The sequence below is a fragment of the Hyla sarda genome, chromosome 1, assembly GCF_029499605.1.
Source record: "Hyla sarda isolate aHylSar1 chromosome 1, aHylSar1.hap1, whole genome shotgun sequence".
NCBI classification, from domain to species: Eukaryota; Metazoa; Chordata; class Amphibia; order Anura; family Hylidae; genus Hyla; species Hyla sarda.
Genome location: NC_079189.1, coordinates 177,701,887 through 177,846,065, shown reverse-complemented (window position 1 = coordinate 177,846,065; position 144,179 = coordinate 177,701,887). Strand labels below are relative to the sequence as shown.

General features: G+C 42.2%; 1 protein-coding gene across 1 annotated transcript; it reads right to left on the bottom strand.

Annotated features, from left to right (window-relative positions):
- Positions 1-31,699: 31,699 nt before the first annotated feature.
- Positions 31,700-132,175, bottom strand: MCUB (mitochondrial calcium uniporter dominant negative subunit beta). The gene is made up of 8 exons (XM_056564525.1): positions 131,978-132,175; positions 54,002-54,071; positions 52,844-53,014; positions 48,903-49,007; positions 46,410-46,570; positions 37,849-38,052; positions 35,435-35,551; positions 31,700-33,592 (listed from the first exon to the last, which is right to left on the bottom strand). Exons 1-8 carry the CDS (start codon positions 132,029-132,031, stop codon positions 33,515-33,517), a joined length of 960 nt encoding a protein of 319 aa, XP_056420500.1. The 5' UTR covers positions 132,032-132,175; the 3' UTR covers positions 31,700-33,514.
- Between the last annotated feature and the right edge of the window lie 12,004 nt (positions 132,176-144,179).

Here is a 144,179-nt window from a genome sequence, read left to right as displayed (position 1 = left end):
TGGGGGTGTGGGTCCTGAGAAAGTTTATGTAGCCCAACTTCAGTGAGTGTGAAACAGCAGGGGGAAAAAGCGTTCCGATGCTCACTTTACCCCAATGGTTGTAAAAGTTGTGAGGGTCTCGACACCCGAAAACCTACCAATGAAAGTTTTCATCAATCAAAACTTTTGACATTCATCTGTGATGTATCCAATGTTTTTTTGTTTTAGTTTTTTTTTTATAATAAGGACACTTTAACCCCTTAAGGACTGAGCTTTTTTCCGTTTTTGCACTTTTGTTTTTACCTCCTCACTTTTTTAAAATCATAACCCTTTCAATTTTCCACCTACAGACCCATATGAGGGCTTGTTTTTTTGTGCCACCAATTGTACTTATATTAATAATTTCAGCCAAAAATGTATGGTGAAACCAGAAAAAAATATTTGACAACAAAATTGAAAATAAAAAAAAAGCTATTTGTAATTTTAGGGGCTTCCGATTTTACACAGTGCACTTTTCGGTAAAAATGACACCTTATCTTTATTCTGTAGGTCCATACGGTTACAATGATACCCAATTTATAAATTTGTTATTTTTATTTATTTTACTACTTTAAAAAAATTATAACTACATGCACCAAAATTAATATGTTTAATATTGTCCTCTTCTGACCCCTATAACTTTTTTTATTTTTCCGTATACGGAGTGGTATGAGGGCTAAGTTTTTATTGGTACCATGATTGTTTTGATTTGAGTTTTTAATCACTTTTTATGAAAATTTTTAGGGTATACAAAGTGACCAAAAATATGTAATTTTGGACTTTGGAATTTTTTTATGTGTACGCCATTGACCGTGCGATTTAATTAACATCATATTTTTTATAGTTTGGACATATACACATGTGGTGATACCATCTATGTTTATTTTATTTTATTTTTTTACATTTTTTTTTATGGGAAAAGGGGGGGTGATTCAAACTTTTATTTAGGAAGGGGTTAAATCATATTTATTCACTTTTTTTAAAAACATTTTTTACACTTTTTTAGCCCCCACAGGGGACTATTATTTGCAATCCTTTGATTGTATACACTGATCAATGCTATGCCATAGCATAGCATTGATCAGTGTCATCTGGGCTCGATTGCACAAGCCTGGATCTCAGGCTTGGAGCAATGAAATAATGATCGAACAGCATGGAGTGAGGTAAGGCGCCTCCCACTGTCCTCTTGGCGCCTCCCGCTGTTTGGGATGCCGCAATTTCACTGCGGCGGTCCCGAACAGCTCCGCTGAGCTAACCAGCATCAATTTCTCCCATTTTAGACGCCGCAATCAACTTTGATTGTGGTGTCTAAAAGGTTAATACCGGACATCAGCCGGATCGGCGATGTCTGGTATTAGCCGCGGGTCCTGGCTGCTGATAACAACCGGGACCCAGCATACGAAGGAGCCGGCCATGGAAGTAAATATACGTCCGTGGTCGTTAAGGGGTTAAAGCATTTTGCACAGATACAATAGGGGACCTGCTATAGCAAATAATAAAAAGGAGTATTTTGATTCACAGAGATAGATCTTAACCACTTAAGGACCTAGGGCGTATGGATACGCCTTGACGTCCTGGTACTTAAGGACCCATGGCGTATCCATACGCCCGTGGGAATTTCAGTCCCCGCCGTGCGTCGGGCGGGGACCGAACCACGGTGTCTGCTGATATCTATCAGCAGGCACCCCGCGCAAATGCCCAGGGTCATCAGACCCCCCCATGTCGACGATCAGTGCAAATCGCAAGTGAATTCACACTTGCGATTTGCGCCGATTTCGGGTCATACAGGTCTATGGTGACCCAGAATATAAGGGGGATCGCGGTTGTCTAAGACACCTACGATCCCCCTGAAGGGATAGGAATGAGGTGGCAGGGGTGCCACTCCTCCTATCCCTGCTATTGGTCTGCTATTGATCGTCAGAAGCGATGACCAATAGCAGATCGGGGGCTGGGGGGTTAACTTTCGTTTTCCCCAAAGGGGACCGAATGCCGACGTCCACTTACCCATCCGGAGGCAGCGGGCAACGGTGATCTGCAGGCGGCATGACGTGCGTCAGAAGAGGACGGCTCCCGGGATCCTACGGAAGCCGGTAAGTTGATCTGGAGAGCTACAGTCTGAGACTGTGGTCTCTAAACTCTAGCCCTCCAGATGTTGCAAAACTACAACTCCCAGCATGCCCAGACTGCTGTTTGGGCATGCTGGAATATGTAGTTTTGCAACAGCTGGAGGGCTGCAGTTTGACACCACTATACAGTGGTCTCTAAACTGTATCCCTCCAGATATTGCCAAACTATAACTCCTAGCATACCCACATAGCTGTTTGCTGTCTGGGCATGCTGGGATTTGTAATTTTGCAACATCTGGATGTCCACAGGAGATCACTGTGCAGTGGTCTATAATCTGTAGCCCTCCAGATGTTGCAAAACTGCAAATCCCAGCATGCCCAGACAGCTGTCTCGGCATGCTGGGAGTTGTAGTTGCGTACCCCCAGCTGTTGCAGAACTGCATCTACCAGCATGCCCTTCGGTGATAAGTACATGCTGGGAGTTGTAATCATGCAACAGCTGGAGGCACACTGGTTGGAAAATACTGAGTTAGGTAACAGAACCTAACTGAAGGTTTTCCAACCAGTGTGCCTCCAGCTGTTGCAAAAGTACAACTCCCAGCATGCACGGTCTGTCAGTAATGCTGGGATTTGTAGTTTTGAAACAGATGGAGGTTTCCCCCCAACCCCCCATGTGAATGTACAGGGTACATTCACACAGACAGGTTTACAGTATATTTCCTGCTTCAAGTTTGGGCTGCGGCAAACTCCTAGTGGGAAACTCACCGTAACACGCCAGTGCGAATGTACCCTAAAAACACTACACTAACACAAAATGCAGGGTTAAACACTACATATACACCCCCTAACACTGTCTCCCGCCTCCCCCCCCCCCCCCAATAAAAATTAAAAACGTCTTGTACGGCAGTGTTTCCAAAACGGAGCCTCCAGCTGTTGCAAAACAACAACTCCCAGCATTTCTGGACAGCCACTGACTGTCCAGGCATGCTGGGAGTATAGCAACAGCTTGAGGCACCCTGTTTGGCAATCACTGGCGTAGAATACCCCTATGTCCACCCCTATGCAATCCCTAATTTAGGCCTCAAATGCGCATGGCGTTCTCTCACTTCGGAGCCCTGTCGTATTTCAAGGAAACAGATTAGGGCCACATATGGGGTATTTCCGTACTCGGGAGAAATTGCACTACAAATTTTGGGGGGGTTTCTCCTTTTACCCCTTATGAAAAGGAAAAGTTGGGGGCTACACCAGCCTGTTAGTGTAAAAAAATATAAAATTTTACACTAACATGATGGTGTTGCCCCATACTTTTTATTTTCACAAGCGGTAAAAGGAAAAAAAAGACCCCCAAAATTTGTAACGCAATTTCTCCTGAGTACAGAAATATCCCATTGATAGTTGGATGGGAAAATGAAAAAAAAAACATATTTTTTCACCAAAATGCTGGTGTTACCCTAAATTTTTCATTTTTACAAGGGAAAATAGGAAAAAAAAGCCCCCCCAAAATTTGTAACCCCATCTCTTCTGAGAAAGAACATACCCCATATGTGAATGTAAAGTGCTCTGCTGGCAAACTACAATGCTCAGAAGAGAAGGAGAGCCATTGGGATTTTGAAGAGAAAATTTGTCCGGAATTGAAGGCCACGTGTGTTTACAAAGTCTCCATAGTGCCAGAACAATTGACCCTCCCACACATGTGACCCCATTTTGGAAACTACACCCCTCATGTAATGTAATAAGGGGTACAGTGAGAATTTACGCCCACAGGTGTCTGACAGATTTTTGGAACAGTGGTCCGTGAAAATGAAAAATTAAATTTTTTATTTGCACAGCCCACTGTTCCAAAGATCTGTCAAACGCCAGTGGGGTGTAAATACTCACTGCACCCCTTATTAAATTCTGTGAGGGGTGTAGTTTCCAAAATGGGGTCACATGTGGGGGGGTCCACTGTTCTGGCACCACGGGGGCTTTGTAAACGCACATGGCCCCTGACTACTATTCCAAACAAATTCTCTTTCCAAAAGCTCAATGGCGCTCCTCTTCTTCTGAGCATTGTAGTTCGCCAGCAGAGCACTTGACGTCCACACATGGGGTATTTTCATACTCAGAAGAAATGGGGTTACAAGTTTTGGGGGTCATTTTCTCCTATTACCCCTTGTAAAAATGTAAAATTTTGGGAAAAAACTGCATTTTAGTAAAAAAAAATTTTTTTTCACTTACACATCCAAATTTAACAAAAAGTCGTCAAACACCTGTGGGTAGTTAAGGCTCACTGTACCCCTTGTTACGTTCCTTAAGGGGTGTAGTTTCCAAAATAGTATGCCATGTGGGTATTTTTTGCTGTTCTGGCACCACAGGGACTTCCTAAATGCGACATGCCCCCAAAAAAACATTTCAGCAAAATTTGCTTTCAAAAAGCCAAATGTGACTCCTTCTCTTCTGAGCATTGTAGTTTGCCAGCAGAGCATTTTACGTCCTAAGATGGGGTATTTCCATACTCAGAAGAGATGGGTTTACAAATTTTGGGGGTCATTTTCTCCTATTACCCCTTGTAAAAATGTAAAATTTTGGGAAAAAAATGCATTTTAGTAAAAAAAAAATTTTTTCACTTACACATCCAAAGTTAACAAAAAGTCGTCAAACACCTGTGGGTAGTTAAGGCTCACTGTACCCCTTGTTACGTTCCTTAAGGGGTGTAGTTTCCAAAATAGTATGCCATGTGGGTATTTTTTGCTGTTCTGGCACCACAGGGACTTCCTAAATGCGACATGCCCCAAAAAAAACATTTCAGCTAAATTTGCTTTCAAAAAGCCAAATGTGACTCCTTCTCTTCTGAGCATTGTAGTTTGCCAGCAGAGCATTTTACGTCCTAAGATGGGGTATTTCCATACTCAGAAGAGATGGGGTTACAAATTTTGGGGGGCATTTTCTCCCATTACCCTTTGTAAAAAGGGGAAATTTGGGGGGAAAAACTGCACTTTAGTAAAAAAAAAAATGTTTTCCATTTACACATCCGATTTTAACGAAAAGTTGTCAAACACCTGTGGGGTGTTAAGGCTAACTGAACCCTTTGTTACGTTCCTTGAGGGGTGTAGTTTCCAAAATGGTATGCCATGTGGGGTTTTCTGCTGTTCTGGCACAATATGGGCTTTCTAAATGTGAAATGCCCCCCAAAAACCATTTCAGCAAAATTCACTCTCCAAAATCCCATTGTCGCTCCTTCCCTTCTGAGCCCTCTACTGCGCCCGCCGAACACTTGACATCCACATATGAGGTATTTCCTTACTCGAGAGAAATTGGGTTGCAAGTTTTGGGGGCTTTTTCTCCTATTACCACTTGTAAAAATTCAAAAACTGGGTCTACAAGAACATGCGAGTGTAAAAATTAAGATTTTGATTTTCTCCTTCACTGTGCTGCTATTCCTGTGAAACATCTAAAGGGTTAACACACTTACTGAATGTCATTTTGGATACTTTGAGGGGTGCAGTTTTTATAATTGGGGTATTTCTAATATGAAGGTCCTTCAAATCCACTTCAAAACTGAACTGGTTCCTGAAAAATTCTGATTTTGAAAATTTTGTGAAAAATTGGAAAATTGCTGCTGATCTTTGAAGCCCTCTGATGTCTTCCAAAAGTAAAAACATGTCAACTTTATGATGCAAACATAAAGTAGACATGTTGTGTATGTGAATCAATGTATAATTTATTTGGAATATCCATTTTCCTTATAAGCAGAGAGCTTCAAAGTAAAATTTTCAATTTTTTCATAAAATTTTGGAATTTTTCACCAAGAAATGATACAAGTATTGACAAACTTTTACCACTAACATAAAGTAGAATATGTCACGAAAAAACAATCTTGAAATCTGAATGAAAGGTAAAAGCATCCCAGAGTTATTAATGCTTGAAGTGACAGTGGTCAGATGTGCAAAAAATGGCCAGGTCCTTAAGGTATATTTGGGCTGGGTCTTTTTGATTTTCCTCTCTGTCTGACCACAGTGCTCTCTGCTGACACCTCTGTCCATGTCAGGAACTGTCCAGAGTAGGAGCAAATCCCCATAGTAAATCTATCCTGCTCTGGACAGTTCCTGACATGGACAGAGGTGTCAGCCAAGGGCAGTGGCCTAGGCTGTTTGATACATTTGGTGTATTGTAATGCTTTATTGCTTAATATGAATAGAATTCAGGCATATTTGCAATAATAAATACCACAACACATATTAACAATTTTCAAACTTATTACACAATGATGAAGTTTTATTTACAGAATAACTGAAAGCTTATATTACTCCTTTGTACATTGACCAATCTGTATGTAAAAGAATGGTGTAAGAACACTCATTTTAAAAATGTCACATAAATGGCAAATGAAAATCTATGAGAATGTTATTTTGGAATGGTCCCCAGAAATAAATGAAAAATACATATCATCAGATTTCAGGCAGAATTTGTAGAGTGGTCCTGCTGAGCTTTTAGGCAGGAAACATCTCTTGTTATATTACAGGAACCACAACAGGATGGAAGAGGGATGTGAAAGTCTAATATCAAATACAGTAGTGAAACATGGATGTGTAAGGAGGTTATCCGGGAACAAAAAAGGTCACTATTTCTTCCCCTTGTGCACAATGCTTTATTAATGTAATGTACATTCATTATGTATGTGTGTGGTGCTGTTTTCCTGTCTGCAATATGTACTCATCGGCAGTAAGTGGTATCAAGGCCGCAGTCTCCAGTCCTCTCCTTCTCTTCCTCGCTCCCTTACCGCCCCCCTCTGTGACTGACACCATGTGACTTCTCTTCAGGCTTAGGGCCTGCAGCATTTCCTAGTAAGCTAGGCCTCTTTCTGATGTCATACTAGCAAGCCAGGTCCCTTCTGTGATGTAACATGTTGCATGACAATGCCTGAATGCGTCAGAGAGCGTGATGGGTGGTGATTCAGTGCACAGTTGGAGTGTTCTCATCAGCCGCACTGACTGTCTGGAAATATAGTCGCAGAGTGTGGCATGCCAGGAAGAAGGGGACAAGAAATGGACAGGGCAAATAAGAGCATGGGCACAACCCTATAGTCATCAAAGCTGCAAGGGGGCAACAGCAAGTTTTTACTCTTCTAGTGCTTGTTAGATAACCCCTTTGGGCTGAAATGGGAGGTGTATATGTGCTACAAAGTAATGTACATTAAAGGAGTACTCCGGTGAAAACCTTTTTTCTTTTAAATCAACTCGTGGCAGAAAGTTAAACATATTTGTAAATTACTTCTATTAAAAAATCTTAATCCTTCCTGTACTTATTAGCTGCTGAATACTACAGAGGAAATTCTTTTCTTTTTGGAATGCTCTCTGATTACATCACGAGCACAGTTCTCTCTGCTGACGTTATTATAATAATAATAATAATGCTTTATTTATTGTTGTCCTTAGTGGGATTTGAACCCAAGTCCCCAGCACTGCAAGGCAGCAGTGCTAACCACTGAGCCACCATGCTGCCCTTAGCATACATCTGCTATGCATGGTTGCTAAAATGGACAGAGATGTCAGCAAAGAGAACTGTGCTCGTGATGTCATCAGTGTTCCAAAAAGAAAGGAATTTCCTCTGTAGCATTAAGCAGCTAATAAGTACTGGAAGGATTAAGATTCTTTAATAGAAGTAATTTACAAATATGTTTAACTTTCTGCCACCAGCTGATTTAAAACAAAAAAGGTTTTCACCGGGGTACCCCTTTAAATTGGACCTTTTAGCAGGAAAACAGGCGGGTAAATAAGCACATGACTAGTCATCACTAGTCTAGGCAAACCTTTTTTTTATTTCAATAGTCCTCATTATTGGTATGATATAAGCATTTTTTTAAATAAACAAATAAGGCCCAAATACCTAGGGGGCGTTCCCCAGCACAGCAAGAACCTAGGTAAATTCAGCACATGTATACTTTATAGCAATTCTCCAGCACTATGTGATGTTATAGCAGAGAGGAGTAAATGCTGTCCTGTGATTGGACAGACAAATAAGGGAAAAGTAGTACAGGTGTGAGCTTCTGGTAAACAACCCATCTCTGGTTTTTTCTCCTGAAATAAGAATAAGAAATGTGCACCGTTGAGGGAATTCTTGAGGTGTTAATAACAACATTGAGGGTACTAAAATCACCTTGACACTTCTCTTCTGAAGTGTTAATGCAACAAAATAATGCAGTTTTGAAATATTCTTTTGAAAGTACAGGTACACTTTACCACCTAGTAGGATTTGGGATATGTGCAGTTCATTTCAGTTCACACAAACTGTAGCCTAGGAAACTGCAGCATTCAGTAGCTGAAAAATCTATTATTTCAATTTTTTATTTTTATTTTTTGTTTCTGTAACACTGAATCACAGATGACTCAGTTACTATAATTTGTATGCAGTGGTGTGTTAGACATACAGTGGTCCCTTAAGTTACAATATTAATTGGTTTCAGGATGACAATTGTATGTTGAAACCATTGTATGTTGAGACCATAACTTTATGGATACATGGTAATTGGTTCTGAAGCCACCAAAATGTCATCCAAAAATAGGAAAAAAGTGAGGACTTAACAAAAATAACTAGATAACTAATACAGATAAAGCAAGTTCTTACATACAAAAGTAAGAAAGATCTGCTGGGAGCTGTAAATCACTGTCTATGTAGAGGACAGGAGCTTCTTCAGGGTACTGTACAGTACACGCAATATCCTAAAAAAGTAAAATGGAGCCGCCCTTACCTGGAGCAATTATCCCTGGCACAGGTAAAGAGTAGTACAGACATGTAGTACCTCCCTGTACTGTAGGGGGCGCTACCAGACAGCCGTCAGTGCATGAACTTCAGTAATACAGGTGTTTTACCAGTGAATGCCCATTCTGATTGGTCGGTTCTTCCAGTTATTGACACGTTTCACAGATCTGTACTGTCCGTAGCATTGTATGTTGAGTCTGGTTTCAAGTTACTATAGTCCAAAAAAGACCAATGTATGTTGAAAATATTGTATGTTGAGGCCATTGTAAGTTAAGGGATCACTGTACTTGCACCATATTCATACACTGCTCAAAAAAATGAAGGGAACACTTAAACAACACAATGTAACTCCAAGTCAATCACACTTCTGTGAAATCACACTGTCCACTCAGGAAGCAACACTGATTGACAATGAATTTCACATGCTGTTGTGCAAATGGAACAGACAACAGGTGGAAATTATAGGCAATTACCAAGACACCTCCAATAAAGGAGTGGTTTTGCAGGTGGTAATCACAGACCACTACTCAGTTCCTATGCTTCTTGGCTGATGTTTTGGTCCCTTTTGAATGCTGGTGGTGCTTTCACTCTAGTGGTAGCATGAGACGGAGTCTACAATTCACACAAGTGGCTCATGTAGTGCAGCTCATCCAGGATGGCTCATTAATGTGAGCTGTGGCAGGAAGGTTTGCTGTGTCTGTCAGCGTAATGTCCAGAGCATGAAGGCGCTACCAGGAGACAGGCCAGTACATCAGGAGATGTGGAGGAGGCTGTAGGAGGGCAACAACCCAGCAGCAGGACCGCTACCACTGCCTTTGTGCAAGGAGGAGCACTGCCAGAGCCCTGCAAAATGACCTCCAGCAGGCCACAAATGTTCATGTGTCCACTCAACCGGTCAAAAACAGACTCCATGAGGGTGGTATGAGGGTTTGACGTACACAGGTGGGGGTTGTACTTACAGACCAACACCATGCAGGACGTTTGGCATTTGTCAGAGAACCAAAATTGGCAAATTCCCCACTTGCACCCTGTGCTCTTCACAGATGAAAGCAGGTTCACACTGAACACATGTGACAGAGTCTGGAGACGCCGTGGAGAATGTTCTGCTGCATGCAACATCCTCCAGCATGACCGGTTTGGCAGTGGGTCAGTAATAGTGTGGGGTGGCATTTCTTTGGGGGGCCGCACAGCGCCCTATGTGCTTGCCAGAGGTAGCCTGACTGCCGTTAGGTACCGAGATGAGATTCTCAGACCCCTTGTGAGACCATATGCTGGTGCGGTTGGCCCTGGATTCCTCCTAATGCAAGACAATGCTAGACCTCATGCGGCTGGAGTGTGTCAGCAGTTCCTGCAAGAGGAAGGCATTGATGCTATGGACTGGCCCACCCATCCCCCAGACCTGGATCTGATTGAGCACATCTGGGACATCATGTCTCGTTTCATCCACCAACATCCACCGACTGTCCAGGCCAGACTGTCCACCACCTCATCAGGAGCATGCCCAGGCGTTGTAGGGAGGTCATACAGGCACGTGGAGGCCACACACACTACTGAACCTCATTTTGACTTGTTTTAAGGACATTACATCAAAGTTGGATCAGCCTGTAGTGTGGTTTTTCACTGTGATTTTGAGTGTGACTCCATATCCAGACCTCCATGGGTTGATAAATTTGATTTCCATTGATAATTTTTGTGTGATTTTGTTGTCAGCACATTCAACTATGTAAAGACGAAAGTATTTCATTCGATTAGTTCATTCATTCAGATCTAGGATGTGTTATCTTAGTGTTCCCTTTATTTTTTTGAGCAGTGTATGTTTTTACATTCTTGCATTCTTCACAAGAAGCACAGCCTGTTGCATCAGAAGTTGATGAGATAATTGATGTACTTTGATCATAGGACAAACGATCATAGGAAAATAAAAGTTTATAATTTGATTTAAAATGTGGCCCAATGTGTTGATTAAGTTTCTTAAAGCTTGTAAAATAGTGATGGCTGATTTACTTACACTGATCAGCAGTAACATTGAAATCATATTGGACTTTACAAGACCTCTAAAATGTCCTGTGGCTTCTGACATCAAGAATTCCCTAAAAGCTAGGGGGCTCCATGGATCAGACTTGTTCTTCTAGCATATCTCAAATGCTCAAATGGATTGAGGTCTTGGGAATTTGAAGGCAAATCCAACACCATTTTTTTGTCCTCAAACCATTCGTGAAGTAAGGCAGAATGCATGATCTTGCTAAAAGAGGCCACTGCCATTAAAGGAGTTAGTTGATGTAAGTATACAAATAACAAATGTGTGACCAACATAATTCTAGGCAACTTACTAGTATATGATAATAAGAATTTCTGGACTCCTCTTGAGACCATATGCCACATCTGTCCAGAATGTGGCCAAAAATGGAAGATATCTGATAAGATTGGCCATCAGAATTCTACATAAAAAAAAACTCTATGAATAAACCCGTATATACCCAGTGTATAAGAAGTGGGTAACTCTTCCTCAGGGGTCAAGTCCTACAGGAACGTGTAGGAACTGAGTTCCTGCACTTTTTTTTACAGAAGGAACACCATTCCTATTAGCAGAAGTCCTTCAGGACCAGCCCATGAGTGGAAATAATGGGTGAGACCCCTCACTTGTTTTTCCAGGACTTCATCCCTGCTCTGCCTAATAAACAGATCAGTGAATTAGTATACTTGATGTGCTTAAAACTTAACTTTTAATAATAATAATTATAAAATATGCTGCTAAATATATAAATAATTAAGGTGCCACAATCAGCACCCATATACAACGAGGTGCCACAATCAGCACCCATATACAACCATGTATGGAATGTAAAACCTCCTACTGCTGTTGTCTGCAGTCTGATTGAGGGTAATACTTAAATCTCCATCAGGATCAGTTTATAGCAAGACTTACAACAATCTGATCAGTGGCTCACTACAATGCCCCTAGAACCACCCAACGCGTTTCTGTCGCCAAGTTATTGGCAGCTTCCTCAGGGGAGAAACCGTTTAGGGTTTGTGAGCATAAAGTCTGGGTGGGTATGCTATGGTAATAGCCACCACCCAAGTACCATATGATTATAGAGAGATGCACATAATGTGGTATAGGATCCCCATGCATGTAAAAGTGTGCTAATTTAGCACATTAAACTCCCGAGGTCGATAGGTGAATTTGTCAGCATCAGTCTGACCCCATTTGTCATGGGGGTGCTAGTTTTCAAATAGCCGCTGCGTCTCAAATATACGGGGATCCATCTCCTAGGTGCTGTGGCAGCTGTAATAAACAGTTCAGCACATTATTGTCTTTGTAGAAGCTTGTCTTTGTATTCATTAATGTAGCTTTTCTCATTTGGCCAAATTATACCTCTCATCCTAATTTGGACCCACACAGGTGACCTGTAAGTGAATGTTTATCCAGATCAAAATGGTACCGATAACTCGGGATTGGAGAAGTGCTTAAAGGGGCACAAAGGGCAGACCCTCAGACCCCTTGGCGGTGTGTCGAGAACAGCTGCCGATAACAAACTGGAGAAGACTGCAGCTGTTGACCATTGATCAACCTCTCTTTGTCGTCTGTGCAGCTTTTTCTTGTCACATCCAAGGACTGAGGTAAGCTTACTGTTTATATTACAATCCTATATTATTTAGGAAGAACCAGGGGGTCACACTTTGTGGTTGTATTTCCTTTTTCTCGTTTGGCTCCATTGGGGGACACAGAGACCGTGGGTATATGCTGCTGCCACTAGGCGGCTGCCACTAGGCAACAAAAAGAAAGTCGGCCCCTTCTAGCAGAATATACCCCCTATTCAAACTCTGAGCTATCAGTTTTAGCTTAGTGTCCGTAGAAGGCAGACACAGATCTGGAGTTCTCCAGACCTGGCCTTTTTTTTTTCTTATTTTTTAGTTTAGGGGCATGTATATAGCTTTTTTCTCCCTTTTATTTCTCTCTTTTTAGGTGGGGGCTCAGGAGCATAGCGTTCACTGTTTCCCCATTTGCAAAGAAGGGGCACAGGCATCGAGTTATGTACTGCCGACCCCCTTACTACCGGTCAGCACCTGGAGTTGCACCTTTGGGTCCAGGTCCCCTTACCTAACCTGCTCGTCTCACTATCTCAGCCCGGCATGATGCAGGTGTATAATAGCTGGGTGAAGACTTCAGTAGGTACGTTTTTTCGAGTATGAGTATGTTTTTACCTTTCCTTCTCCCCCCCCCCCCCCTCTTTTTTTTCCCCAGGAATCTATCTTTTATTCAGGGGTTTCAACCTCTGTAGTCCCCCTGTTTTTGGCCCACTCCTCTTTATTCATTCACGGGATAGTGTATGCTCGGCCATCCTGAAGTCAGGGGACAGAAGCAGTGGTGCAGAGGGCATATTTACTTTATTTCTTCAGCCTCTGGAGCCAACTTTATTCTCTGGGGCAAATTTACATCCCTGCATTCATTACAGCGGCTGCGCTGCGCGCGCATGGCCTGCATCTTATTCGCTTCGGCTGCCTCCACGTGTGAGGCGTCCGGAGCGCCCGCGGTCTGTTTCTATGTCGGCTGCTCTTCGTTAGCCCTCCAGGTGAGGCGACCGGAGCGCATGGGGGTCTTTAACTGAGGCCGCGGCTGCGGCCTAATCGTGGCGCTTGGCTCCGCCCAAGTCCGGCCCCGTTCTCTCCTCATCCTGTAGTTTTTCAGTGCGCACTTGGGGGATCACTATCCTCCTATCAGTGTGGTGCGCATGCTGCAGGGGTCAATTCTGGCCAATGAGGATCTGGCTCTGCCCCCTTCTCCTTAGGTTAGCCCTCCTCCCCCCTTTCCTCTCTCTGGACCGAGTGCCGGCTCTTCACACCACAGCCTACTTCTCCTCTTCATCTGAGGGGCATAGACACAGGGTGAGACTGCTCATTTTATTTTTGCTGTCTTCCTTTTGCTGGCAGATATGTCCGAACCCAGACCGGAACCCCCCCACCCCCTCCCCCCGACAGGTCACTACGGCCCCGGTCAGTTATTATGCTTTTGTGGGCTGTAAAACTAAAATGCCTGGTGGTTCTGCTTAACCCATCTGCGCTGCTTGCACCACTGTGCGCCCCGGCCCTCCTGGTATTTCCTCCCAGAATGTTCCGCCTTAACCTGTGGGCTCTGCTCCCCCCCTTCTCTCAGTCGATTTCCGACCTGGCGCGGGTTTCCCCTTCCATGGTGACTGCATTGGAGAGGTCTTCCTTACGCCAGATCTCCAGAGAGGCTTGCTGCTCCCCTTCCTCCGATCCTTATTTTGGGCTATGTCACAAGTGCCCTAGGGTGTTCTCCTCTGGCTCCTCTCCTGAATCCAGAGCTCAGGACAGGCGCTCTTCTCATAGGTCTCACTCCTCCTCCCTGGCCCCCCAGAAGCCCCCCTGCTTGAATCTGTTACAGGATGAAGGCCTTTTTGTGGGTGGTCTGGGCATTTGGGTTTTAAGGTATCATCAGTGCCCTGACCCCTGGGCAAAGACTAAGAGAAGTACATGAAAGACCTATTCCCCTAGGAACGTATATATAGCACATAAGAGCATTACATTAGGGAATTTTACATATGCAAAGGACAGCAAGTGTACTTATGGCAATTTGTCTATACCTCATGACAAGCGCCATATACCAAGGAAACAACAGCCAGATAATTTATATGGGCAGCATTACATGTCACATAACATGGGCCCCTGAAATAGAACCATTTGTAAAGTGTTGTTGGATAAATGCAACATGCATGGCAAATTTTGATCATGATAAAAGTTTTTATAATTTGTGGACATTTTTGGATTGTTCAGGGATATCTAATGACTCTTCACCCCTTTGAACAACATAAAAGAGTGTGGACTTTCAGGGACAATATACTTTCTATTGCGTTAGTATCAGTAACATAACTAGTATGATAAATGGAATCAAATAGTTTCAGTTAGTAACCTTTCTTTGAAAACAAGCCATTCGTTTGACCTTAATAATTTGATTTCAAAAAAAGTATTTAGTCAGCCACCAATTGTGCAAGTTCTCCCACTTAAAAAGATGAGAGAGGCCTGCAATTTTCATCATAGGTATACCTCAACTATGAGAGACATAAAGAGAAAAAAATAATTTGCAATAACAAAAGTTCATCTCAATACTTTGTTATATACCCTTTGTTGGCAATGACAGAGGTCAAACGTTTTCTGTAAATCTTTTTTCTCACACTGTTGCTGGTATTTTAGCCCATTCCTCCATGCAGATCTCCTCTAGAGCAGTGATGTTTTGGGGCTGTCGCTGGGTAACACAGACTTTCAACTCTCTCCAAAGGTTTTCTATGGGGTTGAGATCTGGAGATTGGCTAGGCCACTCCAGGACCTTAATCAAAAGACACGGAGCACTCCCTGTGTGGAATCAATGATGGAATCACAGTGAAAAAGATCTTGTAAGAAACTTGCCCACCTGGTTCTGTTGGTTGAGAAGGCACAAAGCCCGAACGAGTACTCCAGGACCTTGAAATGCTTCTTACGAAGCCATTCCTTTGTTGCCCAAGCAAGTGTGTTTTGGATCATTGTCATGCCGAAAGACCCAGCCACATTTCATCTTTCCTTTACACGGATCAGTTGTCCTGGTCCCTTTGCAGAAAAATAGCCACAAAGCATGATGTTTCCACCCCCATGCTTTTACAGTAGGTATGGTGTTCTTTGGATGCAACTTAGCATTCTTTCTCCTCCAAACACGATGAGTTGCACCCACAGTTGATTTCTTCGCACCAAGCTTGCCTATTGCAGATTCAGTCTTCCCAGCCTGGTGCAGGTCTACAATTTTGTTTCTGATGTCCTTTGACTACTCTCTGGTCTTGGCCATAGTGTAGTTTGGAGTGTGACTGTTTGAGGTTGTGGACAGGTGTCTTTTATACTGATAACAGGTTCAAACAGGTGCCATTAATACAAGTAACGAGTGGAGGACAGAGGAGACTTTTAAAGAAGAAGTTACAGGTCTGTGAGAGCCAGAAATCTTGCTTGTTTGTAGGTGACCAAATACTTATTTTACTGAGGTATTTACCAATTAATTCATTAGAAATCCTACAATGTGATTTCCTGTATTGTTTCCCCCATTCTGTCTCTTATAAGTGTAGTTGAAGTGTACCTATGATGACAATTACAGGCCTCTCTCATCTTTTAAAGTGGGAGAGCTTGCACAATTGGTGGCTGACTAAATCCTTTTTTCCCCCACTGTATCTGTCAAGTGTTATATTCACTGTCTGTCATCATCACTGTTTTCTGTTATATTGGATCATCAATATCAGTAAAGAACAAACTTGTCTATAAATCCTTGCTTTTTAGGTATTTATTCCCAGGGCTTTGACATGGATAGCTGCTTTATTTGTTGTAGTCGTTAGTGGGAACTGTCAGTTAACTACAGGGTTTGTACACTTTAGCCACTGGACACTACAACCCTTGTCATCAGTCACACGTACTAACTACAACCCTACTTCTGGTGTCATAAATCTGCCGGCCAATTATCCATACTAACTGTCTAAATCTCCCACCTAAAACTCCCACCTACCTTTTTTTTATATTAAAGGGGTATTCCAGGCTTTTTTTTATATATTACTATGCTACAGGGGCTGTAAAGTGTAGTTCATAATATAGTGTCTGTACCTGTGTGTGACGGTTTTCTCCCAATTCTTATGTGATTTTCACCCCAATATTTATTTTTAACAGCATACAAAATGACTGCTGTTTCAGATTTTTCTCAGGTTGCAATGCAGCCGAGACCTTACTCACAAGTCAGCTGATGACAGGGAGCCTGTCTGCTTCAATGGGTGGAGGGATCGCTTGGTGGGAGAGAGATCAATCTGCATCTAATGCAAAAGCTGTAGACACCCTGATTGAAAATCACAGGTCTTTTGAATGGATGTAGCTCATTTATGTTTCAATGGGTGGGGTGACTGATGTGTGGGAGGGAGGAAAATGGAATTATGGAATTTGTAGGCAAAAGAAGAAAACGCAAACAGTTCACAAAAAGCTAGCCACAGTGTTATGGTATTCTCACAACATAGTCATTTAGCCCCAAGACAAGCGCAGATCCTTCCTAAGCATGTCCATTTCTGTCTGCCAGGTATGTACTAAAATCACCTTATGGTGGATAACACCTTTAAGCCATCAGTTGTTGTAGCTGGAACCATCTTATTGGGTAGAGGATGCTACAGAATAACAGCTCTTCATCTTTATTTGTAATTTTTATTTGTATTTTTATTTGTATCTGTACTTTACTTTTGCAAAAACCATGAAGTGTAATAAAATATGCAAACATACTGTATACACATGGACTGATAAGGAGTGGAATCCGGCACATGCAGGACTATTGTAGGTAGAAAGGATAGGAGGGATGATGCTGTGATCTTGGGAAGTATGTGGTGTGGGCGGTGCAAGTCACAAGAAATATGGAGAACTAATGAAGAAATCAAAAGAAGACTGCACTCACCATCCACATTTCTTTATTCAGACTCGTGCAGGAATTAGGGGGAGGAGGCAGGGGCATGACGGGACAAGTTGTTTCGCGCATGACGGGACAAGTTGTTTCGCGCGGTCTTGCGCTTCTTCATGCTGGAGTGCGACATCCATCATCGCCGCAGCGTCATAAGAAAGCGCCGAGCAGTGGACATCATCAAAGGCCGACATCATGCAGTAAATCATCTGATATATCATGTGATCGTGACAAAGCATGTGACAGAGTTGAGAAAATAATTATTTACAAACATTCAAGAAACGCAGTGTACTATAACAAACTTAGTTCAGAATTACAGAACTAGCAAATGGAGGGAAGCCTATTGGACATAAGGCGCTATGATGCTAAAGGTGATTGAATTAAAGAAACGGGGCCAATCCGATCCGAAGAAGTTATGTTCCAACAGAAACGTAACCACCATGCCCAGAAATTCACATAACTCAGAGGAATAGGAAGAATAGACATATAAGAACCATCGTAGTGCTATTGTGGCCAAATTATGAGGGATGACTGAATAGAGTGATGTGACCTCAGCCGATATCCAGGAATAGCCATGAGACCACTCCAATACTTCAAGTTGACATAAGAGGTGCTTGGTATCCTGGATATATGCTGGAATCTGAGAAATAAGAGGTTGAAGAAATGTGTCAACCCAAGGACACAAATTCTCATTAAGTGAACCAATACCGGCCACAATTGGCCTACATGGGGGAGGGAAACAGAGCTTGTGAATCTTTGGAAGGGAATGAAAAATGGTGATAATGGGATGTTCAACTGAAATAAAGCCGGCCTCTCTAGAAGAAAAGAAGCCTCCTTCCCTGCCAAGATTCACAAGCTCTGTAAGTTGCTGTCTAAAAACATGAGTAGGATCAGATTTCAAAACATGGTAAGTGTTGGAATCTGACAGCATGTCCACATTGATGCGTCTGTATAAGCCATTATCAAGAATAACGACAGCGCCGCCTTTATTGGCCTGCCGAACTATGATGTCATCTGCTGTGGACAGACTGTCAAGTGCATCCCTCTCCTGACATGTTAAGTTAGATCTGCCACGTAATGACATATTTGCTAAACTGGTAAGGCCTCCTGAAAGGAGTCCAGGACAGATGTCCTAGATTAGTATTACGTGTTTGAAACACAGGACTCCCATCAGGGGCAATAGAGACGCGATCCTGTAATTGATTCAGATGTGACATGACTAGCAAATCCTGAAATGAAGTTGAGTTAAAATTAACCTGTGCATCTCCACGTTTCTTATTTTGACCTTTGTTATACTTTGTGTAAGATTTTTAACGTTTTTGAGCCAAGTTGAACACCGTATTAGACTTATAATCTTGCAGGTCTCTTAAATATTTTATCTGCTTGGTTTCTACAATTGATGTTTCTAACTGGGTCAGCTTATCATTAATTTTAGCATCAAGCTCATTAAACAGTTCATGCTCAGCAAATATAACAACAGTGTCCTGAAGCTTAGTAATCTTATTTCTCACCTCTTCAAGAGCTTGCTGCATGGAGGAGTCGCACAAAAGATCCTGCCATTCTTTTGTTAATAATTCAACATTTTCTATTAAACAATGCATCAATTGTAATACCACATATGTGGTGTATCTGGTTTTGTGCATGACTTGCCGGATGCAATATGTAGGGTGTACGACCAATCCACTTAAGGTGAGACTTCGAAAACATCTGTCAGACATCCCTCACTTTTCATCTAAAGCAGTTTCCAAGCATTGTGCTGAGATGCACGAAGGGAGCTTTACATCTTTACAATTCGTATTTTGGATTTTGAAACTTTCAATTTGTGCGCCACTGGGGGCATGAATAGACGACAGGATGTAATATTACATTATTAGTTGTGCACATCCTGTCGTATGCTATTTCCACTGGTGACAATATAAATCTTTCTTCTCATGTCAGCTTCTGCCTATGTGTATATCTTGTGTATGTGGGTGGTGCCCGTAACCACTATCTACCTACATTTACAATATTCTATTGCACGTTTTCCGTATACACATTTTTTGTACTGTATATACATTTCTTGTATATGCAAAGACAAAACGCAATGTCCAGCGTGGAAGTTCAAGCAATTCTTGGAAGTTTATTCAGCAATTAGCCAACATGACAAACAGGTGACGCGTTTCGGCCACAGTGCGTAGCCTTAATCATACATTTCTTGTATATGGAACAATATTTAATAATTTCTCCCCCTCCCGTCTCCCTCCCCCTTTTGGATTTATAATGATGTGACTATATGATATGCCTTGTTTGATATTTGACTCTTGTGCCAGCTTTTCAGTATATGCCTCTTTCTTTGTTTTATTTATTTCCTCTTACATTTGTAATGGTTTTTAACTGTTTTGATGTCAATTCATTATGTATTATAAATGCTACGGAGTTTGTAAGGAGCTAATATCACCTGACCACAACACCTATGTTCCGATGTGATTGTTCCACCTATATATATTTATGTATTCCTTCTATTTGTTGTATGACAAAGAGTGGGTCTTGTGCTTGAAACGCGTAACTTCCTGTGTCCCTGTGTTTGTTTTCATGGAATAAATTTGGATTTTATTTGCATCAAGAGCTGGATTCCATGCTTCTTCATTTATAGTCTCAACCACAACCAGATAGTCACTCACGCCCATTTGACGGATTCCCTGAATTATCAGACAGATTATAAACCCAACATATCTTGAAAATGGAAGGACATGTCAAGAAACTGTGAAGAGGTGTGTGATCAGGGCACCCTAAGCTTTTTAATGATAATGTAATATAAATTTGGGGATTGGCCACAGGTCTTTTTTTTTTAAACGAAGGCTACAGCCTGGAAAAGAGCTGAAAAGCCAATGCCCCTTTTGCACAGGACTTTACCATACTCACTGCATTTTCTATGCTCATATCAGGAGAAGATTTCAGAGTATGCATATTTATTATGAGGCCTCCATTTTTTATACGTTTTAGTTAATTTGGCACAATTTACTCCATCTATTTTCTTACTAAATGTGAGCCTAAGGGCGGGTTGACAAACAGCATCTTTTGAAGAAAAAAAAAGAACAACTGCAGCTTTTAATACAGTTTTTTGAGCCAATTCCAGTGAAGTATTCCTTCATATTTCACATTCCTTCTGGATCCATTCCTGGCTTTGTTTTAGAAAAAAACTGCTTTAAAAACTAAATTAAATAAAAAAAAACACACCCTTATGCTTCTTCCACCCAGTGTATTTTGAGTCTAAAAATAGGATTTTTTTTTTTTTTTTGCAACCTTTTGGGGGAAACTTCCTACTAGAGGGTTCCTGGGGGGGGGGGGGGGGGGGGGGTACTTATCTATACCTCTTGGGGGGTTATCTACTTATTGGGGGATCGAATACATGCTAATGGGAGGACTATCTACCTACTGAGAGCACTAAATTAATGGGGGATTACCTACCTACTGAGGCATCTACGTAATGAGTGAGAGGTTTATCTTTCTGCAGGAGGTTTTTACCTAATATTAGGGGGGATTATCTGCTTAATCAGGGTATTATCTACCTACTCGGGGGCATTTATCTAATGGAGGGAAAATGATCTACCTACTGTAGGCATCTACCTAATGGGGGGGATTACTCACCTACTTGGGGTATCTACCTAAGGGGGGGGGGATTAACTACTCTGTGTATAGCGTTGTTTTATTTCATAACAGTATGATGGCATTATTCAGTCACTGCAGTAGTAATATGTGGTCCTGGAGTGGAAGTTTTTTTTTTTAACCCATCACTTGGGAAGAAAATTATACCTCTGAATAAATGAACAGCACCGTGCACATACAACCTAAGCTCCATTCATTCTGTGTAAGGCTTTCAAACATTGCCAATTGCTGAGTTCATTCATTCAGGAGTACAATTTACATCCATTCTCATTATCAGTGAGGGTCACAGTGGCCGGACCCGCATGATTAGTTTGTTATCCCCTACCATGCACTTTCTGCTTTCTGTCCTACATGTCAGTGCAGTTTCAAACTATTCCCGCTGCATGCAAACCCTGCCTTCCCCTGACTCGTTAGTGAGGAGTGTAAGCACTAAAAGTGCCTAGGGCAGAATGAAGTCTAAAAACTATATAACTGATTAATGATGTTTTATAAACTGTGTAGAGATCATAAGAAATCTTAGCGCTCAGTCCACTTATATATTAAAATTGCACTTGCAGGTTCACAGTTTTAACTGTTGGTGTGTGTTCAAGTGACCAACATTGACAAAATGTATTGTGTTGTGGTGGCATAAGTCCAAGGTTATCAAGACACTTAACCCATGGAATATCAAAAACATGGTGCCTTGTGCCATTCATTTGATGTCTGTTCTCCTATTTTATTAATGTAATGTTTTCTTAATTTATTTTCATAGCTGTTTTTAATATTATGCTAGTTCTATTTAGTGCTAATAGTAATTTAGCTATGTTTCACTGTTGGAAATGAACAGCCTCCCTGTAACGCTATGCATTTAAATTTTAATACTTTTATTTAAAATTAAAAAAACAGGCAGTTACAGAAAAACAGGCAGTCCATCTGTTTATGTAATCCCTCCAATCTCTGACCAACCAGGCTTGAGAGGGTCAGGGGCTCTATTTTAGCAATAAGTGCAGGTCAAAAAGGTGTGACCCCATATGTTGGGTATTTATGGGATATCCTAGGCATTTGTCATAAATAAATGAGATAGGAAATCTGTTTTAACAGCTGTAGGTTCTACAAAGAAGTAATGAGATGATGTAACAGGATGACTGGCACATTTCTAGGCAGTCTCACCAAAGAGAACAGCCTGGGTTGCAAGTTCTACATATAATTGTTGTTACACAACATATTCTGCCACTTGCGATGCAGACTACTAGAGGTCAGGATGGGAATCAGTGGGATTACTGGAGCAGAAAATTAAAATGGAGCTGGACTGAAAGCGGCTTTGTACAGAGGGAAGATCTCCAAGAGCAGAAATTAGAAGAGAGAAAACACAATTCTCAACTCCTCTTCAAGATCACTCAAGTCATCTACAAGTTGCATATAATAGGGTATTTACATTATCTGAGACCTTAATGCCGCATAGGAATGGACAGCAGAAACCGGAACTGTGAATTACTAACAACTGCGTAATACTATCACATATACAATTATGATGTGATGGTAAAATTGTGAACTTATATACTGGAATAATTGGTTCAATGTATTGACAGGCTACAGGCAATTACTCCAAGGACACAAATACTAGTGCTTGATATTTTATGGGAGGCGGAGGTCTAGATCTCTCGCTGCTTAAACACTTCTAGGATCAAAGAAAATAAAAAATATATTTGTTGTCCCTTTATAATGAAAGCTTTTACACATGTTCTTTAGAGGCAGTTTTTAAAGGAGTTCTGTAGTGAAACATAACTTATCCCCTATCCAAAGGATAGGGAATAAGTTATAGATTGCAGAGGGGATCTCCTGAACGGGCACCCGCATTCTGCTGGAAGGGGGCGTGCCGACCCCGCAAAGAGCGGTGGCCAACATGCCCCCTCCATGTATCCCATAGAGATACATAAAGGGGGTGTGTCGGCCGAGTCTTTCTGCGGGGGTCAGAACAGCCGCTTCCGGCAGACTTTTGGGGCCACGTTCAGGAGATCCCCTCCGAGATCTATAACTTATTCCCTATCCTTTGGATAGAGGATAAGTTATGTTTGTTGCACTGCTCCCGTAAAGCCAAAACTACCAGTACAGGGTGGGCCATTTATATGGATACACCTTAATAAAATGGGAATGGTTGGTGATATTAACTTCCTGTTTGTGGCACATTAGTATATGTGAGGGGGGAAACTTTTCAAGATGGGTGGTGACCATGGCGGCCATTGTGAAGTCGACCATTTTGAATCCAATTTTTGTTTTTTTTCAATAGGAAGAGGGTCATGTGACATATCAAACTTATTGGGAATTTCACAAGAAAAACAATGATGTCCTTAGTTTTAACATAACTTTATTCTTTCATGAGTTATTTACAAGTTTCTGACCACTTATAAAAATGTGTTCAATGTGCTGCCCATTGTGTTGGATTGTCAATGCAACCCTCTTCTCCCACTCTTCTCACACTGATAGCAACACCACAGTTGCTATCACTGTAAAAAAAAAAAAAAAAGTAGAAAAATTAGAAAAATCCCTTCCCCCAATAAAAAAGTAAAACGTACGTTTTTCCCATTTTACCCCGAAAAAAGCATAAAAAATATTTATACACATATTTGGTATCGCCGCGTGCGTAAAAGTCTGACCTATTAAAATATATTGTTAATTATCCCATACAGTGAACGGCATAAATGTAAAACAAAAAAAGTCAAAAATTGCTGCTTTTTTGTCACATTTTATTTCCAAAAAAATGAATAAAAAATTCATAAAAAGTAAAACCTAAGCAAAAGTGGTACTGATAAAAACTACAGATAATGGCGCAAAAAATTAGCCCTCATACCCATATATGGAAAAATTAGAAAGTTATAGGTGGTCAAAATAGGGCAATTTCAAACATACCAATTTTGTTAAATTATAGAAAAGCATATAACATGGGTATCATTTTAATCGTGTTGACCCACAGTATGAAGAAAACTTAATTTTTACCGGAAAGTGTACAACGTGAAAAGAAAACCTTCCAAAATTTTCTAAATTGCGGTTTTCTTTTTCATTTTCCCACATAAATAATATTTGTTTGGTTGCGCCGTACATTTGATGGTAAAATAAGTGATGTAACTACAAAGTACAATTGGTGACGCAAAAGACAAGCCCTCATGTTGGTCTGTGGATGGAAATATAAAAGAGTTTTGATTTTTAGAAGGCGAGGAGGAAAAAATTTAAATGAAAACGCTAAAATAAAATTGGTCTGGTCCTTAAAGGGGTTCTCCGGTGCTTAACCCCTTCATGACCCAGCCCATTTTCACCTTCAGGACCTGGGCATTTTTTGAAAATCTGACCACTGTTACTTTAAACATTAATAACTCTGGAATGCTTTTACTTATCATTCTGATTCCGAGATTGTTTTTTCGTGACATATTCTACTTTATGTTATTGGTAAAATTTCACTTATATTTGCGTCCTTTCTTGGTAAAAAATCTAAAAATTTCATGAAAATTTTGAAAATTTAGCATTTTTCTAACTTTGAAAGTCTCTGCTTGTAAGGAAAATGGATATTCCAAATAAATTACATATTGATTCACATATACAATATGTCTACTTTATGATTGCATCAAAAAATTGACAAGTTTTTACTTTCGGAAGACACCAGAGGGCTTCAAAGTTCCGCAGCAATTTTCCAATTTTTCTCAAGATTTTCGAAATCGTACTTTTTCAGGGACCAGTTCAGGTTGGAAGTGGATTTTAAGGGTCTTCATATTAGAAATACCCCATAAATGACCCCATTATAAAAACTGCACCCCCAAAGTATTCAAAATGACATTCAGTAAGTGTTTTAACCCTTTAGGTGTTTCACAGGAATAGCAGCAAAGTGAAGGAGAAAATTCTAAATCTTCATTTTTTACACTCGCATGTTCTTGTAGACCCAATTTTTGAATTTTTACAAGGGGTAAAAGGAGAGAAATCACCCTAAAATTTGTAACCCAATTTCTCTCGAGTAAGGAAATACCTCATATGTGTATGTCAAGTGTTCGGCGGGCACAGTAGAGGGCTCAGAAGGGAAGGAGCGACAATGGGATTTTGGAGAGTGAGTTTTTCTGAAAGGGTTTTTGGGGGGCATGTCCCATTTAGGAAGCCCCTATGGTGCCAGAACAGTGGCGTTTGACACTGGCGTTTGACAGATATTTGAAACAGTGGACTGTGCAAATGAAAAATTTTATTTTTCATTTTCACAGACCACTGTTCCAAAAATCTATCATACACCAGTGGGGCGTAAATGCTCACTGCACCCCTTATTACATTCCATGAGGGGTGTAGTTTCCAAAATGGGGTCACATATGGATATTTATTGTTTTGCGTTTATGTCAGAACCGCTGTAACAATCAGCCACCCCTGTGCAAATCACCTCAAATGTACATGGCGCACTCTCCCTTCTGGGCCTTGTTGTGCGCCCCCAGAGCACTTTGCGCCCACATATGGGGTATCTCCGTACTCGGGAGAAATTGCATTACAAATTTTGAGGGTCTTTTTTCCCTTTTACTTCTTGTGAAAATGAAAAGTATAGGGCAACACCAGCATGTCAGTGTAAAAAATGTAATTTTTATACACTAACATGCTGGTGTAGACCCCAACTTCACCTTTTCATAAGGGGTTAAAGAAGAAAAAGCCCCCAAAATTTGTAAGGCAATTTCTCCCGAGTACGGAGATACCCCATATGTGTCCCAAAACTGTTGCCCTGAAATACGACAGGGCTCCAAAGTGAGAGAGCGCCATGAGCATTTGAGGCCTAAATTAGGGATTTGCATAGGGGTATTCTATGCCAATGATTCCGCAATAGGGTGCCTCCAGCTGTTGCAAAACTCCCAGCATGCCTGGACAGTCAATGGCTGTCCGGCAATACTGGGAGTTGTTGTTTTGCAACAGCTGGAGGCTCCGTTTTGGAAACAATAGCGTACCAGACGTTTTTCATTTTTTGGGGGGAGGGGGGCTGTGTAGGGGTATGTGTATATGTAGTGTTTTTTACTTTTTATTTTGGTTAGTGTAAGTGTAGTGTAGTGTTTTTAGGGTACAGTCACATGGGCTGAGGTTCACAGCAAGTTTGCTGCTGGGAGTTTGAGCTGCAGCGTAAAATTTGCGCCATCTAAAACTTGCAGCACTCACTGTAAACCTCCGCCCATGTGAGTGTACCCTGTACATTCACATTGGGGGGAGGGGGCAAACATCCAGCTGTTGCAAACTCCAAGCATGCCCTTTGGCTGTCCGTGCATGCTGGGAGTTGTAGTTTTGCAACAGCTGGAGGCACACTGGTTTGGAAAAACTAAGTTAAGTAATAAACTTTCAAGTGTTTTGCAACCAAACTTAGTGTTTCCAAACAAGTGTGCCTCCAGCTGTTGCAAAACTACAACTCCCAGCATGCATGGTCTGTCAGTGCATGCAGGGAGTTATAGTTTTGCAACAATTGCAACAGCTGGAGGCACTGAGGTAGGAAACGGACAATGTTTCCCAACTAGTGTGCCTCCAGTTGTTGCAAAACTACAACTCCCAGCATGCCCAGGCATGCTGGAAGTTGTAGTTCGGCAATATCTGAAGAATCAGATGTTGCCGAACTACAACTTCCATGCTTGGGCAGTCTGGTATGCTGGGAGTTGTAGTTTTGCAACATCTGGAGGTCCACAGTTTGGAGACCACTGTATAATGGTCTCCAATCTGTGCTCTTCCAGATGTTACAGAACTACAACTCCCAGCATGCCTGGACAGACTGAGCATGCTGAGATTTGTAGTTTTGCAACATCTGGAAGAGCACAGATTGGAGACCATTATACAGTGGTCTCCAAACTGTGGACCTCCAGATGTTGCAAAACTGCAACTCCCAGCATGCACAAAAAGCCAAAGGCTGTCTGGGCATGCTGGGAGTTGCAGTTTTGAAACTCCCAGAGGCAGCAGTGAGATCGCTTTACGGCGATCTCACTGCTGCCAATGAAGATGCCTCCCTGCAGCCGGAAACTCACCACCGGGACGCACCACCGCCGGGACCACCTGGAGGACGCTGCTCGCGCCGGGACCGCTCGGGACACCGCATGGCCGGATAAGTGATGTCGGGGGATGGGTAAGGGACACTTAGCAGAGCGGTGTGTCTCCCGATCTCCGTGATCGGGACTCACACACCGCGCTGCTAAGTATTCTGATAGCGAAACGCTGCTATCAGCTAGTCAGATTTGACTAGCTGATAGCAGCAATCGCTGGGGGGGGGGGGGGGGGGGTAAGATGGCTGGCTATCAGTGAGATGGTAATCAGTAAGATGGCATGGTAAGATGGCTGGCTATCAGTGATAGCCACCATCTTACCGGGCGCTGCGGGATGCCGCGAGTAGCTGCAAAAATGTTCATGACGTACCTGTATGTCATGGGTCGGGAACACCTTGCCACTCATGACGTACAGGTATGTCATAGATCGGGAAGGGGTTAAACATCTTATCCCCTATCCAAAGGATAGGGGATAAGATGCCTGATCGCAGGAGTCGCTGGGGACCCCCGGGATCATGCACGCGGCACCCCGTTTGTAATCAGTACCCGGAGCGTGTTCGCTCCGGGTCTGATTACGGGCGACTTCAGGGCGGGCGGCGTGTGACGTCACGCCTCCGCCCCCGTGTGACATCATGCTCCGCCCCTCAATGCAAGCCTACGGGAGGGGGCGTGATAGAAGAATTTCCTCTGTAGTATTCAGCAGCTAATAAGTACAGGAAGGATTAAGATTTTTTAATAGAAGTAATTTACAAATATGTTTAACTTGATTTAAAAGAAAAAAAAAGGTTTTCACCGGAGTACCCCTTTAAAGCCAAAATGGGCCTGGTCCTTAAGGGGTTAATTATTGGGTATTGCACTGGCATTCTGACTGAGTTTGGTTACACAGATCATACGACACTGAACTAGTAAATATTTTAGCCCAGGCTAAAACCATTAGTTCACTTTAAATACATGTTCACACATCATAAAATAAATCTGTACATTTTACGAGTTGTAAATTTAGACTTGGAGCTAATCTAGAATTATGGATCTGCACTTTGAACTTTTTTTTAATGATATCGGTTCATCTTAATGTAATTATTGTACTAATGTACAATGATGTCATTATTTCTGTATTTTGCTTAACCCCTTAACGACCAAGGACGTATATTTACATCCTTGGCCAGCTCCCGCGATATAACGCGGTGACCCCATGTCATATCGGGTCGGTCTTGGCATGTAACTGAAGCCGGGACCCGAGGTTAATAGCGCGCGGCAGCGATCGTGGTGCCGCGCACTATTAACCCTTTAGACGTGGCATCTAAAATGAAAGTAAAAGCTTCCCGGCTGCTCAGTGTGGCTGATCATGACCACCGTAGTGAAAATGCGGTGTCCCGATCAGCTAGGACGTGAGCGGAGGTCCTCTTACCTTCCTCCAGCGCGTCCATTTGGCAATTGATTGCACCAAGCCTGAGATGCAGGCTTGAGCAATCAACCGCTGATAACACTGATCAATGCAAAGCTATGGCTTTGCAGTGAACAGTGTATAAGATCAGTGGGGGACATGTATCAAAGATTTTACCCCTGTTTTGTGTGTATTTTTTTGCACAAAATTTTGTGCAAGCCCTTTTTTTGCGCATTTTTTTGCGCACATTTTGGTAGAGCATGTCCTCCAGATGTGGCCTAATCAGGGTACCTTGGTGTGACATCTATAGTACACATGGATTTATTACCTGCGTACTTTTCCTTTACACCAAAAATTTTGCCGCAAGAGCTGTTTTTTTTTGCTCAAATACAAGCCATCTTGGACTTAACGTAGCAAGATGCTCTAAATCATAGATTCTATTTTCCAAAGAGTGGATTTAGGGGATGACTATATTTACCCGCAATTTATGAAGCTCATTGTGCTTGATTGATAAATTTAGCGCTTCTGCACATAATTTAGAATTCGGGAAAAGGGGTAAAATGCTTCTACCATACACAAATAATGATACATGTCCCCCAGTGTGTGCAGTGTTATAGCCCCCTGTGGGAGCTATAACACTGCAAAAAAAAAAAAGTGTAAAAAAAATAAGTTAATAAATGTGATTTAACCCTTTCCCTAATAAAAGTCCAAATCACCCCCCTTTTTACATAAAAAACAAAAAAACCATGTAAATAAAAATAAACATATGTGGTATCGCTGCGTGCGTAAATGCCCGAGCTATAAAAATATATCATTAATTAAACCGCACGGTCAATGGCGTACGTGCAAAAAAATTCTAAATAACGTTTTTTTTGGTCACTTTTTATATCATGAAAAAAATGAATAAAAAGCGATCAAAAAGTCCGATCAATACAAAAATGGTATCGCTAAAAATGTAAGATCACGGCGCAAAAAATGAGCCCTCATACCGACCCATATACAGAAAAATAAAAAAGTTATAGGGGTTAGAAGATGACAATTTTAAACATATAAATTTTCCTGCATGTAGTTACGATCTTTTCCAGAAGTGCGACAAAATCAAACCTATATAAGTAGGGTATCATTTTAATCGTATGGACCTACAGAATAAAGAGAAGGTGTAATTTTTACCGAGAAACGGAAACCCCCAAAAGTTACCAAATGGGGTTTTTCCTTCAATTTTGTCGCACAATGATTTTTTTTCCGTTTCGCCGTAGATTTTTGGGTAAAATGACTGATGTCACTGCAAAGTAGAATTGGTGGCGCAAAAAATAAGCCATAATATGGATTTTTAGGTGCAAAATTGAAAGGGTTATGATTTTTAAAAGGTGAGGAGGAAAAAACGAAAGTGCAAAAACGGAAAAACCCGTGGTCCGTGGGGTTAAATGCCTCTAAGAGCCAAATGCATAGGATGGTTGTATAGGTATCAGGTTATAGGACATATATTATGTGGAACCTTTGCAGTGCTAGACCCACATTTTGCATACATTATTTGATAACTCTGTTTGGCTCATCTACTTTTAACAACACAATTGCGACATAACATTTAAGGATCTTCTTTTTTGTTATTTGTGATAAGGCTGTATTATTTTATTGTATGATATTAAGGGATTTTGTGATCATCCTCTAAGTATTCTGATACCAGAGTGAGTTTCGTTTTTGGGATTATGTTAATAGTACAATTTCACTAGATAAGGAGTTAAAAGGAGTATGTCTCCATCTGCTGGTCAAAATGTAACAGTTATCACAACTAATACAGTAGTAATCCTACGAGTTTAACCACACTGTCCTCCCAAATTGCCAGTGTCAAAATACAGATGCATTCAAAACATTCAACATTTTATTTGGTTATACAGAAAAAAATGTGGACTACATATACTCAACATTGAAATTGCAACATAAAGAAGGAAAAGTCGTGGAATTATGAAAATTACAGGATCAGTACATGTTCGTGATATGCAAATGATAAAAAATGGAAACAATATTGAAAACATGATACTAGCTGACCAATGACATCCCAGATGTGCTCACTGAGAGACTAATCCGGAGATGTCTCATGCCATGGTAGCACAAGTAAAATGTGGCCTGTATTTGGAAAAACTGCTCCTGGGACACTTTGGAGAAATGATCATATCACTGGTTCCACAAGCAAATCGATGTAATGCTGAGCTGTTTGTGTACCTACATTGGTGAATAGAGGGGTCTTGCTAACATACAATATGCCTAACTGGGAATAGGACCAGCATGACTTCCCTTGTGAAGGCCTCTTCACAGATTTGCCATACGGTCTTCCAACCAAACTCTGGCTATGGTTGCATTTTCAAGACAAAAGCAGGACTCATGGCTGAAGAGGATGGACCTCCATTCATCTCTTGCAGTGTTTCTCTGCACTATGATAGGCTTTAAAGGGGTTATCCAGAAAAAAAAAATTATATCAACTGGCTCCAGAAAGTTAAACAGATTTGTAAATTACTTCTATTAAAAAAATATTAATCCTTCCAATAATTATCAGCTACTGAAGTTGAGTTGTTATTTTCTGTCTGGCAACAGTGCTCTCTGCCGACATCTCTGCTTGTCTCAGGAACTGCACAGAGTAGAAGAGGTTTGCAATGGGGATTTGCTTCTACTCTGGACAGTTCCTGAGACAGGTGTCATCAGAGAGCATTTAGACAGAAAAGAACAACTCAACTTCCGCAGCTCATAAGTACTGAAAGCATTAAGATTTTTATAATAGAAGTAATTTACTAATCTGTTTAACTTTCTGGAGCCAGTTGATATATAAAAAAAATGTTTTTCCCTGGAATACCCCTTTAATGTGTACAGACCCCCAGCATACACAGTCTGAAGAGTGCAGCTCTGATCCTGCTCCCTCTGATATAAATATATATATATTTGTATATCTTAACTGAGTCATGTTGAATTGCATTACTGCTAAGAGCGGTGGCAGGAGGCCAATGGAACACCTGTAGCTGTGTGTATGTGACTTCCAATTCATTAGCAGTACACACTGGATCGCTGCACATCATTCTTACAATCTTGATAATACATCCATGCAGAAATTCGCCTCTGTGCTGCCATTCCAGTTCATCTTTGGTCTCCCAACAACATGCAATGTTGAACAGTGCTGACGTTTACCCTATTGAAGTCCCTTCCACGTGCCACAGGTTGGAGCTAGGTGCATTTTTATAAATTGCATAACCTTATGGCTTGTTCTTCTTGGTGTTGCAAATTCAATATTAAGAAGTGTAGATAAAATGATATTAGATTACTAGAGACCACATTCCTAGAGTAAGATTAATAAGGAATAAGTAAGAGAATATGAAATCTCCTGCTGGTAAATGGTCAAACTCGGGAGGCAACATTTCGTTTCAACAAGTTTTTATTACATTTTATTTTCTAAGATCAATTTACAGGCATAATTAAGACAAATCATTTAGTCTCCCTATATTTAAAATTTCTACACAATGCTTTTAATTTTTGCAATGATCACCATTTGTAAATGGGCCTTAAATGGTCACCGTCTTTTTAAAAACCTTCCCTCAACGTGATAGCCTATGTGATCTGTAAGATATTTATAACTCAATTTTCCAAATAATTAATCCTTACCCTATTCATTTTTTAAAGCAGATACCTTTTACAGACAATGCAGCAAAGACAATAAAGCTAAGCTCACTTTATAAATAGTTGGTGCTGGCTGCTATTAGCAGCTGACACTCACCATCAATTACTGACAAAAACTATGGCACTGATGTTGTTCATGAACCCATTTAAATGCAGTGATCTATAGTGACTGTGACATTTTAAAGCCAAGTGCCCCCCCAGGGACCCCACACAAACACACTGATCACCTTTACTAGGTCTCTATACCTGCATAATAATTCTGCTGGTACAGTCTGCCTTAGATAACAACAAAATGATGATCTAAATGATCAATGCTAGCTTGTAATTGTCCCCTAGAGTAGGGGTGTCCAAGTTTTTTCTACAGTGGTCCACAATATCAGAAATGTATGTGCATGGGCCGCACTAATTTTTTCACTATGAAAATATCTGGTCTAATTGCTGAGTAATCTATTACTGTGGAACATTTACATGCAACACATATCAATAAATGTTTAAGTGCCCCAAATATCTGTGCCACTATACTTCATTGATCTGCACTACCATGCCCCTAATGTACTGTGCAGCCAGTTTGTATCACATTGTACCACCATGCACCTAATGAACCATGCCCCAACCATCTGTGCCACCATGTCCCTAATCATCTGTGCAATCTAACCAGGAAACATTGTTTTCCAATCTATGGCTCTCAAGATGTTGCAAAACTCCAACTACCATCATGCCACAACAGAAGGTCATGATGTGAGTTGTAGTTATCCACCATCTGGAGAGGCATAGATTGGGGAATACTGACCTTAAATAACATGTCCTCCTGGAAATACACTGTCCTGGCTGCTGTGCTGCTCTGGGCGCCTTTGGTAGGGTCTGATTACTATGGAAGCATGCAGCGCTAGCACCACACAACAAGGCTGAGCAGCAGGACAGGGAGCAGAGAGTTCTCTTGTCCCTGCCGGGACTCAGCTTTCCAATTGTAAAAAAAAAGACCCTGAGTTGTATGCATGCAAGCTGAGGCTTTCTCTATCATCCAAAAGATGTGCACTGTCCAAAATATCAAGGCTTCCTTCATATCTCAGTAGCAGTTCAGTGTTTAGTGTAACCCATCTTGCTGTGCTGCTGCTGTTTCTTTCATTTCTACTGACATATCACCTTGTTATAGCAGTGCATCAGTAACCCCTTCTCCCCCCACATGCCATCTATAGTAGAGTACTGTGTAAATCATCCCATTAGGAATATGTCATTGCAACTAAGAGAGTTAGTTTGTGTGTGTATTACTGGCAAACAGTCCAGATCTGGTCCTGCCTGCTGAGTACATTAGAGGGGACCGTATAGTATAGAACAATATACAGTAATGTACATATCGGCTTAGATCAAATCTATTTGTAGTTGTGTTTTTTAGATTAAGAATGGCAATACAAAAATAAGTCTACCTCCAGTCATACATGTTTTATTGTAGTCTTTGAAAGAAGTGATCAAAAGAATGTTAATTTTACAAAACTATTTAAAGCATGAAAAATGATCTATACTGCATAAAAATGTAAATCTATTGTCCCTCACGTAGTTGTTCAATGGGTAACTTCAGTTGTATAGGATTTCTCAGCCGCCTTAAGCTTTCTTCAATCTAGGAGAAAAAAAAGGAGGGATCTTTTTAACCACTTGTCACCTGAAATATTTGTGCCAGTGAAAGGCATTCTGTGTCAACTCTGAACATAACCTGATCCTCTATGAGCATAGTAGTGGTTACAGCTGTATGACATAAAGTTGAAGACAGGCTGTATGACATAAAAAAAACAAACAACATAAAAACACAAAACAAAAAATTAAATATTGCAGTTTGTTAGAGCAGTAATGACCACCATTCTTATGTCCATGACAGTGTTTCCCAACCGGTGTGTCTGCTGCTGTTGCAAAACTAGAACTCCCAGCATGCCCGGACAGCCTTTGGCTGTCTGAGCATGCTGGGAGCTGTAGTTTTACAACAGCTGGAGGCACCCTGGTTGGGAAACACTGGTCTATGAAGTTAGACAAGATCTCACTTAATTCTGCTGCCATTTCTGTGCAACGTGTAGCTGCATATTTACGTAGTACACAGGAATACCATATCTTTAATAAAAGCAATATGGAAAACTAGTACATACACAGTATTTTCAGTAGAGGTTGCTGATATACATGTCTGGTCGCATGTCCCTCCACCAGCAGCCATTTTCTGGGAATGCCATGCAGTGCATGGACTCTGCTAACATAGAGGCGTTAGGCTAAGTTCACATTGCCACTGTGCTCTGTCCCTGTTAAGAGCTTGTTTGGCTCTTTTTTTGTGCATTATAACCCCAAAAACAGGTCAGAGCACAACAGACTCCACTGGGTCCTGACAGATTCCACTGACTTGAATAGGGTCCGTCAGGGGTCCGGTAATTTACCAGAGTTTAGCGCAGAAAACAATTAGTGCTTGCACTATTTCTTCTCTGCTAAACTCCCGTCATTCTGGCCAACACAGCTCCATATGACAGAGCCCAATGGCAATCTGAATGGCAATCTGTCTGCATGTCATGTCAAATGTTTTTAAGCAGTTGACCAACTATTTCCTCAGTAATGTTTCGGGGGAGGGGGCTATGGATTACACCAAAATGTATTTTTTTTATGTTTACCTCTGCAAATCCATGGACATTGACAGCCTGGCCATGTGAAGACGCCAGACAGATTTTAGCAATACCAGTTACACTAATCTGTTCCTGTAGTACCAAGGCATTTGTGCACCTGCACTTTAAAAGGGCTTTCAAAATCCATGGCCTATTTTCCGAACAGGCCCACCATCGATCAGCTGTTTGAAGGGGCCACTAGAATGGGTCACAGCTGATATACCGAGCACAGCTTTCATGAAAAGTATGGGGTGTGCTGAGGATTCAGACAACTGACTAGTGTGGTGCTGAGAGTTGACTCCTGCTCATCTAATATTGACGTCCTATCCAGATAACCCCTTCAAGCTGCCAGTCTAATTTGTCACATTTACTTTCATAAATTTGGTTTCTAGAAATTTGGTTGGCATATTTTTATTGGTTTAAATACACCACCACACATGTACCTCTGTAGTCTGTACACCAATAAAAAGTCACTTCTTTGCTCCCCAAACCAAAGCCCTTTCTTTTTTTCCTGCAGTCTTTGAGCCCATGCAGTCAGGTCATACTACTGCCCAATATGCATCTTTTACCTCTGCTTACCGCTTTGTCCCGTGTTCATGCTTGGGACCCGGAAGTGCTGTAGTGCAAGTAGTTTTTATTTTAAAAGTCAGAACTGAAACCCAATGTAACCAAAAGGAGGCACAGATTCTAAATAGTGACCCCTATGGCATGGTTCTGGCAGAATATCAAACATACCAGACATGTAAGCTCTAATGTACTGTTATTGATGCAGTAATGGTGCTTTAATAGAATACCGAAAAAGGTTTTAAATAAAATGTACTACAAACCTCTGCAAACTCATATTTTAATCTGTTGTACTTTTCAATATCAAATGACCTCACTTTGGCTTTTCTGTAGAAGAAATGTAGGAACTGACGGTCACTGATTTCTGGATAAACATAGTCCTGCAATAGAGACATATATTAATGACTGGAAAGTCAAAAACGCTAATTTTTTAAAAAAAAAGTGAAAACTGGAAGTCACACACTTGTTTTCCATATTTCCTTATATAGTTATAATGAACAATATATATTGATAACATGTGAAACCTAAAAAAAAAAATTTAACTGCAGTGAACAGTACACAGCCCTAAGGTATGTTCACACGTACAGGATCTGCTGCATATTTTCTGCAGCTGATTTTGCTTCCCATTGAAGTATATAGGTAGCAAAATCAGCTGCACAAAATATGCAGAAGATCCTGTATGTGTGAACGTAGTGCTGGGTGGTATACCGGTTCATACAGAATACCGTTTTTTTTTTCCTGTACGATATTAATTTTTTCCATACCGCAATACCGTTTGGGCCCCGCCCCCCCTCGAATGAATGAATTATCAGCCGCAGCGTGCTGTCCCCCACATCGGGGAACTAATCATGTTACCCGCAAGCACCGCTCTCCTCGTCCTCCTGTGAGTTGCGGGCCGCCGGCGCTGGAAATCTGTACTGTATTACATATTCCATGTGCCCGGGCAGCAAAAATAAATTAAACTTTAACTTACCTTCCTACGTTCCCACATTGCTCCGGCAACGGCCTCACGCTGGGAATGGGAACATTAAAGGGGTATTCCAGAAAAAAACTGGCTCCAGAAAGATAAACAGATTTGTAAATTACTTCTATTAAAAAATCTTACTCTTTCCAGTAATTATCAGCTGCTGAAGTTGAGTTGTTCTTTTCTGTCTGCCAACAGTGCTCTCTGCTAACATCTCTGCTTGTCTCGGAAACTGCACAGAGTAGAAGAGGTTTGCTATGGGGATTTGCTTCTACTCTGGACAGTTCCTGAGACAGGTGACATCAGAGAGCACTTAGACAGAAAAGAACAACTCAACTTCACCAGCTCATAAATACTGAAAGGATTAAGATTTTTTAATAGAAGTCATTTACAAATTTGTTTAACTTTCTGGAGCCAGTTGATATATAAAAAAAAAAGTTATTTCCTGGATAACCCCTTTAATGTTTTACTTATCTTGACCTTCTGTTAATATAACAAACAAATTATATGTTGTACATCTTGGAAAAACATTAACTTTTCTAATATACTTCATATAGAAATTATTATTCCTTTTTACAGAAATCATGGCTTTGTCCAAGCTAAAAGAAGGATAAGCTAAAGCACAGGCATGGACAAAGTCCAGTAAGTGAGGGTGGGCTAGCACTCCACTGTGCTCTCTCCTGTCAGATAGGACTCCTCTGTGCTCTCTCCTGTCTGATAGGACTCCTCTGTGCTCTCTTCTGTCTGATAAGACTCCTCTGTGCTCTCTCCTGTCTGATAGTACTCCTCTGTGCTCTCTCCTGTCTGATAGCACTCCTCTGTGCTCTCTCCTGTCTGATAGCACTCCTCTGTGCTCTCTCCTGTCTGATAGCACTCCTCTGTGCTCTCTCCTGTCTGATAGCACTCCTCTGTGCTCTCTCCTGTCTGATAGCACTCCTCTGTGCTCTCTCCTGTCTGATAGCATTCCTCTGTGCTCTCTCCTGTCTGATAGCACTCCTCTGTGCTCTCTCCTGTCTGATAGCACTCCTCTGTGCTCTCTCCTGTCTGATAGCACTCCTCTGTGCTCTCTCCTGTCTGATAGCACTCCTCTGTGCTCTCTCCTGTCTGATAGCACTCCTCTGTGCTCTCTCCTGTCTGATAGCACTCCTCTGTGCTCTCTCCTGTCTGATAGCACTCCTCTGTGCTCTCTCCTGTCTGATAGCACTCCTCTGTGCTCTCTCCTGTCTGATAGCACTCCTCTGTGCTCTCTCCTGTCTGATAGCACTCCTCTGTGCTCTCTCCTGTCTGATAGCACTCCTCTGTGCTCTCTCCTGTCTGATAGAACACCTCTGTGCTCTCTCCTGTCTGATAGCACTCCTCTGTGTTCTCTCCGCTATCAGACAGAGTTGTGCTAGCCCACCCACACTTAATGGACTTTGTCCATGCCTGTGCTTCAGCAAAGCCATGAGTTCAATAAAAAGGAAATAACATTTTCTTATGAAGTATATTAGAAAGGTTAATGTTTTGCCAAGGTGTACAACATATAAAATGTTTTCGTATCTGACAGTGCCCATTTAAGTAATACATAATTTTACTCCTGCTAAACCGTACTATAACACAGTGTTTTTAGTTTAGTGTGGGTGAACAGCCTATCAGTTTACCTTTAAAAGTGTAATATGATTGTTCATTATGTAGCATTCTAAAAGTATACATCCTGAAGTAAAATAGACTCACCACTTTGGTTAGAAGGAAGTAGGCATAGAAAGCAATGGCACTTCCATACGTAATGAAGTAAGTTACAGGTTCCATGATATCCCAAGAGTAGACCCACCAGGTCAACCAAGCCAGAGCCCCACCCTGTGTAGAAAGGTATGCCAACCCAACCCACTTGAGACGTGCAGTTCTGGCCTCTGCTACAGCCATTATACTCCTCTTAATCTGAAAGAAAGTTCATAAAAACAAGAAACAGCCAGGGGCAACACATTAAATAAAATAAATAATATGCACATATGTGTGTGTGTATTATATATATATACACACACACACACACACACACACAGGAGAACAGGTAGCTCAACTAATTTTGAAAATTATGTATGGCTTTTCGTGGTAGATGTGGTTGTTTACCATATACAACCTGAAGAAATGTGTAGAAGGAAATGGGTAACCACCAAGCTGCAGATTTCAATGTAAACTAAATGACTGAACACAACTTCAAGTCTGCAGCTTCAAATCCTGCACATCAAACAAGGTGAACAGACCTTTAAGGTAGGGTCACACGTGCCGTATTTTGTTGCTGGGTATTTTGCTACCAATTGATGCCAATGGGTATCAAAATCAGCTGTATATTTTGCTTCCTATTGACTGGTCCACTGTAAATGAAATCAGATATGGTTTCTTTTATCAGAGTAAGCTTATCCTGTGGAAGTAGCTCTTCTGTAAATAGAATGGTACAAATAGAACACTGCCTATGGAGTAGGTATTAGGTGCTATTCATCGTTCTTTTGTCTCCTAAGGCGATGATCCAGAGGTGCTGTGTACAGTGTCTGTTCCTGAAATATAAAGTATGTGCCACAGGAACAAATAGTAGGTGCCGTCTGGCGTATCATCTGTACCAGTGAGTCAGTGAAAAGAGAGGTGAGAAAACGGCATATCTTTCCTAGGGGCTGTGTCCATGTGTTCTGAGCACACTCCATTCTGAATGGTACAGCGTAGGGTACTGATTATGAGTACAAGATCAGTCTAAAAGATGTTACAGATGCTATCCACAAATTACTTGTAGTGGCTAGCTACAATTCTGTCTGAATCTGTGTGTTATTTATGGGCCAAAGCTTGAATTTAAATGGAACCTGATATACGGTAGGTTTTCGTTAAAAAATTTACTGGATTCTGTTTAAGTAGCTTTCAGAAAAAAAATATAAAAATAAAACAAAAATATATCAAATATATGAAAAAAAAGGTAAACCAACAAAAATGGAAAAGGTATGGCAATATGAATATTTATGGCCATATTGGGCCTGATTTATTAAACTGTGTGAGAGAAAAACTGGAGAGATTTTTTTTTCTTCACAGGAACCAATCACAGCTGAGCTTTCTTCTGTTAAAGGAGTACTCCGGTTATTAAAAAATATTGTTAAATTAATCTCTGTTTTAGAGTTCTAAATACATTTTATATCCTGTTGTGCCATTTCCAAGAGCCTCTTTTGGAGAGCAAGTGGTCCAATTGACATCTTCTCTGGTCCTCTCCTTCTCTAGTTCAGCTCCCTCACTGAGCAGCCCCCACCCTCCCGACAGTTTCAGTGCTTGCCAGGGGACCTGGCTTAAAGCTGCGTCTCCTGGTAAGCCCAGCCGCCTAGCACGTCATTACTGCATACCTGACCTAACTATGTTCTTACTAACAAGCCGGGACTGTGCATGAAGAGGCGGATGCAGCTTGAGGGAGACCAGACCCTGCAGCTCTCCTCCCTGCATCCTAGCCCCTAAGAGAGCCCAGGCCCATCACTTAATATGGCCAAGCAGGCAATGGCTGCAGGAGTCCCGTGCTGCTATCACTCCACAGCCGCCCGGGACTCCCGCAGCTACCGCCTGCTCAGCCATATTCAGGAGCCCAGGCTTTTTCAGGCGCAAGGATGAATGGACCGTGCGGGGGCCTGCACTTAGAGCCCCCTCCACTGGTGATCTAAGAAAAAGAAGCACAGCTGAGATGCAGAAGGAGCAAGTGTGGCACCTCGCCTCCCACAGTCCCTGCTTAGAAAAAGGGTCTGTGGCGAGTAGCGTGGGTGAGGTCAGAGTCGGTACAGAGCCACATTGACTGCCAGGAATTGCAGTCTCCCGGCATAACACGGCCAAAAGAAAGAGCAATGTGCAGATGAGCTCACCAGAGCTACAAGAGATGGCAGGAACAGGCAGAATGGATGCACGTAGGCATATTTAAGGTATCTTTGGGGCTGGGATATTTTTTTTTTTTTGCTAATAGCGGGATAACCCTCTTAACATGCTCTGGTAAAGTGAAAGCTGAGCTGTGATTGGTTGCTGTGGGAAATTCACTCCAGTTTTTGCTCTTACACAGTTTGATAAATCTGGGCCATTATCTATGTAGCAAAATATTAGAAACAAACAACATATTAAATATGAATTAAATACAAGAAAATATATATACAGTGCCTAGCAAAAGTATACACCCCCTTTGACTTTTTTCATATTTTGGTACATTACAGCCTTAAGTTCAATGTTTTGTTAACCCCTTAACAACAATGGACGTAAATGTATGTCATGGTGCGGTGGCACTTCGCGCACCATGACATACATATACGTCATGGACATGACTGCCACATGACCGGTAATGGCGGACATCAGCGACCGCACTAATGTCCACCATTAACCCCTCAGATGTTGTGATCAATACAGATCACAGGTGCAGTAGAAAATTGTGTCACCCCCCCCCCCCCTTTATATCTTATCCCCTATCAAAAGGATAGGGGATAAGAGGTCCGATCCCAGAGGTCCCACGATCCCGGAGGTCCCCCTCGATCTCTGGGCCGGCAGCAGCGGCATCCAGAACATGGAAGCGTGGAGCTTCAGTGTTCGTGATGTCCCGCTACGCCCCCTCCATTCAGGTCTATGGGAGAGGGCGTGACTGCTAGTACGTGGCCGGCAGGCCTCCTCCCCTAGACCTAAATCGAGGGGGTGCGGCGGCTGTAGTCGCCAGTCATTCGGCACAGAGCAGATTTCACTCCGTGCACGGATGACCTGGGTGCTGTCGCTGGGGACCCTCACGATCTAACATCAAAACTACAACTCCCAGCAAGCCTGGAGAGCCAAAGGCTTTCTAGGCATGCTGGGTGTTGTAGTCTGAAACAGCAGGAGGTCCATAGTTTGGAGACCACTGGTGTATTGTATGAAAATGTGTAAGCCTTTTGAAACAGCTGGAGGCAAACAGGGTGTCTCCTGCTGTTTCAAAACTACAACTCCCAGCATAGCTTGACAGCCGAAGGCACCCTGGTTGGGAAACACTGCGGTCTCCTGCAGCCGGGAGAAGAGTGGCACAGGCAGCCTCCTGGCTTTGGTAGCCTTTGACCTTTCCAGGCTGCTTGACCTGATACTCAGTCCATGAAGAAGACAGGAGGTGCACAGCATAGAATTAGGTGTAAGTATCGGCTGTACACCTCCAGTCTGTATTTAGCTGGGGGGGGGGGGGGGTATGCAGGCTGCTGAAGAACGTACAGGCCAGCTGAGGACTGGGGGTTTGGGGGGGGGTGCTGTGCATCATTGTCATGGCAGTCCAGTACTTAAAATGGATGATCGGCTCGCCAGCGGGGATCTGTTCATCCAGCATGGCGGCCGCCTCTGGCCGTCTCCAGGGGTCTTCTGCTCTGGTCTGAGATCCAGCAGACCAGAGCAGAAGATCGCCAATAACACTGATCAGTGCTATGCCCTATGCATAGCACTGAACAGTATTAGCAATCAAATGATTGCTATAAATAGTTCCCTATGGGGACATAAAAAGTGTTTTAAAAAAGTACATTTGAAAAATCCCCTTCCCCAATAAAAATGCAACTCATCCCCTATATTTGAGGGAGGAGTGGCTTGGTCGAGAACAGGTCAGTAACTTGGTTCTGTTTTCGTTTTGTTTATTTTATTGAGATTTGTTCTTGATATTCTCAATCCCTGATCCCCCCCCCCCCCCTTACTATTATCCTTTTCCTCCCACTCCCTTTATCTGTCCCTCATGCTTTTGGCTCCTATGTCGACCTACCTCCGGGTTCCCGTAGATGGTTGGAGCTTTTTCCCTACTCTTAGCTTCCGTTGCCTTCCGTTAACACTTGCTATGCATTAATGAGAGCCTACCCTCTGACCCTTCGAGGCCAAACCGTTTACCTTGTAGTTATCTTGGCTGCAGTCCGATACCAGGAGAAGTGGTTAAAATATAACTACTGTCATTTGCATTTCTGTGACCATTTTGTATTGCAGAAGGACTGTGCTCTCAAGAGCGTTTGTGTTGGTGGCAATGTGCTTCCCAGTTTTGTCTTGCTTTCACACTTTTCAATAAAACTTTGTTTTGAATAAAAAAAATTAAAAAAGAATGCAACTCATCCTTTTTCCCCCCATTTTACCCCCCAAAAAGCGTAAAATTATTATTAACATATTAATCGCTGGGTGCGTAAAAGTCAGATCAAAATATATTGTTAATCATCCCGTACGGTGAACGGCAAAAACGTAAAAAAAAGTCCAAAATTGCAGCTTTTTTTGTCACATTTTATTCAAAAATATATAAAAAGTCAAATATAAGCAAAAGTGGTACCGATAAAATCAACAGATCACAGCGCAAAAAATGAGCCCTCATGCTGCCCCTTATACAGAAAAATTAGAAAGTCATAGGCGGTCAAAATAGGGCAATTTTAAACATACTAATTTTGTTAAAATAGTCAGATTTTTTTTTTTTTTTTTAAAGCGGTACAATTCGAAAAAAATCATATAAAAACTGTCTTTTTTTATCGTATTGACCCACAGAATAAAGAAAACATGTCATTTTTAAAAGAGTGTACAGTAAAGTGTACAGAGTGAAAACAAAACCTTCCAAAATTTGCTAAATTGCGGTTTTCTTTTAAATTTTCCCCAATTAATAGTTTGTTTTTGTTTTTTGCTGTGCCGTACATTTAATAGTAAAATAAGGGATTTCATTACAAAGTAAAATTAACCTGTACATGATTTGAGGCTAGGACGGAGGTTCACCTTCCAGCAGGACAATGACCCCAAACACACTGCTAAAGCAACACTTGAGTGGTTTAAGGGTAAATATTTAAATGTGTTGGAATGGTCTGGTCAAAGCCCAGGTCTCCATCCAATCAAAAATCTGTGGTCAGACTTAAAGATTGCTGTTCACAAGCGCAAAACATCCGACTTGAAGGAGCTGGAGCAGTTTTGCATGGAGAAATGGGCAAAAATCCCAGTGGTAAGATGTGGCAAACTCATAGAAACTAATCCAAAGCAACTTGGAGTTGTGATTGCCGCAAAAGGTGGCTCTACAAAGTATTGACTTTAGGGGGGGGGGGGGGGTGAATAGTTATGCACATTGCCTTTTTCTGTTATTTTGTCCTATTTGTTGTTTGCTTCACAATAAATAAATAAAAAATATCTTCAAAGTTGTGGGTATGTTCTGTAAATTAAATGATCAAAATCCTCTAATAATCCATGCTAATTCCAGGTTGTGAGGCCCCAAAATATGAAAAAAAAGTCAAGGGGGGTGAATGCTTTTAAAAGGCACTGTACAGTGTATAAGATTCTTATTAATAAAAGAATGGGTTTTGAATTACTAACAAATAGAAGCCAATAAATTATGAAGGAAGTAAAATATTAATATATGAATAAAATAAAATACCATAAAATAGAAAAAATTGTAGAAATATTTAGGATGTATTTTGTCCCTTTTAGAATACTCAGATAATATATCTAGTATAGAAAGTCCAAAATATAGAAAAGAGTAGATAGCACTCACTTGTACAGGTAACTTGCCGATTCGTATGGAAATTTTTTTTATTGCTCTTGAAGTAAATGACGTTATTTGCAAATTATTATGGGTGAGTGCCATCTACTCTTTTCTATATTTAGGACTGTTTGTATGTTGCTAAGCTCTTAAATTGAGAACCCCAGGAAATCTGTGAAATATTTTTAACTTTCTGGTGACCAATAAATGCTAAGGTAAAAAGGCTCTTGTGTCTGACTGGTCAGGATTGCTGTGCCGGCTGATGGCTTCTTATGGATGGTACACCTAGTATAGAATCTATTATAAGGAGTGAAATGGACTATAAAATATAGTACTTACAGATTTGCTGATGTAGTTGTGAAAATGGTACTAGGGGAGGCAAGACCGTGAACCCGACTCCGCTACAGAGACTTCCTGGCTAGGCAGGAGAGGTCGGCAATTCACAGCTGCGGACCCTAGAAGTTTAACACACATGCTAACACACTAAGGCATACATCTTCAACTCAATAGAATTTGTGTAAGAAGAAATGTGGAGCACTTACCAGGTATGCTTACATCAAGGCTTCTTTATTTTTCCATGGAACTTCGGGTATAACAAACAGGGGAGGAGAAAGATGGAGATTGCGGGGGTTTGTAAGAAGGCCTCCATCTATCTACTCCCCTGTTTGTTATACCGAAGTTCCATGGAACAATAAAGAAGCCTTGATGTAAGCATTGAGGGCTCTACATTTCTTCTCACACGGGTACTAGGGGAGGGTAATACTCAGTGAGGGGGGAGTCAAAGCATTGGTATAAAAGTCTGACTCCCAGCTTGCCATGCATCTGGGGTCGGCCCCCTGCTAGATGAACCAAAAAAGTTCTAGTTCAGCATTAAAGCATTTTTTTTTTAAATCCAGCCCAGCTGCCAACATTAAAAAACAAAAAAACTTGACTTGTCTCCAGCAGCTCCTCTGGATTCCTCTAGTATCCTACTCCCATCCTCCGATGCAATCCTCTTCCTGGTACCTGTGGTCGCTGGCCACTTTGATGTCCTGCCTCGGCCAATGATTGGCTGAGCGGCAGTGAGACGTATTGAGCCCCAGCATCGGTCCTCTTCCTGGTGCTGGGGCCTATTTTCGAAATGGTGCACAACACTTCTGGATAATATGAGATAACAGAACGATGCATTTCACCTAAAAACTACTCCATAAACAGTCTAATATTTGTACAATTCTATTTACAGCGAAGCAACTGCCACAGGATAAATTAACTCTGAGAATAGAAACCATATCTGATTTAATTTAGAGTGGACCAGCCTCTTACTGTATGTATATATACATACAGTAAGAATGGAACTCTAACTAAGCACATATGAACTGCAATTTGCGTTCACATTATCTTAATATGAAGCACTTATGGCATTTATGCACTTTGTATTTTGGGGTGGATTGCACTATATAATGAACAACAGATTTTTAAACTTTTTTTTGGCTTATTTTGTTTATCAATACATTGTTTTATTAATGTATAGCATTAAGTGACTGCAAGGGACCTGCCTCATGCTATGTGCTAATTGATTTTACTATAAATTTTGTAAGAACAAACCGATAAATTATTTAAAACATATACTTATGATCATTTGACACTGAGATAGTCCTATAAAATATTACACACCTGAAATATTAATTCCTGTGTATACACTATTCTCTACCTTCTCTATAGTACTGTATATATATATATATATATATATATATATATATATATATATATACACACACACACAAACTAGACTAAACTAGGGGACAGCGCTTACCCATTTTCTTCTACACATGTTTATATACACATGTAAAGGTGTGTGGTCTTGATAATTTTAGGTTGTTTTTATATATTTTTGTTAAATTATACAGCAGAAAGACAAGAGAAGTATTATGTAAAAATGTTAAATAATAAAGGATAAAGCTACAGTGTATTGTGACTTTGCTCAGACGAATTCACCAGGAACAACACATTTTAACACTAATTTCCAAAGCATGCTTCTGCAATATCCAATAAGAGATGCAACACTACTAGTAAAAATATTTTATGGCCTGGTGTTTACTGCATTTTTTTTTCTTTTTTACATAATAGTTAGTTCTTATTCAATTTAGCCATTTGTTAAACTTGCCAGGTACAGGGTATTTACATACTATAGGCTCATTCACACAGGTCAATGAATGGGAAGAAATGAATGTTTGTATGAACATCCATCCAGCTGATCATTGAACCATGTAATCATGTCTGTAATAAGGGTAGACATACCTATTTTTGTTGGTATATCTCCCTGTGTAAAAAGTGAATGTACTGCTATCATAACACATTTTGGAAGATAAACAATTGTATGAACAATAATTCCTCCTCAGGGCAGTGATCATGCCTGTAAGAAAGGCCTTTATAACGAGCGCTGAATGACTTGTTCTAAAGTCAAGTGGTGCTCAGTCTGCCCATGAATCAGCCCGTGCAAATAGAACTTTATATATCTATATATTTATAAGGGAAAAGAAAAAAGCAAAAGGAAATAGTAGAATGGATTAAATAGATAAGGTTAGGCTCACATTGTCATTGAGCTTCGTCTCATTGGCTTTTTTTTCTTCTTCACCAAACTACCCCTAAAACGCCAGGGATCCGGTAGTTTACCGGAGAAAAAAAAGTAGCACATGCACAATTTTTGTTCTCTGCTAAACTCCCGTCGTTACAACAGAATTGCTCTTTATAGCCAAGCCTAATGGCAATGTGAACAAAAACATTCTCATAATTTTCTATGACTACGGGAGAATATTAAAAGACAGTAACTGACCTCCTCCAATGGTTGCAACTCTTCCTTCAGGTTCTCCAACCTTTGGATAATCTGCTGCTCTTTCCGGAGCAGGTGTTCTTCGTAATAGAAAACCGTATGCAAGTCTTGAACCATACATTTAGTTGGGTCCAGTTGTTCAGAGCACTCAGTCTGCAGATTTTCTAAAAGGACAAGAAAGGCAAAAGGATTTGGAATTACTATTCTGTAATAAGTATAACAGTAGTAGTTATTTATGGTTTCCAGTATCACAAGATGATGCATGACCGCAACAGCACATTCAGATTGAACAGCAGCTATATATATTTTTCCAACTTACAATGAAGTTTTCAGTTTTGCAGTCATAAGGCATTTAGTCGATACTTTAAAAGTATATAATAAGTATTGTACATTTTTTAACCCTTTAAAGGACACAGCCCAATTTGGCCTTAAGGAAAAAAAAACTATTGGAATGTTTAAAGGTTTATTAAAGGATTGCAATAAACAACAAACAGAAAATGCTGTGTTAAGAATAGGGATGTCCAGCACAGGCAGTGTGATTTCAAAACTTTATTGCATAAAAACCGACATCAGGAAACAGACACAGTCATGATACGCGTTTCAGGTGTTGTACACACCCTTACTCATACTTGTCAAAGGCGCAAGGGTGACAGCCAATATGCTTTAATAAATAAATATGTTTGCAAAGGAGTCCAACTCAAACTTAAAGATAAACTACCATATTTCTGGATAAAGCTAACATTTGTTTAATTCTCATTATGAAGCTGCAGGAATGTATACAATGAAATAACTATAATTTATAGCATTAAAACCAGGTGAAGTTATTAACACTGATTATCTTCTGCCAATGGCACCTATAAGGAGGAGGAATATAGAAGGCTGCAAGAGTACAGTCCGCTCTTAGGGTATGTTCACACTCAGCAATTCCCACATAATTATGTGAGCTGAATTATGCGCAGTGAACATTAACATCAGTGTAAATGGGTCATCTTCGCAAAACCTGTTCAAACTGAGGAATTTCAGCGCGGACAATTTCACTGCTGAAATTGTTCTGCTCAAAGAATGAACATGTACATTCTTTGAGTTGAACTCTGCGAGCCGTCAATGCCACCAGCGGCTGCCAGATTGAATCTCCACTCGTGGAATTCTGTGAGAATTGCAAAGTGTGAACAAACCCTTAAAGTTCATGTGTTGGAAGCTGAAAAAATGGCAGGTGTAAGAAACTGAATGACTAACAAGGGCCAGGTTTTAATGGAAACAGTAATAGCATCTACTAAAAAGTGGGACATACAGTGAACTGGCAATGTGGTCATAGGTGCACAAAGCTCACCAATGTGTATGGGGAGTGAAGGTTAGCCTGCCTGGCCCAATGCCACAGAAGAGCCTGGGAAGCTGGACATTGCTGGTGCCAGCAATTTGCTGAGTGGCAGTATGATACATTGGGCCCACACTGCAGCTCAAAAAGACACCTCCAGATGTCTAGTACAATCCATACCGCAACAAGTCAACTATGTTTTGGATGACACGAGGGGCACCTAAACAATATAAAACAGGTGGATGTTGTTGCTCAGTGGTGTCTATATTCAGCAGAGATATATAGCTCAAAATATGCCCTAGCTTCAACCATATAACCTAAATATAAAACATTTGGTCTGGACAACTAACACCTGAAGCTAAATGAGTAAAATGAGGAAAACGCGGAAAATGAGTGAAATAAGCCACTGCCAGACTTATTTATCAGCGGCTCATGTCCAAAAAGATGCAGGTATACTGAAGTATTACAAGTCTTTTCCCAACATCTATAACTGGGAGGGCCCCATATACACTAGATTGACAAGTTCAGCCAATGTTAATCTAATGGCTAGCATATAAGACTAGAAAAATATGATTGCTAAACAGTGCTGTAATGGCTGAAAGCCATCCAAGTGTATCACAGTTACATAAAAAGGAACACTCTCTGGACAAAACTAATAAACTCAGGGAGATTTACAAAGCAAAATGCAACAGTATTGTAGCACAAATTGCTCCAAAACATAGACACGTGCGATAAATGTATTGTGCTTTTAACACTTTTTTTGCCTCCTTCAACAGCTTTAATAAAAAGTCATATAAATGGCACTTAGTTAACACCAACTGAGCAGTTTAAAGCTTGGCTTTCATGAGAAGTAACTCAATGGAAGTCATCTTCAATATGTCTAATATGTCTTCGGTTTATGGTCGCTTTCAAATAGTATGTAGTGGCAGGACTCCAGGAAGACCGTCCTGCCAGGTGGTCAGCAAAATGTCTGAAAAGCTGCCCATAACTTTTTCAGAAGAACTGCAAAAGTGTAATTCAGTACTCGCAGTTTTAGTACTAGCGGGCTGTACCATGCCATGCATTCCCACTATTTTAATCCTGTTTAAACATTTTATTCAATATAAAGCTATACAAAATTAATAGTACTGCAGTTCATATTAAGAAATAAAAAATGAATACTAAGTTAGGACATTACTCACCGATGGGAGGTGGCCTGACATGATGTGTTGATTTGTTTATAACAAGCTGAAAATTATCCTTTAGTAAGTCATTCATCAGTGTGGCGGAAGAAAACTTTGTTCCATCTGAAAGAGAATGGTGAGGTGTTCTTTACTGTATACATACAGAAATGACAACAAGAACAAATCAAAATATATACAAAAGCCACCTATAGGCTTTTCCACAAAAGCAAACATCACAATAAACATTTTCCAACAGAACACATCTCCCACTGGTTTTAATAGGAAATTCCTCTCCACTCACAAAAAAAAAAAAAAATGTATGGTATCAAAACCACATTAAAGATTTTTTCGCCCAAAAAAAAAAAGTGACACTATTTTGGGTATTTCCACATGGAAGCTCCCAATTAAAGCCACAAGAGCTTAAAAAATCTATATGAAAATCCACATAAAATCTCCATCAATATCTGTACAGTGGATTCAACATGGATTTCGAGGTGGCATTTTCAGTTCAGATTTTGCCTAAGGGTATTTTTAGGAGTTGCAGCTGTTTCTGCTGTGAATTTTCCCTGAAAATTTGCAGCAAATCTTCTGTAAAACATGTATGTGTTAGGCTAGGTTTTTTTTCTGGCGTTTTTTCTACCAAAAACGCCAGAAAAACTGTCACAGATTTTCCTTGCGTTTTTGCATTTTTTCTTTTTTTTTCTTCAAAATTTGTTGGGTACTATAAAAAAAAATAAAAAATAGGGATGGAAAAAATGTATTTAACAAAATTTATATTTTTTATGATGAGATGTTTATACATTTTTAAACAGGGCAAGAGACAAAAAATTTAGTAGACAACAATAAAAATGAAGTGGGTGTTTTTTCTTTCACTTTTTTTTCTTTCACTTTTTTTTCTTTCTTTTTATATTTTTTAGGTAGTACTACTACACCCAGCATGGAACACACTGTTCCATGATGGAAGTAGTAGTTCCTATACTAACTGACAGATCGCCTTGGGTGTCAGTCCTGACACCCGATGAGATCGTCCATAATATAGCAGAGATTCCGGAGTGGCTCTATACAGCGCTCGCATCTCTGTACTACACTCCGGGCCGGACAGTGATGTGAATAAAAATTCACATCACTTATTCATATTTTCCGCTCAGAGTGGGGATTGGCTTGATGGTGGCAGACAATCCCCACTCTCAGCGGGAAATATGAACGAGTGGCTGGCCGGAGTACAGAGCAGAGATGTGAGCGCAGGAGGAAGCCGCTTCACATCTCAGGGATGAAGGATGATCACAGCGGGTGTCAGGAGTGATATCTGCTGTGATCTGTCCTTAACTGCCGGTACTACTGCTACCAACATGAAGCACACACTGATCCATGCTGGGAGCTGTAGTACCTGCATTAATAGACAGATCACAGTGAGTGTCACTGTGATCCTCCTGTATAATGTATAGATGCGGCTGGCCGCTCTTCTATGGTCCTCTGCACTGACTTATATATATACCTATTCATATTTCCCACAGAGAGTTGTAATTGGCTGGAACCATCTGGCCTATCACAGCTATTATATATATATATATATATATATATATATATATATATATATATATATATATATATATGTCAGTGCAGGGGACCATAGAAGAGCGGCCGGCCGCATCTACACATTATACAGGAGGATCGCAACAGGTGTCAGAAGTGACATGGGTGATCTGTCAATTAGTACAGGTACTACTACTAGACCCATCATGAAACAGTGTGTTCCATGCTGGGAGTAGTAGTACCACCTAAAAAATGTAAAAAAAAAAAAAAAAAAAAGTGAAAAACACACTACATTTTTATTATTGTCGGCTACATTTTTAGTGCCCTACCTGCCCACATAAATTGATCCCTGTTTAAAAATTAATTAAAATTTTGTTTTGTTAAATGCAATTTTTTCCCATCACTACTGTATCTTTTTACTTTAATAAAAAAAAAGGTATCTGCATCACTTTTTTGGATCGCTTAAGTCCAAAAAAGAATAAAAAACCGCCAGCAAAAACGGTAAAGTTAAAACCCACATGGTGTTTTTCTTGGCGTTTTTTTCACTCCCATAGACTTCTATGAGAGGAAAACGCCAAGATTTTTCTGAAAAAACGCCAAAGTCTCAACAAGAGGTAGTTTTTTGGAAAAACTGCCATGGAGCCCAAAAATTGCAGAAAAACGCCAAAAGGATAAAAAATAAAATAAAAAAATGCCACATTGAAAAACGCCAAGTGGATATGGCATTTTGCAGTTCCCTATTGACTTGCAGCTAACATTTGGCTGAGCCGTTTTTTCACAAAAAAAATGCGCCATGCAGCAGAATGGGCATTTTTATTGGCGTTTTTGCCAAAAAAAATTAAAATAAAAAACAACAAGTGGAAACCTAGCCTTATAAAGAGTAAAACCTGGGGAGAAAATCTTCAAAACAATAGATAGTTGCAGAATTGAAAATCAATTTTGCAGCAAAAATATTTTGTGAAACCACATTTTGTAGTACAGAATTGTACCTTTAATCTCAATATGAAATTTACAATTTATTCTGCAGGGTATACAATTACACAAGATCTATCCAAAAGTTACTATAGATTTTTTTAGTTGCTAATTGTTTTAAAATGTAAGAAATATGTGACTAGAGCAGGGTTCACATATGTCCAGGGTCCAAGCTCAGTGAACCCAGCCTAAACTCGCCAAAACTGATGCCAAACGTGCACTGGCATCAGTTGTTCAAAAGGGAACTCCGCTGCTAGACATGTTATCCCCTATCCAAAGGGGATCCGGCCACTGGGGACCCCCGCATTCTCCGACACGACACCCCAGCAATCTGGTGCATGGCACGAACTCCACTCCGTGCCGGATGACTAGCGATCACAGCCGCCATGCCCCCTCCATTCATGTCTATGGGAGGAGGCGAGATGGCTGTGTACTAGCGTCAAGCCCCCTCCAATAGACATGAATGGAGGGGGCGTGGCGAGACTGGTGCCCCAGGCTTCCGTGACCATAAAGCCGCAGTGTCGGTAAGAAGATTGCGGGGTGTCCCAGTGGACGGGTAAATGTGAACGGTTCCATTCAAATAAATGGGATCAGTTCTACAATCAGTTTCCATCTGGTGCTTTTTCTACAGCACATATGTGAAGGGGGTCTATCAAGTCAGTTAGAAGTAAAATGGATATTCCACAAAATGTGTGTCTGTATGAATAAAAATGAAAAATAGTTTAAGACTTTGAGCCTAAAGTGACAATGAGCATGGACAGCCCCCCCATGACACCAGCAGGAAAATGGATTAAGACAAGAAGAAAATAGAAAGCACGTATTGTAGTAGTTGGTAAGATAGAAGTAGATGCTGAACATAAACAAGATACAGTGACCCCCGACCTACGATGGCCCCGACATACGATCATTTCAACATACGATGGCCTCTCAGAGGCCAGCGCATGTTGAAGGCAGCATCAACATACGATGCTTTTGTATGTCGGGGCCATCGCAGAAACGGCTTCAGCTGCCGCCGGATAGCCGTTTACGGTGCCCCGTGTGGTCCGGTGATGGTCTCTTACCTGTCCCCAGCATCGCCGATCGCTCTCATCATAGTCATCACATCGCCGCGCACGCCGTCCCATCATCCAATAGGAGCGGCGTGCGTAGCGACGTGATGGCGGCGATAAGGAACAACGATCCAGGGCAGCTGAGACAGTCTGGAGTGGCGGGGACACCACGGGGACAGCGATAGACGGCAACATCCAGGGCAACGGTGACGGTCCGGAGCGGTGGGGACAGGTGAGTATACCTTCCTCTATTTAACATTGCACGGATGGTTCATTTGGAACGAGTTACCATCATATGTTGAGGGACCACTGTATTTGATAATGGGCTGAAGAACAATGATTTTATTTACAATAATACATAGAACAAAACTAATATTATAAGAAGCAACTATTATGACAGTTCACCTGTTGATATGGCTACTAGTTTGTCAATTCCTTGGTCTTCCTTTTGGATGTCCTTTAAAAACTGTCCCACTGTTGTGCTCATGGGCTTAATGGTGAATTGGCAACGTTCATTTCGAGATGGTAGTGTGAGCGTTACAACAGGGAGCCCATGATTGTACTGAATGATCACATCTAAAAACACAATAACATACAATAGGATATATTAGAAAATCACACAATCCTCTAGTAAATAACTAATTAACCAGGCTATAAGGATTTTTTTTTTTTTATATAAATATGTCCAGGTTACCTGCCATAAAATAACTTTTTATCTTTTTGAAAAGAAAACCCCTTTACTTACCTTCCACACTCCCCCGATGCCTCTAAAAATCGCTGCTCCCAGTGCGTTCCTCTTCCTGGTTGTCATGTTTTAGTGCAGCTCAGCGAATCGCTGGCCGTATGGGTGTCCCGCCTCAGCCAGTGATTTGCTGAGCAGCAATGTGACATATTAAGCCCCAGCGTTCTTCCTGGTGCTGGGGCTCAATACGTCACAGTGGGGGGAGCTTTTTTTTTTTTATTGCATTTAGAGCTTTTTTTTTTTACTCTGGGCACACAAAATGTTGCAAGTGTGCCTAAGCATTTTTTTTTTTGCGATTTTTTTTCCATAAAGTAGCAAACAGCCTTACCTAAGAAATTTTCAGCTTTTACTTTGCAGTTGTTGCAAATTTATGAAGTATGAATGTCACACGTACACATAAAGAAGACGCAAACCCCTCAAAAAATGTTGCACGTCAAAGCCAGATCCGAGGTTTATAAAAATGCCATTGGGGAACAATTTTAAAAAAGTCACACAAAAAGTCACAACTGAGACTTTTAGTGCAGAAGAGTTGCAGAGGATAGGAAGAATCATACGACGTGGTGTTCTAAAGTGATTTATTGTCTTATGCTTACCTGCACCAAATTTATTAACCCACCTTGATAGTATGATAAATGTGTCACACATTAACAAAGCCAAAGCAAAAAAAAATGACTTAATAACTCACTTTGTTAAGAGTTAATTTGCATTAATTTTCTCCACTAAGCATTGTCTGAAAAAATGTCTCCAAATAGCACTGAATTTGGAAAATCAGTACCTCCAATCCCCTAGGTATATATTTTACATTGTAAATAAGCACTTACCACTAGAGGGCGGTTGTGTGCTGTAGAATACCCCAGTGCACAGCTGCAACCTATGTCTTACATGTCTTGCCTATAAAAACAATAAGAAGAGAAAGTGAAATTGCATAATTACATATATAATAATAAAAGATAAAACACAATCTACAACACTTCTCAAGAAAAGACAACGTAGAGAATCCAAGTCAGTTTACAAACAGCGTGACAATGCTTCTGAGATGAAGCTGGACGCCTCATATGAAGTGTGTGTCAGCTGCGTTATGCCTGAGCTGACCACAGCTGATGACTGACTGGCTTGGCATCCAGAGTCAGGCACAACAATGCTACATGAAGTGTTTTCCTCATCAAGCTCAAAGAGTCACCACTGGACACAAAAATTCTTCCCATAGGATCAGTTCTGTCATTAGTTTCCCCTTTTTTTTGTACTATGCAAGGAAATCACGATGAAGTGCTGGATAAGTGTGAAAGGGGACTTACAAGGATATGTTTATCTTTGTTTACTAGATTCAATTACAATATCTTTTAACGTTCCACAGTTTTCTATGTTGTGGCCTAGTGTTATATTTATTTATTTTTATAAAAAAAAATAGTTTTCCCATCATCCTTAACTGAATACCCCATAATGACAAAGTGAAGACAAATTGCTAGAAAGCTTTGCTAATTTATTAACCTGTTAAGGACCATGGGCGTACAGGTACGCCCTCGCGTCCTGATACTTAGGGACCAAGGGCGTACCTGTACGCCATGAATCCATAAAGGGGCACTGGAAAACATTTTTTTTTTAGATCAACTGGTGCCAGAAAGTTAAACAGATTTGTAATTTACTTCTATTAAAACATTCTTAATCCTTCCAGTACTTATCAGCTGCTGTATGTTCCACAAGAAGTTCTTTTCTTTTTGAATTTCCATTCTGCCTGACCACAGTCACTCTCTGCTGACACCTTTGTAGGAGCAAATCCCCAGAGAAAACCTATTCTGCTCTGGACAGTACCTAAAAATGGACAGAGGTGTAAGTAGAGAGCACTGTGGTCAGACAGAAAGGAAACTAAAAAATAAATTTTACCAAAGCCCTTCTTCCTCTATTACTTAGTTTGGTGAGGTGGTCAGCTCTAGGAAAAGTCCTGTTTTTTATTTTTTTTACACTTCTGCTATTTAAGAATTATGGAGGCCACTGTGCTCTTTGGAACTTTCAGAGCAGCAGAAACATTTTTGTACCCTTCTCTAGATCTGTACCTCCACATAACCCAGTCTCTACAGACAGTTATTTCCCCCTCATAGCTGTTATTTACTAATGCATGCACTGTCAGCTGTGAAGCCTCATAGGCATGTGTCTTTCCAAATCCTGTGCAATCACCTAAGAGATGATCAGGAGAAATAGAAGGATGATGGAGGTAATGGGGCAGCGGCGCTGGCAGTCTCTGGATAGGCAGGGGCAGAGAAGCCGGCAGCAGCGGCGGTCTCTGGACCTGCAAAAGCTGCTGCAGTTCATTGATTTAAAGCACCCGTTTTAAATCATTGAACTGCGGCGGCTTATCGGTGTATAACACGCAGATAGACTTTAGGCTAAAAAATTTTGCCTGAAAAATGCGTGTTATACGACGATAAATACGGTATTTAACATAAAACTGTATGAGCCAGTCACCAACTAATGTCTGAGAATGTACACATATGAAGGGTATACTGATAGAGGGGCTATTCGAGTTAACCCTCCCCCAATCCTTAGAAGACACAGTACATGTCTGCCGAAATGGTGATCGGGTAAAGATGACTGCCAGGGACCTGCCGCTGATCACCGCCATTAAGCCTTCAGATGCCGTGATCAATACTGATTACATCATCTAAAATATCTGCAGGGCTTTGTGAGGCTCATCGGACCACTGCAGTGTGATTGAGGGGGATCTGATGACTCAGGATGGTAGCCAGAGGTCTCCTTACCTTGCCAAGCTGCTCTGCTGTGATCCATCTGTATGGTCACCCTTCTGGCTGGCTGTACAAATGGTTCGTCAATATCACTGATCAAGGCTATGAAAATGCATAGCACTGAACAGTAATAGCTATCAATAGATTGCTATTAAAAGTCTCATGTGGGGACTGAAAATAAGGGGGGAAAAGCAATAAAAAAGTAAATAAACAAGCCCCTCCTCAATAAAAATTAAATCACCCCATTTTGCCATTTTACTAAAAAAAAAAAAAAAATTTGGTATTGTCACATGCAGAAATATCCGAACTATAAAAATATAGTGTTAATGATCCCGTACAGTAAAAAGCATAAATGTAAAAAAAAATAAGAAGTCCAAAGTCACATATATGCAGAAGTAATCCCATTAAAAACTACAGATCACGACGTAATAAAATTAGCCCACATACAGCTATTTTAAACATACTTTTTTGTAATCAAAAAAAGTTTGGCTTTATGGTACAATGAAAGGTGTCATTACAAAGTACAATTAGTCTCCCAAAAACAGGCTCTCATGTGGCTCCATCGATGAAAAAATAAAAGGATGAAACTGTGCAAAAAGGAAAATGGGCTGTGTCCTCAAGGAGCTAAAGAAAATTTGGCCAAAACACCTAACCATACTCAAGCATACCTTAGACACTTTATGTGGAAACAATCTGGAGTTTGCAGTATCCGTGGCCCCTGTATGAGCCCAATGTGTATTGTGTACATCCAGCAGACTGTTTACATGCTGAGTCAGCAGCTCCCTAAGACTGTCAACGGTCAAATCAATTGAAAGTGGATTATTCTGTATGGCATTGTTTTCAGCCAGCATTAAAATATACGTTTTGGACAGTGATAGAGTGGTGTGAACACACCCTTACATGCTGTATACTCCTAGAGATCAGCGATAATCACTAACACACTGTATACTTCTAGAAATCAGTGAAAACCGGTACAATACTGTATACTCCTAGAGATCAGTCATAAACGGTACTGAACACAATTACCCCAGAGTGCAATGCCTGGGGTGCAGATATCCCTATTATAGTGAATGGCCCTAAAACTTAACTTTATTAGGATAATAAATAAAAATGAAAAGATGAAATGAAATGGTGCTCAATGTGAATTTAAAATTACATGTCACACATGCCCAGACTCTTATATAAACAGGTGGATAAACCACTTTCCATGTATAGAATAGGTGGGAGATAGGTGATGTATCCCACAACTATAAGGCATATATTGACATGCTCTAAAAACACTGATCTGTGCCCTCTCTACATGTTTCGGTGAATCATCACTGTCCTCAGGAGGTATATGGCAACACCCAAACCACACTGTATACTCCTAGAGATCAGTCATAACCATTACCACACTGTATACTCCTAGAGATCAGTCATAACTGGTACCACACTGTATACTCCTAGAGATCAGTAATAACTGGTACCACACTGAATATTCCTAGAGATCAGTCATAACCGGTACCACACTGTATACTCCTAGAGATCAGTCATAACCATTACCACACTGTATACTCCTTGAGATCAGTCATAACCCTTACCACACTGTATCCTCCTAGAGATCAGTCATAACTGGTACCACACTGTATAGTCCAAAAGATTAGTCATAACTGGTATCACACTGTATATTCCTAGAGATCAGTCATAACTGGTACAACACTGTATATTCCTAGAGATCAGTCATAACCGGTACCACACTGTATATTCCTAGAGATCAGTCATAACCGGTACCACACTGTATCCTCCTAGAGATCAGTCATAACCGGTACCACACTGTATACTCCTAGAGATCAGTCATAACCATTACCACACTGTATATTCCTAGAGATCAGTCATAACTGGTACAACACTGTATATTCCTAGAGATCAGTCATAACCGGTACCACACTGTATATTCCTAGAGATCAGTCATAACCGGTACCACACTTTATACTCCTAGAGATCAGTCATAACCATTACCACACTGTATACTCCTTGAGATCAGTCATAACCCTTACCACACTGTATCCTCCTAGAGATCAGTCATAACTGGTACCACACTGTATAGTCCAAAAGATTAGTCATAACTGGTATCACACTGTATATTCCTAGAGATCAGTCATAACTGGTACAACACTGTATATTCCTAGAGATCAGTCATAACCGGTACCACACTGTATATTCCTAGAGATCAGTCATAACCGGTACCACACTGTATACTCCTAGAGATCAGTCATAACCGGTACCACACTGTATACTCCTAGAGATCAGTCAGAACAGGTTACACGCTGTATGCCATACATTTCTAGAGATCGGTAACATGTGGAATGCTGTATACTTCTAAAGATCAGTCATAACTAGTAACACACTTTATAGTCCTCCCAGAGATCAGAGATAACTGGTTACACACTATATACTCCTAAAGATCAGTAATAACTAATAACATGCATACAGTATACTCCTAAATATCAGTCATAACTGGTAACATGCTGTATACTTCTAGACTTCAGTGATATTTGGAAATACGCTGTATACACACAAGTATGTAATTACATAGACGCATTCGCACATTCATATACACACAATTTTCATCCACACATTAACAGCTAATACAGTGACTGGCACAGGGTGGGATAATCAATATACTTTGTTTTAAAAAAAAATTAAGTTTTCTATGCTTTATTTGTGCTTAAAAAAGCTCAAGAGCACATTTTCCCCCATCTCATACACAGACTTTGGACTGAAGCCAAAACACAGGAAGTGCAGCCTGGAGTGCTGAGGGGGGGGGGGGGGGGGTGTCCAACCAACAGCATATGGCAGTTAAGTGTGAGAGGAGCTATGATTGGATGAGGCTGGACACACTCCCCTCAGCACTCCAGCATGCACTTCCTGTGTTTTTAGGCTTCGGTCTAAAGTCTGTGTATGAGATGGGGGAAAATGTGCTCTTGAGCTTTTTTAAGCACAAATACAGTGGGGATCAAAAGTTTGGGCACCTTTGTATTAATGTGCATAAAGAAGCTAAGGAAAGATGGAAAAATCTCCAGAAGGCATCATATTACAGATTAGACAGTCTTATAATATGTCAACAAAAGTTAGATTTTATTTCCATCATTTACACTTTCAAAATAACAGAAAACATAAAAAATGGCGTTGGCAAAAGTTTGGGCACCCTGCCGAATTTATAGCATGCACTGCCCCCTTTGCAAAGCTGAGACCTGCCAGTGTCATGGATTGTTCTCAATCATCATCTGGGAAGACCAGGTGATGTCAATCTCAAAGGTTTTAAATGCCCAGACTCATCTGACCTTGCCCCAACAATCAGCACCATAGGTTCTTCTAAGCAGTTGTCTAGAAATCTGAAACTGAAAATAGTTGACGCTCACAAAGCTGGAGAAGGCTATAAGAAGATAGCAAAACATTTTCAGATGTCAATATCCGCTGTGCGAAATGTAATTAAGAAATGGCAGTCATCAGGAACAGTGGAAGTTAAAGCAAGATCTGGAATACCAAGAAAAATATCAGACAGAACAGCTCTCAGGATTGTGAGAAAAACGATTCAAAACCCACGTTTGACTGCACAATCCCTCCAGAAAGATCTGTCAGACAATGGAGTTGTGGTACACAATTCCACTATAAAGAGATACTTGTACAAATATGGTCTTCATGGAAGAGTCATCAGAAGAAAACCTCTTCTACGTCCTCACCACAAAAATCAGCATTTGAACTTTGCAAATGAACATATAGACAAGCCTGATGCATTTTGGAAACAAGTTGTGTGGACCGATGAGGTTAAAACTGAACTTTTTGGCCAGAATGAGCAAAGGTACGTTTGGAGAAGAAGGGGAACAGAATTTAATGAAAAGAACCTCTGTGCAACTGTCAAGCATGGGGGTGGATCAATCATGCTTTGGGGTTGTATTACAGCCAGTGGAACATCTCACAAGAGAGTTTTAATGGGTAAGTGCTGTTCTGGCTGTATAAAGGAGACCTACACCATATTTGTCATGTGATGGCTGACTTCTATACAAGTTTTGCTATGAGACCCCAGACCATGTGTTCCCAAAAGATAAAAGAAAATATAAAACAAAATAAAAATGAACTGTTAGTGCTTATCCGGACTATAGATTATATGCTATTTAAATTAAATGTAACTCAACACCTTTGAGTGATGAAGACTTAGCTTCATGTATTAAAGCTATGTCCAATAATACAGGCCAATGCTTCATTTTTCAGTGTGGTGTAAAATGAACTAAAGCTGAATACAGATTGGTGCCTTTGGGTGACAAGGCTACTTTTTCTTTGTAACAGTTGATTTATGTGGTCTTGTTTCATGGTGAACACTGCTTAGACAGATCAAGATAATATTAATGCATACTGAACAGTGTACCTTTATGGTCTCTGAGAAGACATCCCTCACTAGATGCTATTAAATAGTGTCATAGAAGGAACATAACCACATTTACCTGAAACATAAATCAACGCTTGACTGTTATAATGTCCCAGTTCCTATACACATAAATGGGGTTGTATAGTAACACCTATAAACAGTTCTTACTTTAGGAGAGGGTTAAAGGGAGTTTGTTCTTATTGCAGTAGCAGTCCCATTTAAAAAAATAAAAAATAAAAAAGAAAGAAACAGCACAGAAAAAACTTTAGCTTGGTACACACAAGTATATATTCATACTGGAATGTGACTTAGTCCTAGGATCTGACCAACAATGAAGGATTATAAAGCTCAATGGTGATTTTTAGAGGCAGTCAAGCCCAACATTCATTCCATCCAGCCATCAATGGGGAATTCAGGACTGATAGTGGCGGACAGCTTTTCTTTTTGTTCATCAGCTTGTCCCTCCCAGATACAAAAGTTGTTCTAGTTTAATAGAAGGCCTAAATAAACTATGATGATATTCCCTTTTCTCCATTGTCTGTATTGCCCGTCCATTTGTCATACAGGCATGCATAACCTTAAGGATATATATTTCTAATGCTGTTAAAGACCTTAGTAAGCCCCCCTTTACAAGTACCCAGAGTTGTTTATCTTTAGAATGAATGAAGGAAAACCAATGCTAGAAATGATCGCATGCTTTCCTCTGTTTTGACATCAGTTGTATAAATTGTAACAATGGATGTTTCCCAGCGCTGGGCAGAGAAAAGCTGCATGCAGTGATTTACTGTCCAGCTATGGATGAAGGCTCATCATCTGTTGTGTCCGGCCCCACCATCAAGTGGCTGGAAATGACTGATACATGTGAGCCCAGCCGTGCAAGAATTCTGCTCTAGTCCAAAAGCTGGTTGTGCTCATGAAGAATTTACTGTTTATTCCAATCAGTTGTATGTACTATGTATAGGTTTATACATCAAGTATCTATCTACCCTCAGGAACCATAGTGCATTATAAGTTAATGACTGATCATTAATTTCTTTTTATTCATTCTCCATTAATGGCATTCAAGGTAAGAGCAATCATTTTGATAAATGAATAGTGCCCTTAATAACCTCAATGGTATTGCACACACCAGCAGTCCCACCTGGGCGTGGAGGAAATAAATCAAGGTTGTTAGTTCAATATCTAGGAGAGTGCTGCTGGCAGGATGAAGGCTGCTCGGACAGAACCTAAATCAATAAGGTTAATTATACACTACATGTAGTTATATAACTCAGCTGAGATTCGGGGATCCGGGATCATTACAACAGTGACATGTCATTCCAATAACAGCAACATCTCGTCTACGATGGGAACACTTTAACCCTGTACAGTCCACAAAACATGCAGGGCAAGTGTGCAGACAATGGGATAAGATCACTGGATAACTGCAGACTTAAAGGGGTACTCCGCCCCTAGACATCTTATCCCCTATCCAAAGGATAGGGCATAAGATGTCAGTACGCCACGGTCCCGCTGCTGGGGAGCTCCGGGATCCCCGCTGCGGCACTGCGCTATCATTACTGCACAGAGCGAGTTCGCTCTGTGCGTAATGACGGGTGATACAGGGGACGGAGCCGTGTGACATCATGGCTCCGCCCCTCGTGACATCACGGCCCGTCCCCTTAATGCAAGTCTATGGCAGGGGGCGTGACGACCGCCACGCCCCCTCCCACAGACTTGTATTGAAAGGGGCGGGCCGTGACGTCACGAGGGGCGGAGCAGTGACGTAACGATGCTCCGGTCCCTGTATTGCGCGTCATTACGTGCAGAGCGAACTCGCTCTGTGCTGTAATGAGAGCGCAGTGCCGCAGCGGGGATCCCAGGGCTCCCCAGCAGCGGGACCGCGGCGTACTGACATCTTATCCCCTATCCTTTGGATAGGGGATAAGATGTCTAGGGGCGGCGTACCCCTTTAAATGGTCATTGCCACCATAAACTACTAATAGATTATTTAAAATTAGGCAATTTTGCAATTTGTTTGAATTAAATGTTTTCCTTTTTTTATGGGAGAAAAGGTCTGTCTACTAGGGGTCCCCATACCATGTACATTTCTGTTGTTCACCTGTCTATGTCCCCACTGACTGTGGCAACACTCCTGCACAGTCTGAACACAGGAAGTGGAGGTGGGCTTAGCACTGTGCTGTATGCTTCTGGCCTGTCAATCACTGTGCGGGACCAGGAAGAGCTATGGCCATTACTGACAGAGTGGGGAGAGCAGACCACAGAGACAGAGGCTGTCAGCAGTGTCTGCCACCTCCCTTACAGACAACTCTGCAGCCTCTCTTCATAACTGGTAAATACATGGTAAAGGTGGGGGAAGAATGGGAATGATGTACTGAAGCTGTGAGTTTGTGCAGCAGGGCTGAGTGTGTGTAGTAGAGCTGAGTGTGTGTATGGCTGAGCTGTGTGAAGCAGAGCTGAGTGTGTGTATGGCTGAACTGTGTGTAGTAGAGCTGTGTGCTGTGTGTGCGTATGGCTGAGCTCTGTGTGTACAAAACTGAATGTGTGTATGGCTGAGTTTTGTGCAGCAGAGCTGAGTGTATTGAGCTTCTATAGTTCACTCTTCTCTGTGTAGCTACTGCAGCGGTAATCAAAGTGTAGAGCTGTAGAGAGGAGACTGAAGCTGATTGGCTGCTGCTGTCAACCTGGCAACTTAGGGCCAGGAAGTTTACAGCAGTGTGGGCAAGCATCATCACTGCCTGAGAATGCCCACAGAGTTTAGGAGAACAGCAGAAGCCTATACACGAGATCAAGGCTTAGAGCCTTTTTTTTTGGCTCAGGGATGACGCTTTAAAGGAATAGTCCAGTATCTTAAAAGTTGGCCCCTATCCGCAGGATAGGGGCTAAGAGTAAGAATGCAGGGGTCTGACCACTGGGACCACTGCGATCTCCCGCCCAGTGCCCCAGCTCTATGCATGCATGGAGTGTGTCGACCACGGCAGAAAGCTGTGGCTGACATGTCCCCACCATGCATCTCTATGGCAAAGCCGGAGATGCCCCAATGCTGTATCTCTGGCTCTCCCATATAGATACATGGAGGGGGCGTGTCGGCCATCAGTTTGTGCAGCGGTCAACACATTCCTCCATTCATGAGGAGAGTGGGCTGCTATGGGAAATTGCCGGGGTTTCAGCAGTCAGACCCCGCCCGCAATTTGACACTTGATAACCTCTTACGGACATCTCATCTCATCTCATAGGGTGACTTTATGAAGCTAGTATGCCTTGCTTTAGGTATATAAAAGCTGCAAACTAGAGATGAGCGAACTTACAGTAAATTCGATTCGTCACAAACTTCTCGGCTCGGCAGTTGATTACTTTTAGTGCATAAATTAGTTCAGCTTTCAGGTGCTCCGGTGTGCAGGAAAAGGTGGATACAGTCCTAGGAGACTCTTTCCTAGGAATGTATCCACCTTTTGCAGCCCACCGGAGCACCTGAAGGCTGAACTAATTTACACAGGATAAGTCATCAACTGGTGAGCCGAGAAGTTTGTGACGAATCGAATTTACTGTAAGTTCGCTCATCTCTACTGCAAACGTTTGCAGAAACTCTTGCTATGTGCAAAATTTGCGACTTTTTAACTTTAAATTAACCTTGCACTTACAAAGTGGGCAGGTCTTCGTATAAAGTGGGTAGCTCTGATCTAGCATAAATTTCAAAGCTTTGCACACATGACATACAGACAAAGGAGAGCAAGTGTTTAATCATTTACTCTTGGATCAGTTGTTAGGCAATGACCTAAACAAATACAGGGCGCAATCTCACAAAGAAAGTAAAGCTGACCATACACATTTTGGAAGAAGCAGTCGATCATTTAATACAGCCGGTTAAATACAGTAATGGCCGTAAATGTTGGCACCCCGGAAATTTTTGAAGAAAATGAAGTATTTCTCACAGAAAAGAATTGCAGTAACACATGTTTTGTTATACACATGTTTATTCCCTTTGTATGTATTGGAACAAAACCAAAAAAGGGAGGAAAAAAAGCAAATTGGACATAAGGTCACAACAAACTCCAAAAATGGTCTGGACAAAATTATTGGCTCCCTTTCAAAATTGTGGGAAATTAAAATTGTTTCAAGCATGTGATGCTCTTTTAAACTCACCTGGGGCAGGTAACAGGTGTGGGCAATATAAAAATCACACCTGAAAGCAGATAAAAAGGAGAGAAGTTCACTGTCTGTTTGCGCCACACTAAGCATGGAAAACTGAAAGAGGAGAAGAGAACTGTCTTGAGGACTTGAGAACCAAAATTGTGGAAGAATATCAACAGTCTCAAGGTTACATGTCCATCTCCAGAGATCTAGATTTGCCTTTGTCCACAGTGCGCAACATTAACAAGAAGTTTGCAACCCATGGCACTATAGCTTATCTCCCTGGGCGTGGACGGAAGAGAAAAATTGATGAAAGGTGTCATCGCAGGAAAGTCCAGATGGTGGATAAGCAGCCCCAAACAATTTCCAAAGATACTCAAGCTGTCCTTCAGGCTCACAGAGCATCAGTGTCAGTGCGAACTATCCATCAACATTTAAATGAAATGAAACGCTATGACAGGAGACCCAGGAGGACCCCACTGCTGACACAGAGACATAAAAAAGCAAGATTACATTTTGCCAAAATGAACTTGAGTAAGCTAAAATCCTTCTGGGAAAACATCTTGTGGACAGATGAGACCAAAAGAGCTTTTAGGTAAAGCACATAATTCTACTGTTTACCAAAAACGGAATGAGGCCTACAAAGAACACAGTACCTACAGTGAAATATGGTGGAGGTTCAATGATGTTTTGGGGTTGTTTTGCTGCCTCTGGCACTGGGTGCCTTGAATGTTTGCAAGGCATCATGAAATCTGAGGATTACCAATGGATTTTGGGTCGCACTGTACAGCCCAGTGTCAGAAAGCTGGGTTTGCGTCTGAGATCTTGGGTCTTCCAGCAGGACAATGACCCCAAAAATACGTCAAAAAGCACCCAGAAATGGATGGCAACAAAGCTCTGGAAAGTTCTGAAGGGGCCAGCAATGAGTCCAGATCTAAATCCCATTGAACACCTGTGGAGAGATCTTAAAATTGCTGTTGGGAAAAGGTGCCCTTCCAATAAGAAAGACCTAGAACAATTTGCAAAGGAAGAGTGGTCCAACATTTCAGCTGAGAGGTGTAAGAAGCTTATTGATGGTTATAGGAAACCATTGATTTCAGTTATATTTTCATAAGGGTGTGCAACCAAATATTAAGTTTAGGGTGCCAATAATTTTGTCCAGCCCATTTATGGAGTTTGGTGTGACATTATGTCCAATTTGCTTTTTTTCCTCCTTTTGTGGTTTAGTTCCAATATACACAAAGGGAATAAACATGTGTATAGCAAAACATGTGTTACTGCAATCCTTTTAAGTGAGAAATACTTCATTTTCTTGAAAAATTTCAGGGGTGCCAACAATTACAGCCATGACTAAGTATTGAACAGGTCACTATTTTTTTTTAAAACTATATTTACAAATGTGCTACAAAACCAAAACAAATAAGCTCAAAAATTAAGTTATGTGTAATATAGTGAAATTACAACAAAAAAAGTATTGAACACATGAAGAGTGGTGCAAAAAGGCATGGAAAGCCAAGACAACAGTTGAAATCTATTGGCAATTAAAAGCAATCCAGCCCCTTGTCAGTGCAAAGTAATATCGGCTGGTTCAGTGATGGCCTACAAAAAGGTGTCATTGCCAAGGTGTCACAGAAGGATAATGCGGAGGACGGCTTCAACAGGAGTGCCGGCTTTCAAATGGTGCAGGGCACAGGAAAGCGAATGGTAAGTAAAAGCAAATGTGGTTAATTCTCCCAACATGCAACGCGTTTCACTGCCACAGCAGCTTCATCAGGCATAACAAGAGACATATGGGAGGTGAATTTATCTAGATAGCGAGAGGACACGTCAGGAGGGGACAGCTCTGAAGGTCTTATCACCAACGGACAAATTGCACCGTACAAATATATATATTAATTAAAACAACATATATTGTCAAATGTAAAACAAAATGTAAAATACAAAAATACAAACAGGAATGAATAAAGAATAGACTGCAACGAACAAGAAAATAGAGAGCGGTCGCGAAAATCGCGACCACTTTCTATTTCCTCGTTCGTTGCAGTCTATTCTTTATTCATTCCTCTGTTTGATTGTGATTGGACCTTTGGAGCTTCCCCCTCCTGACGTGTCCTCTCGCAATCTGGATAAATTCACCTCCCATGTCTCTTGTTATGCCTGATGAAGCTGCTGTGGCAGTGAAACGCGTTGCATGTTGGGAGAATAAACCACATTTGCTTTTACTTACCATTTGCTTTCCTGTGCCCTGCGCCATTTGAAAGCCGGCACTCCTGTTGAAGCCGTCCTCTGCATTATCTTTCTTTCAGCCGGCTGGCTGCAGACACCATTACTACATGTACTCACCATTGTGTAGGTGGCTACACAACATTATCAGGTGAGCTTCCTTCCTAGCGTGCATTATTACCATAAAGGTCTCTCTTTTATTACACCATGGTGGCTGTATTCTCTCTTTTCAAGGTGCCACAGAAGACACTCATGTTGGCTATAAGCAAAGAGCTGTCTCAATACCTTCACAACCTAATAGTTGCAAAACAGAACAATGGTGTTGGATACAGGAGCATTTCTAATCTTCTGTATTTTGGCCCATCAGTGCTTACTGGAATATTCAGGAATATATCAGAAATGAATAGACAATTGTTTCCCCATAAATTTACCTTGACCAGATGCTTCTCACAAGGACAGAGGAGTGAAAAGAATAAACAGAAGAGTAGTCCAATAGCCAGGCCATATTTGGAGAGCTTCAAAAAGACCTGGAATTAGCAGGTACTGTGGTCTCAAACAGTATTTAGTGAGAAAAATAGTGACATGTTCAATACATATTTTACCCGCTGTATGTATGATGGCCTTCCAACCCCCAACAGCCTCCCTCTCTTCCCCCAACAGGAAGAAAAGCAGCGGGCAATATTTTTGTTGTCAGCGAGATAAGTCACAAACCAGGTGTCTTTCAGCAGCTGTCTTAAGTATATTGCTCGCTTAAAGGGGTATTCCGGGATCTAACATTTTCTCCCCTTGTAAGCGGGGCTGCGTCTCCAGTTTCGGCAACCTCCACGCCCCCTCCATTCATGTATATGGGAGGAGGCGTAACGCACCCCCCCCCCCCCCCCCCCCCCCTTTTGGATAGGGGATAAAATGTTACATCTCGGAATACCCCTTTAAGTTAGGGTCCTCTCACGTTTTTGGTACACATTTCAAGTTTCCCAATGTTTACATGTGCCTCCTTTAGATGATACTGTACAGGCATAGAGTGTCATCTGTCAACCATAAGCATTTTTCCCACAATTTTACAACATGACAATGACATGTGAATAACCCCTTAGGGAGTGCCTCTCTCCTCTCTTACAGTCTATGTTGCATTCAGTAATGAGAGATAAGATGTTTTAAACAAGTCCTACAGAGAAAGGCAAGTAGTATACAGTATGTGTAACTGAAATAGAAGCAAGGCCTGCTCTGTCCTGTAGTGAAAAATGGTTTTCGTGCCGTTTTAATTTAAGCTTACAAAGAACGTAATGTTCCCACTTGTTGGGTGAAGCTGGTAAAATGTAATGAAGCTTTCACGATTGTTCAGATTTATATTCCAATTTGACTTTAGTTTCTAGCGTCTAATACTGGTATAAATGTACACTAGAGATGAGCGAAATTACAGTTAATTCGATTCGTCACGAACTTCTCGGCTCGGCAGTTGATGACTTATCCTGTGTAAATTAGTTCAGCCTTCAGGTGCTCCAGTGGGCTGGAAAAGGTGGATACATTCCTAGGAAAGAGTCTCCTAGGACTGTATCCACCTTTTCCAGCCCATCGGAGCACCTGAAAGCTGAACTAATTTATGCAGGAAAAGTCATCAACTGCCGAGCCGAGAAGTTCGTGACCAATCGAATTTACTGTAAGTTCGCTCATCTCTAATGTACACCATACATGAGATGGCCCAAGGAAGGGATAAAAGTCTAACCTATCTGCTGATCTGTGGCAAAGTCACCTCATGCCAGCCGCTTTATTGAATTTTTTTTAAATGTTAATATTTTTTACTTCTCCTAAGTGCATACATCCTATAACACGATAGATGTTAGTCTAAGGACTGCAGAGCTTTCGTTGTGACTTTTGTATTACCCTACAAAGCTGAAATATACTGTATTAAGTTTACTTGACAACGCATATTAATTGAGAAAAACTGTATAACTGTTCAGCCGAGTGTAGAAAAAACTTGAACAAACATAACCTCTGACCCTACAAATTCTCAAAATTTTACTGAGTCTAAGAAACATGCAACAATGATCTCAGAAAGGAGCATGACCATTTGACTCTTCACACGCCTAACAAGCTTTGTACTTCTACAGTTCACTGTGAAAGTATCCATCTTCTTGGTGTTTTTCCTGTCTTGTTGCATTAAAACCAAGAATTAAAATGGATTTTAATAGGGTACTCCAGTGGAAAACAATTGTTTTAAATCAACTCTTGCCAGAAAGTTAAACAGATTAGTAAATTACAAAAAAAACAAAAAGAAAAATAGCCAGCACAATTACCGAATACACAGGTGCACGCTGCTGTGGCAAATACAGAGTTGTAGTACTTATGTACTCTAATATAGTTTAATTAATTATTATTATTTTTTTTATTAAAAGTGTGTATTTTATGTTTGAAAACCGGCCATTAGGGGTCACCCGCCTAGTGGCCGGCTGCAGGCTGGCGTGACGTCACGCCTGAATTCGGACTGATGCCTGCCGGGCATCGGTCCTAATTCATTCATCCTGCGCTCGCTCGCTATTTCTAGTACATAAGTACTACAACATATCAAAAATAAAAGTTGGTGACAGTGCCCATTTAAGGCTCCCTTTGGCAGCCCTTAGCAATCAAGCACAGATTTCATGGATCAATGTAATGCAATAGCATTGCATTGATCTAGGTTAGCCATCTAATTATGGCTTATGATATGCCCCTAGGGGGGCCAAAAAGTGTGTAAAAAAAAAAAAAATTATAATGTTTTTAAAAATATTAAAAAAATCCCTCCCCTAATAAAAATTCTAATCATCCCCCTTTTCTCATTTTGGTTTCTCATTTGGTATTGCTGAGTGTGTAATTGTCCAAATTGTAATTTGCGGCGTCAATGCAAAAAAAATTCCGTACTTTGAACTCAAAACAATTATTGCCCTACAAAATTGTGCAGTTCCATTTATTTTATTTTTTTTTCAATTTAGCCCTACATATATTTTTTTTCTGGCTTTGTAATACATTGGCCCTCATTTACTAAGAAAATCGGGTTGTAAGTCTATGTTGCTTTCTTACCCGACTGCTTTTTTCCCCTGGTATTTATCATTCTGTCGCATTCTGTTTGTCACACGTGGGTTTTGTTGGTTTTGGTTTCCAACTCCTCTGAGCTGTCGGGAAAAAATCCACAACAATTCAACAAATTCGAGTTGGAAACCTTAATAAATACGTGGGAAAGCTCAGAAATGTCGGGTTACGCCCCTTTTTCGGGTTTGGGAGAATCCACATCGGGTCCGTCGGGAAAAAAATGTTGCATCGTGTCGCAGACTGGCGCACGATGTCTGCGACATGGCGCAGACAAAGCTGCGCCAAAAAAAACCGACAAAAGAGGTCGGGTTTAGAATAGTAAATGAGGGCCAATGTGTGATAAAAACCACAAAATAAAAAGTGTATCACTGAAAAGTACAACTCGTCATGCAGAAAATAAGCCCTAATACAACTTTGTCAATCGAAAAATAAAGTTATAGGTCTTAGGCTGCTTTCACACTATGAAATAGTTCCGTTTAGGAACTTCCGTCTGCATGCAGTAATTTTTCCGCCACGATGTCCCGTCACTGTATAACGCCCGTAATGAATTACGGGCATATACGGGTGCAAACGGGCAAACGGGGTTTTGTAACGGACGGGTTTCACCGATATAGTGGCGGAACTGGTGACGGAAGTTCCTAAACGGAACTATTTCATAGTGTGAAAGAGGCCTTAGAATGTAAGGAGGAAAAAACGGGAGGGCTGTAGCTAGCTCCTTTTACACCGGAGGCAACCACAGAAAATTGTGCTCCCCCCCCCCCATCTGACCCCTATAACGCCAATTTTTCCATATACAGGGATGAGGGTAATCTTGTGTGACATGATCTGTTGTTACTATCAGAACTTTTATTAGGAAAGGGGCTTATTCACATATATACGCACTTCTTAAAATATTTTAATCACTATTTTTCAGTCTTGATAGGGACTTATATATGGAGTCTTTTGCTTGGAAAACACTGAACAACGCTGTGTTACTGGGGGGGGGGGGGGGTTCTGCTTCTCCAGTTTATGTGCTGCATTTTATTTACTCTAATTTATGTGTCAGAAAATGTTGGAAGTTGCATTTAGTTACTAGATGACTACAACACCCAGCATGCCCCGATACAGAATGTTGCACTGTATAGTAGGAAGTAAGGTTATTGTGTAACATGCTGGGAGTTGTAGTTTTGGTTTGTGTCAGCGGCAGAGCCATAGGCTGTGTCAGGGAATACTGGGAATTACAGTTAGTAACAACAACTCCCAGCATGCCCTGATGCAGCCTATGTTTCTGCAGCTGACCCGAACCAAAACTACAACTCCCAGCATGTTACACTTTATAGTTCTACAGATTAGGTTATGGTGCAACATGCCGAAAGTTGTAGTTTTGGTTCGGGCGTGTTTTCTTGCATCCGTGGGGCTCTTGGTCGGTGGGCGAGTATGAAGGGTGGGATTCTGGGGGTGCAATTTAGTGCAGGTGGTCAGAAACCACTAAAAATAAATAAAAAAATTAGCACAACTGGCAGCAGCACTTGTCAGTCCGCCCCTGTACAAAACATACATGCATACACATCATACATACACATATACATACACCGGGTCACTGTCCCCTATATTATACATTACATACATACATAGACACATCATACATACACCCGCCGCTGCTTCCCCCCATTACATACACACATCACACATATACCATACACACATCATATATACACATACACTCACACATATGCACACATCATACATACACCTGCCGCTGCCCCTTATATCATACATTACATACACACATCACACATCATATATACACATACACTCACACCATAAATATACACCATACATATACCTGCCGCTGCCCCCTATATCATACATTACATACACACATCACACATCATATATACACATACACTCACACCATAAATATACACCATACATATGCACACATCATACATATACCTGCCGCTGCCCCCTATATCATACATTACATACACACACCACACATCATATATACACATACACTCACACCATAAATATACACCATACATATGCACACATCATACATACACCTGCCGCTGCCCCCTATATCATACATTACATACACACATGACACATACACCATACATATGCACACATCATACATACACCCACCACTGATCCACCCCCCTAATCATACATTACATACGTATACAACCACCCTTCGGCCTCCTCACCTGAGCCGGTGTGAGGTGAAATCCCCAGCCCGTGCAGTGCAGTCTCCTCACACACGTCCTCTCCCCGCTCTGTATTTTCGCTGTGAATACTTGAAACCTTCCAGTGATAAATGAGGTCCTGTGTAGACAGAGCAGGGCTAAGGGAGAGGCTGTGTGTGGGGGAGGGAGGAGCTGTGGACGTCCTCATTCTCCCCCTGTCGTCTTGGTCTTGTACGTATTATGCAGAGCTGCGTTCTCCATCCTCCGGGAGGGGGGATGAGGGGGGCGTGGCTTAATCATCTCCTGCAGATGTGCGATCTCGGGCTCTGCCCTCGCTCCTGAGATCCCCTCACACCGGCTGGGAGGCTCTGAGCAGCGACCCCCGGCTACTGAAGTCAGCTGGGGGTCGCCACTGCCCCCTCCATACACCCTGAACGCCGGTGTGAGGTGTAAACTTGCATCGGCTCCTGCATCTCACACCGGCATTAAAGAAAAATAAGGGAGAAGTCTGTCTGTCCCTGCTTGCCCGATACAGGGCTAAATCTATAAAAAAATTCACCTGCCCGGCGCCCAAAACTACTTGTCTCGGGCGTCGGGCGATAGGATTTCCACATCCCTGTATATATATATATATATATATATATATATATATACATATACACACACATACACACACACACACACATACATACACTTCATATATGTGTCCCAGTATGAAGTGCTTTTTACAAGCTGAGCGTGCTTCATACCTACTGACTTTCAGCTTCTATCAGCAGCCAGGACTCATCACTAATAGACATTAGCATAATAGGCAATGTCATACATTAACCCTTCAGTTGCCACAATCAAAGTCAACTGCGATATCTAAAACTGCCGGTCAAATAGGCAGGGCTGTCCTGAACATCCATAGTGCCTTTGCAGGCTCCCAAACAGTTAAGATGACAGATCAAGGTTATTTACCCTTCCCCCTGGCATGAGATTAGTGCTTTGACTATACAGGCTTCCTCGGCAGGATGTGTAAGCAGAGTGCCAATAACAACAATCAATAATGCTATGGTATAGCACTGAAAGCGTTTGTAATTGAAAGATTTGTAATAGTCCCCAATGGGCACTAAAAAAATTGTGAAAAAATTTGCAGAAAATAACATGATTAACCCCTTAAGGATGAAGCCCATTTGGGCCTTAAGGACGCAGACTATTTTATTTTTACGTTTTCATTTTTTCCTCCTCTCCTTCAAAAAATCATAACTCTTTTATATTTTCATCGACAGACTAGTATGAGGGCTTGTTTTTTGTGTGACCAGTTGTCCGTTGTAATGCAATCACTCACTTTACCATAAAATGTACTAAAATACTATTTGTGTGGGGAAATTAAAAAGAATTCTTTTTGGGTCAATACGATTAAAATGATACTCATGATTATACACTTTTCTATTACTGTTGCTCTTAAAAAAAAAAAATCGCAAACTGTTTAACCAAATTAGTACGTTTAAAATCCCCCTATTTTGAAGACCTATAACTTTTTCATTTTTCCGTATAAGCGGTGGTAGGGGGGCTCATTTTTTGCACCGTGATCTGTACTTTTTATTGATACCATACTTGCTTATATAAAACTTAATACTTTTTTTTTACATTTTTTTTTAATAAAATGTTATAAAAAAAAGCAGCTATTTTGGACTTTTTTTTTTTACGTTCACGCCGTTCACCGTACGGTATCATTAACATTTTATTTTAATAGTTGGGATATTTATGCACGTGGCGATACCAAATATGTATATAAAATATTTTTATAACACTTTTTGGGGGTGAAATAGGGAAAATGGGACAATTTACATTTTTATTGGGGGAGCGGGTTTTTCTAATTTTTTTTACTTTTATTTTTTACACTTTAATAGTCCCCATAGGGGACTATTTATAGCAATCACTCGACTGCTAATCCTGTTCAGTGCTATGTATAGGACATAGCACTGATCAGTGTTATCGGTCATCTTCTTCTCTGGTCTGCTCGATCGCAGAGCAGAAGACCCCGGGAGACGGCCGGAGCAAGGTGAGGGGACCTCCGGCCGCCATGGTGGATGATTGGATTGCGGCGGCAGCGCAGCGGGCGATCAGATTATCCATTCAAAGTACCGCGATGCTGCAGATGCCGTGATCTGTATTGATCAAGGCATCTGAGGGGTTAATGGCGGACATCCGCGGGATCGCGGATGTCCGCTATTACGAGCGGGTCCCTGGCTTCTATCAGCAGCCAGGACCTGCCACGCATGACGCGAAGATGCTCGCTGTTATGCATAGGACATAAATGTACATCCTGGTGCATTAAGTACCACCTCACCAGGACGTACATTTACGACCTTCGTCGTTAAGGAGTTAAGAGGCACGTCTCCTTGTAAGTTTGGGCCGTTGCTGGCAAAGTGTCTACTTAAAAAATTTTTAAGCATCCCTGCCATAAAGGGAACTGGGACATTAACCTGGGTGCTTTGTGATGATTCCGCCATCTTCTTTCCTTTCATAATAGTGATTGGTTGTAAACTTGTGAAAAGGTGTGTTTGGCACAGGTTTTGGGAGACGGACAAATGTGCGCCAGATATTCAGAACTCTAGACACCAATTTTGAAAAACTGGGCAAATAGCACTGTTTGTGGCGCTAATAAGACTGCACTAAATACAAAAGTCTTTGAATTATGTCCCTCATTGTACCTTCAATGTAGTCAGCATGTTGTGTACATCAAATGGTAGAAATCTCCAGAAATCCCTTTTAATTCCATCAAAACAGGAAAGACACCAAGGATGAGTGAACACTTTCCCCAGGGACTTTATCACTATTGCTATTGTGCACATGGCAGTGCTATGGCTCAATTTTACACAGAGTCATAATAGGTACGTATGGGGCTTTACCTATACCCGCCTCTCTAAACCTTCACATTTATTTTTTTTAACAGGAATGCATGTCATATTGTTGGATGCTTTATAAGAAGTCCTGCTTCTAGGGGAGGACTGCTTCATACACAGGGCACCCTGTAGAGCATTATACAACAGCACACAGTGGCCGTATCAGTCTTTACAGGTTTAATGAACATGGCTTTACGCCTTGTACAAGGTGTCAGCATTTTTTAGGCAACATCAGTTTTTCTGCTAGACAGCTAAATGCATCTCCTGCTGGAAACATTACAGTGCGTAGGTGCAGGCACAGAGGAGGCTAAAATGAAGCCAGCTGCGATAAAATGACCCGCCACACATTCATGCAGGTCTCAAGAAATTAAAGTCCCAAGTTCAAGCAATGTCTAATACATCTTTTATAAACTTTCACTGAGATGATAACCGCTACAGATACAGTCACCCTTCTTACTTCCACTGCAAAATCACCATTACAATTGTTAGGCTCAAAAGTACTCTGGCCTGATGCGTCACCTCTGAACTGGAATCATATGTTGTTGTAAACGGTTTGGGAAACATAAGTTACAAAGTTACATTAAATGATCACAAAAGTTTAATTTGTTTACTCCCTAAACTAATTGAACGTTTTTTTTGTTTGTGTGTTTTTTTAACACAAATTTGAACTAAACTTAATTTCCATACATTTACTGTGTTGTGAACATATGCAACATTTTTTCTATTTATTTAACCCCTTAAGGACCACTGATTTTTCCGTTTTTGCGCTTTCATTTTTTCCTCCTCACCTTTTAAAAATCATAACCCTTTCAATTTTGCACCTAAAAATCCATATGATGGCTTATTTTTTTCGCCACCAATTCTACTTTGCAGTGACATCAGTCATTTACCCCAAATCTACGGCGAAACGGGAAAAAAATCATCGTGCGAAGAAATTGAAGAAAAAATGCCATTTTGTAACTTTTGGGGGCTTCCGTTTCTACGCAGTACATTTTTCGGTAAAAATTACACCTTATCTTTATTCTGTAGGTCCATACGGTTAAAATGATACCCTACTTATATAGGTTTGATTTTGTTGTACTTCTGTAAAAAATCATAACAACATGCAGAAAAATGTATACGTTTAAAATTGTCATCTTCTAACCCCTATAACTTTTTTATTTTTCCATATATGGGGCGGTATGGGGGCTAATTTTTTGCGTCATGATTTGAAGTTTTTAGCGGTACCATTTTTGTATTGATCGGACTTTTGATCTCTTTTTATTCATTTTTTCATGATGTAAAAAGCAACCAAAAATACGTTATTTTGGACTTTGGAATTTTTTTGCGCACACGCCATTGACCGTGCAGTTTAATTAATTATATATTTTTATAGTTCGGACATTTACGCACGCGGCGATACCACATATGTTTATATTTATTTTTATTTACATGGTGTGTTTTTTTTATGGGAAAAGGGAGGTGATTTGAACTTTTATTAAGGAAAGGGTTAAATCACATTTATTAACTTTTTTTTTACACTTTTTTTTTGCAGTGTTATAGCTCCCATAGGGACCTATAACACTGCACACACTGGGGATGCACAAAAATGGCCCACAAGAAGTGATCAGGGTTATCGGCGGTCGATTGCTCAAGCCTGAATCTCAGGCCTGGAGCAATCAATCGCCAAGGGGACACGCCGGAGGCAGGTAAGAGGACCTCCGCTCGTGTCCCAGCTGATCGGGACACCGCATTTTCACTGCGGTGGTCCCGATCAGCACCGCTAAGCAGCCGGGATGGTTTTACTTTCGGTTTAGACGCGGCGTTCAACTTTGAACGCCGCGTTTAAAGGGTTAATAGCGCGCGGCACTGCGATCGCTGCCGCAGGCTATTAGCCCCGGGTCCCGGCATCAGATACATGCCGGGACCGACCTGATATGACGCAGGGTCACCGCGGGGTAGTTTAGTTTCACTTTAGACACGGCGATCAACTTTGAACGCTGTGTCTAAAGGGTTAATAGCTATTAACCACGGGTCCCGGCCCGCGTTATAGAAAGGGAGCGGACTCAGGGCATACAGGTACAGAATGCTAGCTGTGCTAGGCTTCGGCCGGCTGTGGTCATCTCGCCCCCTCTATTATTGTGGTGGGAAGATTATCAGCCAAACATACTATTACCTATGTAAAAAACCCAGTGAACAGCCGGCTTACAATCAGTTGATTGCTGGGATTGAACAGCCCTAAAAATCATTGTTGGTCAGTACCACCGAGGTCAAGGGAGGGGAAAAAAGGATTGGGCATGTTGGATTTCAACATGCATGATTCTTTGTTTAAACGGATGATGCAAGCCAATGTAAGAGGGGCATTGACTTAAACCCTCTTCCTTTTGAGAATACATGCACACCCAGCAAAGTTGAACATGCATGTGTATAAGGGTGGGGGTGGGGGGATAGAGGAATAGCCAAATAATCTAGCTATATAAGGTGTATGGCTTTCGTTAGTCCCATAAAAATCCAACAGACATGCATTACACAAGGAAGGGACATAAACAAATCTGTCACATAAGAATGATAGCAACGGAATAGGATAACATTTTAGATAAAGCAGCAACATTACAGAGCAGATATTTTATGTTCCTAGTCCTTGATGTAATCTGTGTGATAACAGAGTGGAAGGAACAGAAATAGAATTCATAGAAGAATGGCATGTCAAAACAAATGTATTCAGCTGCAAGAACTTAATGTGTTTTTTCCTACAAAAGATGGTGTAAGAGGTGTAACTTGTAGCTTTTGGGCCCCGATGCAAAATCTGCTACAGGGCCCTATATCTACTTTGGGCTTTGGGGCCCCCTTAGACACCAGGGCCCTGGTGCAACTGCTATCTCTGCACCCCCTTATAGTTACGCCCGAGTCTGAGATAGTTTTATTGCATTAATTAAAAAGTAATTTGTGCCATTAACCCCTTAAGGACCCGGGGTTTTTCTGTTCTTGTATTTTCGTTTTTTCCTCCTTACCTTTAAAAAATCATAACTCTTTCAATTTTGCACCTAAAAATCCATATTATGGCTTATTTTTTTGCACCACCAATTCTACTTTGTAATGACATCAGTCATTTTACCCCCAAATCTACGGCAAAATGGAAATAAAAATCATTGTGAAAAAAAACACCATTTTGTAACTTTTGGGGGCTTCCGTTTCTACACAGTACATTTTTCGGTAAAAATGACACCTTCTCTTTATTTTATTTTTAAACATATTTTTATTGATTTTCAATTAACTGAATAACAGACACAAACAGTTCCCATAAATCCCATCCCCCCCCCACCCAAGCGAAGAGGCGGATCCCACACAAGGGACCACCACACAAGGACAATGCCACAGACAATTCCATTCACACACACACACACACACACATACATATAACCAGCCATACCTTATAAGCTCCTCAGCACCCATATAGCCATTTTAAGTCAGAGAGGCACCCCGAGTCGGAGGATCCGTAGAGACATCTAGCAACAACCATGGAACCCAAACTTTGTCAAATTTTTTGGGACATTTACTATGCGTGATATAAGGGGACATATTCATTTACTAGAGCTATCCACCGAGCCAGAGGGGGTAAGGACACATCCTTCCAGGCCATCACTACAACTTTGCGAGCACAAAACAAGAGGAAGCGGACCAAAATACGTCTATAAGAGCCCTTCTCCAACCCATTGATAACCTCCAGCAGACACACCTCTGGCGTGAAAACAAAGGGGAATTCTAAGTGATCCGACAAGAAAGTCATCACCTCCTTCCAGAAGGGCGCAACACAAGAGCAATTCTAAACCGCATGTAGAAAGGTCCCTCTTTCACTCCCACACCTAAAACAGACCTCCGACCCCGAAATCCCCATCCGATGCAGTCTAAGAGGGGTATAGTACAAACGAAGGATAAACCTAGATTGAATGAGCATATCTCGGGCGCTAACTACCGTAGAGTAATATGTTTTGACAATCTCCCTCCACATAGCCTCAGACAGAGTAGGAATATCCTCAACCCACTTCACCACAGCAAACGGATCCGGACCTACTGATTGCAATAGAGTATAACTCTGTGTAAGTGGCTTAGCCAGGTCGGCGGTCCCCAGGAGCTACTCCAGATCAGTAAAAACAGGGTTAACCTCCAGGGAGCCAAACTGCGCAGAGACCGCATGTCGCAACTGAAGATACCGGAAATGGGCATCCTGAAGGACATTGAAATGTTCTCTAATCTCAGCAAAGGAAAGACACAGTCATCTCCAAACAAGTGCATGGCAAATTTGACTCCCCGGGAGCTCCAAAATCCAGCTGCCTCCAACCCCCGTAGGTGTTCCAAATGTGGATTACCCCACAGGGGTGCCCTTGGAGAGACAACCGGCTGAGGAAAGCGACTGGTAACCACCGACCAGACCGCAGCCACCGTCTTAATATTGGCCGGTAAAGATACAGAGGGAACATACCTGTATAAAGTATTAGTCAGCGTCTCATAAGAACCAAGGAGAGCCCCCGCCAAAACCGTACAAGCATTAGAAAGGTCCAGGTCAAGCCACCAGGCTGCGTACACCAGCTGTGAAGCTAAAAAGTAATTAAGCATATTAGGGGCGGCTAGTTACCCGCGCTGCTTAGGCACCTGGAGCAGAGCCTGGCCCAACATCGGAGGTTTATTCTGCCAGTAGAATTATCTCAGAGCCCGGTTAAGTTTAACAAAAAAAACCCTTGGGAGGAATAATAGGGGATAAGTGAAACAGGTAGAGAAACTTGGGGAGATAGATCATTTTGAATATATTAATCCTACCAGCCAAGGACAAAGGCAGGGAGTCCCATGTCTGTAAGCGAGCAAGTGTAATGTCGAGGAGGGGATCTAAATTAAGGGCCATAAAGAATTGCTAGGGGACACCTTCACTCCCAAATAACAAAAGCGGGTCACCACCTGTAACCTATTGGGAAGTACAGAGGGCAAAACCCCCGAACGGGACAAGGGCATTAGAGACGACTTAGCCCAATTAACCTGCAGACACGAGACCTCCACAAATCTCTCCAACAGACAGAGCAGAGCGCTCAATGAGTCCACAGTGTCAGATAAGTATACTAAGGTGTCATCTGCATATAGAGATATCTGCTCAGTCAGGGAACCCCTAGTGACCCCCCCCCCCCCCCCCCCTAATCATGGCAGAGGAGCGAACAGCCGCAGCCAGGGGCTCCATAGCTAAAGCAAACAAAAAAGGTGACCGGGAGATCCCCAAATTAGTACGTACCCAGGCCCTGGGGTAATCATACAAAAGTCGAACCCATTTCCGAAAAACTGGTCCGAAGCGGAGGATTCGCATCAGGCACCAAATATAGTGCCACTCAAAGGAATGAAAAGACTTATAGATATCAATGCTAACCACATAACCAGGTGAGACACTCTCCACCGCTGCGGAGATGTTGAGCTGAAGTCGTTTTACATTTACATCAGTCGCTCTCCCCGGCATGAACCCAGTCTGGTCAGGGTGAACTATAGAAGAAATGACCTCCCGGAGTCTGTTTAGAAGGCTTAGGCAGCACTACAATCAGAGCCTCCCACATAGAATCAGGTAAGGCCCCAGACTCAAAGGCCACCATATACAAATTAAGGAGGATGGGGATCAGTTTCTCCTCATTCAGCCTATACCAGTCCCCCACCAAGCCATCCAGTCACCTTCTCTTTATTCTGTAGGTCCATACGATTAAAATGATACCCTACCTATGTAGTTTTGATTTTGCCGTACTTCTTGAAAAAATCATAACTACATGCATGAAAATTTATAGGTTTAAAATTGTCATCTTCTGACCCCTATAACTTTTTTATTTTTCTACATATGGGGTGGTATGAGGGCTCATTTTTTTGTGCCATCATCTGAAGTTTTTAGCGGTATAATTTTTGCATTGATAGGACTTATTGATCAAAAGTGACCAAAAATACACTATTTTGGAATTTTGAATTTTTTTGCACGGACGCCATTGACCGTGCGGTTTAATTAACGATATATTTTTACAATTCGAACATTTCCGCACATGGCGATACCATATATGTTTATTTTTATTTACACATTTTATTTTTTTTTAAAGGGGGGTGATTCAAACTTTTATTAGGGAAGGGGTGAAATGTAGGGATCGACCGATATCTAATTTTTAGGGCTGATGCCGATAATCTGCGACCTTTCAGGCGATAGCCGATAACTTATACAGATATTCCGGTATAAGTAAAAAAAATAACATTTTATATCCCGTACAATCAATGGCATTAACGTAAAAAACAATACCAAATCACAGAATAGCATTTTTTATGTTTATAACATTATATCCCAGAAAAAAATTAAGTAAAAAGTGTTCAAAAAGTCCGATCAATACCAAAATGTACCGATACATACAGCAGATTACGGCCCAAAAAATGAGCCATCATACAGCCCAGTATACGGGAAATTTTTTTTTTTTATATGGGTCAGGGATTTATTTTTTTTTATTAAAAAGTAAAAAAGATGATAATATTTGGTATTGGTGTAATCAGGCTGACCTAAAGTATTGAAATAATATGTAAGTTTGACCACAAGGTGAACGGTGAAAAAAAAGAAAATTTGCATTTTTTTTTTCAATTTTACCTTAAAAATGAAAGGTGTCATTACAAAGTATAAATGGTCCCGAAAAAAACAAGCCTCATATGAGTCTGTAGATGAAAAAATAAGAGTTATGGCAAATATATTTTGGTTGAAAAATGATTTTGTCTACCAGGACAAGTGGATTTTCATGAAGGACATGAAGATTGTGTTCCGTTTCATTCCCCTGGACAAGTCGTTTTTTTTTTTTTAACCTGTTCAGGACGCAGGGCGTACCTGTACGCCCTAAGTCTGGTTACCGGGCTTTAAAGCGTTCTCATGAGCGGAGAGCGCTTTAAATCAGGTGGGTCCCAGCTGCTAGCAGCAGCAAGGTCCCAGGTTTAATGCCGGGAACCGCCAATCGGGCCAATTGCCAGCATTAACCCTTTAGACGCCAGAATCAAAGTTGATCGTGGCGTCTAAAATGAAAGAATCCCAGCAGCTCAACGGAGCTGATCAGGACTATTGTGACAGAATTGCGATGTAAAAAGTTTAAAAGTGCCCCCCCCCCCCAATAAAAGTTTGAGTCACCCCCCTTATTCTATTAAATAAAATAATGCAAAAAACATAAAAATAAAAAAATAAAAACAACATATGTTGGTACCGGACCGGGAAGCATGCTGAAATCAGCAGACATCCCTTACCAACGCCTGGGGGTCCTGAGCCCCAGTATCCAAATCACCAGTTAATTCAGATCGGCGATCTGCAGCAATTACGGGTCATACGGGTCTCCGGTGACCCGGAAAATAAGGGGGATCGGGGCGGTCAAAGACACCCCTCCTATCCATGCTATTGGTCTATCAGAAGCGACCGACCAATAGCAGATCGGGGGCGGGGGGGGGGTTAAATTTTGCTTCCCTCGCTCTGCCCACCACGGTAATCCGGTCAGAGCGGGGGAACTGTCCTGCAATCGGCGCCGGAGGTCCCTTACCCAGAGCGATCGGGCAGTGGGTGACCCTCCTCTGCAAGCAGCGGCGTGCCTGCGACTAAGCGGTGAGTTGCTGCCTAGCAACATTTGGAGGGCCACAGTTTAGAAATCATTATAAAGAGGTCTCTAAACTGTAGCCCTCCAGATGTTGCAAAACTATAAATCCCATCATGCCCAGACAGCAAACTGCTGTGTGGGCATGCTTGGGATTTGTAGTTTTGCAACATCTGAAGGGATACAGTTTAGAGACCACTGTATAGTGTTCTCTATACTGTGGCCCTCTAGATCTTGCAAAACTACAACTCCCAGCATGCCCACACAGCAGTTTGCTCTCACGGCATGCTAGGATTTGTAGTTTTGCAACATCTGGAGGGCCACAGTTTGGAGATTACTCTGCAGTGGTCTCTAAACTGTGGTCGTCCAAATGTTGCATAACTACAACTCCCAGCATGCACGAACAGCAAACGGCTGTCTCGGCATGGTGGGAGTTGTAGGTGCGTGCCTCCAGCTGTTGCATAACTACAACTCCCAGCATGCCCATCAGCGATCAGTACATGCTGGGAGTTGTAGTTTTACAACAGCTGGAGCCACACTGATTGGAAAATACAGAGTTAGGTAACAGAACCTAACTCAAGGTTTTCCAACCAGTGTGCCTCCAACTGTTGCAAAACTACAACTCCCAGCATGCACGTTCTGTCAGTGCATGCTGGGAGTTGTAGTTTTGCAACAGCTGGAATGTACAGGGTACATTCACATGGGCGGGGGTTTACAGTGAGTTCTCCTAGCGGGAAACTCACCGTAAACTCCCGCCCGTGAAAATGTACCCTAAAAACAGTACACAAAATAAAAAGTTAAACACTACATATACACACCCTTACACTGTCCCCCCCCCTTCCCCCCCAATAAAAATGAAAAACGTCTCGTACGGCAGTGTTTCCAAAACGGAGCCTCCAGCTTTTGCAAAATAACTCCCAGCATTGCCCAGCCACTGACTGTACAGGCATGCTGGGAGTTTAGCAACAGCTGGAGGCACCCCGTTTGGGAATCACTGGCGTACAATATTTTTGGTAGCGGAGGCAATTTTAAGGCCCTATTCACATGGCAGAATTTCCGCTCATCTGCCCCAATTCCGCTTTTGAGGATTTTGTGCTGAATTGGTGCGGAATCCAAGCGGAAATTCTGCAGAAGTGTGAATGGGAGTGTGGACTCCCATAGAAGTGTATTAAGCTTTCATTTAAGGAGGAATTCCTCAAGTGGAATTCCACTTGAGGAAATTCTACAGTGTGAATAGGGCTTAATGCTTGCATCCGGGTCCGTCCCTATGCAAATCCCTAATTTAGGCCTGTTAATGTAAAAAAATATAAAAATTTACACTAAAATGCTGGTGTTGCCCCATACTTTTCATTTTCACAAGAAGTAAAAGAAAATATACCATACGTGGATGTAAAATGCTCTGCGGACGCAAAACATGGCTCAGAAGTGAGAGCGCACCATGTACATTTGAGGCCTAAATTGGTGATTTGCACGGGGTGGCTGATTTTACAGTAGTTCTGCCATAAACGCAAAAAAAATAAATGATCCCATTTTGGAAACTACTCCCCTCACGGAATGTAACAAGGGGTATAGTGAGCCTCAACACCCCACAGGTGACAAATTTTTGTTAAAGTTGGATGGGAAAAAATAAATTTCACTAAATTGGTAATTACCCAAATGTTTTCATTTTCACAAGGGAAAATAGGAAAAAAGACCCCCAAAATTTCTTCTGAGTAAGAACATACCTCATATGTGGATGTAAAGTGCTCTGCGGGCGCACTACACTGCTCAAAAGAGAAGGAGCACTATTGGGCTTTTGGAGAGAAAATTCAGAAAAGTCCAGAATTGAAGGCCGTGTGTATACAAAGCCCCATGGTGCCAGAACAGTGGACTCCCCCCACATGTAACCCCATTTTGGAAACTACACCCCTCACGGAATGTAATAAGGGGGTACAGTAAGCATTTACGCCCCACATGTGCCTGACATTTTTGGAACAGTGGTCCGTGAAAATGAAAAATTTAATTTTTCATTTGCACAGCCCACTGTTCAAAAGATCTGTCAAACGCCAGTGGGGTGTAAATGCTCACTGCACCCTTATTAAATTCTGTGAGGGGTGTATTTTCTAAAATCGGGTCAAATGTGGGGGTCCACTGTTCTGGCACCACGGGGGCTTTGTAAACGCACATGGCCCCCAACTGCCATTCCAAACAAAATCACTCTCCAAAAGCTCAATGGCGCTCCTTCTCTTCTGAGCATTGTAGTTCGCCCGCAGAGCGCTTGACGTCCACATTTGGGGTATTTCCATACTCAGAAGAAATGGGGTTACAAATTTTGGGGGGCATTTTCTTCTATTACCCTTTGCAAATATGTAAAATTTGAGGAAAAACTAGCATTCAGTATTTTAAATTTGAGGAAAAACTAGCATTCACTATTTCCAAAATAGTATGCTTTGTGTTATTTATTTATTTATTTTTTTGCTGTTCTGGCACCAAGCCTCCCAAAAACCATTTCAGCAAAACTTACTCCAAAATCCCATTGTCGCTCCTTCCCTTCTGAGCCCTCTAGTGCATCCATAGAGCACTTTACATCCACATCTGAGGTATTTCCTTACTCGGGAGAATTGGGATTTAGGGTGATTTCTCTCCTTTTACCCCTTGTAAAAATTCAAAAACTGGGTCTACAAGAAATAAAGATTTCAAATTTTCTCCTTCACTTTGCTGCTATTCCTGTGAAACATCTAAAGGGTTAACACACTTTCTGAATGTGATTTTGAATACGTTGAGGGGTGCAGTTTTTATAATGGGGTCATTCTAATATGAAGGCCCCTCAAATCCACTTCAAAACTGAACTGGTCCCTGAAAAATTAAGATTTTTAAAATTGTGTGAAAAATAGGAAAATTGTTGCTGAACTTTGAAGCCCTCTGATGTCTTCCAAAAGTAAAAACATGTCAACTTTATGATGCCAACATAAAGTAGACATATTGTATATGTGAATCATTATTTAATTTATTTGGGATGTCCATTTTCCTTATAAGCAGAGAGTTTCAAAGTAAAAAAAAAAAATGTAAAATTTTCTTATTTTTCATCAAATTTTGGAATTTTTCACCAAGAAATGATGCAAGCATGGACAAAATGTTACCACCAACATAAAGTAGAATATGTCACTAAAAAAAAATTGCGGAATCAGAATGAAAAGTAAAAGCATCCCAGAGTTATTAATGCTTAAAGTGACAGTGGTCAGATGTGCAAAAAATGGCATGGTTCTTAAGGTGAAAATGGGCTGGGCCCTTAAGGGGTTAACAGATGCCACAGCTCTCTGTTATTCCAACTTGGGGCACTCTAGGTTGTTATGTTATTGAACAATTGGCCATTAAGCAGGGCAAACTCTGTCTGAGGGTAAATAGGCAGAAAAGGACCTGCAACATACAAAAAGTTTAAAAATAAGACAGGCAAAAAACTTTTTAACATTAACCCCTACATGACCCATGACGTACCGGTACGTCAGGAGACCGCTCCCGTTCTATAATGCCATAGTGGGTCGGGCCCGGCCTCCAACAGCGGTCGGGACCCGTGGCTAATAGCGTGCGGCACTGATAGCGGTGCAGGGCGCTATTAACCCTTTAGAACGCCGCGTCTAAAGTGAAAGTAAATCATTGCCGGTTAGCTCAGGGGGCTGTTTGGGATGTCCGCGGCGAAATCACTGAATCCCGAACAGCTGTGAGACAGCAGGAGGGTCCCTTACCTTGCCTCCTGGTGTCCAATCGCCGAATTACTGCTCAGTGCCTGAGATCCAGGCATGAGCAGTCAAGCACCAGAATCATTGATCAATGGTTTCCTATGAGAAACCAGTGATCAATGTAAAAGATCAGTGTGTGCAGTGTTATAGCCCCCTACGGGAGCTATAACATTGCAAATAAAAAGTGGGGAAAAAAAGGGAATAAAGATCATTTCACCCCTTCCCTAATAAAAGTTTGAATCACTTCCCTTTTCCCATTTAAAAAAAAACTGTGTAAATAAAAATAAACATATATGGTATCGCTGCGTGCGTAAATGCCTGAATGATAAAAATATATTGTCAATTAAACCGCACGGTCAATGGCGTACGCGCAAAAAAATTCCAAAGTCCAAAATAGTGTATTTTTCATCAATAAGTTCTATCAATACAAAAATGGTACCGCTAAAAACTTCAGCTCACTGCGCAAAATATGAGCCCTCATACTGCCCCATACGCTAAAAAATAAAAAAGTTACAGGGGTCAGAAGATGACAATTTTAAATGTATACATTTTCCTGCATGTAGTTATGATTTTTTCCAGAAGTACGACAAAATCAAACCTATATAAAGTAGGGTATCATTTTAATTGTATGAACCTACAGAATAAAGAGAAGGTGTCATTTTTACCAAAAAATGTACTACGTAGAAACAGAAGCCCCCAAAAGTTACAAAATGGCTTTTTTTTTCCAATTTTGTCTCACAATGATTATTTTTTTCCATTTCACCGTAAATTTTTTGGTAAAATGACTGACGTCATTATAAAGTCGAATTGGTGGCACAAAAAATAAGCCATAATATGGATTTTTAGGTGCAAAATTGAAAGAGTTATGATTTTTTAAAGGTAAGGAGGAAAAAATGAAAACGGAAAAACCCCGGGTCCTTAAAGGACAACTGCAGCGGCATTACACTTATCCTGTGGATAGGGGATAAGTGTTTGATCGTGGGGGGGTCCGACCGCTGGGACCCCCCCCCCACCGATCTCCCTAACGGGGCGCCGCCATAAGCGCTCATGGTGAGCGCTAAGGCGCGTAGCGTCGACCTAGAGGTCGACGGTGACGCCCTGTCTCCTCCCCGTCCCCATACAGTTCTATGGGGGATGCTGGGAGGCACGAATGCTGCCTCCCCGCCTCTACCATAGAGATGTATGGAGGAGGCATGCCGGCCGCAACGTCATGCTGCGGCTGGCACGCCCCCTGCACGGGACAGCCGCGTCCCCGTACAGGAGATCGCCGGGGGCCCCAGCGTTGGGACCCCCCGCGATCAAACACTTATCCCCTATCTTGAGGATAGGGGATAAGTGTTTGTAACGCTGCAGATGTCCTTTAAGGGGTTAAACACTTACGAGTAGGGCAACCTGATATGACAGCCCCTTCTGTACGGAGCACAGGAAATTCAGTCTGAGGGAAAACTAAAGTAAACTTACAATTTGGCAGCTCACAGCCGTTTGTGAGGTGAAATAAAATTTGTGTCGTATTTTTTGAAGTCCTTGCCCCTTTTTGATAAATTCGGTGCTCAACAGCAAAAAACTGTGCAAAATAAAACCACAGAAAAAAGGACTTTGCACAGCAAAACAATGATAAATCTCCCCCTTATAGTGTTTTAGTACATCATAAAAATCACAAAGATATAATAAAGTGCAGGCGTGGCGCTATACAGGTCTGAGGACATCACACCCACCCTATGTACTCTTATTCCAGAGCCATCAGGGGTATACATACACATGGACTGGTACTTTCCAATTTATAACACCACCAAGTATCCATTCTAGTCTGTAGGACTGTCCATGTGTGTGATACAGAAATATCTGGCACCACTAAATACATCACCTTATTACAAATGAATTTTGTTTTTATTCTACAGAATGCGTATGTCTATTATATCCACTTGATTAAGAATAGATCATGGGTAACTCTGCATGCGCAGCTGCGTCTTCCACAGCTAGCCAAGACACTATATTTAGTAGATTGTTTTTTGTCATTGTGCATGCATCAAGTTACTGTTGGGGGGTTGAGGTTATATTTAGAAGAAAGGCAATATGAAAAAAAAAAAAAAGAATGAAACACTTTTTCTCATAACAGGCCTTCAAATGTCACCACTGACTTATAAATGACCACAAACCATGCATAGGCATGTTCCCTGCAGTAAGGAATCCCTTATCTCACCTGTCGTATAAACATTTCGGGATAACAGAATTGAGGGGTGAACTTGGATCCGTTAAGCTGGCCAAAACTAAATATATTAGAGGGGTATTTCCAACAACTTTGTCTGTCTTATAATAGGCTCAGTACAGCTTCCAGGTTTGGCCCAGAGCAGTTCCTTAAGGTTCAGACCAGTGGCATACACACAGTCACATACTGACATACACAAACACTAACATACAATCACAGAAAAACACACACGCTTCGCTTCAATCACTTTACTAGCTGAGGACTTTTTGATCATATGATCAAGGATTCTGCTACTGACCTTCACTGAGAATAAGTTTGAGGAGGAAGGCTCAGATTCATGGAGGGCTCTCCTAGAGAGGTCCATTCTAAAGGAGTCCGCTGTCAATAGTAATGTACACACATAGATAGGCTAGGACTCTTGCAATCCCAGCTGGAAATTTCCTGCTATGTGAAAAGAGTAATGTCATAAGCCTGACCACTGCTTCTAGAGCACATGGGTGGTCTGTAACCTAGACAACAAGTTGTCACTAAGGAAAGGTGAAAAAGGCCATGGGTATAGGTCTTTGTTTGTTGTAAAACTGTGCAGAGGAAATTTGGTGCAGTTGCTCATATCAACCAACAAGTCTACGCGGACATACTTTTGGCACCTTTTCATACTTAGGAAGGAATTTATCATTAGTGATAGAAGCTTTTTCTTTTCTATATGTAGCGCAAATTTTTGCGCAGTGAGTTTTTTTGCGTCTTTTTGTGCATCTTTTTTGATAGAGCAAAAAGCAAGTAGTCTTTTTTTTTGTGGAATGCATTTTGCAGTGGATACTAATTTATCATGTGAGTATTTTTTGTTTAGAGGCATTTTTTTTTTTTTGCACAAAAATTTTTTTAACGCAAAAATACACCATCAAAAAGGACACATAGGAAAATGTTCTACCGAGACAGTTTGGGGATGCAGGAGCCGTCCCTCAACACTGCTAAACTACAACTACTCCCATCATCGGACAAAGTCTGTCCCATGATGGGTGTAGTTGTAGTACCACAGAGCTGAGGGATGGCACTTGCACATCCCAAGGCTGTGGGACTCTTTTGGGACAGTTAGGAATACACAGACACTGTCCATGATGGGAGTTATAGTCCAGGGGCTGAATCGCAGATCACAGCAGGTCATTCTCCAGAAACCCGCTGCGATCCGCATTTATTAACTGTACAAGCCGGCGGCACGTGCGGCTCCACTGCGCTCCCCGCCGGCTCCTGTATACGCTGTCATAATTCATAATCCCCACCGCCGGGAGACAGGAGCTCTGCTTGGTGAATAGCTATTCATCAATCAGAGCTCCTGTCTCCCAGCAGCAGGGATTATGAATTGTGAGAGCGTATACAGGAGCCGGCGGGGAGCACAGTGGAGCCGCACGTGCCGCCGGTTTGTACAGTTAATAAATGCCGATAGCTGCGGGTTTCTGGAGAATGACCTGCTGCGATTTGCCCCTCAGCCCCTGTACTATAACTCCCATCATGGACAAAGTCTGACCCATGATGGTAGTAGTTGCACTGCAGCGCTGAGGGATGGCACTTGCACATCCCCTGGTTGGGGGACTATTCGGACTACTACTCCCATCATGGACAGACTCAGTCCATGATGGGAGTTATAGTCCAGGGGCTGAGGTGCAGATAGCAGCAGGTTATTCTCCAGAGACCTGCTGCGATCCACATTTATTAAGTTAACAAGCAGGCTTAACATGTGGCTCCACTGCGCTCCCTGCCAGTTCCAGGCTCCTGTATTCGCTGTCATAATTCATAATCCCTTCCGCAGGGATATGGGAGCTCTGATTGGTGAATAGCTATTCAGAGCTCCGGGGATTATGAATTATGACAGCTGTATACAGTCTTCCCCGCCTGGAGCCGGCAGGGTGTGCAGTGGAGCCGCATATGCCACCGGCTTGTTAACTTAATAAATGTGTATCGCATTGGGTCTCTGGAGAATGACCTGCTGCGATTTGCCCCTGAGCCCCTGGACTATAACTCCCATCATGAACAGAGTCTGTACATGATGGGAGTAGTAGTCCTAACTGTCCAAAAAGAGTCCTGCCGCTGGGGGATGTGCAAGTGCCATCCTTCAGCGCTGCGGTACTACAACTACTCCCATCATGGGACAGACTCTGTCCCATGATGGGAGTAGTATTCCAAGGGCAGAGGGACAGATCGAATGGGGGTCTCACTCCTGAGACCCCCTGAGACTTTTACTACTCCGTTCCCTAGTGATGATGTCATTAGGGGGCGGAGCTACACAGTCCAGGCTTGACTCTGTTCTCATTATGCATTTTGTTCCCAAACAGGGAGACTCCAGCTGTTGCTTAACTATATCCTCCCATGATGGGAGTTGTAGTTTAGCAGCAATTGGAGGCTCCCTGTTTAGGAACACACTGCATTATGTGCGCTCTCCCCAGAGGAGCAGGTTGCTGATTGGTTGGTATCTGGCTGATACTGAAAATAGGGGGAACACTATGCAGTTTTAGTTTTTTATTTTAAATAAAGGCCTGGAGGCCGGAAGAAGGACGTTCCTACGTCCGAAACAGCCGGCGTAGCCTCTGAGCGCCCCTTACCGTCTCTGTCTATGCCGTGGTGATCCCGGACCTCGGGCCTGCAGCTGTTTACCCGCGGTGAGTGCACGCTACCTCTTTTCATTGTATAATTTACAAATATGTTTAACTTTCTGCCACCAGTTGATTTAAAAGAAAAAAGGTTTTCACTGGAGTACCCCTTTAACCCAAAACTGCTCATCAGCAGCGTGGGTTAACTCTTTCTTTGCTGGGCTCCTGTATAGTATACATGGGTACACTATGCACCCCTGTATACTATGCAGTTGGCGGAGGAGGTAATTCGTGATGCTCTGCACCCTGTATATGTATATGCTATACATCACTCCTTACACTCTGTGGACCGAATACTCGGCATCCGACCCATGGAGTGGTACCCTGAAGGCAGGGAAAAAATTGCCACAGGGTACAAAAATGACTGTTTCCATACACCAGCAAAAACGCAAGAAAAACTGACAAAACGCAGGAAAAAGCTGTGACAGTTTTTCTGGCGTTTTTGCTGATGTACAAAAAACCTCAATGGAATCCTGGCCTCAAAGAAATAGAACAAAATCCCTGTGTCCACTTTTCCTGTGAGGTGCAGCTCAGGTGTACAAACTGTGTGGAGATTTAGAACTTTGTACAAAATTTATCATGTGCCTTGCACAAGTATGGTGAATTTGGTGCAATTGGACCAAATTTAGACCAACCAAAATGATCTACAAAAAACTTCTACCTACACCAACATTGATAAATTTCCCCTTAAGGTCTATGGATATACCACAGCTTACATTTAGGCACCGTTAAACATATCTCCCGGAGTACTGCTGGGGTATGGATGTAAACGAGTCCCAAGAAACCAGAAAATTTCTCTAGTTAAAGGAAATCTGTCTGACATGATCCAAGCTGCTGTGTTATGTACCTGCATTTAGAATAAAGCGAATAAAGTGATAGATGCCAGTGTTGTAAAAACCGAGAAAATGACACTTTATATCTTCTATGAAGAGCCAAAGAGGTGTTGGAGGGCCGCATCAGTGCCGCCTATGGCTGCCAAACTCACTGTGCATGCACTGCCAATTGAATAAATCGAACCAAGGCAGGAGGCCAATCCATGCATATCAATAAAGGAGAGAGTGGAAGGGGGTAGGGGAGCAGGGAGGCATGCCAGACTGTGGGACACTGATATGGCAGGAAAACACCTCTGACTCTTCATAGAAGATATTAAGTAAAATTTTCTCGGTTTTGACAACACTGACAGTACAAGCAGCTACGTAATGCAGCAGCATGGATCATGTCTAGGCGCTGACAGATTTCCTTCAGCCATATCACAAAGGGGTTTGTGTGTGAAGCGAAAGTCACTTTCTCTATGTAACTCTATGAGACACTCCTAGAGATACATACAAAAAGTTAAAATGGAACTAATCATCAGATTTTGCCATATATAACGCTCAATAAAATCTTTATCCTCACCATCCACGGAGGACGCTCCTGCACCCAGGGAGGTTGATGATATGAACTTAATAAGATGCTCCCGCCGGCCCCGTAAGTAGTTCCACTCAACTAGTCCCGTGTCTTTGGCCGGCAGCAACACCCCCTCCGCTTGATGGCCCGCGTCATCGCTCTGCTCACTGAAAAGACAGAGCAGAGCGATGACGCAGCTGGTCAATCAAACCAAAGACACGGGACTAGGTGAGAGGAACTCCCCGCCCAGGGGACTACTTACAGCCGTGGCAGTGACTAGTTTATAAGTTTATATCCTTGCCAACCCCGCAGGCAGGAACGTACCCTTGTAATGGTGAGGATAAAGATTTTACCCTATATAACGATTTGCCAAGCTTTATATAGGGTAAAATCTGATGATTGGTTCACTTTAATTCTACTTCACATAAAGCCCTGTATAAAATGGCTAGTTACAATGCAGGGCACAAGGACTCTACCCAGGTAAATAGCAAGGGAACAGAAATGCACAGTGAGATGGGGAGCAGGGAGACTGTTTATCCTCATTTCCCAAATGCCCCTTATGAAATATTATTTTTGGTTAGAGGACCTGTGGTCAGTGTAAAAATGTAGTAAAAACTATTATAGAGACAAGAAAGGAGGCAAATATTTTTCTAAAGCCATACGGAACGTGTTATCACTTTAATGAACCATGAGACATCTGGATGATTTCTGGTGTCCTCTCTCTGACCCGCTGGCCTTGATGGATAGAGATAGATTTCAACCTTTTTAGCTATAGGGTGAAATCTACCAAGCAAGACCTGGTGGTCACCAGAAACTGCCTTGATAACTCTTGAAAAGAAGCAAAAGATAGTTAAAAGCAAACAAAAAAACATTCATTATATTTCCTATGTAATTTTATAGAAAATAGGCAAGTGGATGATGTAAGCCAGTTAGGAGCTGCTAGCAGCTATTTTCTCAACAGAAAAATATGCTAAAAATAAGATAGCTGTATGTTGAAAGCTCTTCCTAACGAAATCAGCATGTAATGACATTATACAGTAATCGGCCTTCACATCTGTCTAAACCACTAAGAGCGAATAAGTATAAGGGTGAACTCAAAAGGACAGGATGCAGAAACATTTCATCTGGTTCACTGCAGCATACAGACTTGCCAAGTAATAACCAAACTGTCTATCACTACTGCAGTCAAGTAGATACCGTATTTTTCGTCCTATAGGACGCACCGGCGTATAAGACGCACCCTATTTTTAGGTGCGAAATCTAAAAAATTTAAGATTTTGAACCCAATAGTGGTCTTCAACCTGCGGACCTACAGATGTTGCAAAACTACAACTCCCGCCGTTGGCTGTCCGGGCATGCTGGGAGTTGTAGTTTTGCAACATCTGGAGGTCCGCAGATTGAAGACCACTGCATAGGAGGTAATACTCACGTGTCCCCGCCGCTCCGGACCAGTCACCGCTGCCCTGGATGCTGCTCCATCGCTGTCGCCGTGTCCCCGTCGCTCCGGAACGTCTCTGCTGCCGGCCGGGTATCCTCGCTCTCCGTCGCCGTCATCAAGTCGTTAGGCCCGCCGACGCACGTACGCGACGACATGATGACGAGGAAGGAGAGCGCCGGCCATACAGGGGATCGCTGAACGGAGAAGACACCGAGGAGGCAGGTAAGGTCCCTCCCGGTGTTCTGTAAGCACTAACCCGGCTATTCAGTCTGGCTGTTCGGGACCGCCGCGGTGGTCCCGAACAGCCCGACTGAACAGCCGAGTTAGTGTCACTTTCCCTTTGATCGCCGCGTCTGAAGGGTTAATACAGGGCATCACCGCGATCGGTGATGTCCTGTATTAGCCGCGGGTCCCGGCCGTTGATGGCCGCAGGGACCGCCGCGATAGGGGTGTATTCGCCGTATAAGACGCACCGACTTTTCCCCCCCAGTTTTGGAGAAGAAAAAGTGCGTCTTATACGGCGAAAAATACGGTAATTTTTATTGGCACATGATTTATGGCAGACAACATGTTTTGGGGATCAATCCCACTTTTGTACACATTGCTGTGGATCGCTGCAGATCCGTTCCGTTTGATCCTACACTAAGGGTACGTTCACGCGTGCATATTTCTGCAGATTTGCTGCCCATTGACTTCAATGGGTATCAAATTCTGCTACAGCAGATCTGCAGCAGAAAACACACACATGTGAATTTACCCTAAATATGAAAGATGTGAAAAAAAAAGACCTAGACAGGTGAACATTACAGCTGCCAACCTCTGCCATCACCATTGTAACGAAAATCCATAATATAATAACCATAGAAATCTATAAATGACTATATGTCTGCATACTGTTAATTTCATATAGAAGCTTTCTTTCATGGATTCATACAGAATCAGTTGCATGTTTTACCATCTGCAGTCTTACAGGTGTATTCTCCCATATAAGTTTTGCCGTATAGTCCATAATAGGGATCGACCGATATCGATTTTTTTAGGGCCGATACCGATAATCTGCCACCTTTCAGGCCGATAGCCGATAATTTATACCGATATTCAGACACCCCACCCCCCACAGATCAATGATTTAAAGCGGGTGCTTTAACCCCTTAAGGACACAGGGTTTTTCAGTTTTTGCACTTTCGTTGTTTCCTCCCTACCTTTTAAAGATCATAACCCTTTCAATTTTCCACATAAAAATCCATATTATGGCTTATTTTTTGCGTCACCAATTCTACTTTGCAGTGACATCAGTAATTTTACCCAAAATCCACGGCGAAAAGGAAAAAAAAATTATTGTGCGACAAAATCGAAAAAAACAAACAATTTTTTAACTTTTGGGGGCTTCCGTTTCTACGCAGTGCATATTTCAGTAAAAATGACACCTAATCTTTATTCTGTAGGTCCATACGGTTAAAATGGTACCCTACTTATATAGGTTTGATTTTGTCGAACTTCTGGAAAAAATCATAACTACATGCAGGAAAATGTATACGTTTCCTCTTCTGACCCCTAAAACTTTTTTATTTTTCCACGTACAGGGCAGAATGAGGGCTCATTTTTTGCGACGTGATCTGAAGTTTTTATCGATACCATTTTTGTTTTGATCGGACTTTTTGATCACTTTTTATTCATTTTTTAATGGTATAAAAAGTGACAAAAAAATGCTTTTTTGGACTTTGGAATTGACCGTGCAGTTTAATTAATGATACATTTTTATACTTCGGACATTTACGCACGCGGCAATACCACATATGTTTATTTTTATTTACACTGTTTTTTTTTTTTTTATGGGAAAAGGGGGGTGATTCGAACTTTTATTAGGGAAGGGGTTAAATGACCTTTATTAACACTTTTTTTTAACTTTTTTTTGCAGCGTTATAGCTCCCATAGGGACCTATAACACTGCACACACTGATCTCTCATACTGATCACTGGCTTGTATTAACACACCTGTGATCAGTGCTATCGGCGCTCGACTGCTCCTGCCTGGATCTCAGGCACGGAGCAGTTATTCGTCCATCGGACACCAAGGAGGCAGGTAAGGTCCCTCCCGGTGTCCTGTAAGCTATTCGGGACACCGCGGTTTCACCGCCTCCTTGGTGTCCGAGGAGGATGTAAATATACGTCCTTCATCTTTAAGGGGTTAAATCAATGAATTGCAGCGGCTTTTGCGGGGCCAGAGACCTCCCTAGTCCAACCACCACCGCTGTCCCATTGCCTCCCTCATCCCCGGTTTTATAATTACCTGTTCCCGGTGCCCGGGGTCCGCACTACTTCTGGCTCCGGCAGCGTCCTGAGCTGTCACTGTGCGCGTTGAGGACGTCACTCGTCATTGCGCAGTGCACAGGACGCTGCAGGAGCCAGAAGTAGTGCGGACCCCAGGCCCCGCGAACAGGTAATTATAAAACCAGGGATGGGGGGAGGCAATGGGGCAGTGGCGGCGGCGGTGGTCTCTGGCCAGGGAGGCAGGGCGGGGCATTAACCGCAAGGTAATTGCTGATACCGATAATGTTCAAAATTGTGAATATCGGCCAATAATATCGGCCAAACCGATAATCAGTCTATCCCTTGTCCATAATACCAACTATGTGGTTTACACAGTGTCTGTGTTTGCTGTGTGCATGAAAATCAAATTAGACCAAAAGGGGACTAAAGAGGCCAAGAAACACAACTAATTACCTAACCCCAAGGCCGTAGCCTGGGGTGCAATACACCTCTAAGTAGTACCCCCTAAAACATAACTTTTATTGTGTGTCCAAATAAAATAAAATTGTATATGAACCCAGTGAGATCAATGTTAAAAACGGGATGTCAGGTAGGTTAGTGTTTGTACGATCTGAGCATCATTGCTCCACTATAAGGGGTTCTGCAGTAGCCCAATACACCTACTCTGACATCAACTAAAAACGCTCTAGATTGCCGCCTCTACATGTTTCGCCGTCCCCACGGCGTTTTCAAGAGGCAAACTTGTTGCCACTAGTTTGCCTCTTGAAAACGCCGTGGGGACGGCGAAACATGTAGAGGCGGCAATCTAGAGCGTTTTTAGTTGATGTCAGAGTAGGTGTATTGGGCTACTGCAGAACCCCTTATAGTGGAGCAATGATGCTCAGATCGTACAAACACTAACCTACCTGACATCCCGTTTTTAACATTGATCTCACTGGGTTCATATACAATTTTATTTTATTTGGACACACAATAAAAGTTATGTTTTAGGGGGTACTACTTAGAGGTGTATTGCACCCCAGGCTACGGCCTTGGGGTTAGGTAATTAGTTGTGCTGTGTGCATGCACCCTAAATAGATAAATCTCCCTATACTGTACATTTCTGTCATTTCTCTGTTTTAGGGGAACTTAGGAAAGAACACACATTGCAGATACGCTGCAGATTTCCTGAAACAGAAAATGTGCCAAAGGCAGAAGTAGATCCAACTGAAAGGGGAGAGTATAAAATCTTCCTTTATATTTCTCCTTTAAATCGGACCTACTTCTGCCTTTGGCACATGTTGCAGTGTGTCTGCAACGTTTTCCTACCCTTAGGGTACGTTCACACGTGCATATTTTTTTTGCTGCAGCAGATTTTGCTACCAATTGAAGTCAATGGGCAGCAAAATCTGAAGCAGATCTTCAGTAAGAATATGCTGCTGCATATTTTCGACCTATTGTCAATAGGTGGCAAAATATGCAGCTGGTTTTGCTACTCTATGACGTGAGTAATAATATACACAGCAGCAAATATGCTGAAAAATATGCTCCCTGTTACCCTACCCTAAAGCTGTATTAACATGCGTTGGTTAGGATGTGGTTATAGGTCAGTGGTCTTCAACCTGCGGCCCTCCAGATGTTTCAAAACTACAACTCTCAGCATGTCCGGACAGCCAACGGCTGTACGGGCATGCTGGGAGTTGTAGTTTTGCAACGTCTTGGAGGTCCACAGGTTGAAGACCACTGTTATAGCCTATGACCAGATGTTATCCGGTAATTCAGCAGTTCCTAGCCTTACACCTTGTAAGCTGCATTCAACTTTAGGTGATAGGCAGGAGCCACATTTAACTCAGAAATGGAGAAGAGAAATATTTAAATTGGAGAAATAAGAATGAACACATTTCCTGAATATATTTTTGTGTGAAGTTTAATACAATGGTACAACAGACTGGCACTGTTTAATGGTTAGAATATTTCTGCAATAGTATCATTTACCAGTAGATATGGTTCTAACTATGGAAAGCAACATGGCTCCTAAGGCACTGGTTGGGTACCATTGTGTTAGACACCAGTATTACTAAATACTCAGGTCCTATGGCAAAGCACATGAGCCATTGGTTGGGGATCACTGCGGTAGCAAATGGGAAATTATGAAAAACGGAGGCGCATACTCAGGGTATTTTGTTGCTTTTCCTTATGATCTGAAAAAATGCATGTAAAAACTGCATTCTAAAAATAAAGTAGCATTTGTAAAGCAGCACCTTGAGAACAGAAGTACAGATTAAATAATTATACTACCATAGTGCTTACAATGGCATCTGGGTGGTAATGTGCCATGTTCCACTGTGCTTATTGCTCAGATAATCGATACAATTACTGAACAAGCTGTTATTTTAATGTAAAATGTAGCATTCATTTCCATTTTCTTAGACATTCCTAATATTCAGAAGGGTAATTTAGCTACCAACCTATAATACAGCCGTGGCAGGAAATACGGTTCACAGATGCTGCGGCAGATTGGAATTTCAGCTGGCGCTCTCCAGCACTGGCTTGCCACTGTAAATGATGTGTGCCCAGGGGGAATGCATATTTCACAATATCAGCAGTTGGCATATTTGTTTCCAGGGATCAAAGCCATAATCAATACTGTTGGAACAGTGAAGACAAATCATCTTAACACTCGGCCTTCTTCCCTGGGAACAGGCAAACTGGCCAATTTAATCTTCTGAAGTACTTTATAATCCAGATCTTGTACAACTTTCCAGATGTGCATTAACTCGTATACCTCCTAAAGTAATTATAGTGCATAGCCATACAGGAGACTGTTCTCACATCCCTCAGGCCTGGAGAGCTGACATAGGCAAGAGGAGAGGTAAGCAGAATCTGCTGGCCAGAGAGGTGGAAAGTGAAGAAATATGATCATGCCTTCTCGGGCGATCAATGAATAAATGGCAATTGTCATCAAGATAGAATAATAAAGGAAATACAATTCTGCTGTCTCACACAGACACGGTGTTCTAAAGAATGGATCTGTAAGCTGGGTTCACATGGTGTTTTGAGTTAACTTTTCACTGTTTCCATTTCAATACGTTTAATGTTGCTGTGTACAAAAGCATAGTCGACTACACTACTGTAAACAGCAACATACAAAATGAACGTATATAATAAAATGCGTAATCACAGGGAACTCAACCTATCACCGGCCAAGGCAGAACATCGATGCGGCCGGTGATAGGCCGGTACAGCTCTCTGACGTTCCCATCCCCAGGAAGCAGGTGAGGCCGGTACCGAAGGTGAGTTAAAGTTTATTTTGTTTATCTTTTGCAGCCCGGGCATAGAGATACAGCGTACAGTACAGAGTTCCAGCGCCGGCGGCCCGCAACAAACAGGAGGATGAGGAGGGTAGCGCCTGCGGGTGACATGTGATTAGTTCCCCGATGGGGACAGCGCAGCGCTGGGTTGATAATTCATTCATGTTTTCCAGTGGAGTACTCCTTTAAAAGCTCAGTTGAGCACAGCTGTGCCACCTCTGAGGCACATGAAGCCATTGCTTCCTTATTTATCTACAGACAATAGGTTACCTCACAACTTATGTGAGCTTGGCTCTACTCACTTCTGCCACATGGTTGCCTATAGAAATCAGGCTGTGGAAATTCCGCCATGTGCACAGTGCAGCAAAATCCCATTAGAATTCCGCACAGAAATGCTGTCATGTCATTATATCCTAAGGCTGCACTAAATTTATCAAACAGCTTGAGCCACTGATAAATGTCTTATCTTTAGACTGTCTAGCCTTTGAACCACTAGAAGTATATAAATCTGGGTCATTCTCTTAGCATGCGTTCAGTCAGTATTCTATTTTGCCAACTTTATTGAATAAGGTGCTAGACTTTTCTTTCCAATATAACAATTAAACAGGGCTTGACAAATCTCAGGCACCAAGTCGGAATAGTGACTTAGAATTACTAAAAAGGAAAGGGGCATGACTGATCAAGTTAGAACGTCCACTCAAAAATGCAACCACAGAACCTGAGGCTTTGTTGACTGCCAATATGATTGGTGGCTGCGATGGGCATCAGTTTAAAGTGTATTTAGGTGAAGCATATTAAGGATTGTATGCACTACTTAGGAAGCAGGCAGCACAAGGCTATCTCATGCCATTTCTCAATCCTTGCTCTTGCCCTGTGTGTGAGGGTTCAAGACCGGAGAACGATGGGGGCTGCTTGCGTCAGGCAACAGTACCTTTAAGTCTTCGCACTTGACTGACACAGAAGGGGCCGTCTGGTAACTCCAGCACTTTTCTCTAAGCCTGCTTTCAGAATGGCACCTCTGCTGGGCCACAAACCGTTCCTGTTGGTGAAGCAGTTAAGAGAGGCACCTGTCGATGGAGAGGACGTCCTCATTGTAGAGCACAACAAGAAAGCATTCCTGAGCCGGGAGTATCCTTTATCACCTACCGTAGGTTACTCAGAGGATTTACTGGCTCCTAGATTGCTAACAAATTTGTCGAGCCCTGCTGTAAACTACATACCATGGTAGACCTATGCTGTATAGAGTACACATGTCTGGGAAGTAGGTTTATTTCACAAATACATGTCAAACATTTAACCATGATGTGGTGTCAACAGAGCTTTACAGAAATAAGGATGTGGTCCACTAATTGTGGATACACCAAAAAAAGGTAAAAATCTGACTGAATCACTAAAATATATCCCTGCCACATGGTATAGAGCCTATATGTATTATTCTGAGTGCACTTAGAGATGATGATTAGCAGAATGATGGACTTGTTCTCAGAAGCAGATCAGCTGGTGGACAGAAATAGACAAATAGTTTATTTATACATGAGCATTGGTCTACAGGCTGGACATGGTCATTATCTGAGAACTATCTGCTATAGAAAATATTGATGCAAATAATTTTTATAAATGAGTCACGTAATAACAGGACCCGTTAAAAAATATCCAAGTCACTTGTATTATATAGGTGACCCAATTTAGAATGACTGACATAGTACAGTGCTGCTTTAAGTCACAATATTAATACATTCTATAATGAATATTGGAAGTTAAAAGGGATATTCTGGCCAAATACATCTTATCCCCTATCCAAAGAATAGGGGATAAGATGTCTGAACACCAAGGGCCCGCCGCTGGGACCCCCTGCAATCTCCGTGCAGCATCGGCATTCTATGCAGGGCCACGTCACCAGTCTAGGAAACCTCTTTGACTCGCCACCTCCATTCAGGCCTATGGAGGGGGCATGACGGCCTTCACGCCCCTCCTGTAGACATGAAAGGGAGTAGTTGGAGAAAAAGACGGCGCTTGCAGAATTCTTTCTCCGGCTATTCTCCCCTGGTTCCCTGACGCCCATCACACTGCCGTGTCATATCTGCAGTGTGAAAGTAGCCGAACAGTATGATGGTAATATGTATGGTGATAAGATTTCCTCTTTCCTTCCTCAGTGAACTTTTTTTTATATAGATGATGGGGAAGATAGCGGTCAGACCCTGGGAGGGGTCAGGAAGGGGGGGGTGGGTAAGGGGCCCGAAATTTATCATGGCAGTCCTGCCTAAGGCTGTAGTAGAAATCTGTCAGCTCTGGATGAAGTGAAGTTCTCTCACTCGTTACTGGTGCCATATTTTTTATTTACAGCATCTAAGGGATTAAACAGATTTAATCAAAGTTTTATTCATTCTCGGATGTTGGAAAGTTGTAGATAATAAATAATGTTATAGAAAAACCTGCCTATCAGAACTGGAAAGGAAAAATAGCTGGCTACTTACATTATACCCTTGGTACTACAACTATGCCTTCAATTTGTTTAGAATGTTATATTTCATATACTGTTTCAATAAAATCTAGAGTAAAAAAAAAATGGATAAAAATGATTGCTAACTTGACAGGATGATGTTTGTTGCAGGGATCTCTAGTACAATTTATTTCAGAGCAGAGTTTATGTTTTCTTTAATGTAGTGTTCTTGTATTTTCTGTGGAGGAAAAGCACATGATCATGATGAAATGTGCAGATCTGCAGTTGTGAATTTAACCGGACAGGCTGCATTGTAGGCCATGTATTCCAAACAAGATGAGGGTTTTCATCTTATCTTTTGCATGGTTATAAAATTCTATGTTTGTATTAGCTCTTAAAAGAAACTAATGAAGCTCGGGTTTAGTGTCCCAAAACTGTTTGTATGAAGCTCCTCCGCTCCAGGAAAGTAACACACCTTGCCACTTTCATTGCCTGAAGCCTGGTATTGTATCCTGGGTTCAAGCGCAGGCGCAATTGTGCTGCTAAAGCCGAGAAAACTGCACCAACTTTATTGCATATACATCAATCAGCCAGAACATTAAAATCTAAGGCTGCTTTCACACTATAAAAATTCATCCGTTACAAACGTCCGTGAGAAAAGCCCTGGTAAACGGCCGTTAAACAATTCCATTAAAGTCTATGGGATTTTTTGATTATCCTTTATGACCTGTTATAGTCCGTCATGAATAACGGCCGTTAGTTGTGACGGAAGAAATAACGGCACATGCACTAATTTTTGTTCCGTCACAAGAAACGGGTAAATTAACGGCCGTTATTTTTAACTTTGAAGTCTATGGCTGACGGATGAGCCTTTATGTCATCTGTTTGCACACAGTTTATTATATCCGTTATTACTTCTGAGCATGCTCAGAAGAGGTGACATCAGCAGACTCCTGCAGTGCTGAGGGAGGACTACTACTCCCATCATGGAACAGACTTGTTTCCATGATGGGAGTAGTAATAGGCTAGATTAGGGTTTTTACTACAACCCCCATCATGGAACAGAGTCTGTTCCATGATGGGGGTTGTAGTACAGGGGCTGAGGGATTGATCGCACCGGGTTTCACTTCTGAGACCCGATGCTATCAAAAGTTATTAAGCAGGGGAGCGAGCGGCATGCTCCGCAACCCTGCGATGTATCAGTGTGTTTTACTTTCATTTTTTAATCCCCCGCGGGGAGCCCTGAATGGCCGATCAGGGCTCTCAGCGAGAGATTGAAAAATCAACTTTGAGAGTAGCAGGGGCCAAAGAGCACTGTGGGGGGCAAGATATATAGCGCTGCAGAGGGGGGGGGGGGAAGACATATAGCCTATATATCGAGCCCCCCAGCAGCGCATTAGATATGACCCCCGCAGCGCATGTATATGTGCCCTCGCAGCTCTTCTATATACATGCCCCTGCCGCCGTATGAATGAAAAGTATTTCTATTTTAGCAGCGCACAGAGCCGGCTCCCGGCACTATACGCTGCTAATAGAAATACCTTTCATTCATATGGCAGCAGGTGTATATGTATATAGAAGCACTGGGGGGGGGGGGGGGGGGGGCAGATAACGCTATATGTCTGCCCCCCACAGCTCTTCTATATACACATGCCCCTGCCGTCGTATGAATGAAAAGTATTTCTATTAGCAGCTCATAGAGCCGGCTCCCAGCACTATCCGCTGCTAATAGAAATACCTTTCATTCATATGGCAGCAGGTGTATATGTATGTAGAAGCACTGGGGGGGGGGGCAGATAACGCTATATGTCTGCCTCCCACAGCTCTTCTATATACATATACACCTGCCGTCGTATGAATGAAAAGTATTTCTATTAGCAGCGCATAGTGCCGGGAGCCGACTCTATGCACTGCTAATAGAAATACCTTTCATTCATACGGCGGCAGGGGCATGTGTATATAGAAGAGCTGTAGGGGGCAGACATATAGCGTTATCTGCCCCCCCAGTGCTTCTACATACATATACACCTGCTGCCATATGAATGAAAGGTATTACTATTAGCAGCTCATAGTGCCGGGAGCCGGTTCTGTCCGCTGCTAAAATAGAAATACTTTTCATTCATACGGCGGTAGGGGCATATCTATGTATATAGAAGAGCTGCGAGGGCACATATACATGTGCTGCGGGGGTATATATTTAAAGCGCCAGCAGGTATATATTTAATGCGCAGACGGGGGTCATATCTAATGCACTGTTGGGGGGCTAGATATATAGGCTATATGTCTGCCCCCCCCACCCCCTCTGCAGCGCTATATATCTTGGCCCCTGCTACTCTCAAAGTTCATTTTTCAATCTCTCGCTGAGAGCCCTGATCGGCCATTAAGGGCTCCCCGCGGGGGATTCAAAGATAAAAGTAAAACACACTGATACATCGCAGGGTTGCGGAGCATGCCGCCCGCTCCCCTGCTTAATAACTTTTGATCGCATCGGGTCTCAGAAGTGAAACCCGGTGCGATCAATCCCTCAGCCCCTGTACTACAAACCCCAACATGGAACAGAGTCTGTTCCATGATGGGGTAGTAGTACAAGCACCAATGTAGCCTTCCCAGCTGTCTGCAGACTCCCGCAGCCGGGAAACTACTACTCCCATCATGGAAACAAGTCTGTCCCATGATGGGAGCAGTAGTAGTCCCGGCTGTGGGAGTCTGTAGGCAGAGCTGTTTGGCCATACATGAGGGATAACGGTAACGGATGAATATTTATTCAGCCGTCAGCACCCTTTATTTCATCCGTTATTAAACATCCGTTTTTACACAGAAAATGGACATTTAATAACGGATGAATGCTCATAGTGTGAAAGCAGCCTAATATGGTGCAGGCCATCCTCCAGCCACCTCTGATGGAATTCTGTGACACCAAGACAATAGCAGCAAATCCTTTTAAAGGGGTTTTACTGTGAAAATTGTGTAAACAGGTCTAAAGGTCTAAATTCATTATGTGAATTAAAACATACTTGCAAATACAAGTAATTATCAGAAATTCATCAGCCCTACCAATATAGACTGGATGCTCTTTTGCTTTTTGCCGTAGGATACGTCCTGTAGACATTTTCCTCTTCTGGTCAGGTGTGCTCAGTTCTCTTCACACACAGTAAATATACCGCCAAATAGACTGCAGCATACAGCTGCTACACTGAATACAGTTCACTAACATACCTAGGTATAAGTAAGTCTGCTTGCCTGGCTGAATATTCATTGGCCAGGATGAGGTAAATGTACTTCATATAATATTATGTACTGTATAGCTTCTATATTACAGGATGTAACAATAAATGCACCTGGGAAGATTGGAGGTGGTGGGGGGGGGGGGGATATTATTCACTATACAGTAATAACATGTGAGGAGAGAGGCGATAACTTTACCATTATGATGATAAAATTCTCTGTACATGTCTCACATTATGCACAACAGGAATGAACATCTACACAATTGACTAAGCCTGGTCACCAGTTCACCGTTGTCCTTGCTTGCTTCACTTTTACCAAGTTCTATAAAGTGCATGCTTGAATAACATAAAAAATATTGCTAAGAACTGTTCACTTGCTGCCCAATACATCTAACTCCATGACAATAGCCTTGTCAGGATATAATAAATGTTAGTCACCCTGTCAGTGGTTTTAATGCTTTTGTACGCTCTTCATATGTGTTACGATAAGTGATACATATCCAGAATCCAAGATAATTCAGTGTATGACTTTTTATCTCTCCCCCACAAAAAAAGCATCTGGTGGGTATTTTGTCGAGTTCTTGGATGATCTCCAGAAACACTATGTGCTTTCATGGTACAATTTAAAAAATATGTTAGCTAGAATAAAGAACTGGGCAGTCCAAAATCACAGCCATACAAGAATCACATAGGTAAAATGTCCCACTTTGCATCAGTGCAAAAAGCGTTTTACAGGAAGAGTTGTCATTCTATAGTTCACAGAATTTTACAGATAATTTTTTCCCCACTGTTTGGACACGATTTCAATACCTAAACGTGCTATGTATTCCTACTTAATCCATCTCTTCTGAGAGGTCTAGATTACAAAAAAATTCTACAATGCTAAGCGCTTAGGAGTATGGCCTAGATTATTCTCGTCTAAGTGTATATTACAGTCGCAGAAAGTTGTAGGTGAAATTCCAGCAAAATATCGTGCCCCTACCATGATTCCTATTTAACTGTCTACTTTCTGCGCAATACCAAGCAGAGGCATCAGGGTGGTTGCCACTGACCACTGGTCTGCAGTTCAACAGGATTTGGAAAAAAAATCCCTGATTCGGAAGAATGGTAACATTTTCATTGAACTTGTTACAATATATTTTTATATAGTATAAAATAGATAACAGGTATGTGTATTATTGCTTATAAAACTATAAACTTCATAAGCATGTGAATAAGAGATACTATGCAGTGGGTCGAGAAAAGTTTAAAAGGAATCTGCCTGCAATATAAGCTCCCAACACTGTAGACAGTTCCATATGGCATGTAGCATCCAGGGCATCCCAGCTCTCTGTCCAGCTCTTATTGACAGTTCTAGCAGCCAATGAGAAGACCTCTCTTTACAGCGGAGAAAGCGGGCTGTTCCCAGGACACTACAAGATTTGGTATATTTAAAAGGTTTATTCCACTTATATTTACTTATTCCCAGGGACCTCATCTACCCTGGAACTTCAAATAAATGGAGCGGCTAGTCACGCACGCGCAGGGTTGCTCTATTTTTTGTCTATGGAGCTGCCTAAGATAGCTGAGTACAACACTCGGCTATCTCTGGCAGTTCCCATAGACCTGGGGCCCCATTCTAGAGGTTTTGGTGGTAGAAGGGGTCTTAGTGATTGGACCCCCACAATCTGACACTTCTCCCCAAACCTGTGGATAGGGGATAAGAAAATTGGAGCAACTTGGAACACCTCTTTTAAGTCCTCCACACTAAAAAGATTCAGTTTAGCACAATGCACAGGGAGGTGCAGTTGAGGATTGCTCTACCATGGGTCACAAAGATTTGTGATTCTTTCCTTGACTGTGTGATCATATTTACATTGAATAATTTCCAAAGAAAATGTATAGGGAAAAAATAGAAATTTCAGAAACTGACATTAAAGGCTATGGGCACCTTTGAAAAGTTAATACTTACGGTATTCTGATGCATGAAACAAGGTCTGCATTAAAATTGCCTTGTATCTGCTCACCTCTCTTTCTGCAGCCAGTGTACAGCTGTCTACTCTTGAGCCAGTATGTAAGCACCCCCCTCACTGCTATCTTTAACACTGAGAGCAAAAAGTCAATTTGGTGGATTTATCTTACTTTTGTCTGATTAGCAGCTAAATGGTATGAAATTTAAAACCGGTTCCAATTTAAACAAAAGAAAAAAATCTTTAAAATAAAGAATCTCCTTTTATATAAGGTGCAGTTGGTAGCATGAAATGATTAATTTCATTCACCATGCTCATATAGCCATGTGAACAATGTTTCATTTTTCAATAGAGCATCAATGCATGGAAACTAGGTCAAAGCATCATGGTGACATGTATACTCTGTGCTAAAATGCTCTAATTTTACAATATTACATTCTTCCAGAGGCTGACTAAACCAGCTTTACATGCCCAAACATGGCCTGTTCACAGTAGCATTTTACTGCTTACAGAACATTTACAAATGTGTTTTATAGTCTTTTTTTAATTTCTACTTTTCTTTCCAAAGGAGTAGTCCAGGACATAATTTGTTTTACTAAGATGCTTATTCTGTCAGGGTTTAAAAAAAAAATTCTATATATTTTATATACACACACACACACCCACACACACACACACACCAACTTCCCTGTTGCCTTGCTTGTGTTCCTCTTTCTGTGGTAAATACATTACACTGCAGCTCAGCCAATTGTTGGTTACTGCGATGTCCCCTCTTGGCCAGTGATGGGCTGTGCGGCTATGTGACGTATTGAACCCCAGCATCAGGAAGAAGAACAGGGCCGGGGCTCAATATGTCACATTGCCACCAAGCCAATTACTGGGCAAGGCAGGTCATCTCTGCGGACAGCAATTCCCTTAGCCGCAACATGACGTATTGACTACAGGGAACTAGGTAGAGGAGCGCACCAGGGACCACAGCAGGACAACAAAAGGCACCAGGGGAGCAGCGGGAGGTAAGCAGATGTTTATTTATTTATTTATTTTTTTATACCTGACAGAATGAAAATGCTGGTTTAAAGAAAAATAACGCTATTTTGGAGTACGGTAATTTTTTTTAAACTGATGGATTATCAATGAAAGGCATTTATTTCCATTAAAAGAATGAAAGACCTTCCAGTGGAAGAGAAAACATGTTTAATGCTGCCGCTGTTTGCTAAACGTCCTATACTGGAGATGTACGCTGCATTTTAAGAGAGTTACAGGGGTTATACAGTCACACAAAATTATTGAAATGTTGCTGCGTGTGCAAGAAGAAAAAAAAGAAGGGCCATACTCTCCTACCCAGGAACCATGCTGCTTCCATTGTGATGCCATACGGTCCCTTGCTTGTCATCGCTTCTTCCTGCTCCCATGACTAATTTATCTCAGCAGAAAGAGGTAATGAGCAGGGGACTAGATGGTGTCACTCCTGGAGCTGCAAGGAACACAGGCAGCGAAAAATAAAAATCACTAAATCAACAGGATACCAACCCACAATCTTCTGCTCATCGACAGCTCTCAAAATGATCATCAATCATTCATCAACACAATGTACAGAAGGCCATGGACAAGGGGAAATAGATGCATATAATGTAAGTTAACACATTGTGGTCTCTGAGATCAGTGCTAAAGACCACATTATTAAATTAGACCAGCGCTCAGTTATTTACTTCTATTGATCTGCTCCCTGAATACCTGATTAAGTAGCAGCAGCACATTCTAATGTCCTATCTTATTCCAATGATATGCATACATTGCAGGTCATGTCCTATCAAGCCTATACAGCGAGAGGGTTATCACAGTTCATGAAGACAAGGGGGGAGATTTATTATGCTATTATGCTCATTTTCAGGCAATGAAAAGCTCAAATTACGGTGCACGCCCTGTTTGCAGCTTTTTACTTCGCAAGTGGTTGGGGCTCAGCAAGATAGGACATTGCCAGCACTGCCTAACCAATTTACTATAATGAAGGTATAGTTTACAGCACAGATCTACACCGGCTCATAGCTAGTTTACAGTAGATTTCCATCTGTGATGGATGGACATGCAAAGACGCAGCACATTTATTAATATGTGCGCGCCACCAAAGCAGTCTTAATATATAAAATGTAATGTTCTGCCTGCAATTATATTACAAACAATAAAGTCTAATATACATTCACCATTTACATAGAAAATGCATACAGTAATATTACTAAATATTAATTTGTGCAGGAGATATATATCACGTCAAGAGGAAAAGGGTAGGTTTACAAGGATTTCACAACGCAATCTGCCTCATAATGTTTTCAATTAGAATCCACAGAGTAAATCATACAGCACACATTGTTTTATCGTGGATTTCAAAAACAGGTTACAAAAATGTAAATATATGACATTTCACATTTTCACTTATTAAAGGGGAATCTGCATCAGGTGATGGAAGGTATTATAAAGTTGGGGTGCGAATGTTCTACATTGCAGGGTGTGTTTGCCTAATAAATACCCCCTGACTGTATGATCTCCCCCATCACCTGATCGTTCCCACTATTTAATTTAGAGGAAAACTGTCAGCCTGTTCGCCCACACTGAACCCAGACTGGGGTATAGTATTTTGGTCTGCATTTTTGAGCCAAAACCTTAGGCTAGGTTCACACTACAGAATTTCCTACCAGAATTCCAATTTTTCCACAAATTCCACAAATTTTGGGCGAAAATTCTAATGCAGCAGAATCTCATTGCTGGCAATGGGATTCCACTACACAGTGCACAGAATGTAATTTTAGCAGCAGACGCTCCGCAACTGATATTCTGCCGCCAAGAATTGTCTTTATTCTTCACTAAATGTGAATCCAGCCTTTAAGCCTACCTATTATTTTAACAAACTTCTGAAATGCCATAAATATATGTCAGAAGTTTGTTTTTGTGGGGTTCCAGCTGCTGAGACCCCCACTGATGGATAGAATGTAGAGGCCGAAGCGCACAGCTGCACTCCCTGTACCCTGCATTTTTGCTTTACACAGCTAAAGAGAGCAGTATATGGAATTGCTGGAAGTCTCTGACTTCCATTGTAATTCTGTATACCACTCACTTAAAGGGGTACTCCGGTGGAAATTTTTTTATTTTAAATCAACTGGTGCCAGAAAGTTAAACAGATTTGTAAATGACTTCTATTATAAAATCTTTACCCTTCCAGTACTTTTTAGCAGCTGTATGCAACAGAGGAAATTCTGTTATTTTTTAATTTCTTTTTTTGTCTTGTGCACAGTGCTCTCTGCTGACATCTGATGCCTGTATCAGGAACTATCCAGAGCAGGAGAAAATCCCCATAATAAACCTATGCTACTCTGGACAGTTCCTGACACGGACAGAGGTGTCAGCAGAGAGCACTGTGGACAAGACAAAAAAGAAATTCAATAAGAAAATAATTTCCTCTGTAGCATACAGCTGCTAATAACTACTGGAAGGATAAAGATTTTTTAAGAGAAGTAATTTAAAAATCTGTTTTTAAACTTCTAACTCTTTGGCACCAGTTGATTAAAAAAAAAAAAAATTAAGAAGTTTTCCACCGGAGGACCCCTTTATGCTGTGCAGATCACAAATGACAAAGCCCAGCATGTGCAGTCATGTGGTTTTACCACTATTCTTGTGATCAGTGGGGGTCTCAGCCTCACTAATACAAAATTTATAATAAAAGTTTATTAAAATGATAGGTACGCTTTAAGAAGGTGCCTGCTTAGTATTCTCCACACCCTGCTGCTTACAATAATGAAACAAATTTCAGTTGTAACACCCTTTAGCAAATATTAGCTTTGCAAGCATAAATGTAAACCCTGAGATCTAATCATAACCCTATATATAACTATATCCAGCACAGTTTATATTTCACCTCAGGTTTCAGTGACATCATAATATAAACAGTCAGCAATGATCAACACAACATAAAAATATTGTGTTATTTTATCAGTTTCCCATAGTGGTCGTTCTAGGAAACATGTACAAAAAGCACATTATTTAAAGCGTACTCGTCAGATCCAACAAAATTTTTTTTTTTTTTTAAATATATCACTCAGTACTTAATCCTGACCATGTACATCTAATTTTTATGTGTCTAGCACCTTTATTTTTTTCTTTTATTACACTTTTAATTTAGTTCACTAGTCTGAATTCCTCTCAAAGGGAGGGGGTGTGGCCTCACTGTGCAGGTCTCCGCCCCCTCCCACAGTAGGCTGTCTGCTCACATCTTCCCTAGCATTAGCAAAACTACAACTCCCAGCTTGTCCTCGCTGATAGTAGCGGAACACAAGCTGACAGCGGGAGGATTTTTCCTCCAGCTCTGAGCCCTGCACTCACAGCTGTCAATCAAGGAAGTGTGTCCATGATGCATGGACACAGAAGGACTAGTATGTGTCCAAGCAGGCGGGGGGGGGGGGGGCGTAGTTGTTTGACTGGCTTTTTCAGTATGAAATACTGAAAATGTTCTAATGAAAGCAATTGCAAAACCTATTGGTTATACATGCTTTACAACATATCAAAGGTTTTTGTATCTGACAGTGCCCATTTAAAGTATGTTGGCTGTCACAACATCAAAACTTTAGAAAGAGCCACCCTCACTTGCTATTGCACCACTACCTCCAACTCAGAATTCCCCTCCCCTTAAAAAAGAATATGTCAGCTCTAGATCATGCTCAGAGCTCAAGACTCAAAAAGGCTGAGAGAGGTACAAAATTCATATTTCCTCCCTCCCCCACTCCCTCCCTGGTTGACTGATGTACATGGCTCAGCTTCCGAAACTGAGCTGTGCAAACCATTCAGTCAAGTCAGGAAGGAGGCATGCATCCTGTGAATCAGTACAGCCTCCTGGACACTTGAGCTCTGAGCAACACTCTAGAACCTATAGATTCCCTTTTAACAGGCAACTAAGGGCCTTGTTAAAAAGCAGACTATGCCTATTAAAGGGGTACTCTGGTGGAAAACAGTTTTTTTTTTTAAATCAACTGTTGCCATAAAGTTAAACAGATTTGTAAATTTCTACTATTAAAAAGGTTTAATCCTTCCAGTACTTATCAGCTGCTGTATGCTCCAGAGGATGTTCTTTTCTTTTTGAATTTCTTTTCCATCTGACCACAATGCGCTCTGCTGACACCTCTGTCCATGTCAGGAACTGTCCAGAGCAGAAGCAAATCCACACCGCAAACCTCTCCTGCTCTGGACAGTTCCTGATATGAGCAGAGGTGTCAAAAGAGAGCACCGTGGTCAGACAGAAAAGGAATTCAAAAAGAAAAGAATTTCCTGTGGAGCATACAGCAGCTGATAATTTTTTTTTTTTTTAAAGAAGTAATTTAGTAATTACCAAATCTGTTAAACTTTCTGGCACCAGTTAAATAAAATAAAAAATGTTTTTCACCAAGAACCCCTTTAACAAGTGTTGATATACTATATGCAAGTGTATTGGTGCCCACTAGCAGCTCTTTTTAAGTTGTCCAATTGTCGGGAGTGAATGGGTATACAGACGATCACCAAATCATTTATGTGGGGCTTCCTTCCATTATGTTGGCAGCACATCTGTAAAAGGAAAACTGTCACCCTGATCACCTGCACTAAGCCCAATACACAGGGTTAGTTTGGGTGACCAGAAGTGCAAAGAGGTGTCACTTACCAAATTCCATCCAGTGGCTTCTGTGATATTGCCCGACGAAAGTCCCGTTCTCAATTTGGTTACCTGCGCACAGGAGGCAGGGCCCCGATGGCTGTCCGCCCCCTGCTTCTTTCTGCCTCCTGAAACAATCTGCCTCTATTAGCATATTCAAATTCTGCGCTGCGCTCTGAGGCAGGAGCGCAAGCGCAGTTAGTTTACAGACAGCTCTCAAGTCCTAGTGACGTGAGAGCTCTTCTTGCCAGAGCGCTATGCTACTGCGCTAGAGCGCATGCGCTCCGGCCTCGGAATGCAGCACTCCCGCGACATGCGACTCACGTCGCTAGGACGTGAGAGCAGTTTGTAAACTAACTGCACTTGCGCTAATGCCTCAGAGTGCAGTGCAGAATTTGAATATGCTAACAGAGGCAGATTGTTTTAGGAGGCAGTAAGAAGAAGGGGGAGGACAGCCATCGGGGCCCCGCCTCCTGCGTGCAGGTAACCAAATTGAGCACGGGACATTCGTCGGGCATTATCACAGGAGCCACTGGACCGAATTTGGTAAGTGACACCACTTTGCACTCCAGGTCACCCACACTATAATCCTGTGTATTGGGTTTAGTGTGGGTGATCAGGGTGACAGTTTTCCTTTAAACATTTGTTGACTGATAGCTGACCCTTTTACATGGTTAAATAAATGTAAACAAATGTTCATTCAGATGATAATTGGAACAAGTTACATGAGAAAAGTACTTTCTGGAACCTCATAGGTGCCTTTTGGCCTGGAGGGGAAGGGTAAGGTTTGTTGGGGGGCCTCTCTCTTTTCGGAGAAGGGCTTGCGATAGACCGCATCCTTTGTGCACATTTTTTGTGTAACACCTTTGCACTTTTTGTTGCACTTTGGGTGATTCAAGAGCACGTTCCTCGGCTCTTAGAAAGTCACAGAGACATTTCAAAAGTTTTGACTGTACAGGTTTCAGCTGATCACTAGAACAAGCAGGGAGAAGCACGCGCTTATGCACTTCCCTCTCTGACTTGCAGTGATCTCTGTCCAGCACTTAAACCAACAACCCAGAAAAATATGATCTCAGAGAATATTAGCTTGCATGGTACACTAGCATGATTTCTAGACCACTGTATGCCGGAGACATTCACTGCTTTTTATATTCAGTTGCTGGCTTATTTGCAGATCAAAGCCGTATTACTTGAAGCATTACCATCACATGATGATTCATCAAGTCATCGGAGGAAAATCCAATTAGGATCAGTTAGCCTACATTCTTTAGCTGGGCTTTAGGCCACTCTGCCTTAAGATGCAGTTGTCATTTCACAGAGGACAAGCACGGCTTGAGAGCTGGGGACGTGATCATAAGGGTTTCTACAGAAATTTCCATAAGCTTGAAAAAGAAAATCATATCCGCAGACACAAAGCAAACTATAATATTAACCAGTTAACCTAACACTGTGTGAAATATTATATTTGCACTGAAATGATATGCAAACTCAGTTGGAATACTGCCCTGCTACTACGGTCACTGGAAACCAGTTTTACAGCCTAAGATTATGTTCCCTACCTAAGACAAAGAACATGGATTACTGGAACTACGCCCTATGGTCCGATGAGACCAAGGTAAAGTTATTTGGTTCAGATGGTGTCAAGTGTGTGGTGGCAACAACCAGGTGAGGAGTACAAAGACAAGTCAAGCATGGTGGGGGAGTGTTATGGTCTGGGCCTGCATGAGTGCTGCTGACACTTGGGAGCTTAAGTTTGTTGAGGGAACAATATAGGCCAACATGTACTGTGACATACTGAAGCAGAGCATGATAACACCCACCCCTCCCCCCCTTCCCCCAGAGACTGGGCCGCAGGGCAGTATTCCAAAATGATAACAACCCCAAGCACACCTCTGAAATGATCACTGCTAAAGAAGTGTAAAGGGTAAAGGTAATGGACTGGCCAAACATGTCTCCAGACCTAAACCCTATTAGGCATCTGTGGAACATCTTCAAATGCAAGATGGGGGAACGCAAGGGCTGTAACTTCCACCAGCTCTGTCATACAGTCATGGAGAAGAAGAAGACTTCAGTGGATACCTGTGAAGCTCTGGTGAACTCCATGCCCAAGAGGCTAAAAGGAGTACTCCGGCGCGCACTTTCTTCCTTTTATCCCGTCCGGGCTGCAAAATAAAAGAAAACACACTTTCTCTTACCTGCCAACGAGCCCCCGGAGCTCCGGTACAGGTGTTCGGTCCCCGGGCTGTATTCTTCTTACTTCCTGTTAGCCCGGCACGTCACACAGAGCTTCAGCCTATCACCGGCCGAGGCGGGACATCGCTGCGGCCGGTGATAGGCTGAAGCTCCGTGTGACGTGTCGGGCTAACAGGAAGTAAGAAGAATACAGCCCGAGGACCGAACACCTGTACCGGAGTGTACCGGAGCTCCGGGGGCTCGTTGGCAGGTAAGAGAAAGTGTGTTTTCTTTTATTTTGCAGCCCGGACAGGATAAAAGGAAAAAAGTGCATGCCGGACTACTCCTTTAAGGTTGTACTGGGAAATAATGGTGACCACACAAAATGTTCACACTTTGGGCCCAATTCAGACATTTCCGCTTGGGGTGTACTCACTTTTCTTCTCAAGGTTTAGACATTAATAGCTGAGTTGAGTTATTTTGAGGGGACACAAAACTAAACAATGTTATACTACTGTCACTACTTTACATTGTAGCAGAGTGTTATTTCTTCAGTGTTGTCACATGAAGAGATATAATATAATATGTACAAAAATGTGAGGGGTGGACTCACTTATGTGAGATACTGTAAGGGGAGGACATACCATATGTGCAGCCTGTGCTGGTAGGGTCTGGTAGGGAGCCCTTTGCCACCACTGCTTCCTACTTTTTCCTGCTACACTGGATGGAAAAGGACTGAGTTCACAGTGACTAGTAAATGGCTACTGGATAACATGGGACTGATATAGCCTTCTCAGTGTTTACTAGACAATTGCATTATATCATGTAAGATCTATTCCTAGAGTGTTCCTCTATTGCTGACATCTAACAAGGTTTTAAAGATTATATCAAATTAATTTTGTTTACAAGTGTTTATTAGGATACTGTTTTTAAGGTATTGAAAATCGTAGGCTATGATACTTTTTAATACAAAAAATTGCACATGGATTAAATCAATAAATGACTCATAAATGCAGGTCTCACCACTGAGACCCATATCAAATCTCCACAATGGGGGTCTCCAACTATCAGCCATTGCATCCAAATGAAGATAGCCATGCAAGGCCACCTCTCCATTCATTCTCCCCCTGCCTCACTAGGTAGGTCAGGGGATCCTGTTCTCCAAAAAGGTGTGAAAGACATCATTAGACATTTATGGTGTATCCTATGGATATGCTATAAATCTCTGCTAGGTTTAGAAGAGAAAATATAAAAAACATTTTTTTACTGTATCATGACCATGAAGGTTAAAAAAAATAACAACAGTATCTATAACAGGAAACATGTGTACCTAGATGAAAGTAAACCACTGACAGCTGTTCAGCAGAGAAAAAAAGGAAACATAATCAGCACCCCACCCTAATAACATGAAGGGACATTTATCAATGTTTGCTTATGTATTCCTTTCTATTAGCACTTTTTTCTTTACTTTGTTTTTGCTTATGTTTGACTTATTTATCAACTGCTTTCAGCCTGTTGATAATTTTCTTTCACATAAGCAATTTTTCCTTTTTTACTTTGGTAGTAGCTTTTTCTGCTCCATGTTTGAGCTGGAGTAAATTTAGTCAAATTTTAACCTTGTTGCGGCTTTTTTTTTTTGCGCAGTTGCGACTGTCGCAATTAATAAATACCTGACTACCCGTAGTCCATTTTAAAATTATTACTACGTAGTTACGTTTTGGAAAACTTGCTTTTCTCGCTTTCCAGTCAAAATGTCGCACGAAAAATCGCATAGTCGCAGGTGCGACATTTTTAGTAAAGAAAAATTAACTAAATCGCTTGATAAATGCCTGTCATGGTGTATCTGCCATAGGCTGGGTTCACACTACAGTTTGTCATTACGGTTCCCGTATACGGCTGGGAGGAGGGGTGGGCGGGGCTTAATCGCGGCACCCGCACTCAGCCGTATAGGGAACCGTAGTTAATGTATTTCTATGAGCCGACCGGAGCGAACCGCAGCCTCCCGTCGGCTGCTTTTTCGGCCGTATGCGGTTTCCCAACCGCAATCAAAAACGTGGTCGACCACGTTTTTGCTTGCGGTCGGGAAACCGCAACCGGCTGAAAAAGCAGCCGACCGGAGGCTGCGGTTCACTCCGGTCGGCTCATAGAAATACATTAACTACGGTTCCCTATACGGCTGAGTGCGAGTGCCGCGATTAAGCCCCGCCCACCCCTCCTCCCAGCCGTATACGGGAACCGTAATGACAAACCGTAGTGTGAACCCAGCCTTAAGTACATAAATAAACTGAACTCATAACTAGGGGTTCACAGAACTGTCTTAGCTGCTAGTAACCGAACAGCACAAAGTCTGATTTTCAATAGCAGAGCAGACTTGCCGGGATAATATTCTGCCCTTAACTGCTTCAGCACGAAGGTCCCTGCTTCTCGAATCCTTAAGGCATACCGGTACATCAACGAGGGGGAACCCCCCCATGTCGACGATAATTGGAAATCGCCGGTCAATTCAGACCGGCAATTAGCAGCGATTCCAGGTCAATCGGGTCACCAGACCTACCAATCACTGTCCTGCTGGGCGGTGATCACCGGTGATCAGGGCCTTTCTTACCTGTCCGTAGGTCGGCGGGGGTCCCTTTAAGTGGCGGCAGTGGTGACGGCAGCGTCGGGAGCAGCAGTGGCAGGATATAGCAGGAGGTTAGGCCTGTTTGCCTCCTGCAGTTGCTTAGCAACAACTCCCAGCATGCACAGTCAAAGGGCATGCTGTGAGTTGTAGTTATGCCACAGCTGGAGGCACACTACTACAACTCCCAACATGCTCTTTGGCTGTCAGTGCATACTGGGAGTTATAGTTATTCAACATCTGGGGGCACATTTTTTTTCCTATGAAAAAGTGTGACTCCAGCTGTTGCATAGCTACAACTCCCAGCATGCAGGGACAGCCAAAGGGCATGCTAGGAGTTGTAATAGTGTACCTCCAGCTGTTGCATAACTACAACTGCCAGCATGCCCTTCGGCTGTCTGTGCATGCTGAGAGTTTTGCAACAGCTGAAGGCACAAAACACAGGGTTTGTTACCTAACTCAGTATTTCACAACCAGTGTGCCTCCAGCTGTTGCAAACTATAACTCCCAGCATGCGCTGACAGACCGTACATGCTGGCAGTTTTAGTTTTGCCACAGCTGGAGGCACACTGGTTTTCAAAAAATAAACCCTCATATCTCAGGAATGGGAGGGCGAATTAAGAGTGTGAAAAGGGTACCCTATGTTAATTAATGTTAATGTTAATTGCGTTTTTGGGGGGCTGACCACAGGTCCTCTTTAACCCCTTAAGGACATGGCCCATTTTGGGCTTGAAAATTAAAATTTTAGTCCCCAAGGACTGCCCTAAACTAGAGACCACATAACTAAATGATTAAAACTTAACTTTTATTCCAATTTCTCAAAAATAAATATGAATCGTGCTTATTGGTACCATAGTGAATAAATGTTAAAAGACCGGTCATCCACTATGTGACTACAACTAGAATGATCCTTCCAATGTGTTTTGTGAACAGTGTCACTGTGGGAACCTGAAGTTCCTCTAGACAGTGCTGCCACCACTGACCAGAGAGAAACCCCACACACTTGCAAATATTGCTATTGTGTCACTTGGATGCTGGTTTTAAAAACATTATAGCCCCTCCTGCTGACGTTTCGCCAGTGTACCCTGGCTTTTTCAAAGTGAGGACAGGCATACCATGCATCTAACGTACTATTATACACTGACTAATTAGCCCCTATGTGCTCACTCCCCTCGGTTCTACATCATAATAATGCGCTATTATCCACTAATCCTATCTATTGTTTACATCCATACACTGCTCTTTGGCCAATCCAATCCATTTTGGGCTTGGGGACACAGACAATTTTAATTTTTGCATTTTAGTTTTTCCTCCTGGCTTTCTAAGAGGCATAACTTCTATTTTTCCACCTACAGACCCATATGAGGGTTTGTTTTTTGCACAACATATTGTACTTTGTAATGACACCTTTCATTTTACCATGTATCGTGGAACCAGGAAATTATTATTTGTGAGAGAAAATTCATAAGAAAACTATAATTTTGTAATTTTTGGGGGGTATGGATTTTACACAGTGCATTTAAAGGGGTACTCCACCCCTAGACATCTTATCCTCTATCCAAAGGATAGGCCCCTTTTTCCCGAATTTTCGGGCTATCAAAATATAATGTTAATTATTCTGTACGGTGAACGGTGTAAATGTAAAAAGAATGAAAAAAGTCCAACATTTTTTGTCTCATCACATTCCAAAAAACCTTAATAAAAAGCAATTAAAAAGTTACATATATGCAAATGTGGTACTGATATGAAATGAGCCCTCATACAGCCATGTATACAGAAAAATGAGAAAGTTATAGGTGGCCAAAATAGAGTGATTTTAAACTGTACTTATATTCTGGGGAAAAAAGTTTGAGATTTTTTAAAAGCCGCACAATAATAGAAAAGCGTGTAACCATGGGTATCATTTTAATCATATTGCCATACAGAAAACATGTCCATTTTATTGTCAATATGAAACCTTCCAAAATTTGCATAATTGAGGTTTTATTTTCAATTTACCCACACAAATAATATTTTTTGGTTTACGGTAAAATTATTGATGTTAACACAAAGGACAATTGGTCAGGCAAAAAACAAGCCCTCCTATGGATCTGTGAAATATAAAAGAGATATGATTTTTAGTAGGCGAGGAGGAAAAAACGAAAATCGTCCTTAAGGGGTTAAAAAAATGCAAAGGTTTTTTTTTTTTTTTTTTTTTTCAAACAAAATCAGTATTCCTAAAATTGTCCTATAACTTTTTTATTTTTCCGTATACGGGCTGAATAAGGGCTTGTTTTTGCGCCATGATCTGTATCTTTTATCATTACCATTTTGGTTTTGATGGAACTTTTTGATCCCTTTTTATTTTTTTCTGATACATGAAGTGATAAAAAAAAATCAGTATTTTTGGTGTTTGGCGTTTCTTATATATTTACACCATTTACCGCGTGGGATCATAAACATTATACAGTAACCCCCCAACATGCGATGGCCCCGACATATGATGGCCTCTCAGAGGCCATCGCATGTCGATGTCAGCATCGACATACGATGCTTTTATATGTCGGGGCCATCGCATTAACTGCTATCCGACAGCGCAAAATGCTTAAGCTGCTGTCGGATAGCAGTTTAAGCATCCCGGAGAGGTTCAGTTACCCATCCCCGCTGCTCTGGGTCCACTTCGCGATCCTCTGGCATCTTCTCTGGGGTCCGGGCCTCGCTTTCCGGCATCATTATTACGTTGTGCACACGCCGTCCCGGCGCACCAACGTAATAACGTCACCAGAAAGCGAGGCGGAAGAAGCCGGAGGATCCTGAAGAAGACGGGACAGCATCGGGAGCCCCTGGGACAGCATCGGGAGCGGTGAGGACCTGGTCCGGAGCGGCGGGGACAGGCGAGTACAGCTTCCTATACTTTACATTGCACGAATCCCTCAACATACGATGGATTCGACAAACGATGGGTCATTTGGAACGAATTACCATCGTATGTTGAGGGATCACAGTATTAATAGTTTGGACATTAACGCACACTGTGATACCAAATATGTTTTTGTACAATGTGAAAATAAGGATGATTTAATTTTTTATTAGGGGAGGGTTTTTTTTTTATATAATTTTAGAATCTTTTTTTTATTATTTTTTTACTTAAAAACTTTCTTAAAGTGGTACTCCGGCGAAAAACTTATTTTTTTTAAATCAACTGGTGCCAGAAAGTTAAACAGATTTGTAAATTACTTCTATTAAAAAATCTTAATCCTTCCTGTACTTATTAGCTGCTGAATACTACAGCGGAAATTCTGTTCTGTTTGAAACACAGAGCTGTCTGCTGACATCATGAGCGCAGTGCTCTCTGCAGACATCTCTGTCCATTTTAGGAACTGTCCAGAGTAAATGGAAATCCCCATAGCAAACATATGCTGTTCTGGACAGTTCCTAAAATGGACAGAGATGTCAGCAGAGAGCACTGTGCTTATGATGTCAGCAGACAGCTCTGTATTTCAAAAAGAAAAGAATTTCCGCTGTAGTATTCAGCAGCTAATATGTGCAGGAAGGATTAAGATTTTTTAATAGAACTAATTTACAAACTTTCTGGCACCAGTTGATTTAAAAAAATATATATATTTGTCACCGGAGTACCCCTTTAAGCCCCCATAGAGGACTTTATGGCACAGCATTACACAAGGAGATCAGTGATCCACTCAGGCCCTGTTCACACTACGAAATTCCCGCTGAATTTCCGGGCGGAATTCCGCGGGTGGAATTCCGCGGTGTGAACTTTAACATTAGTGTGAACGAGTTTCCATGAGACCCGTTCACACTGCGGAATTTCAGCGGCGGACATTTCCGCCGCTGAAAGTGTTCCGCTCAAAGAAAGAACATGTTCATTCGTTGCGCGGATTCCGCGAGCACTGCATAGCCGTCAATGGTGACGGCTCAGTGCCCCGCGGCCCTAGCGCCAAAGTACCTTCGGCGGCGGCCGCCAGGCGGAAGCTTCGCTCGCGGAAAAACTTTGATTGCCACGCCTAAAGGGTTAATACTGGACATCACTGCTATCGGTGATGTCCGGTGTTAGCCCTGTATCCCAGCTATCGTTAGCCACCGGGACCGACCCGATATGAAGCAGGGTCATCGCGGGAGTGGGCACAGGACGTACAGGTATGCCCTGCGTCCTTAAGAGGTTAAAAGTAATATTAGGAGGTATTACTTTACTGAGAGTGTAGTGGATGCATGAAGTGGTAGCTGCAAATACAGTAAAGAAGTTTACGCATGCATAGGATAGACATAAGACTACCCTTCATATAAGATAGGGCCATGGACTATTCAGAGTATTCAGAATACTGGGCAGACTAGATGAGCAGAATGGCTCTTATCTGACAACACATTCTATGTTTCTAAATCTACAGTCAAGACTGCCAATTGCATAGGCCAGATAAGAGAAGGCAGCAGCTGGGATGTTGGTACTGTAGCAAAGTGAGGCCATTAAGGGTTAATAAAAAGTGAAAGGACTGTAATGGTTGCAAAAATTGGCTGTCATTCAGCATGGGTTATATTTATAGGTCACTTATGGATTTTTAGAGGAAATATTCTTAATGTTCACAGATGTGCACATCTATTGTAGCTTGATTTGCCTGTCTCCATCAAAGGCTGCTGTGCTTTGAAAAGAAATGATACAGAGAGAACTGTCAGCAGCTTACTGTGCTCACCGTGGTCTAGACTGAATACTAATGTCAGCTGCAACTGCTGCCGCACCCTATAAGATACTATACACATAATGACAGCAAACAAATGTATTCTCTAATGGATACCCAGTAAATGCACAGCACAAGCATGTCTGCCTTATTTAGCTGGTAATAGTAGTATAGTCACACCTATATAAGTAAACATGTGTGCAAAAGTCCCATAGCCTAGTGCACACACAGAAGGGCAGATTTACGTATCTAGCTGCCATTCTAAGGGTAAGGGTCTATTCACACAGTGCAATTCCTGCCTCAAATTAAAGCCCATAGACTTCTATGGAATTCCACACCCCCATTCACACTTCTGAATTTCCGCTTGTGGAATTCCGCTAGCGGAATTCCACAAGCGGAAATTCAGAAGTGTGAATGGGAGTGCAGAATTCCACAGAAGTCTATGGGCTTTAAATTGAGGCGGCATTCCGCAAGCGGAAATTCCGCCATGTGAATAGACCCTAAGTCCCAACAAATCCCATTGACTTGAATTGAGTCCGTCAAGTGTCGGTTATATTAGGGAAGATGAGCAGAGAAAAATATCCGACATGCAGCAGTTTTGCTCCACTTAAAGGGGTACTCCACCCCTAGACATCTTATCCCCTATCCAAAGGATATGGGATAAGATGTCTGATGGTGGGTGTCCTACCATCCTACCATGCGGCACCCACCTGTAACAACTTCAGGAACCGCTGGAGGCCCTCAGGCTAATACAACCCCGACCACGGAAGATCGTGACGCCATAACTCCACCCCCATGTAACGTCACACCCACCCCCTCAAGTCTATGGGCCTCCAGCGGTTCCGGAAGCAGTTACAGGTGGGTGCCGCATAGTAGAATGCGGGGGTCCCCAGCGGTGGGACCCCCACGATCAGACATCTTATCCCCCATCCTTTGGATAGGGGATAAGATGTCTAGGGGTGGAGTACCCCTTTAACTCTTTTTTTTGCAGTGGAGCTCCCTTTAGTGGTTCTCAGCGGTGACATGAACAAGGGCTAAGTGATACTTTATTGGGGCGTATGGGGGGGGGGGGAGGGGAGAGAGGTCCCTTAGGCTAGGTTCACACTGCGGAATCACTGGGCAGAAAGTTTCCGCCCGGAGATTCAGAGTGCAATGTGTTCCACAAGTATTTCCGCCTGAAGAATGAGCAACGCCATTCTTCAGGCGGAAATTTCCAAGCGGATTTTCCATTCCCAAATTCCGAAGTGTGAATTTGTGAACGGAAACCCATTCACTACTCTATACATTTTTGTAAGCAGAATTTCTGCCTGCAATTTCAAAGCGGAATTGCAGGCGGAAATTCGGTAGTGTGAACCTAGCCTTAAAGGAATGCGCAGTGCACAGATAAACTCTGCTGAGAGGCTGGGCAACACTTTCTCTTTGGAACCCTTTGTCATGACTTGTTCTCTTCAATAGGTTGTCTACTGTGTTGTACAGGTAGGAGTATTACTGGGGCACATTTATCATGCAAAATGCACTGGAAAACTGTAAATTAGAGAAAGTGCTGTCCACCATTCTTAATCTTGATCTGCAACTTATTCAGGCTTGTGCCATCTTTGGGGAAGAAAATACCGGTAAGGCTAGGTTCACATCTGGGTCGGCGCTCCATTCCTAGAATGTGTGGGACTTGAGTGGAGAATAAAAAATACTGTAGATTTCTCCTCTGAAATCTTGCAAATAAATGGACACCAGACAGTATCCAGACAGACCCCATTAAAAGTAATTAGAATCCATCGGGGTCCGTTGTGCAACAAACCATGTCCTGCTCCATTTTTTTTCATGAGCAGACTCTGTGACGGAGCTCCAAACAGGAGATGTGTAAGCAGATGTGAATTTAGCCAAAGAAGCCAAGAAATGACCAATCCTTTTAGCATACATAGTATTAGGTATTTTATTTATGTGGCACAACTGGCAATTAAAGGGGTTATCCAGGAAAACATTTTTTTTTTAAATATCAACTGGCTCCAGAAAGTTAAACAGATTTGTAAATTACTTCTATTAAAAAATCTTAATCCTTTCAGTACTTATGAGCTGCTGAAGTTGAGATCTTTTCTGTCTAAGTGCTCTCTGATGTCACGTGTCTCGGGAACCGCCCAGTTTAGAAGCAAATCCCCATAGCAAACCTCTTCTACTCTGGGCAGTTCCCAAGTCAAGCAGAGGTGTCAGCAGAGAGCACTGTTGCCAGACAGAAAACAACTACTCAACTTCAGCAGCTGATAATTATTGAAAGGATTAAGATTTTTTAATAGAATTAATTTACAAATCTGTTTAACTTTCTGGAGCCAGTTGATATAAAAAAAAAAAAAAAAATGGAATACCCCTTTAAGCAACTTTGTCTCTACAACATGTCGAAAGGTTTTTAAAGTGACAGCACCCATTTTATTTATCATCATAAAATGACCTATTGTTTAAATCAATACAAAGTTTGTTGATATTTTCCTATTTTTCCATTTTACTATTATTATCTTAAAATAATCCTGAAATCTTGCCGAGAGACTTCCTGTTCTATCTGTGATAAGAAGGCTAGAAACCGATAAGCATTATAGTAAAAGGTGATACCAGTAGATAGAGCAGACCATGGGAGCTCAGCCTCCCTTTCCCCTGTAGAATGAACTGACAAGTTGCAGCTCATGCTTACAAACGTGTCCCATACAAATAATGGGGTCTGGAGATGTTCATTGTGACTATGTCCATGGGGCTTGCTGTAAAGCATATCACTAAGGCTGCGTTCACACGGCCGTCTAGACCCGTCCCGTTCTTCTCCCATCAAAAAAAAACAAAAAAAACGGACAATAACGGATGCAAACAGATGTTATCCGTTTGGATCCTTTATTGTTCAGTAAATAAACAAAAACATTCTTTTTTGTTCTCAGCATGCTCAGAAGTAAAAACAGTTCAATAAACGGATTGAAAAAAACGGATGCAAACGGAGGACAATAAAGGCTCATCCGTTTTCTATAGACTTTAATGTTTAATTTAACAGCTCATGAAACAAAATTACAATAAGAAAATAAAAACAGATAAAAAAACAAACGTTTTAGCAGCTAATCTAAGCAATCCATTCCCTTTAACATAACTGCACTGTAAGAATAATTGTATTTTGTAACAATTTCTTTTCACTAGTCACTGCGGCAGTGAACAATGCTTTTTATAAATGACAACCCTCCACTTGTGTGCAAGTAAAATCCATGGGTTAGGGTCCCACATAACCTATACGCTGCTGTGCATTTTCCTACCCTTTAAAGGATAACTCCGGGATTTAATCAACTTATCCCCTATCCTAAGCATAGGGGATAAGTGTTAGATCGCGGGGGGCCCCGGCTCCCTGCATGAAACAAGCATATTCAACCACTGCCGGAAGTGGCGGCCGACACGCTCCATCTCCATGAAGTTCTATGGCAGAGCTGGAGCGCTGTTTTCGGCAATCTCCGGCTCTGCCATAGAACTGAATGGAGGGGACGTGTCGGCCGCAGCTTTGTGCTGTGGTCGAAAATGCTTGTTTCATGCAGGGAGCCGGGGCGCCGTTTGGGAGATCGCGGGGGGCCCCCATCGGTCGGACCCCTGTGATCTAACACTTTTCCCCTACAACTTATCCCTATCTTAGGATAGGGGATAAATTGTACATCCCAGAGTTATCCTTTAAAGTCAATGGGTAGCAAAATTAGCTGCAGAACCTATGCAGCAAAGTACGCAGCGAACACGCTACATGTGACCCTACCCTTAGACTATAAAATCAGCAGGGCAATTCTGGTGTGGATTGTTCACCGATTAGATGTGCAATTTATACATTGATTAATGAAAAGGAAAAAAAAAAAACGCAATTAAAGGGGTACTCCGGTGGAAAACTTTATTTTATTTTTTTTAAATGAACTGGAGCCAGAAAGTTAAACAGATTTGTAAATGACTTCTATAAAAAAAAAATCTTAATCCTTCCAGTACTTAGCAGCTGTATGCTACAGAGGAAATTCTTTTCCATTTGAATTTCTTTTTTGTCTTGTCCACAGTGCTCTCTGCTGACACATGATGCCCGTATCAGGAACTGTCCAGAACAGGAGAAAATCCCCATAGCAAACCTATGCTACTCTGGACAGTTCCTGACAGGTGTCAGCAGAGAGCACTGTGGACAACACAAAAAAGAAATTCAAAAGGAAAAGAATTTCCTCTGTAGCATACAGCAGCTGATAAGTACTGGAAGGATTAAGATTTTTTAATAGAAGTAATTTACAAATCTGTTTAACTTTCTGGCACCAGTTCATTTAAAAAAAAAAACTCCTTCAAAATCCACAAGTAACCTTCTGTTGTGAATAACGTGAGGATCAACAGCAACATCCGCAGGTGACAATTTCATAACCAAGGACTTTCTCTTTTCCTATTTTTCAGTTTCAGGCAAATCTCCACGCTTCTTTCTAGATTTGTTTTGCTGATTTTTTTTTGCTGGTTTCCTATTTTTGTTTATTTATTTATTTATTTTTTTACAGAAATAATCCCAACAAATCAAGACCCGTGTGAATTTACTCTTATGACGTACTGACATCCCCATCTGTGGGAAGACATTGTGATCACATTAGGGGATGCCCTTATGCAGTGTTTACCAACCAGGGTGCCTCTAGCTGCAGCAAAACTACAACTCCCAGCATGCCCGCACAGCCTTTGAATCCTGAGGTTAGTGATATGATAGAAAATATATTCACTGTAATACTCTTTGGTAGAGATATGTTCATTCATCTTCCTGTATGTGTATTTTGTTCTATGACTATATGTTATTGTTCCTGCCCTGTATGGGTATGCTGTAGTACAGCTATTGTCCTGTATTATTATGTTGTTGTATGTTATGTTTTCCTTTGGCTATGTCCCTGCATAAGCATGCTGTCATATAACTATACTCCTTTATGCATATGCTGTGCCTATGATGTGGCTAGGGTCCAATATGGCTATGTTGTCATATGACTATGCTCCTGTGTGCCTATGATGTGGCTAGGGTCCAATATGGCTATGTTGTCATATGACTATGCTCCTGTGTGCCTATGATGTGGCTAGGGTCCAATATGGCTATGTTGTCATATGACTATGCTCCTGTATGGCTATGATGTGGCTAGGGTTCAATATGGCTATGTTGTCATATGACTATGCTCCTGTGTGGCTATGATGTGGCTAGGGTTCAATATGGCTATGTTGTCATATGACTATACTCCTGTGTGGCTATGATGTGGCTAGGGTCCAATATGGCTATGTTGTCATATGACTATGCTCCTGTGTGCCTATGATGTGGCTAGGGTCCAATATGGCTATGTTGTCATATGACTATGCTCCTGTATGGCTATGATGTGGCTAGGGTCCAATATGGCTATGTTGTCATATGACTATGCTCCTGTATGGCTATGATGTGGCTAGGGTCCAATATGGCTATGTTGTTATATGACTATGCTCCTGTATGGCTATGATGTGGCTAGGGTCCAATATGGCTATGTTGTCATATGACTATGCTCCTGTATGGCTATGATGTGGCTAGGGTCCAATATGGCTATGTTGTCATATGACTATGCTCCTGTATGGCTATGATGTGGCTAGGGTCCAATATGGCTATGTTGTCATATGACTATGCTCCTGTGTGGCTATGATGTGGCTAGGGTCCAATATGGCTATGTTGTCATATGACTATGCTCCTGTATGGCTATGATGTGGCTAGGGTCCAATATGGCTATGTTGTCATATGACTATGCTCCTGTGTGGCTATGATGTGGCTAGGGTCCAATATGGCTATGTTGTCATATGACTATGCTCCTGTGTGGCTATGATGTGGCTAGGGTCCAATATGGCTATGTTGTCATATGACTATGCTCCTGTGTGGCTATGATGTGGCTAGGGTCCAATATGGCTATGTTGTCATATGACTATGCTCCTGTGTGGCTATGATGTGGCTAGGGTCCAATATGGCTATGTTGTCATATGACTATGCTCCTGTGTGGCTATGATGTGGTTAGGGTCCAATATGGCTATGTTGTCATATGACTATGCTCCTGTGTGGCTATGATGTGGCTAGGGTCCAATATGGCTATGTTGTCATATGACTATGCTCCTGTGTGGCTATGATGTGGCTAGGGTCCAATATGGCTATGTTGTCATATGACTATGCTCCTGTGTGGCTATGATGTGGCTAGGGTCCAATATGGCTATGTTGTCATATGACTATGCTCCTGTGTGGCTATGATGTGGCTAGGGTCCAATATGGCTATGTTGTCATATGACTATGCTCCTGTATGGCTATGATGTGGCTAGGGTCCAATATGGCTATGTTGTCATATGACTATGCTCCTGTGTGGCTATGATGTGGCTAGGGTCCAATATGGCTATGTTGTCATATGACTATGCTCCTGTATGGCTATGATGTGGCTAGGGTCCAATATGGCTATGTTGTCATATGACTATGCTCCTGTGTGGCTATGATGTGGCTAGGGTCCAATATGGCTATGTTGTCATATAACTATGCTCCTGTGTGGCTATGATGTGGCTAGGGTCCAATATGGCTATGTTGTCATATGACTATGCTCCTGTATGGCTATGATGTGGCTAGGGTCCAATATGACTATGTTCCTGTATGGCTATGATGTGGCTAGGGTCCAATATGGCTATGTTGTCATATGACTATGCTCCTGTATGGCTATGATGTGGCTAGGGTCCAATATGGCTATGTTGTCATATGACTATGCTCCTGTGTGGCTATGATGTGGCTAGGGTTCAATATGGCTATGTTGTCATATGACTATGCTCCTGTATGGCTATGATGTGGCTAGGGTCCAATATGGCTATGTTGTCATATGACTATGCTCCTGTGTGGCTATGATGTGGCTAGGGTTCAATATGGCTATGTTGTCATATGACTATGCTCCTGTATGGCTATGATGTGGCTAGGGTCCAATATGGCTATGTTGTCATATAACTATGCTCCTGTGTGGCTATGATGTGGCTAGGGTCCAATATGGCTATGTTGTCATATGACTATGCTCCTGTGTGGCTATGATGTGGCTAGGGTCCAATATGGCTATGTTGTCATATGACTATGCTCCTGTGTGGCTATTCCCCTGGATGTAGGGTTGCCACTAGAGATGAGCGAACTTACAGTAAATTCGATTCATCACGAACTTCTCGGCTCGGCAGTTGATGACTTTTCCTGCATAAATTAGTTCAGCTTTCAGGTGCTCCGGTGGGCTGGAAAAGGTGGATACATTGCTAGGAAAGAGTCTCCTAGGACTGTATCCACCTTTTCCAGCCCACCGGAGCACCTGAAAGCTGAACTAATTTATGCAGGAAAAGTCATCAACTGCCGAGGCGAGAAGTTCGTGATGAATCGAATTTACTGTAAGTTCGCTCATCTCTAGTTGCCACCTTTCTTGCAAAAAAATAAAAATAAAATAACTGGCCATGCTAATTTGCATAATTAATTATATATGCATAACATTACAGGACACACATATGCAAGTGATATTTTGTCCTAATATGACCCCTATAATTTTTTATTTTTTTTTATTTCTCCTTATACAGGAGGTTATTTTTTTTTTTTTTTTGCGCCCTGATCTGTAGATTTTAACAGTAGCATTTTTGTTTTGATGTGACTTTTTGATTATTTTTTAATCAAATTTGTGAGTTTCGGTTAGTTACTAACTACAACTCCCAGCATGACCTGATACAGCCTGTGGCTCAGCAGGTGCCACAAACCTACAGTTCCCACAATGTTGGACTATATAGTAGTATATAGTATAGATCAGTGTTTCCCAACCTGGGGTGCCCCCAGCTGTTGCAAAACTACAACTCCCAGCATGACCTGATACAGCCTGTGGCTCAGCAGGTGCCACAAACCTACAGTTCCCACAATGTTGGACTATATAGTAGTATATAGTATAGATCAGTGTTTCCCAACCTGGGGTGCCCCCAGCTGTTGCAAAACTACAACCCCCAGCATGCCTGGACAGCCAACGGCTGTCCGGGCATGCTGGGAGTTGTAGTTTTGCAACAGCTGCAGGTGTTCTGGTTGGGAAACACTCATATAGGTTATGGTGCAACATTCCAGGAGTAGGAGGATTGGTTGGATAAATACCGGCCATTGCATATTTATAATATAAAAATACTGGCCAGGTGGCAACCCTACCTGTATGGTTATAATGCGGCTAGGGTCCCATATGGCTATGTTGTACAATGGCTAAGTTCCTGCATAACTATGTTGTCTTATGACTATGCTCCTGTGTGGCTATTGCCCTGTATGGTTACAATGTGGCTAGGGTCCTGTATGGCTATGTTGTTCTATGACTATGCTCCTGTCCTGTATAGTTATGCCCTTGTCCTTTATGGCTCTTTTATTCTATGGCTATCCTCCTGCCCAGTATGGCTATGTTCCTGTCCTGTATGGTTATGCCATTGTCCTTTATGGCTCTTTTATTCTATGGCTATCCTCCTGTCCAGTATGGCTATGTTCCTGTCCTTTATGGCTCTTTAGTTCTGTGGCTATCCTCCTGCCCAGTATGGCTATCCTCCTGCCCAGTATATCTATGCTCTTGTCCTTTATGGCTCTTTAGTTCTGTGGCTATCCTCCTGCCCAGTATGGCTATCCTCCTGCCCAGTATATCTATGCTCTTGTCCTTTATGGCTCTTTAGTTCTGTGGCTATACTCCTGCCCAGTATAGCTATGCCCTTGTCCTTTATGGCTCTTTAGTTCTGTGGCTATTCTCCTGCCCAGTATGGCTATCCTCCTGCCCAGTATATCTATGCTCTTGTCCTTTATGGCTCTTTAGTTCTGTGGCTATCCTCCTGCCCAGTATGGCTATCCTCCTGCCCAGTATATCTATGCTCTTGTCCTTTATGGCTCTTTAGTTCTGTGGCTATCCTCCTGCCCAGTATAGCTATGCCCTTGTCCTTTATGGCTCTTTAGTTCTGTGGCTATTCTCCTGCCCAGTATGGCTATGTTCCTGTCCTTTATGGCTCTTTAGTTCTGTGGCTATCCTCCTGCCCAGTATGGCTATCCTCCTGCCCAGTATATCTATGCTCTTGTCCTTTATGGCTCTTTAGTTCTGTGGCTATCCTCCTGCCCAGTATGGCTATCCTCCTGCCCAGTATATCTATGCTCTTGTCCTTTATGGCTCTTTAGTTCTGTGGCTATCCTCCTGCCCAGTATAGCTATGCCCTTGTCCTTTATGGCTCTTTAGTTCTGTGGCTATTCTCCTGCCCAGTATGGCTATGTTCCTGTCCTTTATGGCTCTTTAGTTCTGTGGCTATCCTCCTGCCCAGTATGGCTATCCTCCTGTCCAGTATAGCTATGCCCTTGTCCTTTATGGCTCTTTTATTCTATGGCTATCCTCCTGCCCAGTATAGCTATGTTCCTGTCCTTTATGGCTCTTTAGTTCTGTGGCTATCCTCCTGCCCAGTATGGCTATGTTCCTGTCCTTTATGGCTCTTTAGTTCTGTGGCTATCCTCCTGTCCAGTATAGCTATGCCCTTGTCCTTTATGGCTCTTTAGTTCTGTGGCTATCCTCCTGCCCAGTATGGCTATCCTCCTGTCCCGTATGTTGTGGCTCTGTCCCTACATGACATCTTCCTCATGATCCTACAGAAAACAGGCAGGGATGTGAGAGGAGGCAGGGGAGCGGTCGCCTGAGGGGCGCTGCCGGATGAGTAATGGAATGGGCTTCAGGGAGGAAGCAGCACCCAGTATGCCAGCCCGGACCAGCTGCCACCCAGACCAGCACTGTGCCCACTCTTCCGCTAGAGCTATGGGGAATGCGCTAAAGTGCTGTACAAGGAGCACAAGTGAGGAAAGTGTGCGCAGCCATAGTGGGACTTTACTAGGATCGTGTGCAGCCTCACCTGGTAGCCAGCGGCCAGAGGAAGTCTCCTCCACAGCTCCGCAAGTATAGTCATCCTTCAGAGAAAGGGCAGCGATCCCCACCGCTCATACCACAAGTTCCCGGCACCAACTCTCCGCCGTGTACCCAGTGTATGAGGCGCTTCACTTCCTCCCTGCGACTTCTCCTAAAGCCGCCTCCCTCCACTCTACAAGGAAGCGGACGCCACCTCCGCCGCTAGGGGCAGCAGAGCGCAGACCTGTGTGTACGGGAGCTGTCATCCTGTGTACAGCAGAGATAGAGAGAACTAGGTCTCACAGGGAAGGCTCTACACACACACAAAGATTTATTCCTGAAAGCCCACAATGGCCATTATACTACAAGTAGATATCCTTATCCCACTAGGATTTATTATAAAGAATGTACATAGTTATGATATGGACCACCAGGGGGCGTCAGGCAGGCGAGGAACCCCATAGAAAAACACTTGACTCTCCAAGACAGTCTTTCCCAACCAGGGTGCCTCCAGCTGTTGCTAAGGCTGTCCGGCCATGCTGGGAGTTGTAGTTTTGCAACTGCTGGAGGCACCTTGGATGGGAAACACTGCTCCAAGAGCATATTCATGTAGCCACGTTTTGTATAACTTTTGTGTGCTTTAACCCCTTAAGGACACAGGCAATTTTAGTTTAGCATTTTCGTATTTTTCCTCCTCATCTAGAAATCATATTTCTTTTATATTTTCATCCAAAGATCATTGTTTTTTTTTTTTAATGATAAATTGTCCTTTGTACAATTGTCCTTGACATCAATCATTTTAACATAAAATGTGCGGCGCAATCAAAAATATATTATTTGTGTGGGGAAATTGAAAAGAAAACAATTTAGCAAATTTTCAAAGGTTTAGTTTTCACACTGTACACTTTACGGTAAAAATGACATGTTTTCTTTATTCTGTTGGGTCAATGTGATTAAAATGTTATATTTTGCATGTCATTCGGAAATCAAGGTGCCAGAGTCTGGGGAGGAGGAAATGCCAAAATGCCTGAAGTCCAGTGTCAAGTACCCACAGTCAGTGATGGTCTGAGGTGCCATGTCAGCTGCTGGTGTTGGTCCACTGTGTTTTATCAAGGGCAGGGTCAATGCAGCTGCTATCAGGACATTTTGGAGCACTTCATGCTTCCATCTGCTGAAAAGCTTTATGGAGATGAAGATTTCATTTTTCAGCATGACCTGGCACCGGCTCACAGTGCCAAAACCACTGGTAAATGGTTTACTGACCATGGTATTACTGTGCTCAATTGGCCTGCCAACTCTCCTGACCTGAACCCCATAGAGAATCTGTGGGATATTGTGAAGAGAAAGTTGAGAGACTCAAGACCCAACACTCTGGATGAGCTTAAGGCCGCTATCGAAGCATCCTGGGCCTCCATAACACCTCGGCAGTGCCACAGGCTGATCGCCTCCATGCCACGCCGCATTGAAGCAGTCATTTCTGCAAAAGGATTCCCGACCAAGTATTGAGTGCATAACTGAACATAATTATTTGAAGGTTAATTTTTTTTGTATTAAAAACACTTTTCTTTTATTGGTCGGATGAAATATGCTAATTTTTTGAGATAGGAATGTTGGGTTTTCATGAGCTGTATGCCAAAATCATCAGTATTAAAACAATAAAAGACCTGAAATATTTCAGTTGGTGTTCAATGAATCTAAAATATATGAAAGTTTAATTTTTATCATTACATTATGGAAAATAATGAACTTTAGCACAATCTGCTAATTTTTTAAGAAGAACCTGTACTTCATTCCCACCAACCTGGGTGAAGGAACTTGGAAAAAGAACAGTTTCCACATCTATAGTTCCCAATAGGGTTTGATTCATTTAGCCAGGTTTTCTTTGTCCCACCTTTTGACTTGCATGTGCTCCGGACTAAAACGTTCTTAATGGTGGTAGTTTTCCGATATGCCACAACTGGTTTATTTTTTGCATTTTCTCTCAGACTGGGGTCATCCTCAATTAAGTGCCAATGCCTATGTATGGCTTGTCTAATCTCATTTGCCATCGGGCTGTACTTGAAGGAAAATGCTAATTTCTTGTTTTCATTTTTTTTCTTTATCTTTCTGCTCTTGGTTCGTTTTATTTAGCAGAGAGTTCCTATTCACCTCTTTCGCTTTCTCAAGCGCATTGTCCAGAGCTTTCTTGGGATAGCCTCTTGATACTAAATGCGATTTGAGCATATTAGTTTGCATTATGAAATCCTCTTCCTTGCTGTTTATTCTCCTCAGCCGGAGAACAGTACGAAAGAGAAGTTCATAGACAATTAGATGACACCCGTACCTACCTGAGAATTAAAGAAGACCCTACCCAGAAGGTGATGAGTAATCTACAAACATTTGTAAGGAAACAAGTAGAAAGGGGGATATTATCAAAAAAGACAGCCGACAGGCTTTTCCCCCAGTGTACCTCAAAACCCCAGTGGTATTACCTTCCAAAAATACATAAAGATAGTGCAAACCCTCCGGGACGTCCTATCACATTGGGCAATGGCTGGGTGACAGAATATTTGTCTCAGTATGTGGACTGGATCCTCAGACCAATCCTAAAGGATACCCCCTCGTATCTGAAAGACACGAATCCCTTTTTAGAAGAATTATAGCATGTCAGCTTGGACCCACAAGATAAGATAGCTTCAATAGACGTGGAATCTTTATATACACGTATTCCCCAAGACATGGGCACGGAAACAGTAAAAGAGTTCCTGCGAGCGGCTGGAAAGTCTGAACAAGTTACAGACTTCATTACTGAGGCACTAAATTTCATTCTGAAAAATAATTTCTTTCAGTTTGACGGTTTATGGTACAAGCAGTGCATGGGAACGGCAATGGGGACGCCGGTCTCGTGCACTTTCGCAAATATTTTCCTTGCATATTTGGAGGCAAAGATGATTTACTCGGAAAAGAACCCATTTCTGCGTCACCTGAAAATGTACAAAAGATTTGTGGACGATGTATTCATTATATGGCACGGGTCAGAATATGAATTTTCACAATTCGTCTAATACCTCAATGAATGTAACCATATGAATATGGCATTCACATCTGTCTTCAGCGGGGAGGAATTGCCTTTTCTGGACCTAATAGTCCCCTTACAGGAAGGTACATCCACTACAAGGGGCTATAGAAAACCATCAGCACCCTTGCTATATCTACATTACAACTCCTTCCATCCATCCCACACGAAAGAAGTTGTCCCTTACAGTCAATTCCTCCGGCTGAGGAGAATAAACAGCAAGGAAGAGGATTTCATAATGCAAACTAATATGCTCAAATCGCATTTAGTATCAAGAGGCTATCCCAAGAAAGCTCTTTACAATGCGCTTGAGAAAGCGAAAGAGGTGAATAGGAACTCTCTGCCAAATAATACGAACCAAGAGCAGAAAGATGAAGGAAAATGCAAATGTCTTGTTTTCATTTTTTTTCTTTAAGTACAGCCCAATGGCAAATGAAATTAGACAAGCCATACATAGGCATTGGCACTTACTTGAGGATGACCCCAGTCTGAGAGAAACTGCAAAAAATAAACCAGTTGTGGCATATTGGAAAACTACCACCATTAAGAACGTGGGACAAAGAAAACCTGGCTAAATGAATCAAACCCTATTGGGAACTATAGATGTGGAAACTGTTCTTTTTGCAAGTTCCTTCTCCCAGGGAAAAACTATCAAGTTGGTGGGAATGAAGTATATGTGAAGGACTTCATTACATGTAGGACAAACCACGTAATTTATTGCATAAAATGTCCTTGACAAATGTTTTATATAGGATGTACCACGAGATCAATGTTCATCAGATTCAGAGAACACTATAGACTTACCCGTCTAGGGACCGGAGTCCCTAGGATTGCAGAACACGTGAAGGACTATCATGCCGGAGACCCCGCAGTGTTATCCTTCTTTGGCTTAGAGAGTGTAAAAGGACCTCAACCTGGACAAGACAAAAAAAACAACACTTCTACAGAAAGAAGCCAAATGGATTTCTAAACGCAATGCTATTAGCCCTGCAGGGTTTAATGAGAGAAACGAACTGAACATCTTCTGCTAATCTGCAATATATTTCTGCTAGTGACCTATTAAGGCTGGGTCCACACTACGTTTTGTCCCATACGGGAGCGCATACGGCAGGGGGGAGCTAAAACCTCGCGCTCCCGTATGTGACCGTATGCGCTCCCGTATGCCATTCACTTCAATGAGCCGACCGGAGTGAAACGTTCGGTCCGGTCGGCTCATTTTTGCGCCGTATGCGCTTTTACAACCGGACCTAAAACCGTGGTCAACCACGGTTTTAGGTCCGGTTGTAAAAGCGCATACGGCGCAAAAATGAGCCAACCGGACCGAACGTTTCACTCCGGTCGGCTCATTGAAGTGAATGACATACGGGAGCGCATACGGTCACATACGGGAGCGCAAGGTTTTAGCTCCCCCCTGCCGTATGCGCTCCCGTATGGGACAAAACGTAGTGTGGACCCAGCCTTATCCAGCAACCTGCTAAACCGGACCGTGACTATGATTTTTTGTGATCCTCAGGACACACTCATTTTTTGTATTGGCCTCCTTTGTCCTCCCCAGGTCAGAAGAATATGAAACAATCCTCTACTGTAATGTATTTTTTTGTTTCCAATCTAAATTAATGTATCCCATATATATCCTGCATGTTGTGAGTGAAACCTGTTCTTCCGCTGTATTAGCTTAATGAACAGCACTTTAGCAACTGCTGGAGGGACACATACTTGCGCCCACGGTGGCGCTCGATTCCCCTACCGTGCGGGCATGACGGCTGGACGAGAGCTCTATTACCAATATACTGTCCGTAGCGATCTTATTTAATTTCGCAGGGCGAACTGCTGGAGGGACACATACTTAGACCCACTGTGGCTATGTTGACCCTGATTCGCCCGTGTAGAAGACACTGGTTAGCGCATCTCCTCGTATCCTATTGGTTGTTTAAACGTCAATCATCGCGGCGTAGTTCTGACATGGCCAGGTAAGAGGATATTACCTGGCAGTGTGTACTGGTCTGTAAGGCATGACCAAGCGTTTTTTACCGCGAAACGTTGCTGCACGAGCTCCTCTGACCTCTCTTTCCTGTCTCCCCCCGATTCCACTGTACTGATGCAATCTACATATGGACTGTACCCCGATTTGGACTGCACCTTGATCTGAATAAACCACTGTTGGATGGTGAGTGCCGTGCTATCATTTCTTTCTCATACCATTTGCCATCATTGTCTAAGCGCTTGTGCACCACTGCAGTGAACAGTACAGATTTCCCTACATTAAGCTAATAGCCCCCAGATACCCAGTGCCGGGTGCTCTCATCTCTATTCACAATCATTTTAATCGTATTGACCCACAGAATAAAGAACACGTCATTGTTACCGTAAAGTGTGAAAACAAAACCCTCCAAAATGTGCAAAATTTTGGTTTTCATTTTAATTTCCTCCCTAAAAATTTTTTTTGGGGGGTTCACCGTACATTTTATGGTAAAACGAGAGGTTTCATTACAAAGTACAATTGGTCACGTAAAAAACAAGCCTTTATATGGGTCTGTAGATGGAAATATAAGAGAGTTATGGATTTTAGAAGGCGATGAGGAAAAAACGAAAACGCTAAAATAAAATTGGCCTGGCCCTTAAGGTGAAAATGGGCTTGGTCATTAAGGGGTTAAATGTTAAAAAAGTCTGTTTATCATGCAAACATTTTTTGTTATGTTTTGTTTTTTTAAGGCTAGCACTACGGGCAAATAAACATGGGGACATGGTCTTACATGCCTTTAGTTTTTGATATAGATTATCAATATGTGACAATTATGTGCATCCACTGATCTGATATGTTCTGGTTTAGAGCCTTTCTTTGTGCCGAGTGACCTTTGTGGCCAGACCCATTGACATACAGGGGAACAAAGAAATCAAGCCCAGGACTATCATGTTCTTCTGATAACATCTGCTTCAATACCAGCTGTTCTGTTCTCTCCCCCTGATCCATGTGTGACACTGTTCTCCTTTTATTCTCCTACCCCCTCCTCTGCCTGATGCTGAAGAGGCTGTACAGAAGAGAGCTCATTGCAACCTTGACCAGCAGTGATTCAGCCTCAGCTTGAGAGCAGACCATGACAATCTGGGAAATTAGTGCAAATAAGCGACCAGCTGCTTGGGTTCAGGCTACTTGAAAAGCCTGTGATTATTTTGGTCTCCACTGTCTCAGCATCTTTTCATTATTACCCCTGCCGCCTGCGTTCAACTTTCCACTGCATCTTTATCTACAGTGATCAAAAACTGCAGATTCACTAAAAAGTTGCAGACCAGCACTCAATGCTGTAAAATTCAATTCAGCATAGTACAGCACTGTCAGTGAAATAACCACTCCGCATTTAAAGGGGCACTCCATTGGAAACATCTTATCCCCTATCCTAGCGGTGGACCCCGCATGATGATGTCATGCCACGCCCTCTCCCTAAATGTCTATGGGAGGGGGCGTGACAGCTATTGCATAGCTGTCTCGCCTCCTCTAGTAGATCTGAATGGAGGGGGCATGGCGGCTTGCATTGCCAGTCATCGGACACGGAGAAGAGTTTGCTCCATGCACCGAATGACATGGGTGGCGCAGCAGAGATCACGGGGGTCCCAAGCAGCAGGACCTCTGCAATCCAACATCTTATCACTTACCCTTTGGATAGGGGATAAGATGTTTCCAGCGGAGTACCACTTTAAGTTTTAGACCCCATTGTGGGTGAATGCATTTGGTTTTTTTTTTCCCCACCAGTAAAAAGGTCAGAAAAATACTCCAGACACTGCTTTTTCCTGTGTTTTGGCAGTTTTTCTGGTGTGTTTTTCTGGCGTCTTTTGCTGGTAGTTTTTTCACTGCCTTCAGGGTTCCACTATATACAGTCATCTATAGATGGCAGTATATACTGTATACAGAAGCTGGCGTCTGCTTATCTCATCCTGCTGCTACAGCTCTATTCACATTGTATATCTGTATAATGTGAGCACACCCTTCTGGCAGTGTTTTCCCAAACAAGGCGACTCCAGCTGTTGCCAAAGTACAACTTCCAGCTGCCCCGGACAGCCTAAGGCTGTCAGGGCATGCTGGGAGTTGTAGTTCTCTAAAAATTAGAGGCTCCCTGTTTGAGAAGACAATGCATTATGCATGTACTAACCCATTTTTCGTATTTTTTCTCTTCTACTTTTAGATCCGTGTATGCAAAGGATTACATCGGATTCCGTAGACTACGTTGATGACCTTTTTTTTTTTAACTCCTTAAGGACGCAGGGCTTACATGTTCCCCCTGCGCCCTTTCCCCCGCTATGACGCGGGCTCACAAGCTGACTCTGCATCATAGCGGGGGATGGTCCCGGCAGCTATAAACGGCCAGGAGACCAGCGTCTAATACTGGACATCACCGATCGTGTTTGATGCCCGCCACTAACCCATTAGACGCCACAATCAAAGTTGATTGCAGCGTCTAAAATTAAGAAAAAAAAACAAAAAACATTCCCAGCAGCTCAGCAAAGTTAAACCGTGGTGCCCCGATCAGCTGAGAGGATGGTGGGAGGGCCCTTCCCTGCCTCATAAACAAACTTATGTGGTATCGCTGTGTGCGTAAAAGTCAGAACTATAAAAATATTATGTAAAAAATTAGTATTTTCGGTAATTTTTTATACTTTAAATTTTTTTTTATAAAAAGCGATCAAAAAGTCCCATCAAAAATGGTACAGATAAAACTACAGACCACGGCGCAAAAAAGGAGCCCTCATATAGCCCTGAATGCACTAAAAAAAAAAAAGTTATAGGGGTTAAGAAGAGGACAATATTAAACATTCTAATTTTGGTGCACATAGTACGGTAATTTTTTTTTTGTGAAATCAAATAAAACCTACATAAATTGAATTGGTTATCCTTGTAACCGTATGGACCTACAGAAGATAGTTAAGGTGTCATTTTTACCGAAAAAAATGCACTGCAAAGAAACCCGAAGCCCCCAAAATGACAAAAAAAATTTTTTATCTCACCCCACAAATAAGTTTAGTTTTTTTGTTACGCTGCAGAATATGTTATAAAATGTCATTACAAAGTACAAATGGTGACACAAAAAACAAGCCCTTATATGGGTCTTTAGGTGCAAAATTGAAAGCGTTATGAAACGTAAATGCAAAAATTTAAATTTGCCGGTTCCTTAAGGCAAAAATGGGCTGAGTCCTTAAAGGGTAAAAAAAAAAAAACAAACTTGTATACCCTGCGAATTACCAATGCTGGATCTTTTCAAAAAATTCTATACTTTCTCTGTGCTATTCTTCCCATTGTATATTTATAAATAGAATGACAAAAGACCAATAGAATGACCATCCTCTTGTCAAAGGGATGTATCCCTACCTAGTGTGGCACTGTCAGTACTGATTGGACAATGTCAGACTGAGTGGGGACTCATCCCCAACTGGTAACACCCAGTTGTCAATGAATACATTTGTAGAAGGAATAATGGAGGTATGACACAATGCAGAGTTTTAGGAACAATATATGTTCCAAAATAATTATGGCCCCTTTCACACAATAAAATTCATCCGTTAAAAGACCCTTTATAAACATCCGTTAGAAAAGCCTTAATAACGGATGTTGAACGTCCGTTACAAAATCCCATTCAAGTCAATGGGATTTTTTGATTATGACCCGTTATGACCCGTTATAGCCCGTCGTGAATAACGGACGTTAATTGTGACGGAAGAAAAAAAGGCACATGCACTAATTTTTCTTCTGTCACAAGAAACGGGTAAATTAACAGATGTTATTTTTAACATTGAAGTCTATGGCAAACGGATGAGCCTTTATGTCATCCGTTTACACCTGGTTTACAATATCCGTTATTACTTCTGAGCATGCTCAGAAGAGGTGACATCAGCAGACTCCTGCAGTGCTGAAGGACTACTACTACTCCCATCATGGAACAGACTTGTTTCCATGATGGGAGTAGTAATTTCCTGGCTGCGGGAGTTTGCAGACAGCTGCGGAGGCTACATTAGTGTTTGTACTACTACCCCCATAATGGAACAGAGTCTGTTCCATGATGAGGGTTGAAGAACAGGGGCTGAGGGGATTGATCGCACCAGGTTTCACTTCTGAGACCCAATGCGATCAGAAGTTATTAAGCAGGGGAGTGTGCGGCATGCTCCACAACCCTGCGATGTATAGTGTGTTTTAACTTTCATTTTCATTGAATCACCCACAGGGAGCCATAAATGGCCGGTACTGAGAAGCCAATCAGGGCTCTCAGTGGGAGATTTAAAAATGAACATTGTGAGTAGCAGGGGGCCATATGTATATTAAAAGCGCTGTGGGGGGGCAAGATATATAGGGTTGCAGGGGGGGGGCAGACATATAGCATATATATATATATATATATATATATACACATACACCCCCCCCGCCGGCGCAATAATGTATCCCCCGCCGACGCATGTATATGTGCCCTCGCAGAATCTATTGTACCCGATGCTGATGATAGAAATACTTTTCATTCATAGCACAGCGCCGGCATATGTATATAGAAGCACTGTGGGGGGCAGAAAACGCTATATGTCTGCACCCTCCAGCGGTTCTATATACATATACCCCTGCAGCGCTATGAATGAAAAGTACTTTTATTAGCAGCGCATAGTGTAAGCAGCTGGCTCCTGACACTATGCGCTGCTAATTGAAGTACTTGTCACGATTCGGCAGGCTGGAGGTGGATCCTCTGTGTCAGAGAGGGATTGGCGTGGACCGTGTCGGTGGACCGGTTCTAAGTAGCTACTGGTTTTCACCAGAGCCCGCCGCAAAGCGGGATGGTCTTGCAGCGGCGGTAGCAACCAGGTCGTATCCACCGGCAACGGCTCAACCTCTCTGACTGCTGAGATAGGCATGGTACAAGGGATAAGGCAAGAGCAAGGTCGGACGTAGCAGAAGGTCAGGGCAGGCAGCAAGGATCGTAGTCAGGGGCAACGGCAGGAGGTCTGGAACACAGGCTAGGAACACTCAAGGAAAGGCTTTCTCTGGCACAAGGGCAACAAGATCCGGCAAGGGAGTGCAGGGGAAGTGAGGTATAAGTAGGGAGTGCACAGGTGGAAACTAATCAGGGAGATTGGGCCAGGCACCATCATTGGTGCACTGGCCCTTTAAATTGCAGAGACCCGGCGCGCGCGCGCCCTAAGGAGCGAGGCCGCGCGCACAGGGACGACACAGACGGGGAATGGGTCAGGTACGGGAGCCGAGATGCACATCGCGAGCGGGCGCGTCCCGCATCGCGAATCGCATCCCGGCTTGGAGCAATATCGCAGCGCACCCGGTCAGCAGGTCTGACCGGAGCGCTGCGAATAAGAGAACGCTGCGAGCGCTTCGGGGAGGAGCGGGGACCCGGAGCGCTCGGCGTAACAGTACTTTTCATTCATAGCGCTGCAGGGGTATATGTATATAAAAGAGCTGGGGGGTACAGACATATAGCATTATCTGCCCCTCACAGCGCTTCTATATACATATGCCGGCGCTGCGCTATGAATGAAAAGTATTTCTATCAGCAGCATCGGACCAGCCGATGCTGCTGCTAGAATGCTTTTCATTCATAGCGCAGCGGTGACATATGTATATAGATGCTGCGAGCGTACATATACTTGCGCCAGCAGGGGATACATTATACTTGCGCCGGCGGGGGATAGATAGATATATATATATATATATATATATATATATATATATATATATATGCTGAAGGTCATATTATAAGTGTGCTGGGGGGCTTAATATATAGGCTATATGTCTGCCCCCCCCCCTGCAGCGATATATATATATTGCCCCCCAAAGTGCTTTTAATATACATATGGACCTCTGCTACTCACAATGTTCATTTTTAAATCTCCTGATGAGAGCCCTGAATGGCTCCTCAGTACTGACCATTCAGGGCTCCCTGCGGGGGATTCAAAAGTGAAAGTTAAAACACACGATACATCACAGGGTTGCGGACCATGCCACCTGCTTAATATTTTCTGATCAATCCCTCAGCCCCTGTACTACAACCCCAGGCATGGAACAGACTCTGTTCTATGATGGGGGTAGTAGTACAAACACTAATGTAGCCTCCCCAGCTGTCTGCAGACTCCCGCAGCCAGGGAATTACTACTCCCATCATGGAAAGAAGTCTGTTCCATGATGGGAGTAGTAGAAGTCCCGGCTGTGGGAGTCTGTAGGCAGAGGTTACGAACCAAACATGAGGGATGTTATAACGGGTCTTAACGGATGAATATTTATTCAGCTGTTTGCGCCCGTTATTTCATAAGTTATTATTCATCCATTTTCACACAGAAAATGGACGTTTAATAACGGATGAATGCTCATGTGATGACTAAGGGTGGCATCTATGATGCACTGATGGGGGTGTTGTGACTGAAAAAGAGTTTGTGACACCAGGAGTGTTGACCACCACATTACCAAGGATACAAAGTTGCCTGTACCAGGTGACGAAAAACCTCAAATGCCAGGTTACAGTAACCACTTTAACTTTACTTTCAGGAACTTGCAGGATAAACAGGAACAGTTCCCTTTAATGCAATGTTCACTGAGGGATGATTTTGGGAATCACAGATGCTTCTATACACTATGGGACTTGTAGTCCTCACTGACTAGCTTATTACTTTACTTAAATACACTTTAGACTGGTCTGAACTTGACTGTGACTTGAATTAGGGAAGCTTGATTGAAGACAGATGAGAAGATAGAGAATAAGAGACAGTAGAGATGGCTGCCACTGCCTAGACTTTCTACACACAGGGTTTCCAGGATAAGGGTTTACCGCCAGACTGGACCTGAGTTGCCTGAGGCTTTCTCTCACAATAACCATTCAGAACTTGACTTGGACAGTGCAAAGCCTGGATGGTGAGAAATCCATATGCGGATGGCCTGTCTCTTAGGAACTGGTAGATAAAGGAGAAAAAATAGGACCTGTCCCCATTAGAGGTATGAGGCAGGTGTACATGGAGATGCTTCCTCTAGCTCTGACTGAGCTACACTTACTAATTAAGGGTGCGTTCCCACAGGGCGTATACGCAGCGTATTTGACGCTGCGCAAAATTTATGGCAGCAGCGGGAAATACGCTGCGTATTCCTTGCTCACTATACACACAGGGCTTTCCGGCGGCAGCCCTA

Coding starts and splice junctions, on each gene's coding strand:
- MCUB (XM_056564525.1), bottom strand. CDS start 132,031: ATGACTATACTTGCGGAGCTGTGGAGGAGACTTCCTCTGGCCGCTGGC. Junction 54,072..131,977: donor CTCTGGCCGCTGGCTACCAG/GTGAGGCTGCAC, acceptor TTGTTTTTATAG/GCAAGACATGTAAGACATAG. Junction 38,053..46,409: donor AGTTGCAACCATTGGAGGAG/GTCAGTTACTGT, acceptor ACTTTCTTTCAG/ATTAAGAGGAGTATAATGGC.